The 144,179-nt window shown below is 44.9% G+C and overlaps 1 long non-coding RNA gene across 1 annotated transcript; it reads right to left on the bottom strand.

Moving 5' to 3' along the window:
- Positions 1 to 46,004: 46,004 nt before the first annotated feature.
- Positions 46,005 to 128,075, bottom strand: LOC138266641 (uncharacterized). Its single transcript, XR_011199595.1, has 3 exons — positions 127,881 to 128,075; positions 46,508 to 46,625; positions 46,005 to 46,186 (listed from the first exon to the last, which is right to left on the bottom strand). It is a non-coding gene; the product is annotated as an uncharacterized lncRNA (long non-coding RNA).
- Between the last annotated feature and the right edge of the window lie 16,104 nt (positions 128,076 to 144,179).

Genomic DNA, 144,179 nt, shown 5'->3' with positions numbered 1-144,179 from the left:
TTTTAAATGTCGTTTACCTTTGCATTTGCAGATTTAAAATTAAAATACTTATTTTTATACAAAATTTAGTATTTGACTGGACATTGTTTTATTGCATGCGCTTCTTGCACATTTATTTATGAGTCGTACTCACTGATCTGAGCTTCCCGTGAGGGAGCCTTGAGTGCTTGAGCTACACTATCCAGCTGTGAATCAGGTGCAGAATGGGGCACTTTACCCAGCTGAGTGCGATCCATAGTAGGATGGTCCATGGGACATCAATGGTAAAAGGCCTCAACTACCTCGGTTTTGCCCAGTATCTCTTGCGCGCCATGTGGCCCTCTGAATGGGGTTCCGGTAATTGGCGCCGAGTGGGGGGACACCTAACGTGTAGGTACCAAAAATACAGAGGTAGCATTGGCCATTTCCAATTTGCAGCAATGTTGCAATAAGTCCAGTTTTTTTCTCTCCTACGCACAATGGCGACACGCTTAAGCAATGGAGAACACAGGTCTAGGAATTAACCTCAACACCATATCTATAGATCAGATTAACGATTTAGGTAGAAACAGAGGGTGAGGATTCCCAGAAGTAAGGACTTAGAGGTCCTTGCTAATTTCATTAGTGAACAGTTGGAGATACTGGGTGAAAGGGTGGGGGATGTAACTGACTCTGGGAGGGATCCATGTCAGGAACCCAGGAAGATAGAGCTTTAGATCCAGGCTTGAAGAGCCCTTTAGCACAGATATATCCCAGACACACTCTTAGTGTGTCCCCTAATGCATTTTCTAGAGTTTCACCAAGAGACTTACCACCTTAGGTTTCAGTAATACCTCAGGTGTGTATGCCACCTCACATTTCAAGGGTACCACTGTCACCACTTCCAGGAATAGATCCCTTGTGTGGGTTGAGTTTAGCAGAGACCTTGAACTTGCAGTTGGCACTTTAGAAAGCTAAGGTGGATGAAGTTAAGAAAGCCAGAGAGTTTGAGAGGGAGAAGCTAAGACTAGCTCACCGGGAACAAGAGAGGTGAGAGAGATAGGAGGAAAGGGCTTAGGAAGAGACATTGCAAGAGAGGGAGGAGAAACAATGAGAAAGGGTGGAGAAGGTCAGGATATTTTGGAATGGTTTGTAAGTTTTGAGATCTCTTGTAAGGCACAGGCCTTAAATGAGGTGTTCAAGGTAGTTGCCTTAATTGGGCGCCTGCCATTAGAAGGGACAGTCATCATTGGGAAGCCTGTGGTAGACCAGATGGTCTATGAGCCAATGAAGAAAGCTCTCATTAGGTAGTTTGGTCTGAAGCTAGCTCAATACCTGCAGACATTCTGTGACTCCAAGGGAGCAGATGGTGTTCCATTTGAGAATTGGATTTATGATGTATTGTGTGATTGGCATGTGTGGGTAAGAGGGATGGAGGCCACAGATTTTCATTCCCTTAACCAGTTGATGGTGAGAGAGTGACTAAAAAAGAAGTGTTCTACCCCACTGAATCAATACCTGTCTGCGCTGACAGAGAGGGATCTCACAACATTTTCAGAATTAGCTTATAAGTGGTTAGGTGACAGGATTCACAAAGGGCCGGCACAGCATGGTCCTAAGCCAAAGGTGGTGTAGAACTCTAAACAGACTGGTTCCAAACTGGACGATAAGGGCTAGAGTAATTCCCATGGGAATGGAAGAGGGCCCAGGAACCATGGGAATGGCAATGGTATGTCCGAGAAGGAGCATCATGAGAAGGGAAGACAAGGAGGCCCTTTTAAGTCCAAAGTGGTGATGATTTAAGTACCACAAGGTGGAACATTACAAGCAAGACTGTCAAGAGAAGGAACTTGACTCAGTCACATCTTTGATAGCAAGTATGTTACACATGGGTGAAGGTACCAAAGAGGGACAGATTACTCAACCTACTAGCTATGGACATTTGGGTGAGGGACTCAGATTATCTGAAGCAAATCCATCCTGACACACACTGGGAATTGTGTAGGAAGTTAGAATCAATGGAGGAAGGTACCTGCCCTTTGGGATACGAGAGCCTTCCACACTATGGTTGAGAGGAAGTGCCTTAAGCCTGAGAAGATACTCCCTGGAACCAAGGATGCAGGATTGGTAGCCATTGGAGAGGGCATGGAGCTATCCACTTGCCAGGGCTCAGATTGAGATCATTGGCAAGGTGGCCATGGTTGTCGGGGTAAGGGAAGGAGCTGGATGTCTCTTGGGCAAAGATTTGATGGCTCCGAACATGTTACCCAGGAAACTTTAGACCCTCTGTTCTACTGGCCAGGGCTGTGCAGAGACATAGAGTGCTTCTGTAGAATCAGTCCAGCTTGCCAACTGAGTGGTAAGAGAGGGGGGAAGACAAAGGCACCGTTAGTGTCTCTACCAGTTCTAGGTGTTCTATTTGAGAGGATGGGAAAGGAAATAATTGGTCCATTCAAAGCCCATCCTAGGCAGGAAACAAGCATATCTTGGTTTTAGTGGATCATGCCACCATGAATCCTGAAGCTGTACCTCTGAGGAGCATGACACCAAAGGTGGTAGCAAAAGCACTCCTAGGGATTTGTTTCTAGGGTTAGATTTCCAAAGACAGTAATTTACCACTGGGGAACCAACTTCATCTTTTCAGATGTGAGAGCAAGCTGATATGACATTCCACTTCTCCATGGCATACCACCCACAAACCAATGGTTTGGTGGAGTGGTTTACCCAAACACAAATAAGCATGTTACCAGAGAACCTCAGAAGGAAGTGGGTTCTTCTCCTGCCATCCCTCTTATTTTCCTGCCTGGAGATTTCATAGAACGGAGTGGGGTTCAGTCCTTTTGAATGTCTATATGGACACTGAGATGGAGTCCCCTTGCCTTAGTTAGAAAATGATGGAAAGGAACCTCAGAAACCCCACAGAAGGATATGGTAGACTATATGATTGACCTCTGGAGGCTCATGGCATAATACATTAATCAGGCAAAAAGAAAACTTCAGGCTAGCTAAGCCCGGATGAAGGAATGATAGGACCAGAAAGCCACACTAACTAGGTATCAAGAAGTTTGGGAGGTGTTGGTGCAGAAGCCTATTTGTGCCAAAGCTTTGGAGGGCAAATGGTGTGGGCTGTACAAGCTAGTTCAGAAAATGTCTGCGATAAACAACTTGGTGGAAAACAGGTTACAAGGGAATTCAAAAGGTGTTCCATGTAACCAGGCTGACGTCTTACCTCTGGAGCGTCTACACAGTTAATGCCATGGCTATGGCAGAGAAAATGGAGGAAGACAGTGAGCCTCTTCCTGACTTGCTGAATAGCAACATGAACGATGGTACTGTGGAAGGAGTGCAGTTAGCCCCTGAGTTAATACCTTAACAGCAGAGAGACTGTACAGAGGTTTGCCAAGCTCTTCTCACTGACTCCAGGATTAACCCCTGTATCTGACCATGACATAGACACGGTGACAACATGCCAAAAAAGGGCAGGAATGCCTGAACAGGTGTAAAGATGTATTAAGATGGAAGTTGCCAAAATGTTGGACCTAAGGATCATTGACAGATCTCATAGTCCTTGGTCTAGTCCTGTGGTTCTAGTACCAAAACAAGGGTCTAAGGACTTGCAGCTATATGTGGACTACGGAGCCCCAAATGAAGTAACCAAAACTGATGCCCATCCAATTCCTGCAACGGATGAGCTTGTGGACTGGTAAGATTTAGCTAAATACTTCAGCACCTCTGATCTGACCAGTGATCCTTCTTGGTATGATTTGTTTTTTGTATCTCAATGCGCAGAGACATAGAGTGGTTCTGTAGAATCTGACCAGCTTGCCAGCTGAGTGGTAAGACAGGAGGGAAGTCAAAGGCACAGTTAGTGTCTCTACCAGTTTTAGGTGTTCTATCTGAGAAGGTGGGAATAGACATAGCTGGTCCATTCAAACCCCCCCAGGCAGGCAAAAAGTATATCTTGGTTGTAGTGGCTCATGCAACCAGGTATCCTGAAGCTGCACCCCTGAGATGCATGATCTGCAAAGTTGGTAGCAAGAGCTCTCCTGGAGATTTTTTCCAGGGTCAGATTTCCAAGGACGGTAATATACCATCAGGGGACCAACTTCATCTCTTCTTACATGAGAGATGTAGGAACAAGCTGGTGTGACACACCACTTCTCCGTGGCATACAAACCAATGGTTTGGTGGAGTGACTTAATAAAACACTAAAGAACATGCTACCAGAGAACCTCAAAAAGAAGTGGGATCTTCTCCTGCTATGACATAGACAGAGGTGACAGTCTGCCAAAAAAGGGCAGGATGTACAGAATGTCTGAGTAGGCTCAGGGATGTATTAAGATGGAAGTCACCAAAATGTTGGACCTAGGGATCATTGAAAGGCATATTTATAATACCATAGTGTCACCTTGTGCCACATAAACGTATTTACAGGGTGGCACAATGCATGCATAATGCCACTCTGTAATGCTTTGCACTACATTATGCCTGCGCCAGGCATAATGTATTGAAAGGGGGTATTCCACCGTTAGGGGAGCCAAAAAAATGGCATAAGGAATTATATGAGATTTCCTTGCGCCATTTTTTATGGCACTTTTAATGCCTGCTTAAGAGAAGGCATTAAAAGGGGCTTCCATTCTTTAAAATTGGGCCCTGTGTACTCTGCAGGAGTAGCGCCAATATTTTGGTGCTACTCCTGCAGAGTACATCAATAGCATCATGAAAAATGACGTCATTGCCCACTACCCTGCCCCATGGTGCGCAGTATTTTAAATACGGCTCTCACATGGTGGCGATAGGGGGGTGCTAAAAGGCTCAGGGAAAGTAGCGATGCACTCAGCTCTATGTGGACTACTGAGCCCCAGATGAAGTAACCAAAACTGATGCCCATCCAAATCCTACAGCTGATAAGCTTGTGGATTGTCTAGGAACTGCTAAATACTTCAGCACCTCTGATCTGACCAGTGATCCTTCTTGGTATCCTTTGTTTGCTGTAGCTCAAATTTGAATCTAAAGGGCAATGATTTCACTCTAGGTATTGGAAAATCATTGCCTAATTCATGTTAAATATTCATCCTATAGTAAAGCTGTGCTGTGAGTGACGTATTAATATGCATGAATTTCATGCAGAGATTGGTGGGGTTTCTGTTAATTCCTGGTAGCTATACTGCTAGTTTGCTTCAAAACAGGATTAAAGGGGAGTGTTAGCAAATTGTGGGTACTGTTTTGAAAAATCTAACTAATTGTGTGTTTAAGCCTGTGGTTGTATGAGAAAACATTTATGTCAGAACCCATTTGGTGAACCACAGGGCAGACAGGGTCAACTGGTCCACTGCAGTGTTGGTTGAGGTTGTTTACCACCTGGTGTTTTACTGTGGCTCTCATACTGACTGAGAGTTTGAGAAGTCAAAGGTTTCTCATGAAGGTATTGCAGGTGGACAAGTGCTCAGAACTTAACAATGAACCAATGAACACCATAATATATTGTCAAGTCCAGTTTTTAGCTTAGTAAAAACGAAGCACTTTAACATCACAGCAAATCAAAGTCCTTTACACTTCAATGGAAGTTCAGTTACAGGATTACAATCTCAACTACTATTCCTAGCCAAGTGTTAATTCTACTAGGGCGCCCTTTCCCCCTTCTAGGAAGTTTTTCTAATGTATGTGGTGAATTATAGAAAAGTATAGGCATAGATATGCATTGGACATGGTTGCAGCTCACTAGTGATCACTCCACTGTATAATCCATAGATCACTGCAAAACTGTTCTTGCCAAAAGAAATAACACCAGCAACCTTTAGTATTCTCACAACAGATTCACGCCTTTATGATCACTTCAGTTCCTCAGTCTTTCATGTGTCCATCACCTTTTACCTGTTCACATTGACATGGCTTCTGCTGCACTGTTGGGTGTGCTCATTAGACCTACATGCTTAGTGGCGCCTCCAGTGACACAGGATCACAATGGTGGTCTTGGTTTGGACCCAGACACCTGGTAGTTGATTCAAATTGTACAACTTGGGTTAAGGTTTCATTGTGAAGAGTTCTGATGTAATCAGAGATGACAAAACATGTTGGCTAGAATTAATAAACAATCTATTGAATAAAGAAGATCTGGAACATCAACAGTAACTGTCAACACCAAGGCAGTGCGCGCTCTACGGGCATCTAGAATGCAAAAACCCAACACTTGCAAGATAAAGTAATTTATGCATTGTGATGATATGTTATTGTTTAACCTTTTGCATTGCAGAATTCCATCCAAAAGATTCATTTTTAAGGTGCTTATAAATACTGTACATTTACAATGTATTGCTGCAGACATTCAGAGTGTGTTAGGGTGTGGTCCCTTTTCAGGGCCTTCTGGAGACCTTCCCTGCAACATGCCTGGGCGTGGTTCTAGGCTGGGCCAAGACTCTATAAAAGAGAGTCAGCCCAACTTCCAGTGCTCACTATTCAGAGGTCCCGGTGCAGAGTAGCAGCTTCTTCCTGAACTCCTGTCCCGGTGGCCTATTTGGATTTTCCAGTCTTCTGCACTCATCTCTCATTGGTGATCACTGTTTCCAGGCGGTAAGACGGTGTTTGGACATTTCCCAACACCGTAATTGAGAATCTTCATATTCTTGCTTTTAATTCTTAAATGAATAACAGATTATTTGTGTACTGCCATTTTTTGACATTTGTATAGTGTTTTGCAAATAGGGAGGACGCGCAATTTATTCCATAAAGATTTGACTTCGTTATTACATTATTGTTCATTGCGCGCTGATATTTCTTGACATTTACATGATGTTTTACGAGTTGGCAAGACGTGCAACTCGTTTCATGAGCATTTAACTTTGTTGTTCATTGCGCACTATCTTTTCTTGACATTTACATGGTGGCATTCGAATCGGTGAAACGTGCGATTCACTTCTCGTGTGTAATTCATGCTGTTCATTGTGCGCTACCATTTTCTGGCATTTACATGGTGGCATTCGAATCGGCAACACGCGCGATTCTTTCCTTGAGTGGTTTTTTATGTTATTCATTGTGCGCTACCATTTCTTGGCATTTGTATGGTGGCATTTGAATCGACAAGACGCGCGATTCTTTCCCTGAGTGCTTTTCATGTTGTTCATTGTGTGCTACTATTTCTTGGCATTTGTATGGTGGCATTTGAATCGGCAAGACGCGCAATTCTTTCCTCGTGTATAAATAATGTAAGTTACTGTGCGCTTCCATTCTAAGACATTTTCTTGGTAGCCTTTCAAGTTGACACGTCGCGTGATTTATTCCTTGAATCTACATTGTGTGATTTCATGGTGCACAAACCTTTATGGTGTTTAATACTCATATAAAAATCTGCAATGTGCGCAATTTACTTCCAAATGTTTTTTCTGAAATGAACACAACAATACCAAAGATCTAGATGTAATGCTGTGTGTTCCTGATATGTATTCATAAAAGGAGATTCATATGGTTGTTTAGAAATTGCTCAGAGTGTTTCCTGATTCTCATGCTAAAGAAAGTACTTGAATCTGAAAGTCCTATTTAACTTTTCCTGTTTCCTCCTCAGGTATTCGGTCATCTAAAGCCTAGTCAGTTTTAGGATTATTCCAGGGTTGTTCATGGTTTAGCATGGTACTGATTTCATGAGATGTAATCTTGATGTTGTGTTTTAACCTTTTGCTTCCTACAGGTCTCCTTCTCAGCTGTTCCCGTCCTAATCCCCTTTTCCCCACTTGGACTCTCTTAGACTCTGTGATAAATCTAATGAGAGTATTGGAGCTGTCTTGTGGTGGAAGTGTTGGGAACGTGCACGGACCCCGAGGATCTGGTGACTCTGACAGTAACTGGAACTTTGTATTTTGGATTACCTGTTGCCAGGAGTGTTCGAGTGTTACATGTATGTTTAACAGGATGTCAGGCATGTCTATCTTTTCAATGGCATAAGGTAAGTGCCAGGAAATGCAGATTTGCTGCAGTACCTCATGAATAGGGTAAAGTCTGCCAGGTCTTAAACTGCATCCTGGGCATGGAGACTGTTTCAAAAGGCCTGAAAGGTCACTACCTATGTAAGAGCCTCAACCTCGTCAGTGCTAGTAGGGAAGTGTTCCTAAGTGTTTCCATGCTTAACAACTAGTAGTACCTTTAGGGCAGCATTGTGGGTATAGGGTTTAGAGTTTGGAAAGTAGGCATTTTTTTCTGCCACTGACTTGTGCTCCCTGTTGCTTTGTTATGTAGACAGTAGGCTTCCCACAATATGTCACGTTTAAGCTAGTAAGTACCTCTGTCATATAGCTGAAGTAGAGGAATATGTATCAAGGGTGCTCGTACATGTACTGTTTATTTGTTCCACTGAAGGAAGTGTAGCTGTAGTGGGCTGTGTGATAGAGCTGGATCAGTGATTCAGTCTAGATGTGTTTATGGTGTCTACTTGCAGCATTAAATGTTACACATTCCCAAGCTCTACTAGTGTTGTCTTAAGCAGGAACTAAGATCCAAATTTTTACTTTTTTTAGCGTGGCATTTGCGTAATTTTCTTATGCAAAAGTGCCACAAACGTACCAAATACAATTATATTTTGTACGTTTGTGCCACCGGTGCAAATTTGGTGCTAAAAAAGTATACATTTGGGCCTAAGTTACTAGGGAATCAAATGATTTGCCTAGGACTACACAACATTATGAAGTGGATAAGATGAGATTATAACCCATAACTGGGACTGGATCTACAGTCACAAAGTAGCAATAGCTTCCCAGTTCTTCATCACAATGTAAACCTCTCAGAGGTTGCAGCTTGTAACCATAACAGAAGATGGTAACAGATGTTCTCCTTCCCACACGATGTACCTGAACATATACCAGAACCTCTCTGGAATTTGTGCACTTGTAGCACAAAGAGGAATGGGTCAGTGTGCACATGTGGGAGAGACTGGAAAGATCATTGAGCTTGACATCTATGTTCTGACTGTGAGGACCGTTGGACATAAGGGCAGACAGTGTGATTAGCATTGCATAAATGGAAGAGAGCTGGCCAAACCTGAGTAACTTGTATCAAGCCACAGTACGGTTTCCTCAAAAATGCAAAGTCTTTAGAAACAAACTGGGCATTGACATTTCAGAAGCTGAATTGTTTTAGTGTATGTTACAAGATGGTCATTGCATTTTCAGGTTAATAATAAAGTTAGTGTGACTCTATGGAGTGCAAGGGGCCTTGGTCTGTCTGGGGCAGTATATGAAGGAGGAAAGACACTGTGATCACTGCCAATGCTGGCACCATTGATTGTGAAAGGAACTAGGGCCCTCGTTACAAGTGTGGCAGTCTCAAGACCGCCACACTTGCGATGGCAGTCAGCCCGGCGCAGACAGGGTGGTCGGACCGCCCTAATATGACTGCCGGCACCGCCAGGTTGCCTGTATCGACAGCCTGGTGGTCTCTGTGGTCGCAATCTGCCAAGGCAGCGCTGCAAGCGAAATTTTTCTCAAATTGTGGGCTTTCACCTACGAAGAAAGAAGACACCCTGATGCCCAAAAACCTGCAGGAAATTACTTACAAATGTAGGTAAAAAAGTAATCAACTCCCATCTTTTAAAAATAATTGTATAAATTAGTTAAATAACTAATATGTTTCTTCTTTATTATTTTCAAACTGCACAGCTACTAAAACACTGAAAATAACAATAACTACAGAGAAAATCAAGAAGGCTTGAAAAAAAAAACAAAGCAACTAACCTGAAAAAAGAAAAACACTCCAAACTGTGAGTTATAAATAAATGGAAACTCTTATATACTTTATTTAACACATAGGACAATATAGATTTTTTGTATATTTTTGAGAAAAAAAAAGATTACAACATGTCACAAGAAGCACATTTTACTCTATCAAAAAAAGGAAAACCTCTGCCAAAATATCTATCAACAACTACGGCAAAGAACACAGCAACAAAGAATGTAGCCACTGGAAACGCACTGGAAATGCATTGCATATTATTCAAATACTTGCTATGGGAGGGTAATAACTATCAATGATGAAGTAGAAAACACTACTGAAAATAACCATCTTCAAATTATGGCAGAAACTGGTGTCAGAAATATAATTCAAAATCTCGGAGAAGCTCTTTAGGACAACAACTATCCCAAACTTTAAAAAACGATGGCCCTCATTATGTCTTTGGAGGTAAAATCCACCTACCGCCGCGGTGATGGCTGCCAAGACCCCATTGCCATAGCTACCTACTGTCCGCCATATTATGACCATAGCAAGAATTCCAACAGAAGGCTGGCGGAATTCCAGCTACGATTATGGCGGCGGATGAAGGTAAGGTGATGCTGCTGCCAGCAGCAGGGCTACGCCAGTAGACCGCCGCAGACCGTATCATGATACATGATACAGCCTGGCGGTGTTCTGCTGGTGGACGCTCCTGCTGACAGCAGCCATACGTCCCGTCTCCTGCCGGAGGACCCCCTGCAAGCAGGTAAGTTGGGTGCTCTGACAGAGGAGGGGGGTGTTGTGTGTGTGTGGGGGTGTGGGTGCATGTGTCTGTGTGCGTACATGCGGGTGTGTGGCATGTGGAATGCGTGTGTGCATGAATGGGTGTGAGTTTGCATGTATGTTGTGTTGTGTGAATGCGTGTGTGCTTGTATGTATGTCAGTGTGTGTGGATGTGTGTGTGAATGTATGTATGCATGTGTGGGTGAATGTGGGTATGAGTGTGTGTATGCGTGTGTGTGTTGGTGCGTGAATGTGCATGTATGTCGTGGGGGGAGCGAAGGGGAGGGTGGGGGATGGCTCTGGAGAGGGGGGCAGGGGTGACCCCTGTCAGTATCAGGAAAGGAATTCCCTGGCACTAATAGTGCCTACCGCCATGGTTTTCATGGCGGTAAGGAAGACATGAAAACCATGGCAGTAGGCGGGGTCTTAATCCTGCCGGTGTGACAGTGACTGCTGCCTGGCTGGAGACTGAAGCCTCCAGCCCTGCGGCTGTTACCGCCCTGGCAGACTGAGTGCTACAATGGCGGCTTGGCTTGAGCCAAACCACCAATGTCATATTTTGGGAAAAGTACTGCCAGCCTGATGGCAGTACCTTTCTCCAAAATACCGCTGTCCGCCAGGGTTGAAATGAGGGCCTATATCTAGAAAAAGATGGGAGACACATAAAAAATCAGGCCCAAAAGACCTCTGCAGAAATATAAACCATTTACTTATTACCTACATAAAAAGACTCCATTACAAACAAAATAATGAAAAATACACTTTAATTTTTGCTACACCACAAAAATGTATACAGTAACACAATGCCAAATATGACTAATAGATGATACATGCTAGGCATGCCTACCACCTGTCCACAAACTATATACAGTACATGGACTACTCCAAGAATATAACATACCACTCTTAATTGCAGTGTTAATTAATAAACAAGCAGACACATAAGAAATGAATAACAGAGAAATTTAAGAATTATGCACCAGATAAAATCTTCATAAATGTTGCATTTTCTATGATACACCAAGGGCCATATTTATACTTTTTGACGCAAAACTGTGCCGGCACAGTTTTGCATCAAAAATAATACCCCCGGCTAACGCCATTTTGGTGCACCGTGCGGGCGTCAAATTTATACTTTGACGCACGGCGGCGCAAACCACAGGTGTAAGTCATTTATTTTGATGCACACCGCAGCGTCAAGTCGTAAAGCAAAACAACGTTAATGCGGCGGAAATGACTGTGGGTCAATTTACGAACCGCAAACTGGAGATGCAGCGTTTTTTGACGCAATAGCGTCAAAAAACCCAGCGAACACTGCCATTTCAGCAGAGGAGAGCCAAAATGGATCCCAGATGCCGCTACAGACCCCAAGAAGATGACAACAGACCAGGAACCAGCCAGGAGGACCCACACAAGAACCAGGACAATTTTAAGAAGAAAATAAAGTGTCGCTTCAGTGCAGAGGAACAGGAAATTCTGGTTAAAGAGGTGACGGCACACCAGCACCAACTGTTTGTCACCTCAAAATTGCTAATCAGTAGGAGAGAGGCTATATGGCAACAAATTGTCGACAAGATCAACAGTGTGGCAGAAGTACGCAGAACAGTCATCGAGTGCAAGAAACGCTGGCATGACTGCAAGCGCAGGACCAAGGAAAAGTTGTCCAGGAACAGGAAGGCAGCACTGCAGACTGGAGGTGGGAGTCCAGCACACCAGGAGGCCCTGGACCACATGGAGGAGATGGTCGCAGCCGTCATCCCTGAGGAGATCGTCACAGGGATTCAAGGACAGGACAGCGCAGACTACCAGGAGACAACACACATGCAGGGTAAGTCGCATGGGGAATTAAAAATGCACTAATGTCAACTACAATGGGGGGGGGGTACTGACCACAAAATGCATGGAAGTCAACATATACATGGAGTGGCATGGGTAAAGGGGGATGGCATGGGGGCATGGCCTGCACAGACAGAAGTAGGGGCACACCATTACACTACACCAACAACAGTCCCATGGGGGCATGCTGCCATGCCAAAGATGAAGCAAAGGGAAAGCCATGCCAGGAGGGAAGGGCACAACGTCAAACTGACATCCCGGAACACGTCAGCCACCATACCCCCTACATTAACTAGGGCCCTATTAACAACCTCTAGCCATACTGACAAATGGAATGTAACTGCGACAACAGTTGCCACTACCACCTCCGCTCTGTGGGCAGCTCAAGTAGCCAATGGCAGTAACCTCCCCATGGATCATACACGCCTAAATTAGAGGGTTGAGGGTGACAACTTCAACAATCCCCCGAAAAAAGACAAAGGCCCCAGTACTGTCAAATGTCAATGCCCATAGTTGTTGCAAACATCAGCCTGTGTCAACAACAATAGGAGCTACACAGCACTAAGGACACACCCATGCTGCATATGTCAGGGTCCATCCTGTGCCTGGGTCACAATGTAACATCCCAAATGTCATACTGCTCAGACAACAGCATTGAGGGGGAGGACACATGTAACTGGTCACTGAAATACACCTGCACAGTCAGAGGAGGAAATAGGACACAGATACGATTATCAGGGCAATCCAATGTACCACACATTCCCAACATCAGCTGTACACATTACCAATGCCAACATCCATATTGTGCCATAACATTTCTATGCATATGATATGCTACATGTCAACTACATTTAAGTGGATGTGAAAGATCAGAGACTGGCGCAGGTCCAGATTGTTAAGTGTGCTGCCAGTGCCATCAGAACACCCACAGCCAGTGAAAGGCCTCGCCATTAGAATAGAAGTAGGGGGAGGGTTGAGTAGGACAAGAAGGTGGCAATTCACTATTTGGCCCAAACCAACACCTAGAGGAGATGATGCAGAGAAGTCCAATAACTTAATACTATACATGTGACATGCAGGTGGGCCATAGGCCTGGGAGAATGCCCATCTGAAAGACTGGATCAATAAACATGAAACAAGATCACAATGTGAATTCATCACAAGGCAGGCATGTCACATCACTAATGCCACAACACAGACACACTAATGGTACCCTGTTTCATTGCAGAGGAAGATGGATCTCCTGCGGATATGCCTGTCTCAGAATACCCTGATGACATGGATGACGAGCTGACAAACATTCCCCAGGAGACCATCCAAGAGGTCCTTGGAACCCTCCAGACCCCACATTCAGTCACAAGGGGGAGCACAGAACAAGCAGCCATCACAGAGGACCCACCCACAACCCCAATTGTAAGACCTGCCAGCTCCAATACAGCTGAGGACTCAGACGACACAAGCACCAGCTTTGAGCAAACTGTAGTCGGAGTACAGCGGGAGCTGGCCAAGGAGGTGCGGGTAGGGATGCAAACTATGGCAGCCAGCCTTGAGGGGGTGCGCTTGTGCATGATGTCATCTGCAGGTCAGGTAGCAACTATGCAAGCGCTAACATCTATATTGCAGTAACAGCAAAAAAGCCTGAAGGAAATCAGCACAGCTGTAATACAGTTGACCCAACACCTACAACAGCAATCCTGTCAACGCATGCACGAATGCAACATTGAACCCCTCAGGGCCGACCTGGCTGACTACCATTGTGATGTGGCTGCTACTCTTAAGAATCAGCAAATCCTCCTTGCTGCAGTACTGCCCTTAAGACCTTCACAGGTAGCAGCGACCGGGATGTCTGACTCCACGTCTTCTAACACTGAGGTGGGTGTTGCCCCTTCACAACCACCACCAACAAGGACAGAGGAGGCAACACACACATCAGAAGAAGAAGACATGGAACAGATCACATTCAAATTGAAAAGTACCCGGACGCACTAGTCCCTGCCACATGGGCAACTATTACCAAGGTCCTGCGCTTTGGAATATGCCAGTCTTACAACAACTCTACTTAATGACTGTTCTGCTTACCACTGTATATCTTGTCAGCCTGCCCAGTGATTGTCTCTCTCTTAATCATTGGCAAATCCTGTCCCTCTGCACTGTCTGAAATATCACCCCAGCATGTCAAAAGCATCTCCTTAACCCCTTGTGTAGGATCACAATGTAAGATGTCACTATAATGGACCCACAATCATGGACAATGTACATATAGCACTACAGCACTTTTCAATAAATAGCACTTGCACAACAAATCTGTCTCTGGGTAATGTGACATGTCAACTGTGCAGTAGATAACTGAAATGTGCCTACTGTCAAATTACGTAGCTTGTCAATACAACTGTCCTGATATAATGTAGTCAGATAAATGTGCACAGTGGCCATGATTGCATCATACTCTGCCCTTCCTGAGGGACATATCTGATGAAGAGAGAAACCAAACACCATCATGCTGTGTTGGACAGACTAATGCTTCCTCAAGCGATATTTAAGTCATCAAATAGTGACCGCGAAATGTTGTCACCATGCAATACTAACACATATAACAGTGCACAAAAATCTAAGAAAACACTACAAAAACTGCATGAATGAAGCTGTCTGAGTTTACATCCAAATAGGTAATCATGCTGAACTGTGTCACAAATGATCAATGTGAGTCATGAAGACAAGAATACAAGAGTGCTTATGAGAACTCATCTTATAAGGGTGTCCTTGAACATCACACTGCAGTCAGACCTAAAACTGTTCCCCCAATACCAAGTCTGGAAGCATTGTTTGTGACGTAGAAAACATACTTATCGACAGAAACACGTTGGGATCCATATAAACTGGGATTGGTGGTTCCAACGAATGGTGGAAACTTTGCAAGGTAGCTCTGGGGTAGCTGCCAATCTTACAGCTCAGTTGGGATTTGTTTGTAGCATAGGACACAAATGTAATAGAACAACATTCATGTACACTAATTCCAAGGCCATGATCAAGTAGCATTTAACACATACTGTAAAGGGTTAACTATATATTTATTAAATGGTAATCACAGAAGAGGAAACTGAGGGAAAAGTCTTACCTACCCTAATCTACCCTAATCTACCCTGACTACTCATTACCCACAACTGTCCCTAACTAACCTAAGCTAAACTTACTTATCACATGTAACGAAACGTTCTAAACATCAACCCTCCATTCCCCCTTATGAGACAGGAAACATGGAGGACAACACATACTAACCTAAACACATACTATCCTAAACAAATATATATATATATATTTTTATTTTTTTATTACACACACAAGAACCCCAACATAGCCACACACACTCAATAAGTAAAAATATAAAGAAACAGGACCCCCCCACCCACTAACACTAACTAAACTAACAGACTATACTAACCTAACACTAAGCTCCCTAAGCCCACTAAGTATGAGAACAAGGAAAGAGGAGGGAGGAGAGGGAATCATGTCCATTGTCACAACAGTCTAGAGGTTGGCCCTCCGGAGGGTCCTCTTTATGGACTTCACACGCCTGTTAATGTGGCGAACATCCCGGCTCAGATTGCTTAACTTCTGCAACAGACGGTTCATCTTCCGTTCCATTTCATGGAATGCTGCAGGGTCAACTGATGGAGCTGGGGCAGTCTGGGTACCGGCAGGGGAGGTCTGCGCGCGTGTGGAGCCACGGCCAGTGGGCTGTCCTGCACCTGTTGCAATGCTGGGGCCTGGAAGTATGGCAGATGTAGGGACAACAGTCCCAGCTGTGGGTGGGGCCACCTGGCTTGAAGTGGTGGTTGTGCTGGTGGTGGCTGTGGTGGGCAAAGTAGGGCCACCCTGTGGAAAGGCCCTCCATGCCCCGGAGACCCGTTCATGGCGGTATCGACGGGCCATCCTCCTGAACCCCGACTCTACCAGCAGGATGTGCTGGTATCTCATGGCCCGCCGCTGGAACTCACGGACCTGGTCTGGAACATGTTTGCAGCTGTGAAGACAAATGCAAATAATTTACATTAGGAACTGTATTGTGTGAAATGGCACAAGAAGTAAATCAGACAATACATCTACTGTACTTGTAACAGCTCATATCACAATACAGATCATTGAATGTCCCTGAGTAAGAACATGGCAGGCCAGCCTACAAAGGTCATATCACACATAGCACATCCAAAACCTACAAGATGGGTAACAACTGTCATTGACTTGACATCTGAGTTCTGCCAGTTATCAGCTAACAATCATGCTGCATATCCTCCGCCAATACCTGGGCTACAAATGTCAGTGTACGGAATGCAAAACTAAAGCCACATGGTCTGCAAGTTGTAACAGGACTTGCCAGTATAGTACCCATGTGCCATACCTGAGTGTGTATACTAGGTTCCGACCAAACAGTCACTTATTCACATGTATGTGTAACATACTGGTAGCATCAGTCCTAGGTACCCTATTCACAAACCCATGCCTGTGTTTGAGGGTGGGGGGGTGGAGAAACAACTAACAATTCCAAACAACGTGGACACCGAGGAGTGTATAGAAAACTCCACACGTGTTTGGCTCTACACACACACCACAGGTAAGGTCTATCAACAATTAGGAGTCTGCAAACCCTTGACCAATCATAACGCCACACATGTCAGGAAATGCAGAGCTTGGTACACAACATATACTTCCAGTAAGGCATGACTTACACCAGACACACAGTTGCAAGAACACCCATGATCATGATTAGCATGCACACCTAGGCCATTGCACTTAAGTTCCAAATACATGTAACACTACATGTGGAAGTACATGTTGCTAGGAAGTTCTACCTACAGTTTAATAAGTACCTTGGTAAATAGGAAAGAAGAAGTCTACTGGAAAGCAATTTGCTGTACCAATCTGGGAGAATGTGGGTCTGGCAGGCCGACTAAATCTGAGCTGACTTCCAGTGCGACTCTTGTTGATACAAGTGTCATCCACATGACTCACCCCAGTACTCACTGTGGGGGCTACAAGAATGACTTACAATCCCTTGATAATACAATAGGATACGCACTGGCCAGCTCAAAACATTTGAGAAACTGAAATCCCACTCATGGAACAAGACAAATGATTGGCCAACTCATCACACCTTGCTATGCGTTCAACACACAGGAGTCCATCACACATAACCAGCAAACACAACACATACCAGACATATCAACACTTACTGGAGTGGTCGGGGTCCTAAAATGTAGCCACCTCTCCCACAGTGTAGGGTGCCAGTCCACCTGTAAGGCATGGAAGGAGGAAATCTGCTCAAAATCTGCGCACTGACCAACAATTTCAAAGACATATACGTGTAGGCTGAATAAGGAAATGACAGCCATTCTGACATGATGATACTGTATCTGATATATCACGGCCAACATGTACATAGCATGGGTCTCCTGTGACAGTTACCCACATATCTCCACACATGCAGTGGCCCTAACTATCATGTGGTGGCAAACATGCCCCGTCATCAGTGACCAGAAAAAAATATGGAGTGCAATCGTCTCATCATGTGCATCCAAGAGAGACATCCAAAGCCTGGTTACTTGAGGACCGCATTACCAGTCAAAAAGCCTTTGTGGCCATGACACAGTTCATACACATAGGTACAATGTACAGAGGGGCAGGGAATTTTGTAAGCCCTCCTATTGTTACAGTTTCTTTATTTGATGTGGCCCTGCAATGGTCATTTGCACCAACTATGGAGATGTGAAGCCATGTGCATACCTTTGGACTGCCATCCCTAATTGGAATGTGGCACAACTCACTCCAAATACCAGTCTAAGATGTTATCTGAGGGCACCTTACATCTTTTCACGATGTTTTCAAATCCAGATCTGACATGTATCCAAAAAGATGAAGGACCACAATAATCCCTAACATTCATAGAACGTCCGTGAACGCTTTCCTTCCACATTCACCAGACTCACATGAGACATATGTCTGGGCCACTTTGCTATCATCAATTGACGTGAAGCTAGCACTCATTTTCTGCATCATGTAGTGATTCTAAAGTCAGTCTAGCTATTGCATCAACAAAGTTAGCCAATATTTTAGTACATCTTTACTTCTCTGGCAAATGTGGCCTATATAGACATGATTGGCTCCTATTTTGTTTGGTTGTCTGACACAAAGGCAGCACCAATTTACTTAACGGAAAAGTATCCTGTAAGTTTGCAGAGCACGTGCTACCTGACAGCTAGCAATTGTGATCCTTCCCATAGTGCATCATCTGTATGTTTCCCCAGCATTACACACAGTCAGCAAGTTAGCTGGCAGATATTGTACAAATCATCTGATGTCACTACAGAGCATTGAATCGTGCACATTTACATGATTAGTACTCACCAACAGTGCCACCAATCACGATTCCCAGGTGGTCCAAGAGACCTGCTCCCTGGTGATGAGGTCAGCCCACCGGTGCTTCAGCTGCTGGTCACTCCTCTGGCTGGCATACACACGCTGCAGGTGATGCAGCACCTTTCCCCACCGGATTCTGCGCGCCTCAGTGTGATACCCCTGTATCACCCTGCCTCGATCATCAGTGGCAAGAAATGGCACACAAGCCACATGAAGCACCCCCAACTCCTCTTCACCCATCCTGCCAAGACGTGGCCTACCAGACATTGTGCAAATGCGAAGGGGAATAGGGGTTAAAGAAATAGAAAGGGGAAAAGGGGGAAAGTAGGGGTACAAAAGCAGAAGAAAAGTAAACTTAACCACTAAAAGAGCCCAGCTATCCTCAAACTAGCACTACCCACAACAGACTCCCACAAACAACAAAAATACTAGAAAACTGGACAAATGTACACAAAACACAGAAGGACACTATACACCAACAATATTTATTTCACAAATTGACAATTGAGACAGCACACAGGACACAAAAGCACAAAATCAATGGACACCACTCTCAACACAGCCACACAGTCTAGAAGATTCAGAGACTGCAAAGTGAAAGTGAAAGTACACCCACTGTACATGATCTGTAAACAGGATATCCTATTACATCACTTCCTGAATAAAATGTCCCCGTCTTTCGCGTTATGCGTCATATTTTTTCGCGCATACAGTTTGTGCGTCATAATTTTCAACACACAGGAGTGAAAATTAGCCCGCATCCAAATAATAGTAAATAGTCTGTACAGTTATTTGGATGCGCCATAATTTTCACTCCTGTGCGTAAAAAAATATGACGCAAAATCTGTATTTGTGGACAAAAATGACGCATAACGCTAGCAACGTCAATATTTCAGTGCATGAACTGGTTTTGGTCATTTTTTCAGTTTTTATGTTATGTTACATTTGGGACACATCAGAGATAGGCTGATGACACCCACTATGGTGTTGATGGTGTATGTTCACATGTGAGACATCATACTGCAGCGGACCATGACCCGCTACTTCCTTCACAGTATTTTGACGGTTGGCTGACGCACTAGATGGCCATATGTGTGGCCTACATATATGTATTGCACAAATTGGGCATGTTTGGCATCAGGAGAGGATAGCAATGTGACGCGCATATGTACAATACCTCAATGCCTATGGCTCAATGTGTGTGCTGTGGCAACTAATGTATTTGTTGACCAAGTGTGTGTGCATCACATGATGCATTATTGCACATATGCTTGTATGAATGTGAAGTCAATGTGTCCAAACCTTAGATGCAAGTCATTGTGGAACTGAGAGAGGACATGTGTTAGTCATACATGTAGCAACATCCATTATGTGCACTTCCAAGATTTAGGGTAACGTAGATACCACATATGACACAGCATGCACCAGATAGATGGCAGACGCTTGTTCATGTCAATGGTCCACATTTTCAACATCCTATGTCCTAGATTTTTGGTAACAGCTTCCTAGGCACTTGTTGGTGAATCCTACAGTGAGTCAGACACATGCATTGAGGAAGTGGGTACCATGTAGTTGGCCCAGACAGCCAAAGGTGAACCACAAATGTATGATGACGCCACAGTTGAGGTCACATAACTGAGCCACAACTCTCCAATGGCTGTGGTGGACCAGCAGACAACAGCACTTGTCCACATATTTCCAGTGATCAATTGCTCATAGGTGACTTGTTCATGTGTGTGGTCCAATGTTGAGCCTCTATATGTTTTGGGGTGTAAATTGTCACAGTTAGGTCCAGGACTCATCATGAGTCAGTGGCAGCTATTCCTGTATCTACTGAGTATCCTTTGTTGATCAATGTAAGTAAAGTGGATGTGGACATAAGAACCTACATGGGGATGGCCCCACCCTGTCACTGAAGACGTGTAATGACACAGTCAACAGGGCAACCTTGGTGTGCTGAGTGAGATAATGTCTCAGGTGTCATGTTCCGGCAGGTGTCATTACAACATTTGTACGCAGGTTAGCCTCTGCAATTCCCACTGCATCTTGGAACATCATGGCCTCTGTGCTGATTATTCTCACAGCTATTCACCACACACGGCCCATCAATATGGTGTGAGCAATGTAATTCTGTGTGTGAACTGTCAGGGTCCTGACATGTGTGGATTTTTCATGGACATTATCAGAGGTTGCTGGTTCTGCTGAAGGCCCCGTACCCAATCCCTGCATACGGCCCTGGGACACTGTCACACTTTGTCATTCATGCATAAATGAGACCCAGACAAGGGATGGGCCATGATTTTTGGTTTTCACAGAAGATTTAACTCATATGGTACAGTTAAAAGGCAGATGATGCTATACATTGTATTTGGGTATGCATTGATGAAGCACATGCCCAAATACCCTCTGAGGAATGAGAGGTTTGCTAACGCAAGTGTGGTACATATGTAGCCACAGGGAAACTTTAGGGTGACGCACAGACAGATGCCAGTCAGGCTGACAGGATGCAGGGTCAATCTGGATCCAGCAATTTCACAAGTTACATAATCAGTGGTCTGACTAAGACTGTTTGGAGGATGAACTAGACAGTTGACATGTAAAACTGTGTATGTCCTGTGTTTTTGAAGGTGACATATGAACCCAAGGGCTGTGTTACATGGCTTAATTAGTAGCAATGCTTAACGGTGTATTTGACAAAATGGCAACTCCTATGCTGTTCCAGGCATCAGCAGGGGCAGTGTTTGTTGAAATGGGTGGTGTGCATGGAGGTGATCACAGGTGTGGGCTGCATCTGTTTCTCACAAGTCCTGTAGGTGAGATTTGCATTCTAATGGCCAACAGACATTTTCACACGGGAAGCAATCTACAGGTGCTAACAGGGCTTGGAAACTAGAAGCCAGTGTATTAATTGACCTGACGTCCATGCAGTCAGATGTTCTATGACAATGGTATACCATAGGAAAGGGTGTAGCACACTGGATTGCTATTGACAAGCTGTGTGTGTAGAGGAGGAAATATCAGGGTACACATCCTACTATTCCAGGGACCTCTTCAGACAGGTGGGTTGTGACCAGTTGCATGGGTGTGTCAGGAGTTAGGAAATGGGCTGACATGTACATGGAATGTCATGTGCGCAATGCTGCTCATATGTGTGGCACTTGTGCTGTCTATGTACTGCTTCTATGGAACTCTGGTCACAGATAGTCCTTGCAAATATTGGATGCAGTTGGACTTACTGCTGTCAAGGGTCTGGTCATACATTCCTGTTACTGATGCAAAAGCACATCCACTGCCTCATGTATGAGGCTTGTTTTCCCCTTATTGAGTGATGGTGTCTTAGTTGTGAGCCATATGCTGCGATGAACCATGTTTTCAACATGTATGTGTGAAATAGGTGTGGTCCTCTGCTATTGCCCTTCAACTGTGAAATGTACAGGATATATGTGATTTACTGTGTGTGTGTATGTGACCATTGTATGATACGCATCACATTTGCTCTGGGAGGATTTTCAGTGTCCTAATCAGTATATCAGCAATGCTCCATGAGGCAACACTCAATCTGATAGTTAGAGATGAAGGTGTGCATAAATGAATAGCCAAACCATGATATGGTGATTATTATAGGTGTTTATTTAAATTAGTTCATAAAGTGTTGATGGTGATTATATTTAAAAGAAATTGTTCACAATATGTTGCCGCCTACGTAAACCAGCGGCCGTGTTTTGTTGTTCCCCCTCATGTTGCAGGCCATCATCCTCCTCTTCCTCCTCTTCAGGCATGTGTGGCTCGGGTTCCAGGAAGGGAATGTTCCTTTTTATGCAAATGTTGTGCAGAATAGCACATGTTAGGATGATCTTACAGACCATTTCCGGGTAATATAGGATGCTACCACCAGTGATGTTGAGGCACCAGAACCTTGACTTGAGGATGCTGAAGGTCCTCTCGACTATGGTGCGTGTCCTCCTATGTGCGTTATTGTAGGCACGGTCTGTTGCATTAATCGGGTTGCCAATAGGTGTCATTATCCATGGCTGGATGCCATACCCCTGATCAGCTGCAAGAGAAAATGAATGGGATCATGTTGATGTAGCTAGCCCTATTGAAATCACCTTTCATGGCAGTAGTTGTCTTGTGTTGTCTGTGACTCTTTTGTGTTATTATGTCGCATCCTAGGCTAGTGGGACGTACCATCTACATTGTGTTGTTTCCTTGGCTGTACGAGTGTTTGGCTGCTAACCAGTTGTCTGCAGTATGTTTTGGGATTTGCAGTACAGTGTGCCCTCCCTAGCATTGTGACTTGTGATACAGGTGTCCCTGTGTCTTCACTGGGGGTGAGATGATAGTTCCATACACAGGTTCAATTTGACAGTGTTGTTAACACGTTCATATCAATGTACCCTGGACATCACATACCTTTAGACTTATGCAATGGATTAATGTAAACATAATTGAGACAATTACAATTTGCAAGGTGACATTTAGGCAACCCACTCCAAACGTTGTGATCACTGACGTCTTAACATTAGGCTGTACAGTAATTTCAGATGTGTGACAGGTTCAATGGTGACCTAAGAAACATGGCTAGCGATGTCACAACCTCAGTGTGTTCCTGTCGACATGTTGCTGTTGTGGTGTATGTGTTGTGTGTCCTAGAGGGTTGCTGTGCAGTGTGTATATAGGTAGGTTTTTGTACTTACCAACAAGTAGTCCACTGCCATACCGTCCATCCTGGAAGTGTTCATTGATGGTGCTGTGACGGAAGATGAATGAGTCATGGACACTCCCAGGATATTTAGCCACGATGTTGGTGATCAATCCTTGGTGATCGACAATGCCCTGCACATTGATGGAATGTGTGTGCTTCCTGTTGCGGTAGAGGTGTTCAGTTGCAGCAGGTGGCACAAGGCATACATGTGTGCAGTCGATTGCACCAAGGACGTGTGGGAAGCCACTAATGAGGTAGAACCCCTGTTTTGTTTCCTGCTGCTTCTGCAGTGTATTAGGGAAGCAGATGTGGCGGGGTGTGAGTCCGAGTATGGCATCCAGTACTTTGGGCAAAAAGGCAGAGAATGATGGCTGTGATATTCCGGCAACCAGGGCACCAGTTGTTTGAAAAGAGCCACTTGCCAGCATGTGAAGTACGGCAAGCAGCTTGGTTTCTGTTGGGATGGTGCGGGGTGTCAGCAAAGTGGGTGCCAACTGCGGCTCAATGTTGCGCAGCAGCTGCTGAATGGCCTGCCAGTTCAACCTGTACCTCTGGATGATGTCATGTTCCCTGAGGCCATGAAGGGTTGTTCTGGGGCGAAATATCCTCTCCTGCCTTCTGCGCTGCCTTTGGGGTCCCTGCTGGAGTTGTGGTAGCTGCTGGTGTTGCTGCTGGGCTCTGTGTCTGTGTGCACCCTGGATAAAAATCACCTCCATGTCTCCCTTTTGCTGCTCTGCTGTTGCTTCTGTGTGTTCTGATTAAATACAGGTTTGTTTGCCCCATTTTAACACCTGCCCTGACCCAGGTGTTAATTTTTGACGCAAATTGGGCTGTGTGTCATTTTCCAGCTCCGCCTCCCGGCCATGCTCCATTTTTGCCCGAAAGCATAAATACGACGCACAGCCGTTTAAGTCATTTTTTGGACGGGAACTCACACCTTGCATATCATTAACGCAAGGTGGGTTGCCGCATCCCAAAAATGATGCACACGGCGGAATTTTGTCGTTTACGGGCTCGGGCGTCAAAGTTTAAATACGGGGCAAGGTTTGCCCTGAATGTGCGTCACATTTTTTTACGCACATTCGGCGCAGACGGAGTATAAATATGCCCCCAAGCATCAACAGTGCATTCAAACACCCAGACACAAGGCTGATATTTGTATTACACAGGAGCCACAAGGCATGACCTAAACAATTCACTTTAGAGCACGTTCCAATTCCAGCTAAAAAAATATTTGGTTTGGCATTTGTGCCTCCCAGAAAAGTAGCAAAGTATTACAACTTACTAATGAGCTCTAAATTTTACATAGAAAATGAAGACACATTAATCCTATTCTACTTTGAGGACATCTGTATTGCTCGCCTGCACTGCTCTGGAAATAGACACCAAGCCAGGTTCCACATTGATTGGTCGAATTCATCTGAATTCAAGCGCCCTAAACAAAGACTCAAAAACTAACAATGGAGCAGAAGGTTGCCACTATTTGTTCCAGGCCACTATAGGCAGATACCATCCAACACTATACCAATTTATTGAAATACTACAAAAATACCAGTTACCAAACTCTAGCAATACAACAATCCCATACACATATTCAAATCGTTGTTTAAGAAAAATGTAAAACAATGCAAAAATTGTTTTAAAAAGGGTTAAAAATAGTACAAAATAAGCATTATTCTTTGTATGCAAAACATTTAATTTGTGTAAAATATATCAAACAAAACAGGTGTATATTATTTCTGAAATAATAAATGCAATATTAAAAAATTATAGCAAAATATTTTGAAAAACCTACACGTGTTTTAAAATGTTAAATTGTCCAAAAATGTATAGTATGATAATAATGACTAAATAACATATTTTGAACAAAATGACAAATGTATTCATGACATAAATGTTGTTAAAATGTTTATATTAAAAATGTGTTAACAATGCCTTGCAAATGTTTCTCTATGTATTAAATAAATCTTCAAAATGTAAAGAATGCATGTTCAAACAATAAAAATATGCATCAAAATAAAATTTTGTATAAAAAATCTAAATGTTTAAAAATGACTGAATCTTATATTTTTAACAATAAAATAAAATACAAATAACTTCTACATGAAATGTGCATTCAATTTTATTACAAATATTAAAACTTACAAAGCTTTAAAAATCAATAAATATTGTAAAAATGTTACTCAATAAAATAATTTTGAAACCTGTAAATAAAAATAATAATTACCACAGCTAGAAGCTTTAAACCAGATGTAAACACAGATATCAACATATCACAGCTTGGGTGGTGCAAATAAACTATTCACACTTCAGTGTAACCCACAGTGATTAAAGTGTTTGATTTTGAGGGCTAGAGATTTACTACTCCCACACTGATCTAAGCCACACTGGGGAAAGTGTTAAACTTTTAGGGTTAGAAATTTGCCATACACACTCTAATTTAAGTGACATTCGGGAAAAAGTTGAACTTTAAGGGGTACAGTTTAGCCATTGATACTCCACTGTACGCCATACTGGTGAAAGTGTTGGACTTTGAGAGGTATAGATTTGCTAATCACACTCCAATCTAAGACCTTTCCGGAGGAAAATGGGACAAGATGGCCACAGCACACAGAGAGTAATGTCCAACAGTGAAACGAGAATAGGTAATCCTGATGTCGTTCTGTAAGTTGGGAGAAGTATGAAGTTGAAACGAGTCTCAAATCCTGTTTGCAGATGGTGTCTTTATTTGTAGGTGTTAGAAATCATTGAGTCATCATGGAGATACAGCCAACACGTGTTTCGTCACACAGGTGACTTCATCAAGGCTGGGGCGGTTGGCCAATGTGGGTAATGGTGGTGCTAGGTAGAGAGGTTGCTCAATGTTCAATTGAGTGGGCTTAGTATAGTCGTAAATCTGTAATTAGTATGGCTGCGCCAAGCAGCTGTAGGTGCGTAAGTGGGGAGCTTGTATGTTACTGCAGATGGAGGAGGCCCTGATAAGCCTGTAACCATAACCGGGAAGAAGCCATTTTGTTCTAGGGTACTTCTAGCACCCGTTTTGGTGCCTACCGGGTAGTAAGGCACCGGGCCGCTTTGCACCGAACTTCGCTTGTACTTCTTTATTCTGTTAACACTATTTGTTTACTGCCTAGAGGTGCGGCGTCTCTCACCCTTACTACCCTCATTTCTCTTTCATGTTATGTTCTACCTTTCCGGAGGAGGTTGGATTTTGAGGAGTACAGATTTGCTATTCACACTCCATTCTAAGTCACAATGAGGAAAATGCTGGACTTTGAGGGGTAGAGATTTATTATTCCCCATTCAATCTCAGCCACATTTGTGAAACTGTTGAATTTTGAGGGCTAGAGGTTTACTGTCCCCATTCCAATGTAATCCACATAGATTACAACTTTAAACTTGAAGGGTCATACATCTACTATTCATATTCAAAACATATGGACAAATACTTTAACGGAGAGATAGTAAACTGGGGAAAGAAAATCAAAATTGGCGATAAGTCAACAAAACAGTAGGGGTAGGCAGAACTCATGGAGTTCTGCTATGCATATTTCCACCAAAACCTTTTTGAGAACTCTGTCTCATTCCGTGAAAATGTGAACTTGTGGAGCACATTCTGCATTGCAAAGCGAGAGCTAACGGCACCACGTGGTTGCATGCACATGCAGCCATTTTGTTTTACCTGTTCTGTGCATGGTGCTGGCCATAATTTTCATTCTACTCTTAGGGCCACATTACGAGTGTGGAGGCCTGAGGACCATGACACTCGCATTGACGGTCAGACCACCCTAACTTTGGCAGTCCAACCTCCCCATTACAGCCCTGGGAGATGGAACCGCCAGGGGACTGCATTCCCTGCTGGTAACATGATTCCTGAGGGCATGACGGCCATTGGGCTTGTAACCGACCAAGGCAAATCAGAACTCATTGCCATCTGTGTGTCTGATTACAACCCCACTTTCCACCAGCCTTTTTAATGGCAGGGACCCCGCCATGAAAAGGCTGGCAGAAAGCCATAGGCCTCCTGCACTGCCCATGCCTATGGCATGGACAGTATAGGCATGAGCAGTGAAGGGGACCCCCTGCCCAGCACCGTCAGAATGTGCACTGTCTGCTTTGCAGGCAGTGCGCATTCCGATGGTGCTTGAGTGTTAGGATATTGGCACTAGCTCCTTAAAGGAGGCAAAAACAATATTCCAACACTGTTTCCTATTTGGTTGTTTTCCCAGCGCCGTGGCAGACCATGGGCGAGGCAGCACCAGTGCAGGAGATGCTAACAGCACACCTTATGGTCACTGGCACCACCAAGGGGTGCAGCCTTGTCCGATTTTCTCTGAGGCAGAGGTGGCCACATTAGTTTTTTTTTGTGCAACGTCATCTTTCATCAATGCTAACAACAGGTGGCAGGCCAGCATGTAGGTATGGCCTGCAGGAGCATCCGCTGCTGTGGTGGAGGGTACTCCAGTGTATGTGCAGGTGTACAGGACTTCTGTGCACCCAACAGCAGTTGATGCACCGCTGGGCTGACATCCTCAGCTGGGAGCAGGACCTGTTGGATCTGTTGTGCGCCAAGGTTGCGGGGCATGGTGAGTAATTATGTATTTGTTGTGTCCTACAATGCTATTTTTTCAAATTGCATGCTGCTCACACTCAGTGGTAAATTAAGTTCACATAATGTTACAAATATTATGTGATTCAATTTGAGTGAACCAGGTACTCGGTACTACCTATTTGTACTTGTCACTGTAGGTGCTCCATTGGGCTGATTATTTAAGTAGTCATGCAGACTCCTCTGTCCTGTCACTAACATGGTGGTAGTAGTAATATTAGTAAGTGTTCTCTGTGTCTTTCTTTTTATGTAGCTTGTACAGCCCCCAGCAATCTCACAGTGATGTGTAGTATGTATTTATGCATTAAAAAGGCAAACTGACTGAAGTGGCCCATCAAATAGGGCCGTGAGCCAAAGATCATTTGTTGCAATGCATTAGTAGTTCAAAAAGCAGTTTAGGACACTTGGAATAGGGCTTAGGTAAGGGTTAGGAAATCAGCAATAGGTCAACTCAATAATAGTAATATAGGTGATCTGATTTAGAAAAGTACAATGTCAATATGTTGCTGCCTTTGCCTCTCAAACTATTTTCTAGGAGATTAACTGTACCACTAATCTATTTTAGTTATCTTCTTGATTTCTTACATTAGCATGCAAGGGCAAGAAGAGGGCATCAGAGGGTCAGGCTGAGGCTGCCACCGCTAGTGCCGCAGTGGGTGGAAGTACCACCAACACTACCAGAGCCATGGCTGATGGCTCCGCTGGCCCCAGTAGGTTGTTGTTGATATTATTTATTTCCCTAACATTTACCTCTTCCCATAATTTTCCTTGTTTCTCTTCCATGGTGGCTTTTTTTCAAATTATCTTCTCTCCATTTAATGTTTGTCAATTCTTGTTAGTCAACCTGTTGCTAATCTACTTACTGCTGACTGTACTAATGTACTTACCTTATATACCCTGTGGATTGGTACTGTAAAACTAAGAGAATAGATTAGGTACTCTACTGTGAAGATTACAGAGTTTGCAGACCCATGAAAGCTATGCTATGATTGTTTGTTGAGAAGGCTTTCTTTTGCTTGTTCTTACTCAAACAACTAGAGAGTGCCCATGGTTGTGGTGACCTTCGCAATTTTGTGTTGAATGTGTTATTCAATATTCCAGCAGTTTTGATGACAGTGCAGCATGGAAGGAAAGTAGTATGACGATGGTCCCACTGCATTTGCCAACCAAAACCATGTCCTTTTGTGACCAATTTATTCTACCCCTTCCTTGCATTTCAAATGACTCACAGTCATCATCATATCTCTGCCACTCCATTACGAAAAACATTTGGGTTGGCTTGGCTAGCTGCTTTTTCTAACATTGTCATCCAACAAAATGCTCAAAGTGATATTTTAGATAGCAGAGAAGGCACTGCATACTAAACTGTAGTGGTGTATTGCGGCTGTATTTTGTTAAATAAGAAAAAAGGGGAGGTGTATCTGGCATCTAAAATGTGCAATGTTTATTCTAGCCACATAGACCACCAGTGCCATGGCCAACACCAAGAGAGCCAAACAACGCAGTGGTTAAAGGGGGAGTCCCTGGGATGGGCGGTGGTAAGTCACATTGTTTGGTGATTGACAATTAGCAGTATACAACTGTAGTTGTTGAGTGAGGCACATCCCACCTCCCTGCTCATGACATTTCGTGACCCATGGGCCACGGCCTAACTGCAGCATGGTTCAGTTTGGCTCTGCAGTGTTGTCTTTGCTAAGTGTGCCTGCTTCAGTTGATAGAAATTTACAAAGCTTCCAATGGATTGCAAACCAAAATTAAAACAAGGTCTTTCCTTTCCCTCCCATTGCCCCCTCAGCTACCTCGTAATACTTAATTTCTTTATATGTTCCTAAGTTCAGTCCCAACCCACCAAAAACAATGAAAAAAACATTCTTGGCATGTGCCACATTTTACGAGCCAAGTGTTTCACATATTTAATTAATGGCTTCCATAATGGATTTATGCATATTGGACATTCAGAAACTTTCCGTTTCAACTACTGTGACTGACTAAGTGAAAGCTTAGGCAGATAATAACTAGTGACACCCCACTATTCTATAATGCAAAATGTCTACCTTCCCAGGCTTTTCACCGTAACTTACTCTGCAGTAGAGTAAGTCAACCTTTGTTTCTTTACTGCCAAGTGAATGTGTGTGTTTGAAATCATTTGTGTTTGAGGGAGAGGCCAGGAAGTAAAGTAGGAATACATGCTTGTGGTTTTGTGTTTTGTGTGGGATACTCTGACAAATGTGTCCAACAAAATCTATGTATCCCGTTCCTTTCCCTGTACTGAAGTGCAATGTTTTTCACACAGTCTACTTACAGCAGACAGGGTATATTTTCTGCATGTTGTACAAGACGTGTGCAACATATTCATGTGCCTCTTTGGAGTCAGCGTAGAATTGAAAGCCATTTGGAGAAGAGCAGGGCATTTGCATTCAAAGTAAGATAATTGTCCGCAGCAGCTGCCGCAGGTGGAGACTGCAGAGAACCGATGGGCTAGCTAGCACGCAACCATTCATTTAGCACAACAAAAATAGAATACTTGTACTCCATAGTGGATGATACCTCACTCATTTATGAGGGTTATATTTCTTTTTTTACAGAAAGTGTCTGTGTGGTTTACTTTTTTAAGAAATCCTTTACATGAAAAAAGCATTCTTTTTTAAATCTGAGGTTATGCTGCCTTCATTCCTTTTAGACAGTCAGGGGCATATTTATACTCCGTTTGCGCCGAATTAGCGTCATTTTTTTCGGCGCAAATTCGGCGCAAAACTAACGCCATATTTATACTTTGGCGTTAGACGCGTCTAGCGCCAAAGTATGGGCAAATAGCGTCATTTTTTAGCGTGAACGCCTTCCTTGCGTTAATGAGATGCAAGGAAGGCGTTCCCGTCTAAAAACAGACGCACATAGCGGTGCGTGGTATTTATGCTCCAGGGCACAAACACTCCCGCGCGGCAGGCGGCGCAAAAAAATGGCGCAAAGCACGAATAGCGTGAAATTTTAACGCCTGGGTCAGGGCAGGCGTTAAAATGGGGCAAACACACCTGTACTTAATCAGAACACACAGAACAAACAACAGAGCAGCAGAGCAGCAGAGCAGCAACAGGGAGACATGGAGGTGCTTTTTCTTCAACGTGCACGTAGAAGCAGAGCCCTGCAGCAACAACAGCAGCCACAACAACAACAGCAGGGACCCCAAAGACAGCGCAGAAGGCAGGAGAGGATATTCCGCCCACGAACAACCCTGCATGGCCTCAGGGAACGAGACATCATCCAGAGGTACCGGTTGAACTGGCAGGCCATTCAGCAGCTGCTGACAAATATTGAACAGCAATTGGCCCCCACTTTAGTGACTCCACGCACTATCCCAACCGAAACAAAGCTGCTTGCCGTACTTCACCTGCTGGCAAGTGGCTCGTTTCAGACAACTGGTGCCCTGGTTGGTGGAATCTCACAACCATCTTTCTCCGTATTCCTGCCTAAAGTACTGGATGCCATCATTGGACTGACACCCCGCCACATCTGCTTCCCTAACACAGTGCAGAAGCAGCAGGAAACAAAACAGGGGTTCTACGCCATCAGTGGCTTTCCGCACGTCCTTGGTGCAATCGACTGCACACACATACGCCTTGTGCCACCTGCTGCGAGTGAACACCTCTACCGCAACAGGAAGCACACACATTCCATCAACGTGCAGGCCATAGTCGATCACCAAGGACTGATCAGCAACATTGTGGCTAAATATCCTGGGAGTGTACATGACGCATTCATCTTCCGTCACTGCACCATCAACCAACACTTCCAGGATGGACAGTATGGCAATGGACTACTTGTTGGTAAGGACAAAAATCTACTTATATACTCACTGCACAGAAACCCTCTAGGATAAACAACCCATACACCACAATAGCAACACCTAGACAGGAACACACTGAGGTACTCACATCACTAGCCATGTGTCACAAGTCACCATTGAACCTCTCACACATTTGAATTTACTCCACAGCTTAGTGTGAAGACATTCATGACTGTGGTTGCCTAAATGTCACCTTGCAAATTGGAAGTCTCACAATAACCTGTACACTAATACAATGCATAACTTTTAAGGGATGGGATGGCCTGGCTATGTTCATATGAACGTTTCTAATACCCTTTCATGTTTCAACTCTGCATGGAACTATCATCACACCCCCAGTGAGGACACACGGACACCTGTGTCACAAGTCACAATGCAAGGGAGGGCACACTGTACTTGAGAAACCAATACATCCTGCTGACAAACAGTTAGACAACAAGCACTTGCTCAGCCAAGGAAAAAAAACAATGCCAAAGTTTCCACCAACAACCATAGGTTGTCACATTAGTACACAAAATAGTCACAGACAACACAACACAACTACTGCCATCAAAGATACGTACAACAGTGCCTCCTACATCTAATTGATACCATTCTGTGTTTCTCTTTCAGCTGATCAGGGGTATGGCATCCAGCCTTGGCTAATGACACCATATGGGAACCCAAATACTGCTGCTGAGCGGGCATACAATGACGCCCACAAGAGGACCCGCAGCATTGTGGAGAGGACCTTTGGGATCCTAAAGTCAAGGTTCCGCTGCCTTGACATCACTGGCGGAAGCCTACTATACTCCCCAGAGATGGTATGCAAAATCATACTCACTTGTGCCATATTACACAATATTTGTGTACAAAGGAACATTCCCCTCCTTGAACCGGACCCAGACATGCCTGAGGATGATGATGAGGAGGATGCTGGCCTGCAACAGGAGGGGGAACAACCTAACACCGCAGCAGGAGTGCGTAGGCGCCAACAGCTTGTGAACAATTTTTTTACTTAAGTTATTATAATCACTTGTATTCCACACTTGTAAATAAACACAGATCACAAACACCACATCATGCTTTGGCCTTTTCATTTCTGACCACCTTTAGTTTGAAATAGCTGAAGATGAATGTCGTCTCATTGATCAAGAATGCCATTAAAATTGCTCCGCTGCCGCCATGGGGATTCTGACACCCCCTACCGCCATCCTGTGATGGCGGTAGGGGGTGCCGCGGGGCCCCTGGGGGCCCCTGCAGTGCCCATGCCAATGGCATGGGCACTGCAGGGGCCCCCGTAAGAGGGCCCCACAAAGAATTTCAGTGTCTGCTTTGCAGACACTGAAATTCGCGACGGGTGCAACTGCACCCGTCGCACCTTCCCACTCCGCCGGCTCCATTCTGAGCCGGCGTCCTCGTGGGAAGGGTGTTTCCCGCTGGGCTGGCGGGCGGACTTTTGGCGGTCGCCCACCAGCCCAGTGGGAAAGCCAGAATGACCGCCGCGGTCTTTCGACGGGAACCGCTTGGCGGGCGGCGACCGCCGACCGCTGCGGTCAGAATGACCCCCTTAGTCATATGAAAATGGTATGCAACTTAGCTCCAAATCATCATTACTGCAAACGTCAAATGGGCTAATGAGATGAATGAATGGTCAACAGTCATTCATACCATATGGCCTTACATTCGCCCGCTGCTGCAGGTTTGCCAGGATATGATAAAAATACTCCATGGATACAGTAGCTATTCTGGATGGTCAAATCCTAGGGTGCTGGGGGCCTAACTCCACCTCTACCACCCCCAAAACATACAAGAATCATGTACTTGTGAACTAAACACATGCATAAGGCACATGTGTGGCCTCCATGTCACAAGTCCTACACAAATATGAAACACAAAATCATAATGGGACATGGTCAGCCCCATAAAAACTGAAAGTGACTCTCCCACTCCCTGTTAGGACTACAGATAAAAGCATCCCCATCATAAAGGTGGGGACATTTTGGAGACGGAATACATAATGGTATCAAAAACATCATTTCAAAATAGCCATCAGCAATTACACCAAATATGTTGTCAAATATGGTCAATACATTAGTTAACGTATCCCAAACATCACAGTGTGAAGGCCGTCTATACATAAAAGTACGGACATTTGTCATATACAAACACAAATGTGTCTCACATCGCACCGTTTTACCATGACAAATCACCTTTCCAAAGCTAAACACATGAAGACATTTGGATAAATTTGCTCCATATTCTACGCATACAGCATGGCCGTCATAATTTGTTCACGTACATGAGTGCACACAATGCAGAGTCAGATACAAATGTATCCAAATGTGTCTTGATATTTCACCTTCAAATAATTATTTACATCCACAATATTTTTGACTCTGCATCATGTGCACTACTGTACGTGTAAAAAAAACCACGCCCATGATGTATGCGTCGTGAAATTGACGCTACATGCACAATATATTGGTCATTTCATGTACAGTATTAATTATTAATATTCATATCATATTTTTTCACTCCGCATCATGTGCACCACTGTACGTGTAAAACAAATGACGCCCATGATGTATGTGTGGTAAAAATGACGCTACATGGACAATATGTTGGTCATTTCATGTACAGTATTAATTATTAATATTCATATCATATTTTTTCACTCCGCATCATGTGCACCACTGTACGTGTAAAAAAAACGACGCCCATGATGTATGCGTGGTGAAATTGACACTACATGCACAATATATTGGTCATCTCATGTACAATTTGAAATATTAATATTCATATCATTTTTTTTCACTCCGCATCATGTGCACTACTGTACGTGTAAAAAAAATGACGCCCATGATGTATGCGTGGTAAAAATGACGCTACATGCACAATATGTTGGTCATTTCATGTACAGTCTTAATTATTAATATTCATATCATATTTTTTCACTCCGCATCATGTGCACCACTGTACGTGTAAAAAAAACGACGCCCATGATGTATGCGTGGTGAAATTGACGCTACATGCACAATATATTGGTCATCTCATGTACAATTTGAAATATTAATATTCATATCATATTTTTTCACTCCGCATCATGTGCACTACTGTACGTGTAAAAAAAATGACGCCCATGATGTATGCGTGGTAAAAATGACGCTACATGGACAATATGTTGGTCATCTCATGTACAATTTGAAATATTAATATTCATATCATATTTTTACACTCCGCATCATATGCACTGTAATGCGTCAAAAAAATATGACGCACATCTGTGTATGCGTGAAAATATGACGCATTACGCGAAAATAAAAACGGCGGCCATTTTATGCAGGAAGTGATGTAATAGGATATCCTGTTTACCAAATCTGTACTGGGAGTTGACTTTCACTTTCACTTTGCAGTCTCAGAGTTATCTAGACTGTGTGGTTGTGTGAAAGGTGTTGTCCTGTGTTTTACTGCTTTAGTGTCCTGTGTGCCTTGTATTTTGTCTTTGTGTCAATCTTTTATTGTTGTCTAACATTGTCTCAGTCTGTTTAGTGTTATTTTGTCTATACCTGTGATAGTTTGTATTGTCTGTGGGAGTCTGTTGTGGGTAGCATAGTTTGGGGGGTTAGTTGGGCTATTTTTCTCCTTCTTCTTTTTCTTTCACACCTCTACCTTTCCCCATTTCCCACTTTTTCTTTCATTTTTCTTTTGTACTTTTTTACACCTCTCATCATGTCAGGTAGGCCTCGCCTGTCCAGGATGGGTGAGGACGAATTGGGGGGCTTCATATGGCTCGTAAGCCATTTCCTCCCACTGATGCTGGAGGCTGGGGGCTGTGTAATACAGGGGTATCACACGGAGGCGAGGAAAATCCGTTGGGAGAAGGTGCGCCATCACCTGGTCCGGGTCTACGGGAGTCTGAGGAATATACATCAACTCAAGCACCGCTGGGCAGATCTGATCAGCAGGGAACAGGACCTGCTGGACCACCTGGGACTCCGGATTGGTGGCTATGTTGGTGAGTACTAATCAATTACATGGGAATAATAGGAATGTGTGCGTGAACATGTGATGATTGGTAGCCAATCTGCAAAATAAGTAGCTGACTGCGTGTTATGCTAGGGAAACCTAGGCCCATGGGTATACACATAAATCCCCATTTTTGCTACACATGTACACCCAATAACAGCAGTAAAATGCAACATCTATTTGTATTTTGCTAAGTAGCCCCCTCTCTGCGTCACAAAATGATGCAAATGCTGCGCTACAAAGGTATACATATGTGTCCAAATGTGTATTTCTTGCAGGATGTGTATGAAGACCTATGCTACCAGGCCGATGCCTCATTTTTGCAACACATACCAGATGACTGTAGCTACATGGAATGTACTGTTGCATTTGTGTCTGAAAAGCAACACGTGAACTGCTCTATTTGTACTCTACTGGTCATAATGGCCAGTGAGTACGTCATGTAGAAACAACATACCTACATATGTAGACGCCATAGCTAGACCGAAAATTGCAAACACATGATGATGCTACACATGTGTGTTGCCTTCACGTCACATGAAGTTAGTCATGTTGTCCACACATATGTCACATGTGTGTCTGGTTGCTGTGTGTTGAACCTGTCCACATAGCCTGTTTGATTGTGAGTGGTCATGCAGTCCTCATGGAACCAGTTGTGGAATGTTTCTCTCTGGGATGCACATGCTGAGATGTATGGATCACATGATTGTTGGGGCCTACTAATGGAGGATTAACTTGGACGACACATGACTGTCCTGGCCACTGCATGAGTGTAGTAGGGTGTGTCACTGGAGCAGGAGACTCATCCAATGATAATCTAGAATACAAAGTCAGCCAGGCAGGATGAGCATGTGTGAAAGTGTATCATTACCATGTAATATTCACACACTGTCATTGTAACAGAAATTATTTGTCTGTTCACCCAGTCTGAGTATAATCTTCCTTTCATGCTTTACAGGTGGACCAGCCCCGTACACCGTTGGTGAGGTGACCCATTTTGACGACCCCGATACCTACAGTGAGTGTTGCCTAAGTGCTATTTACATTGTTTGGAAATGAAGCATGATGGATTACTGTGTGTTCAGGATAATTCATGATTTGATGTGCTGGCCGTTCATTGGCTTTGTTGTTTTGGTGTGATATCAAATTGGAATAATGTTTCTGTAAAGCAATACCTAGTCATCTCTCAGATTGAGGGGCAGTAGGTCATTCAATTAGTGCGACAATTGGGAATGGCATGACTCATTTTGAATACACTGGTCAATGTTAGACTTGGTCAGGAACTTGCCATTAACTGAGTCAGCATATCAGACTGACAGTCTCCCAGATAGCTTAGGCACATGGCTTCGATGACAAGTGCTTCTTCCTAGTTGAGGATGGACTGTATACACTGTAGGTCGGATCTTCCGGGGGCATGTACTTCCACAAGGTGACCTCGAAGTGTGTGTGACTTGAGTGCAATGGCCTAGGTGTTCTGTTGAATCATGTGAATGGGTGTTCTACCTCCTCTGTGTGTGTTGTAAAACATGCCTCACTAATAGTATGTTATGTTGGGCTAAGTCATATAATTTTGACATGTGTGGACCTGGGATGTGACAAGGTTGGGCTGACTCCAACGTGTTGCTAGCCCTTCATAGGTGTTGTGTGTGAAGGCACATGCTTGTTGAACTTTCTGTACACTCCTGGTTGTGCATTAATCATGGGATTGTTGTTTGTTCTTCCCACACCACCCACAAAGACTGGGATGTTACTGTGAAACAGGGTACCTAGGACTGTAGCAACCAGTATGTTACACGTACTTAACACCTTTTGTGACTTGAGTTTGTACCTAGGTCCAGATGTAGCAAAATGTCTACACATTGCAAATAGCATAATTTGATGTTAGTGAGTTGCAAACGTCTGTTTCCTAATCCGAAATGTTTTTGGTGGTCATGTACATATTTGCAAAATGCTTTTCTAAATGAAAAAAATAAAGGAGTTTACCAGCCCTACTTGCAAATCACAGTGGTAGGCAATCCCATTTTCTAACGAGTACGTGGTTGCAAAGTGAGTAGCTGTTATCATCCACTTGAAGTGGATGCTAACCAACTTGCTGACTGGAAGGGGTCCTCATTGTGAACCTTCACCTATGTGAGTGGACCAAAATACTCCTGCACAAAACAGCCAGTGGTCTAGGGGAGCAATAATTATTGTGTAAATTACGAAAAATCAATTGTTGTGAATTTAAACAAATCGCAGCTCATTTTCCTTTCAGATAAAGGGCCTACACTTGGTGAAAAATAACTTGCTTCATTTAAAAGCAGTCACGTCTATGGAGTTCTGCTGTTCCCAGCAGGCCTCCATCCCTGTGAGTGCCCATAGTTGCTAAGGTGGTGCAAGTTGGAACCCACATCATTGATGTTCATGAGGTGGGATTTAGGGACCCCATAGTGACTCGCAGACGGTGTCAGAGACACCGTTCAGCTTTGCAATTTGCTAGTTGATTTCCCATCAATTCCTACAACTGGCCCATAGTGTCGACATATGATTCATGGCCAGGGGTTCAATCTTAGCACACAACTATTTCGAAATGCCATTGAGTGAGGAGTGTGATTCTTATCACATAGAATGACATATGTAGTGAAGTCAGTATGCGGACGAGCTGGTGCCATAATGTATAATGCCTTAGGTATGAATTGTATGAGTAGTTTAGGGTGATGTCATCCATCATGTAGAGACATGGATATGCTATATGTGATATGCCCTTCAGTATGCATGATTCACATGTACTTCCTCTGAGCCTTCCCGTGAACTATGTTATAACAATTGCTGCAACCAATACATTGCTAGTAATGGACAAATTACCCATTGTGGTATTCAACCCACTGTAAATTCTATGCTCAATATTTGCCTTTTCTCTTCACAGCTGCAAACCTGAGTGCCACAGCTCGCAACCAGTTTGAGCGCCGGGCAATGAGGTACAGCCACATCCTGCAGGTGCAGTGTGGGTATCGGAGGATGGCCCGCAGATACAATTCGGAACGGGCCTCCGGGGCGTGGTATGCCACACCACAGGCTCCCCCAACGGTGCCCCCAACAACCCCCGCCACTACATCCACCAGGTCTGGCCAAGTGGACCCAGCAACGGACCAGGCATCCTCATCCAGACCTGGACCCAGCCGTGTGGTGGGAGCAGGGCAGTCCCGTGCCCACACCACTCCACCAACACAATCCACCTCCACCGGCACCCAGACCTGCACTGACCCTCCGATCAACCCAGCGGACTTCCACGCATTGTCAAGGAAATTGGACAGGTTGATTGCAAAAGTTGACACCCTGACGGAGGACATGGCTGAGGTGAAGAAGAAGGTGCGCTCCACCCGGCGAACACTACGGAGGCCAAATCAGTAGACATTTTGCCCTCCAGAACTTTTACCCCTCCCCTCTCACCTCTTTCCTATTTCATACTGTTAGTGTGGTTTGGGGGGTTAGTTATAGGATAAGTGTAGGAAATTAGCATAGTTAGTGTTAGGTAAGAGGGTGGGGGGTCCTTCTTCTTTATATCTTATCTTTTTGTGTGGGTGGGTGGGGGGCAATGTTGGGATTCCAGTTTAAAAAAAACAACAAAAAAAAACAAAAAAAAAATCTCTAAAAAATAAAAATAAAAAAAATATATGTTTGTTTAGGATAGTGTAGTATGTGTGTAGGTTAGTAAGTGTTGTCCTGCATGTGTCTTGTCTCATAATGGTGGGTGGGGGGTTGATGTTTAGATCGTTTCGTTACATGTGTAGAGTAAGTTTAGCTTAGGTTAGTTAGGGACAGTTGTGGGTTAGTAGTAGTCAGGTTAGATTAGTGTAGGTTTATCTTTCCCTTAGTTGCCTCTTTTATTACTTATTGGAAATAAAAAGTTTGTTAACCCTTTACCTGATGCGTTAGGTGCTACCTTTTCATGGCCTTGACATCAGTGTAGCAGAAAGTTTTAGTATGACATTTGTGTCCTATGCTCGCTATCCCCAGGCTATTGAGGTTTAACATGCCAGCTACCTGTGTGCTAACTTGGTAAGTATCCACCATTTGGGAGAGCCACCATTGGTAGTGTGCATAGATCATCAAGATTTGGGGTTGGTATGTATCCTACTTCACAAAGAGTGCTTCCAGAGTTGATTTTGTAGGTAAATAGATAGGTCGGACAGCATTGTGAAGTTCAGGGAGAGCTTTGTAGATGAGTATTTGTTCACACTCTTGTCTTGTTGCTGTCATTGCTGACCTACATCATGTGTGTACTGCTTGAGCATGACTTTCCTTCATGGTAGTATACGCTGTAAGGGTGATTGATGCAGTGTAATTTGGTTATCATTCCTTTCATTTTACAGCATAATTTCTTGTTTTAGTATTGCAAGGTGCCTACATTTCTCAGCCACCATTAGTTGTCTAGAATAGCTATGGATGGGGCCTCATTCTGTCCAACACAGCATGATTGTGTGTGCTTAGTCCCTACATCAGTTATTTTCCTCAGTCTAGTAAAGCTATGATGCAATCCTGGCCACTGCACAGATGTTTCAGTATACATGAAATCAGGACAGTAGTATAGAGAATCGACATGGTTGCCACACAGCCACTTTGGAGTTATGTACTGCACAGTTGAAGTGTGAAATGACACAGAGACACAATAGGTGTGCAAGTGATATTTATTTTTAGGTGGAGTAGTGCAAAAAGTCCATTAACAATGTTAGGTGAGTCCGTTCTGGTGCATTCTTAAATGGTGATCCTATTTACAGGGTGTGGATGATGCTCCTGACATGCTGGGGTGATGTCACAGACGGTGCAGAGGAACAGGAATTGCCAAATGGTAGGAGAGAAACATTTACAGCCAATGTGGACAAGTTAAACAGTGGATTGCCGAACAGTCATTGAGGGTAGTTGGAGTGAGGCTGGCATGTGTCAAAACGTAGGACCTTGGTCAGAGTAGGGCATGGTGCAGGGACTAGGGCTTCCGGGTACTCTTGCGAGTGAATGTTATCTGTTCCATGTCTTCTTCTTCTGATGTGTGTGTTGCCTGGTGTGTCCTTGTTGTTGTTGGTTGTGAAGGGGCAACACACACCTCAGTGTCAGAAGACATGGAGGCAGACATCCCGGGGGCTGATCCCTGTCCAGTTATGAAGGGCAGTACTGCAGCAAGGAGGGCGTGCTGGTTTTTCAGAATGGCAGCCACATCCCGATGGTAAGCAGCCAGGTCGGCCCTGAGGGGTTCGATGTTGCATTCGTGCACACGCTGACTGGCTTGCTGTTGGAGTTGTTTGGTCAACTGGATGACAGCTGTGCAGATTGCCTTCTGTGTTACTAAAAGTTCCTCCAACAGCGATGTTCTGGCTTGCATTGCAGCTGCCTGATCAGCAGTTGACAGCATGCACGAACGCACCCCCTCAAGGCTGGCTGCCATAGTTTGCATCCCCACCCGCACCTCCTTGGCCAGCTCCCGCTGGACCCCAACGACTGTTCTTTCGAAGCTGGTGCCAGTGTCGTCAGAGTCCTCAGCTGTGTTGGAGCTGGCAGGTCTTACAATTGGGGTGGCGGGTGGTTCTACTGTGGTGGCTGCTTCTTCTTGGCTCCTCCTTGTTACTGAAGGGGGGGTTTGGAGGCTTTCGAGGACCATGTCAATGGTCTCTTGTGTGAGGTTGATGGTCTCGTCATCCATGTCATCAGGGAACTCATGGACAGGCATATCGGCAGGAGATCCGTGTTCCTCTGCAAAGAAACAGGGTACAATTAGTGTGTCTGTGTTGAGATCATTTTGCACTAAGATACAAGCCTTTGGATGCCTTAACTTTGTACTCTGATTTTGTCTTGGTATCTGCTGTCCATCATAGGGCATTGTTGTAGGCCTATGGCCCACCTGTGTGTCACATGTATGATATGGAGCTATCAGACATGCCTGCCAGGTCATCTCTAGGTGTTGATTTGTAATTATTTCGGAATATGCATTTTTTTGTCCTACTCCTCCCTCTGTGTTTCACTATTGTTATGGAGGGACATTTGTTTGGGTGGGCTCTCATTATCCTACATGTGATTCTTGGCTTTCTAGGCAGCAGGATAGCTAATGGTGTGGGGGACTAAGTTTGACCCACTTGTAAATAACTCTGTTACCCAGATATTCTATTTAGCTCAGACAGACTAGGAGTGCCTCTGGTCTCCCACAACAGAGGAATGTTTAGAAGTCCAAGCCCATGACATCTTTGGGACTTCTCAGGGAAGTGGTGGTCACTCAGGTCCGACACATTTCTATCTTTTCCGGTATGTTCCCATACACAAATGACACAGACAGTATTTGTTTGATATGAAGTTTCATTGTACAACTGACTTGTAGGAATTTAGGTGTGAGCCCCAATAACCAAAACAATACACACAGTTAGAACTGAAATAGTCCGCAGGAGAGTAATACCTTGGTACACAGCTATCATGGTGCCTAACAGTTTCTACTCTCCCTCTGCTTGTTCTATATATAGCACAGCATGTTAAGTTTGGAGCTTGGCTGTCTGAATCACAGGGGAGACATCATCCCTCATATCAGAGGAATGGGCTGGGATCTGGTTGTGCATCAGCAGCAAGGCAGGCAGCATCTAGATGTGATTTTCTGTTTGTAAACTCCCCCATGCGTGTCTTGGGACGAGGAAGTGAATTTAAAAGACATATGTCATTGTGATGACAAAGTTTCCCTACGCAGGAATGGCAAACCTTAACCCCTACCACATCTATCATCAACGAACCAGACGGTATCCTTGACTGGGGCACAGAGTGAATATGTTCTGGCAAACTCCAGTGCAGAAGTAGGCAAAACAGGGTGATTTGACTAATTGCCAACACCTTAGGACTGACTATTTGCTACATTAACTGATAGGAAGGGCAATGAGATTCATTTAGTGCAAAGTGCTCTGAGGCACTTAGATGTGAGCAAATGAGTATAAGTACATTCAGGGTAAGATGCACAAAGGCCTCCAGCCTGAGGCTATTGCGCAAAGTATACGTTTCACTTGCCACGCTACACTTTGACTGACTGTGGGTGTTGTGACTGCCCTGCCAGCACACTTGCCTCACAGGCCCTGCACCATACACTTTTTATTCACATTGCATGATCTGTACATGTTAGGTGGCATGACCTATGTATGTCAATGTTAGGATGTGGTATGGATGTAAACATTGTTGATGTTTGTATCTGATGGGGTCTCATGTGTGTCTTACTGGATTGGCCTGTTTATCGTATGAATGTCCTATTTTTTGGTTAGACTGTGCAGATGTGTTTCATTGACCAGTTGCCTGTGTCCCCTCGTCAATGTTGTTGTCTGAGCAGTATGACATTTGTGATGTAGCATTGTTAGGCAGGCACGTGAGGGACCCTGACGTATGCAGCATGTGTGTGTCGTTAGTGCTGTGTGGCTCCTATTGCTGTTTACTTAGGCTTATGTATGTGTCAGTTCTGGACATTCGGCATTTAAGTGTACTGGTACCTTTGTCTTATTTCTAGGAGTAGTTGCAGATGTCATCCTCACCCCCTAATTTAGGTATGTATGTTCCAGGGTGGGGTTCCTGCCATTTGGTACTATAGCTGCCCAGAGATGAGAGGTGTTACTGTCAACTGTGGTGGCAGTTAAGTTGCAGTTGTTGTATTTGCTACTGCATTACAGGTAGGGACCTAGTTGATGGGGAATAGTTTGTGCAAAACAAGTGCCTGGATGTGGATTCAGGGTAGTGTCCTTCCCACCTGTCACTGGTTTCCCTTGGCTCTCTTGTTGTCATTACAGGATGTCCCCGTGGGACTGTAGTGGTGGCAGTATTTTGTCGTGCCCCGGCTATGGTCAGTACTGGCCATTCCCCCCTGCCGTGCCCCTTTCCCCATGCCACTTCATATATGTGCTAAGTTACATGCATTGTGTAGTAGGTATCCCCCCCCTGCTTACAGTCCCCATTATTGCATTGTAATTCCCCATGCGACTTACCCTGCATGTGCGTAGTGTCGTGGTAGTCTGCGCTGTCCAGTCCTTGTATCCCTGTGACGATCTCCTCCGGGATGACGGCTGCGACCATCTCCTCCATGTGGTCCAGGGCCTCCTGTTGTGCTGGACTCCCCCCTCCAGTCTGCATTGCTGCCTTCCTGTTCCTGGCCATTTTCTCTTTGGTCCTACGTTTACAGTCATGCCAGCGTTTCTTACACTCGGTGACTGTCCGGCGTTCTTCAGCCACACTGTTTATCTTGTCCACAATTTGTTTCCAGATGGCCTCTCTCCTACTGAGTGGCAATTTTGAGGATATGAAAAGTTGGTGCTGGTGTTCCGTCACCTCTTTCACCAGGATTTCCTGCTCCTCTGCACTGAAGCGACACTTTCTTTTTTTCTTTAACATGTCCTGGTTCCTGTATGCTTCCTCCTGGCTGGTTCCTGGTCTGCTCTCATCCTCCTGGGGTCTGTTGGGGCATCTAGGATCCATTTTGGGTCTCCTCTCCTGTAAGTGCAGTTTTCGCGCAAAAATGTCACGCAATAGCGTGACATTTCCATGTGCTGCATGAGCTGGCACACTTTGGCCACTGGATGGCACCCCTCTTGGCCCAGCTTGAAGACCTGCAGATGCTCCCGGAGAATGCCCTCTTCCAAGGCCTTTTTTATTTTTCTGTTTTGGTGGGAGGGAGTTTTGTTATGGGAGGAGAGGGTAGGAACTGGGCAGGGCATTTTATTATTTTGAACTTTGTTTTGGACTTTTATGGACACTTATATTTTGAACATAGGTTGGGGAGATATTGTTTTGGGAGAGGGGTTGGCTTGTTGTGGGTGGAGAGGGTGGGCTTGATTTGGGACATTTTTATTAAAGGGAAACATTTCTATTATACTTTATGCCTGAACAGGTTTTTTGTGTTTTACTTTAACTTAGCACTGATACCATATCGCTCAGCCTGTCTTTTTAATCTGTTTCTTAAAGTGTATGCCAGTTACTTATAGCAACCTAGATAAACAATTACTTATCTCATATGCAGTATAAGTTAGTTACATACTAACTAAACCATTTCAATTTACTCCATAGATCGATTACCTGAATAGAAGAAGCAATGTCTGTTGCATCTCCTAATCTTCCAACACCATAATGGATGGTTTCCCAAGGTGCTTTCTTAATGGTAGTGGTGATACACTAACAGGGAAGGCATCATATGCGAGGTACCACTCCCACATAGATGAGCTCCAAAGGTTTATTCAAAAGGATTATCCATCACATGCAACTAAATTGAAAGATAAACATAGAGTTTGTGGGTTACACATTTATGATATAGCTTTAGAAAGACCGAGACCAGGCTATCACAACCAAGACACAACAAGGAATACCTGATATTATAACAAAAACTAGCAATAGTAAATTATTCTGAGCAATAGGGAGCATGGAATTTAATGAAAACCGAAGTTACAAAACCCTCAAGTCAGGAAAAGCGCTCTTAAAGTCTGCAGTGGACAAGGTTGAGCGTTTACACATAACAAAGGCCAGAATGATGACATTGATGAATGATGTTCTTTTATGCACCGTTGGGTAAGTAGAGCTGGTGGGAGCTATTGCTCAGGTAATAGAAGATCCTATAGTCAATGGCTGCATTTAACCACATCCACCCCACCAAGTGTGTGATCCATTTGATGTAAATTAAGTCACACCTTAACAAATTTCACAGGCCGGGGGAAGAGGGTTAGGGGTTTCGTGAATGAATGGGAAAGGGGATTTGGGGAAAGGTGTGACAAAGACAAAAACTGCACAACACAACATACCTCCGTCAGGGTGATGAGCAGCATATCATTATCAATCAGTTGTGGAAGGAAATGAAGGGATGAGTATGACTGTTTTGCCAAATTGGGCAGTGCAGCTGCATTTTCTCGGAATGTCCGTCACTTATGTGTGCCTGGCTGAACCAGTCTAACAGTTAAGCAGGAGTGTTGACCTCTGCTTTTGGCTATTGTTTGTGCAGGAGAAGAGAAGGCCTCGGATTATAAAACAGAAACTGTATTGTAGGGTCACGGAGTAGGACAGAAGGAAGGAAAGCTTCATGAGGAGTGTACAAAGAAGACTAAGAGGAAGAGCAAAAAACAAGAGGAGTTTCACATTTCCCAGCAGTGCAGCACACACATTCAGTAGCATTTCCCAAATAAACTAACCTCTCTCCATTCTATAGAGCTGAGTACTAGGCTTCCGAGTCATCATTGTCATGGTTTCCCTTGGAGTCAATAACTGCCTTCTTCTGGCTGTTCAGGTTGTCCCATCCTGAGTCCTTTCATCCTCCTCCTGACCCCGAGTAACTTCGTCCCAGTCCCAATCTGAGCGAGATAGACCTTGTAACGCACTGCTGTTGAAGAACAAGTAGAGAAACTAAATGGAGTATTTTGTGTAGATTTGTGTTTGTTATCAAACGTGACTGGTCTGGTCTCTGAAGAACCAGAAAAAAGGAGTAGACCCGCAGGTATATTTTCACTTAGTTTGAAAGGGCTAATCACCTTCATGAAAAATATTCACTCACCAGGCCCCAAACATTTAAAATCATTGAAAACAAGATTACTAATTAGTTGTACACCTTCCCTCAGTGTCTTCCTCCACATAAATCATCAATCATTACTTACAGTCACTCAATAATATATTTTCTGTCATTGGTGCAATTATTAGTGGTTACCTCTTCCAATCCAAGCACGGTGGTAGGTACACAATTGTATCTCCTCTCTGATGCAAGCAACACATTGGAATTTGACACTGGCGGCCTTGTAACTCAGTGATCTTCTGGGGCAGCCTTGCTAGGTGATATAAAAAAAGGACAGGTGTGAGAAGGAGGCAGGCATTGTCTCCAATGTACTGAAAAGAATGGGGAGGCATCTTCACTGCAAACTGGTCTAACTCAAATCTGGCCATACATGTAACTGAAATTGGTGGGGCAGCATAAATAAGACACACACATAATGTTCCAATAGCTATATATATATATACTGATAATTATTTGGCTCTAGAGCTGTTGACATTCTATTTCTGTGCAGCCGTATCTTGAGTGAACTCTCAATTTTGTGTGAAGAACTTTGAATGCGTGGTCCTCGCACGCATAACAGCTAGCACGCCGAGAAAAGTGCACGTGGTAATCATTGAGGAAACTCAGGAATAGTAGACCATAGTAGATGGTTGCTGAATTTTACTGAATAGTGTATCCAAATATTATGAGCTTTTCACAGCAGTGCTAAAAGATCACAGTGAATGACACGAAAGTTTGATCCTATCGATTAGGAAATACAGGTCTTCAGTGGTCAAAATTGATTGTTGATTTAACAAATATGGTGGCACATCGAGCATTATGGGAAAGAACAGCAGCAGAGCTGTTTGATGGAACTAGCAGCTGTGTGGAGGCAAAGACACACCACGGTGCACGTAAACGCACCACTGCAAGCATCATCAAAGAACTAGAGAAGGCACGCATTTCAGAATTAAAGAAGTGGTGGGAGATGACCTCTTTAACCAAATACATTAAGAATGGCAGAGTTCCACGTGGCTTACGCATTCTAATCTTGCTCACATTGGGAGATATGGATATGGATTTATTAGAAGAGTGGAGAACACAGAAATCAGAATGCTCTACTAAACTTATGGGTACCCTTATTATTCAAGCAAAACTACGTATGGATGAACAAATCATTGAAGGCTTGATGAAAGAACTGGAAAAAGTATCCAATCAGGATGGAGTGCAGCTGCTGTTAAGCAAGATGGAAGAACAAATTACCAAACAGGAGGAGGAGATTAAAACACGTTAAGCAAATAAATTCAATAGAGATAGATTGGATTATGAGCATGGCTTCTCTATACTTTTTCACGTAAATATGACACTTTAAGGATTAAAGAGGAAATTAACAATGGAAAAGAATTGGCTATCAATCATAGCAATACTGATGTAAGCTCAGATCCGGGATCTTCAGCAGATGAGGCGCCATTGAATAAACTGGATTTTTGTGGGGAGATGCGACTCAAGCAAATGGCCATGCCACAATCAGGCAAAAGCAGAGGATGGGGTAGTGGAAGCACAAAATGAGGCAGGGCAGGGGTAAAAGACGCAAAACACAAAGACTAGACTTAGATCCCGGATGGGTGACAAAACCTACTGAATACAATAAAATTGTCAACATTTCAAAAATCATTTTGACTAATAATCAAGAACAGATTCTTAACTTAGGGCTCAGTTTTTGTCCAACTATTGATTGGGATTATGCTAAAACTAGGATTGAAATATACACATTTGTACGAAAATTCCGTCTCATTAAATATTTTGCAGCTTAACCCCCAGTCCATGTGCCAAATAAAGCATTTAGACATGAGACGTACTCTGGATTCATGATAAGTGACACCTCTGATCTTGTCATGATCAAGGATCTAGCTGATGACAATGCAGGAGATCCACAGAATAGACATGCTAGTGATTACACCGATATTACAAAAATGAAAATGATGGGATTTACAATGGATTTAAACAAATTAGTTCTCTAAAACCTTCCAGTAAGTTCAATCCTCAGTTATCTAGAGGAAACTTAATTGATATATTTTATTAACGAATAGTGGGGGACATCAATAAATTCCAGAAGGAATCTCAAATAAGGAACACCAAGTTCAGAAATGTCACTTCTAGGGACTGGAAGGATATGAATTGTCTTAAAGACATTCATTCTATCCTTATCAAGCCATCTGATAAGGGTGGTAACATTGTCATCATGGATGGAACTGAATATTCTCAGGAAGCCTATCAGCAACTAATAAATAGTGAACACTATGAAAAGTTACAGATAAATCCCACAGTTGAACATCAAAAAATCTATCATGGGATGCTATACAATTGGTGGACATATCAACTGTTGTAATATGAAGAATATCAGTATTTAAAAGTTGATTTTCCAAGACTGCCATGTATTTACTTTTTACCTAAAATCCACAAAAATAAACATCATCCTCCTGGAAGGCCAATTGTAAGTATGAATGACTCGCTTTGGGAAAATACTTCCAGATATTTAGATCTTTTTCTATGTCCATATGTAACTGAGCTACCGTCATACTTACGAGACACTACTGATTTTTTATCCAAGATTCATGACATTCCCTGGCAAGATAGCTATATGTTGGTCACTATGGATGTTTCGTCACTCTATACTTCGATTAAACATCAGTATGGCATGGAGGCATGCAGGTATTTTGTAAGAACAAGGCCTCTAGAATTTTTGAAAAATACTGAAATGCTCATGTTGATGTTGTCATTCTGTTTTACGCACAATGTTTTCCTTTTCAATAATGAATGCTTTCTGCAAAAACAAGGTACAGCAATGGGGGCTTCCTTCGCTCCCACCTATGCAAACCTGTATATGAGATGCTGGGAAAAAGAAATTGTGTGGGCTGATGCATACAATATCTATATGGAAAAGGTAGTACTGTGGGTGCGATACATCAATTACCTTTTCCTTATATGGGATGGCCAGGTAGAGGCCCTACAAGAATGCATTGATCTGCTTAATAACAATGAATTAAATATTCAGTTGGAGACCTCATCCAGCAGGAACATGATTGCATTTTTGGATGTCTTGCTGTCAGAGTCCGATTCCTCGGGATCTGTGTGTTTGTTCGTTTATGACCCACTGTTAAACAATACCAATTCAAATATCGTACTCAAGAGGGGAAATAGGAGATCAACGTGGAAGGCGATCTAAAAAGAAAAATGTTTAAAATGCAAAGAGAACAACTACAAGGACATTAAACAGTTATCCATTATTTATTATAAGGTAAGTATGTACTTATGTAGGATAAATCTACATTATATACCAAAGCTCCTTAATATGTATCAATAAACTTCCAACAAAGATATTCCATCATGTAAATAATATACAGATATACATTAATATATTCATAAAAATAATGTCCAAGAAAAATGTAAACCTTTGACATTGCCTAATGCACAATATTAAAATAAATAACTTCTTCTTTTGCTGATTCTCAGTTCCAACAAAAAACACTCGGGCCAGATGTATCAAATGATTTTGCACTAACAAACTGCGAAATCGGCCGTTTGCAAGTGCAAAATCATGGTCTGCAATGCATCAAAGGCATTCGCAGACCACAAAATGAAAATCGCAAAAATTGTGATTTTCTGCGTTGCGACCTGGATTTTGCAAATCGCAATTTGCGATTCGCAAAATCGAGGTCGCAAGGCAATTCTGCAAAAAATCGCAAATTGCGATTTTTCGCAGAATGGTATTTTGCACATGCAAAATACCATTGTCTGCAACCAGGTGGTAACCTGGTGCAAAATTTTAAAATGCAGTAAAACTGCATTTTTTTATTTAATTTGGAAAGCACACATGCCCTTTTGCCATGTGTGTACTTTAAATGGAAAAAATCAAAATTGGGGTGCAGGAGAGGGGCCTTAGGCCCCCAGCACCCTGGCCTTTTGCATTTCCCAAATTGCGATTTCTGTTTCAGAAATCGCAATTTAGGAAATGCTAAAAATTCGCAGCTATGGGCCAACAGGCCCATAGCTGCGAATGGGGCCAGTATCGCAATTTGCGATTCTGTAATTGCATTTGCGATTTTTACGAAATCGCAATTACCGAATCGCAAATGTGATACATGGCCCTTTGCGAGTCGGTAATTAAGATTTCTTAAAAATCGCAATTACCGAATCGCAATGGGCCAGATTCATACATCTGGCCCTAAGTATCCTTCATGTATAATCGTCCTTGAAACAGTGTGTAATCAAAATCAACAATCTCTTTTAAAGTTCAAAATGTTTATAAAAACATATATAACAATGATTCAATATAGTAAAAGGACAATGCCTAATTTCTCTTAATAAATGATCACATTACCAATTAATATCGATTTCTGATAGTGATAGCGGATTTAATAAAACTAAGAATAGAAATACAAATTTGTTTGGTTGAGAGGCTTTGAATGCCAATCAATCCTTCTTTGTAGGAAGAAGTGTGCAAAATGGGTAATAAAAAGGATTTCCTGGGAACCGAATAAAGTTTACAAAATAAAATAAAGTGGCAAGTACTTTGTTTAGAAATTTTATCACAAGGGCATGGAGGTAGTGTTTTTTCCCAAACACGTTTTATCGGAAACGCCACTCTAAAATGGATCAGATTAAATCTAAAAGATACGATTAAAGAATATAAAGAAGGGGTCAGGAACCAAACAAAATAAGGTTCTAACAAGTCTGATGATAAAATTTGTATATATGAATTAAAAGAGCTCAGTTTCTCTGCCATTTGGTATCTAAGATTCATGACATACTCTTTATGTCGAAGTTTAACAATTTCTTTCGCATTTGCTGGCATGAGCTCTGGTTTAAAATACATAAATTCCAAATCCAAGTTTCGGAGGCCATTGTGAACAAAATTTAGCCATGGAATTTTGTTACAGTTTGATAGTGAGAAACAATCTTTTACACAATCTTGTGTTAAAGAGGCCACCGGATTTGACCATACTTTTATCCATAGCAAAAGTGGGGCAATATCTATCAGATCTGTAATATAGCGGATTCCTAATTCCTCATGGCATAAGATGTTCGCTATGTTCTTAGGTACCATAAGTAGCCGATGAAGGAATTTATTCTCTGCAAGCTGCAAAGTGTTTGGACTAATATATCCCCACAGGCCACCCCCATAGATCGCCGCCGAAACACATTTAGAGTTGTAGAGCGTGAGAATCTGATGGACCGGTCTATGCCCTAATTTACGGGCAAAGCGATAGATTGCCTCAACATTTCTTACCAGTTGTTGAAGTTTAAAATTCAAATGGAATTTCCAAGACAGAGTGGAACTTAAATGCAGACCTAGATAGCAAAAGTCTTTTACCTTTGTCAGGGTATTCCCCCCCATTCTAAAACATCTGGTACGAGTATTTTTAGGGCCACAGGTCATAACGTGATTTTTTTAAATTGACTTTCAAATCCAGCTCTCGTGTATGTGTTAAAAAAAGATCCAAGAGAGTCTGTAGACCATTGGCCGTGCGAGCAATTAAAACAGCATCATCGGCATATAATAGAATTGGCAATTGTCTAAAACTCATCCTTGGGAAATCCTTACCATTTTGGACCAAACAATTGTGCAAGCCATTTATATACAATAAAAGCAGGAAAGGTGCCAATGTACATCCCTGTCTGACACCTCGAGTGGAAGCAAGGGGATGGGACCTTTCACCGTGTTGACCAAACTGGATTAAAATATGGAGGTCAGAGTATAAGCGTTTAATCAAGATTAGCAAATCTTGCTCAATCCCCATTTTATCCATTATAACCCACAATTTTGCTCTATTTACCATATCAAATGCACTAGACAAGTCTATGAATGCTAAATGGATAGATTCCCTTTTGGCAATTACGTATTTACTGAGGATAAGATGTAAGTTTAGGGCCTGGTCCACTGTGCCTAATCCAGGCCTAAACCCATATTGAGTTGGCGATAAAATGTTTGTCCTTACAACCCAATCCTCAAGCCGGGTCAGGATGACACTCCCCAGAATCTTTGCAGTAGAATCTATTAAAGAAATGGGTCTATAACAGAAGGGGTCAAGCCTGTTACCCTTTTTGAAAATTGGAACAATAATTGCCGTTAACCATGAAGAGGGACTAGCGCTTTAAATAGCACTGTTCAGAACGTTAGTGATTAGTGGAACCCACAGATCAGGTAGAGATTTAAATAGATCAACCGGTATCCCATCAGGGGTATGTGATTACACCAACTCCAAAGTCTGACACTTGCTTAAAGTAAAAAATCATAAACAACTACAGTGTATTGCAAACCAACTGCATATAATTCTATATTACAGGGGAATAGTGGGCATCCAAAGGCATTGAAATGGAGCATACCATATAGTCAATTTCTGCGGGCTCGCAGAATTTGCTCAGATGAAGCTAGCTTTGAAAAGGAAACCACGGACATGATACTAAGATTTTTGGAGAGCGGATACCCGCACAAAATCTTAATTGATGTGCAACGCAGAGTTCAATGCAAAACAAGAGAGGAATCATTCTTTAAAAATTGACTTTCAAATGAAGCACTTCAAAACAATTCTCTGCCTAGATCGTTTTTTGAATGCAATCATCAACATTCACAACTTAGAAATATTCTGCAATGCTATTGGCATATTTTATTACAAGATAAACATATAAAAAAGACAATTGGCCAACATCCTCCAATCACGTATCGGAAAACTCAGTCATTAGGTGATCGTTTGACTAAGAGCTTGTTTGTCAATATTCAGAATGAGAACAAGACATTGTGGCTAGCTAATAAAAGTTTGGGCTTTTGGAAAGGTGGCCATTGAAAGGCATGCACATTTGCTATGAATGTACAGAGCTTTCAAACATTTGAGGGCAGGAAGTGTATGATTAGAGATCACATTACATGTGAAACTGAATATGTGGTGTATGTTATAGAATGTGGTTGTCAGAATCAATATGTAGGGAGTACCATTCACAAATTAAAAATCAGGTTCTTGCAACATCTAAGAGCCATTAAAAGATTTTTGGGACATACATGGAGGAGATTGTAGTTCGTTGATCTTTTATGGTATTAGGTCAATCAAAATGGGTCCCAGAATGGGTGATATAACATCAGAATTGAGACAAATGGAATCTAAAATGATTTTATCTTTGGGCTCAGAGAATCCTTGGGGATATAGGCCCTCATTACAACCTTGGCGGTAAATCCTGCCTTCCGCAGTGCAGAAGACCGCCAACATACCGCTGCGGCTGCGGAATTCCGCTACATGTATTACGCCCCATAGCTCGGAATCCGCCACAATACAGACACCCACACAAGCCCGCCACCCCAAAGGTCAGTGATAAACTGGCGATACCAAAACTGATACCGTCACGCCAACAGGAATACGCCCCCACTATCACGACCCATGAATCAACGCCGCGGTCTTTCAACCGCAGTAATCCATTGGCGGAACACACCGCTGCGCTCAAAATACACACACACTTACAAAACACAACACATTGGACAATTCGAAAAACACACACCTGATACACATACACACACCACACCCACACACCCAATCCAATATAAAGCACACACCCACATCACCCACAGACCCTTACAACCAAAAATTTGAAAGAAGGCCAGAGAGAGAGACTACCTAAAACAACACCAGCATCCACAGACACACAACACCATCACTCACACAACATCCACACACCTGAAACAGCACACACCAACACATCCCCTCACACATCACAACAGACACCACCTCACACATCACCCACACCACATCGTGACACCTCAAAGACACCCCAGGTTCTCGGAGGAGGAGCTCAGGGTCGTGGTGGAGGAAATCGTCCGGGTAGAGCCACAGCTATTCGGATCACAGGTGCAGCACATCTCCATTGCAAGGAAGATGGAGCTACGGCGCAGAAGTGTCGACAGGGTTAATGCAGTGGGACAGCATCCAAGAACATGAGATGACATCAGAAAAAGGTGGAACGACCTATGGGGGAAGGTGCGTTCTGTGGTTTCAAGACAACAGATTGCTGTACAGAGGACTGGCAGTGGATCCCCACCTCCTCCCCCAGAACCAACAACATGGGAGGAGAAAGTCTTGGCAATACTGCATCCTGAGGGCCTCGCAGGAGTAGCAGGAGGACTAAACTCTGGTAAGAGATATCTTAACTATTTTATCCCCCCACCCCACCCCACCTGCATGCCATCACATACCACCACCCTTACCCTCACACCCATCACCCCAACAACCCACAGATACCCCACTAACACAACCCACACTTCTGTTCTTCCGGTCTTCTGTTCTTCCGGTCTTCTGTTCTTCTATTCTTCCGGTCTTCTGTTCTTCCGGTCTTCTGTTCTTCTGTCTTCTGTTCTTCTGTCTTCTGTTCTTCTGTCTTCTATCTTCTGTCTTCTATCTTCTGTCTTCGGCTCCTCTGCCCCCTCCGTCTTCTTCTACCCGCGCCTGCCCTCCTGCTCCTGCCTCATCCCCCTCCCTCACTCGCCTCCCCCTCTCTATCACCCCTATCTAACCCATTCGCTATCTACCTCCCTCTCTCCTCCTATCCACCTATCTCTCTATCTCTCTATCTCACTATCTAACTCCCTCACTCTCCGCCTCCTCCTATCTACCTATCTCTCTATCTATCTATTTCTCTATCTATCGATTTCTCTATCTATCCATTTTCTCTATCTATTTCTCTATCTCTCCCCCTTCCCGCCACCCCCTCTATTACCTATTCCTCCTATCCTCTCACTCTACCTCTCACCCTCACCCACCTCTACAACCCCCTCCCCTATCTTCACAACCCTACTCCTATCTCTCTTCCTAATCTCCCAAACCTCCTAACACTCTCCCCCATCCACCCTTAAACCCCCCTCTCCTAGCTCTTCTCACTCTACCTGTCCCCCCTCCCTCGTGATTTCCCGCCACGACCTCCTGCACGCCCCCGCCCCCCCAGCTCCCATTCGCCCCCAGCTGACCCCTCCCCCTCCTCCCCCCCTCCTACCTCATATGGCGGCCGCTGGCGCGCCAGAGGCGCGCCAGTGGCAAGCCCGTCTGCGCCCGTCCACGCCTGGCCCACGCCCAGCGCCACGACCCCTGGTCCCCAGCTCTCCCAAGCCCCGCTGATCCGCTACGACCCCACCGCCCTCCTCGTCCTCAACCCAGGACGCTCCAACACCTGCTTCCAAGCTCACCCCAAATGCACCCATGGACCCTTCGCCTGCAACTCCTGCAAACGCATCTTCCACCACGCAACTACCACGACCACAAGCCCACACGCCATCAACCACCTCAAGTGCATCCTGGTTAATGCTCGATCCGTCCACAAGCACGCCGTTGAACTCTGGGACCTCCTGGACTCCACAGCACCGGACGTCGCCTTCATCACGGAGACCTGGATGAACGCCTCCTCTGCTCCAGACATCGCCACCGCCATCCCCAAAGGCTACAAGATCTCCAGAAAAGACCGCACCAACCAAGTAGGAGGAGGTATCGCCATCGTCTTCAAAGACTCCATCCGCGTCACCACCTCCACCGAAGACACCCCTCTCGCCGCTGAACACCTGCATTTTCAGATTCGCACCGACCCGAGGACCACCCTCAGAGGATCCCTCGTCTACCGTCCTCCCGGACCGCGCGCCCCCTTCAGCGACGCCATCGCCGACTTCATTTCCCCGCACGCCCTCGCCTCACCGGACTACATCCTCCTAGGCGCCCTCAACTTCCATCTGGAACAAAACAACGACCTCAACACCACCACCCTGCTCGACAACCTCGACAACCTCGGCCTCAAACAACTGGTGAACACCGCCACCCATATCGCCGGACACACGCTTGACCCTATCTTCTCCGCCAGCAAACACGTCTTCTTCAGCCACACCTCCGCTCTACACTGGACCGACCACAGCTGTGTCCACTTCACATTCCGACGCGAGACCCGCCACCTCCACACTCAACCCATCCCTCGTCGACAGTGGAACAAGATCCCTGAAGAGCAACTCTTCTCAGCACTCGCCGCCAACCAACCCACCCTCACCACCGACCCCAACGACGCAGCCCTCAGCCTCACAAACTGGATCTCCAACTGCGCAGACAACCTTGCTCCCTTCAAACGCACGCATCGACAGACCAACACCAAAAAACCTCTCTGGTTCTCTGACATCCTCAAAGAATCAAAGAAAACTTGTCGCGCCCTCGAGAAGGCCTGGCACAAGGACCACACCGCTGACAACATGACCGCCCTCAAGAACGCTACCCGCGAACACCACCGCCTGATCCGTGCTGCTAAAAAGATCTTTTTCACCGACAGACTGGACAAAAACAGCCACAACAGCAGAGAACTCTTCAGCATCGTCAAGGAGGTCTCCAACCCCAACGCCAACGCCGTCACGCCCTCACAGGATTTGTGCGAATCCCTCGCCACTTTCTTCCATCGCAAGATCAGCGACCTCCACGACAGTTTCGGACACCAGACCCAACATAACACCACCGAACCCGCACCCCCGGCCATTACCCTCAACAACTGGACCCACATCAACACTGAAGAAACCAAATCCATCATGAACTCTATCCACTCCGGCGCCCCTTCGGACCCCTGCCCTCACTTCATCTTTAACAAAGCCGACGACATCATCGCCCCGCACCTCCAGACCGTCATCAACTCTTCTTTTTCTTCTGCTACCTTCCCCGAATGCTGGAAACATGCCGAAGTCAACGCCCTACTAAAGAAACCTACGGCTGACCCGAGCGACCTGAAAAACTTCAGCCCCATCTCTCTTCTGCCTTTCCCAGCCAAGGTAATAGAGAAGACCGTCAACAAACAGCTGACCACCTTCCTGGAAAACAACAACCTGCTCGACCCCTCACAAACCGGATTCCGAACCAACCACAGCACGGAAACCGCCCTCATCTCAGTCACTGACGACATCAGAACCCTGATGGACAACGGTGAACCAGTCGCCCTCATTCTCCTCGACCTCTCGGCTGCCTTCGACACCGTCTGTCACCGCACCCTAATCACCCGCCTCCGCTCCACTGGGATCCAAGGCCAGGCCTTGGACTGGATCGCCTCCTTCCTCTCAAACTGTTCCCAAAGAGTTTACCTCCCTCTGTTTCGCTCAGAACCCACCAAGATCATCTGCGGCGTACCTCAAGGCTCATCGCTCAGCCCGACACTCTTCAATGTCTACATGAGCCCCCTCGCCAACATCGTTCGCAAGCACGACATCATCATCACCTCCTACGTCGACGACACCCAACTTATACTCTCCCTCACCAAGGACCCCGCCAGCGCCAAGACCAACCTACAAGAGGGTATGAAGGACGTCGCAGATTGGATGAGGCTCAGCCGCCTAAAGCTGAACTCTGAAAAACGGAAGTCCTCATCCTCGGCAACACCCCGTCCGCCTGGGACGACTCCTGGTGGCCCACGGCCCTCGGCACCGCACCGACCCCCACAGACCACGCTCGCAACCTCGGCTTCATCTTGGACCCTCTTCTCACCATGACCAAGCAAGTCAACGCGTGTCCTCCGCCTGCTTCCTCACCCTCCGCATGCTCCGCTCTTCCGCTGGATCCCCGCCGACACTAGAAAAACTGTGACCCACGCCCTCGTCACGAGCCGCCTGGACTACGGCAACACCCTCTACGCCGGGACCACAGCCAAACTCCAAAATCGCCTGCAACGCATTCAAAACGCATCGGCACGCCTCATCCTCGACGTACCCCGCAACAGCCACATCTCCGCACACCTGAGACACCTGCATTGGCTCCCAGTCAGCAAAAGGATCACCTTTCGACTTCTCACCCATGCACACAAAGCCCTCCACAACAAGGGACCGGAATACCTCAACCGACGCCTCAGCTTCTACGTCCCCACCCGCCTCCTCCGTTCCTCTGGTCTCGCACTCGCTGCCGTCCCTCGCATCCGCCGCTCCACGGCGGGTGGGAGATCTTTTTCCTTCCTGGCAGCCAAGACCTGGAACTCCCTCCCCACCAGCCTCAGGACCACCCAGGACCACTCTGCTTTCCGGAGACTCCTAAAAACCTGGCTATTCGAGCAGCAGTAACCCCCCCTTTCCCCTAGCGCCTTGAGACCCGCACGGGTGAGTAGCGCGCTTTATGAATGTTAATGATTTGATTTGATTTGATCCCAGAACCAAGCCCTGCATGTAACACCAATGCATGGACACCCATCACCAAAGCATGTCCAGTACAGAGACTCACTCATGCCCCAAAATCACCAATCACACAAGGACCAAGCCAATAATGCAAGCACAGGAGTAGAGGGTCACTCAGCCATTGCACAAGATGGCACACACAGATACAATAACTATGCATTTACACCCCAACAGGACCCATACCCAACATCACCGGACAGGATGTGCCAGACAGATCCAGTCCCCCCACAGAAGAGACCCACAGTGATGACAGCAGCTCTGCGCGCCTGGATCAAGATGACCAGCCCGGCCCATTAGGGACCTTGGGACAGTCGGTTCCCCTGACACAGTCACAAACCACCACTGAACCTCCCCCCTCAGGAAACACCACCACAGCACCCACCCAGCGGGCCCATCCCTCTGTCCCCAGGACACGTCAATCAGCAGTTTGTCCACCATTACAGGGAACCCAGGCAACCCCACTAACACAGGACGATCACAGACCTGGGGTCAGTGGCAGTGGGCACACAGTTTAGGGGACAGAGGCACAGGATAACAGGGAAGCTGGGAGGACTGCTGTGCGACAGGGGGAGTACAGGCGCAGGGAACCCACTCTCCATGAGGCACTCTCCAACATCATGGGAGCTTATCACCATTCCCAGGAGACCATGGGCACGGTACTGGCCAAGTTTCAGGAGACCCAGCGGCTGCAGGAGGAACACTACCTGGGGATCAGGGAGGACTTGAAGTCCATCAACACCACCCTGGTCACCATTGCATGGGTGCTGGCAGACCTACTCAACACCAGGAGGGACACAGTGGCAAACCAACAGGCCCCTGACACTAGCCTAGACGATAACCAGCCCTCCACCTCCCCCGGCGCTAGTGGACAGGAGGCACCGCCACAGGACCAACATGCCACCAGCACCCCACCCCCTGCAGATGGAGAACCACCCCGCAAATGGTCCCTGAGATCCAGGAACAAGACACAGAACATTGCCAAGACCCCCGCCAGGAAATAAGACCACTCTGAATGTGACCCTTCTGTCCCACTATGTCACCCTGTCCATCCTTAAACTGCCATTGCTCCACTTCCTATGCCCCTTTGGACAATGCACCTGTGAAACAAATAGACTGGACTCTGCCATGGGCATACCTCCACCATCACCCCAATCCATTTTACAACCCCCTCCACTTATTTGCACAGGAATAAACACACTTCAATCACAAAACAATCTGGAGTCAGTCTGTGCTCTCACACATGTGTAATTGCAATACCTATGGAATATAGCAATGTCAATTTACTTGTTCACATACCAATGTAACACAGCTGTAGGCCAGGAGTAAACATAGCAGAGGGCACAAAGTGGAACCCAGATCTATGAAATGGAAAGTCAAAGTGACAGGTCAGTGTCCATACACTGAGTGAAAATGACAGACTTATGCTAGCTCCAACAATAGTATGAGATGTGGGAAGCAGTGACATCTTCTTACCTGTGTCTCACTGGAAGTATTGCAAGATGATGTTGTTTCGGTTGTCGATATCCTCTTCTTCTGCATCCTCTTCTTCACTGTCCACAGGCTCCACAGCTGCCACAAGACTACCATCTGGCCCATCCTCCTGCAGAAAATGCACCTGGCGTCGCAAAGCCAGGTTGTGCAACATACAGCAGGCCACGATTATCTGGCACACCTTCTTCAGTGAGTAGTATAGCGAACCACCTGTCAGATTGAGGCACCGGAATCTGGCCTTCAGGAGGCCGAAGGTGCGTTCTATTATCCTACTTGTTCGCCCATGTCCCTCATTGTAACGTTCCTCTGCCCTTGTCCTGGTATTCCTCACTGGGGTCAGTAGCCATGAGAGGTTGGTATAACCAGAGTCATCTGCAAATGTCGAGGGACAACTGTTAGACACACACTAAGGGACAACCCCAAGCCCAGACACCTATGTCAACTGTATTGGGACCTTGGCCTCACCTATTAGCCACACACAGTGCCTCTGGAGTTGCCCCATCACATAAGGGATGCTGCTATTCCTCAACATGTAAGCGTCATGCACAGAGCCAGGATACTTGGCATTCACTTGAGAGATATACTGGTCTGCCAAACACACCATATGCACATTCATCGAATGGTAGTTTTTCCAGTTTCTGTACACCTGTTCATTCCTGCGGGGGGAACAAATGCCACATGTGTACCATCAATGGCACCAATGATGTTGGGGATATGTCCCAGGGCATAAAAGTCACCTTTGACTGTGGGTAAATCCTCCACCTGAGGGAAAACGATGTAGCTGCGCATGTGTTTCAGCAGTGCAGATAACACTCTGGACAACAAGTTAGAGAACATTGGCTGGGACATCCCTGATGCCATGGCCACTGTTGTTTGAAAAGACCCACTGGCCAGGAAATGCAGTACAGACAGGACCTGCACTAGAGGGGGTATACTTGTGGGATGGTGGATAGCTGACATCCGGTCTGGCTCCAACTGGGCACACAGTTCCAGGATTGTTGCACGATCAAGTCTGTATGTGATTATGATGTGTCTCTCTTCCATTGTCGACAGGTCCACCAGGGGTCTGTACACCGGAGGATGGTGCCATCTCATCACCTGCCCCAGCAGACGTGCCCTATGGAGGAGAACAGCGAGCAGAGAGTCATCCAACACTGAGGTATCACAATGTGTTATTTCCATAAACGTCAGTAATCCTCAATGTGCTGGTATCTGTCTGTATTCCCGGCCTAGATAGGTGTGGTGCAGTTTTCATCCATCCCATGTGGCCCCCTGAAATGGCAGCTGCCTGACCTGTAAGGTGGGACAAGGGGATATGAGGTAACTGCGCGGGCGTTGTACATTGTCGCGGTCAAAGACCGCGGCTCAATTCTGTATTGGTTATCATTGGGCCCTATGGGTCCCAGGAGCAAATGACGATGTACGCCGGCGGTGACGGTATGCACTGCTGCGGACGTGACCGCCATTTTCTGTCTGTTCACTCACTTGATACCTGACCTTCTACAGGAGAGGACCTACACTGCAAGTGCTGCTGTGACCTGTGTCTGGAAGCGACAATGGCTACAGTGTCTGGGGAAAGGGCCCCTGCCTTCACTTCGGAGGAGTTGGAGAAACTAGTGGATGGGGTCCTCTCCAGTACGCACAACTGTACGGTCCTCGAGACAAACAGGTGAGTCCACTGTGAGCATGCTGCATGGGCAATGCCTGCTTTGAGTGGTGTGGATGGAAGATACATGGGGGGGCTGAGGCCTGCATGTGCGGATGGTGAGTGTATGTGTGTCAGGGCATGGGTGGGAACTGGTGAGTAATTCCCTTTCCCCCTGTACCATTCCTCTAGGTCAGCGCCCACCAAAAGAAGGGTATTTGGCGTGCCATCGCCAAGGACGTCCGGACCCTTGGGGCCTACCACAGACGGAGCACCCACTGCCGTAAAAGATGGGAGGACCTGCGACGCTGGAGCAAGAAGATGGCGGAGGCCCAGCTGGGGATGGCCTCCCAACGTGAAAGGGGTGCCCGTCGCACCATGACCCCCCCTGATGTCCCGGATCCTGGCGGTGGCCTCTCCGGAGTTGGATGGGTGCTTGAGGGCACAGCAGCCACAAGGGGGTGAGTAGACACTCATTTAGCTGACTCTGCGCGCATTACGAGGTGTCTGGGTGGGGGAGGTGGGCAGTGTGTTTCCCTAGGCCAGGGCGAACTTGGTATGCAAGGTCCCTTGTGAGGCAGGCTATGTGGCAGCCCAACCACACTAGTGGTAAGAGCCATCTATACCTAGTCAGGCTCCTGTGACTTCCAGGTGTTCAGCAATTGGGCTTAGGCCTCGTACCTCATGGTCAGGCGAATTTTCTAGGAACTGTTAGTGCATGGCGTAGTGCTGAGGGCTGCTCCCTGTGTGTTGTGTCCGCCAACGGTAGTGGTGTTGCATGCACTGAACATGTTTTTCTTATGTCTTTCCCCCCCTTTTTGTGGTCTCCCTGTTCTTGTGTGCAATAGCATCATCAGGCAGAGGAGCAGTAGCACCGGAGCAGGAGGGAGCTGCAACCCACTTGGCCCTGGAGGGTGAAGCAACGGAGTCTGAAGCCACCAGTGGGACGGAGGGTGAAGGGAGCTCCATGGCGGGGACAGGAGCATAAACCAGTGACAGCAACTCCTCCTCTGACGGGAACTCCCTGGCGGTGGCGGGCACCTCTGTGCCCACCACTGCATCAACAGGTACAGCCGCCACCCCCCCTACCAGCACCGCACTCCCAGCAGCCCCTCAGCCTGTGTCTCATGCCCGCTCACCCAGGAGGGTGGGCATCTCCTTCGCCCCAGTCACCTCAGGCCCTGCCCCAGTCAGCCCTGCTGCCCTCAGTTAGGAGGCTATTGACCTCCTGAGATCCCTCATTGTTGGGCAATCTACCATTTTTGAATGCCATCCAGGGTGTTGAGAGGCATTTGCAACAATCAAATGCATACCTGGAGGGCATTCATTCTGGGCAGGCGGCCCAACAGAAAGCATTTCATGCTCTGGCCTCAGTACTGATGGCAGCCATTGTCCTTGTGTCCAGCCTCCCCCCTCCAACTTACTCCACCCAGACCCAATCCCCTGTACCTCAGCCTATCCCAAGCACACCATCAGACCAGCATGCACACACATCAACACACAAAAGTGGCTCTGGAAACATAAGCACCACACATCCCACAGGCACTCACACAAGCACCATCCCCATGCAGACACAGCAACATCCACTGCCTCCACTGTGTCCCCCTCTTCCATGTCTTCCTCCTCCCTCCCTGTCTCGTCTCCACTCACACCTGCATGCACTACATCCTCAGCCACTACCTCCATCACCAGCATGCCCATCACCACACACCACTCACGTGCAATCACCACCCCCACTACCATGCACACATCCCCAGTGTCCTCTCCCAGTGTGTCTGTGAGCCGTCCTCCCAAAGTACACAAACACAGGCACACACCCACCCAACAGCCATCCACCTCACAATAACCTCCGGCCCATGCACCTCTACCCAAATTCAGCAGACATACACCTCCTACAACCACTACCTCTTCCTCCACTCCCAAACCCCCTCCATCTTCCCGTCCCAGTGTGTCTAAAAAACTCTTCCTGGCTAACAATGACCTCTTCCCTACACCTCCTCCCCCCGGCTTTCCAGGTCCCAGCCCAGCATCTCAGCCACCAAATCCCCAGGCACAGTGGTGCCAGCAACTGCGGGGTCATCGAGTGTACCACCAATCAGGGCTGCCAGTGTGCCACGTAGCGAGGGTAAAGACATTCTGCCCCCTGCCAAGGTGAAAAAGGTGCCCACATCCCGGAGGGAGAAGCCGCACCTACCAGCCACCAAGGGCTCAGCAAAAACAAAAGGGGATAGTGGCAATACACCAGCGGCACCATCAAAGGTAGGAAAGAGACAAAAGCACAAGAGCAGGTCAGGAGAGGGCACGGCGGCACCAACTGAGGGGCGAGTGTCACACCTTCTGTCCACAACCACGCCAACCTGTACGGCGGCGAACACCGCAAGCTGCCCCGCCACCACAACTGCCACCAGCCCTGCCACCTGCACAGCCACCTGCACAGCCACCGGCACGTCTACAGCCTCAGCGACAGTCCCCAGCCTCTTCCCCAGTGGGCAACCATCCGAGGCTGCAGGAGACATCCTGCTGTGTCCCTCAGCAGGTGCTGACCCATGCACCACTGCCAGCACCTCTGCCACAGACACCACCGCAAGCACCACCACCACCACCGCTGACATGGCTACCATCCCCAGTGGTCAGTTGTCCGAGGCTGGAGGAGACTTCCTGGACCCTGGCCAGCTTCCATGAGGCATGACTTCCATCACTGTTTGCACCTGCAGGTGGAATGCGAAGCCGCAGCAGTGTGGGGTATGTCGCTGCCTCCATGGCGTATCATGTTACCTGTACCTCGGCAATCTCGTGGCACACACACCTATGTGAGGGAATTGTACCAGCCACACTGCACGTGGAGCACTCTGGGCACTATGCCCCCTCCAGAACCAGTGGAGAGATACATCCACTACCTCAGTCCTTGGCAGGATGAAGGACTCTGGGCAAAAAGCCCCCTCCAGAACCAGTGGAGAATCACATCCACTACCTCAGTCCTTGGCAGGATGAAGCCCTCTGGGCACCAGGCCCCCTCCAGAACCCGTGTAGACTATAATCCACTTGAGAGACTGTGGCTTTAAAGCAGTGGGCAAACCACCCACTGGAGAGACTTGAGAGACTGTGGCTTTGCACTCCCCAGGATAAAGCAGTGGGCTACACACCCACTGGAGAGACTTGAGAGACTGTGGCTTTGCACTCCCCAGGATGAAGCAGTGGGCAAACCACCCACTGGAGAGACTTGAGAGACTGTCGCTTTGCACTCCCAAGGATACAGCAATGGGCATGGAGCCCCCTCGTGCAGTAGTGGCGTCGTGCGTTCATCTGGCTGAGGTGCCTCCCTCCCCCTGAGGTGCATGTATTTTTCGATCTGATGCCCCAGCAGTGTTCTCTCCGTTTCCAGTCAGGTATCTTGTGTGGGCTTCGCCCATGCATTTTGGGCCCAGTGATTGCTACACTATCCGGACTTGTGTAGTTGGTGTACATATTTGTATATACTGAATTTTGATTTTTCATGATAACAATCGTTACAATCATTTCCTTTTGTCCTTGGGTTCTTCCATGGGGTGATGGGGTGTATATGTAATGTTGCTGCATGTATTTGTGTGTATGTTGTTGTGGGTGAGGGTGGGGGTATTACATGTTGCGTGTGGGTGTCACTCTCTTTTTCCTCCCCACCTCCCCTGTGTTGTAGGTGCAGTACTCACCGTTGTCGTCGACGGCATCTGTCCTGCTCCTGATAGAGCAGGAGGAAGAGCAGCATTGGTAACACCTGTAGTTCGGGCTCTATGGCGTCCTGGTTCCTCGTTGGGTGTCGAGAGGTGAGTGTTTTCCCTTCTGTGTACTGTTTCCGCCGTTCTTTTGATAGCGTTGGTTCCGCCCCAGAAAAGGTGGCGGATAGGCGTGTTGAAATACAGTGGGCAGTACTTTGTCCTCCACCTGTCTGTTGGCGGTTACCGCTGCGGTGTTTGTTTCTACCGCCGTGGCGGTCGGAGTGTTAAAGTGGCTGTCTGTGCTGGCGGTTTCCTCCATGGTCGTGATTCAGTTTTTTTTCCCGCCGGCCTGTTGGCGGTATTACCGACCGCCAGGGTTGTAATGAGGGCCTATATCTTCTTTATTGAGAAATTCCTGCACAACCAGGTTGCTGCAATGCTCTAATCACAGGACCCAGAAATAGCCACCATCTAACATCGCCTCAACCGTATTACTTCATTGTCTGTGGCAACATCTCCATTTCTGAGACCTCTGGTTCACAGCCATTCAAGCACCTTGTTGTTAAATTTGTCCAAAATGTTTACAGCTGTATGGGATTTTTCCATGGTGAACATGGTTACTGTTGCATCCCGCCGAATGCCCTTAATAGTATCAGTGCTGAGACTTCTAGATAGCAGTTGCCTAAACCCCACAAAAGAGATCCAGTGTGTAGTGATACACATGTAATCAGTTGCTTAACAACTGGCCCACATGTCTGTTGTCAGGTAGACAGGGTGAACAGCACTTTGATGCAAAGCTTATCCAACCAATTGCAGCACATTGTGATGGAGCGCTGGAACAGCAACTCTGGCAAAATAGGTTTGACTTGTAACCTTCCATTTTGGGCAGATGGCCTCCACAAATTCTAAAATTCCATTCCTTGCACTAAAGAAAGATGGAGGAGGTCCAGCACTAACATTTTATTAGGCTTCCCATTGTTCAAATGGGCCATTGGGTGGTTGTGGTCATAGAGCCCCTCCTACCCAAACAATCCTGTAATAGTGGCCTGGATTCTCTTCTTTTTTGGGTGACCGATGAAGGAGACTTCTGAGAAGTAGGAGGTGTTAGACACAATGTGCATCTGTATGACATGGTGTCTCCATCTGGTTCTGAGTGCCATTTTGAGGTCGCTCACTGGGGTGATGCTGATGCACTGCTGGGGATAGGGCTGCATTGCATAAAGGCACCCCCCTCTTCTTCCTCATGACCTCCCACCGGAATTAATAGTGATGTTTCCCATCCCTCCTCACCCTCACTGCCACCATGTTCAGCAATTTTTTAAGGTGCTCCTCCCACATGAAGTTTTTTCATATGGGTTGTTTGGCCTCCAGCACCATAGTGTGAATCACTCTTACCTCTGTGCACCTTTGCTTGGGAAATGGAGCATATTGCAATTTCTCCTCCTGCTTGCTAAGCGTAATAAAGTCCCAAGCTGGGGAGGAGTACGTTCTCAGTGTGCCAGTGCTAATGCCTGAAGAATAGCTGGAGGTAGGTAGGTGTGTCACTGATTGTCTCCCTGCAGAGCATACTTCTACTGAGTTAGTGGTTGGTATAGGTCTCAGTTGGGGTTTTGCAAATATGGGAGCTGGCGTTGGTACTTGTGACAATTCCTCAGAGCAGGTTGAATAGGAGGGGTAACGCTGGACTCCTCTGTGCCAGCTTCTATAACAATGACTGTCTTGTCGTCATCTTCCTCCTCAGCCCCTTCTATAATTCTAAGGCTTTCAGGATCTTTTCTTTTCCCTTGCCTCTCCTAGAATCTCTTGGACTCTGTAGGGGTCCAATCCATGTCCAGATCATCATCATGAGAAGGATTGCTTGACGAAGATGGTGGAGTACCCTTCCTTTTTCTTGCTGGAGATCTGGGAGCCAATGATTCTAAAAGAGGAGGTTCTTGTTCGGCAGGAAGCTCATACTCCTGTTCTGCTTCCACTTCAGGAAGATCTACTATTGCTGGCTGTGGCTGTTGTCCACTGTGCTCCGATTCCTGAAATGATTAGGTACCACTTGGCAAAAGGGACAAATCCAATTCAATGTCACTGCTTGTCGTTGTTGCCATGATTGCAGTGGCTGCCTTGCTGACAGACAAGGTCTTGTGTTTAGGTTGTGGTGGTGCCATTGATGTGGTAGTGCTGGTCCCAGGTTCCTCCGTAGAGACCAGTGCGGCAGGCACATATCTCCTGTAAAAGGTTGTGGTTGGCACGCCAGTGGTGGAAAGCTGTTTCTTCTCACAGGCCACTTTCTTGGCAACACCTTTCTTTGGAGCCATCTTAAAGCTGTCAGTTGACAGTGGTACTGAGCTGCACAAACGGAAGAGATTAGAGGACTGACGTTGTGTTGTGGGGTCACATATTTTTGATGGACCTTCTGCTTTGCAGTACTGTGGGTATTATCTCTTCTCTTGTGCACCTAAATGCAAACAAGCAAGAAAACCATTTATTGAAACATGGCATTGTTGCAATTTTAAAAAGTACAGACAAAGACAGTATAATTTAGTGTGGTATGTTACTTAGGTAATAATTAACAACAATTTATCCAACCAGTTTAAAGTCAAACCATACCACCATGATTTAAAATTTGGCTTCCAATCAGGATAACACAACATACAGACATAGCTCTTTGTTTTATGTGCATCCATTCTAAAGCGAACACCTGTGGCCGTCAGGGAGGTGCAAGGGTAAATGGTATAAGCCTTCAAAAAATGAACGCTAGTGTGCACCTATGGTAGGCAAGGTGGTCCAGGGGGAAATTGAATTATCACTTTTTTCAGAAAAGAATACACGAAATTCAAACAATAGCCAACATTTGTAATTTAATCCAATGTCATGCCTTCCCTAAATGATGTTTTAAAACACATATACCACAGAAACAGTTCTTTCATGTACTGATGACTAGTACTGGGCCTACTGGCAGGTGGTCTGTTGGCAGACTAGATCACTTAGTAAAATAAATGAGCATTGGAAATGTAATAAACATGAAGAACAGGTACTAAACTGTGCAGCTAGGTCCCTACTGAAACTCCAGGCAACTCATCACAATGAAACTGCAAAATCAAATAAAAGTGCAAATAAATACTTGTGCATCCCCTATGAAACAAACAATACTATTATACAATAGCTTTTGAACTTACTTGTGTGATATCCCAAAAACAAAGTCCTTAAATCCAAAGGTATGTATTCAGCAGACAAAGAGAGTAATCTTTCCACCTTGAAATCCAAGTGAAAAGTAACCGCGAGATGAACAATGCGCTGGAGGACCCTTCTAGACAGGAACAGAAAGTTGGAGTCTCTGGGGCACTTCCTTCCTGAAAAAAAAGTTTAAAAAAAAATCTCACATTAAAAAACAACATGAATGGTCCGTTGGAATAGAAAACCACTCAAAAATCTCTTTTTTGAGTAGATTTAGCTGCTTCTCCATTAGAAAATCTACTTGAGGTGCATCTGCAGTTGCTTGCGACCAGCACTATAATGGCACTGTCATGGCCGGAAGCTGCACCAGCAGGCGCAAAATCTCACTCACACTTGCAAGTGGCCTGAGACTATCGTGATGCTCATGAGGGAAGAAAGAATACACACGTGCTAATGGAAAAAAAATGTCCACCACACAACAGATGATGGAATTTGGGAACTCTGGACGACTTTGCGAAGTGTCCGAATTATGCAAACTCTGCTAGCAGAGTGAATTGTACCGCCCCGCCCTACAAAAACAGAGGCTAACGGTTTATGATGATGACCTATGCCATGATTACAAAATCAAACAAGAACCTAAAGGGATAGTAATGAATCCAGGCTTCTCCAAAAGATCAACATGTTTCTTGCTCCCTATGGAGTCAATGGCAATTCATCAGGACCAGGGAATAAATCCTCATCTACTTAATCAACTCTATTTGAATAGATTGACACCAGTGGTGACCGGTGGTTTGTAGCAAAATAAACAAAATAAAAATTGTCAATAGAAAGAGTGAACTTCACTCTGGGGATGGGCTCTTGGTGACCTGAAACCACAAAAAGACACAAACATAGAAGTAAAGTATAAAACACATATTGTGTAAATGCACCGCAGTGTGGCAAATGTTGGTGAAAACAAACCAGATTATACTTTTAGAAAAATGGCAAAAGATGTGCACAGCATACAGCACACTAAAACATGGTTACTCTGTAGTGGTAATAACACCTCCATCTTACCCACTAATTAGAATACATGGGCTTCATGGAAAGACATTGAGAAATGCTCCCAAAGAGTCCAGTAAAAATGCAGGAAAATGAGCAAGAAAGTGATGGCTGTAATTTTGTTCGCAGTAACTTCTGTAAATAATAGCCACTTAATTGGGGTCATCAGGATGCACAGTGGAAACCTCCCCACTCGCCGGCATTATGATTGACTATTCAAAACTGGCTGAAAGGGATCTTTTAATGCAGGCGTACTCCACTGCAGTGGAGTGCTCAGTCTACAATGCCATGTGGGCATGAACCGGTGTGTCTAGAGGGAAGACAATGCTTGCTGGGCATTGCAGCATGGCCTGATGATGAAACATGCCATTTTGTTGGGTGACGGTTGTGTATACCAAAAATGGGTGCTTTTGCCTGTAGACATAGTTAGACAGAACGATAAATTAGGATTGAATTTATTCCTCGGAGCAGCACCTCTTTTTCTGTATATTTAGATTGCTAGGGGGGCTGTGCTGAACCACATAATTCCCTCAAACCCCTCTCTTCGTTTGATAAATATATGTATCCTTGATGACGTCCTCTTGAAAGGATGAAACGTGTTGGCCGGTCTGGATTTTTCTATGTGAAGCATAAAGATCTGTTGAAGATTCAACATTTTCCCTCTTGTGTCTCCATGGATTAAAAGATGGGCTTTCCATTTTGACGGACTACTGAATGTGAATTTGATTGAATCACTCAAGTATTTTAATGATACATATGTTAGGACTCCCTGTATTGTTGAGGTTTGCTTTAATAGTACATAGATCTCCTCGTAAAATTCTGTTTAGTTTGCAAAAAGTCAGTACACAATTTGCAACCACTTTTTGCCCTTTGATTGTAGTAGCTGTAGCTAATCTGTCAAAATGTGAAATTACCAGCAGTGTGGAATAGGGAAATAAACTAGACACAGGCACTAAAACAAAAGTGGCCCTATCTTAAAAAACTAGCCACGTGTCACCCTACAATAAAAGGGAGCCGAGACCGATACCGTAGCACTGTTCCCGCTGGGCTGACCAACAGGAACACCGTAATACAATGTTCCTGCCGGTCAGCCCAGTGGCAACATTGTAATACGATTGGGGGTGAGGCAGCCAGGTTGACAGCCGCCTCATCTCCACGAGTTTGGCGGTCGGCTCATCCAACCGCCAAACTCATAATGAGCCCCTAACTCCCATTGTTGCTGGAAATTAATATTAAGTTGAAAGGCATTCAGTTGTTAAGAGGCAGAGAGTCAGTCACTTTCTGAACATTCATTAAAATATGGCACACTGTGAGAGTGGGCTGCAATGTACCATAAAGGGTACCCAAGTCAACTGACTTGCCTTTAATTCACTAATGGCATTGTTGTTGAGACTGGAGAGCTGAAGTGTTTTTAACTTCATATTTCAGACCTATCACTTTAAATAAGTACCTCTTAATGCAGGGATATATAATCTGGGTTTGCAAAGGTGAAATGTTTCAGCATGTTATACACTTTTTTGATTTTGATGATACTTTAATATGTTTGTACATGATGTTTTCAAAGTATGACTTGTATCATATATTCTGTCAAATATTCTCATGGCTCGGTTCAAGTACTGGCTCTTAGGCCTAAAGCATTCACCTGACAATTGACTTTACTCCCAGAGGCTGCAGGGAGAACAACACTAGGAGATCAAGCAAGAATTGCAGGCCCTGAGCACCATCATAGTCTCCATTGCAGGGGTGCTAGGTGATATGGTCAACATCATGAGGGACTACACAGCACACCAGCGAGCCCCTTCCACTAGCCAGTGTACTGACCAGCCCTCCACATGTTCTGCAGCTGGTGGACAGGAGGCCCTGCCACAGGACCCACAGGCCACCAGCTCCTCTCCCCTGCTGAAGGTAAACCACCCCGCAAACGGTCGCTGCGACCCAGACAGACACCAGAGACAGTTGCCAGGACTAAGACTACTGCTAGGAAATTAGACCTTCCTGAATGACCCCCTTGTGTTCCACTGTGTCACCTTGTCCACTTTGAACTGCCATTGCTCCCCTTCCTTTGGCCCCTTGGACACTGGACCTGTGACACAAACAGACTGGCCCACTACACTGGACAATTCCCAACCATCACCCCACTCTATTGCACTTTGCATTGTATACCAAATTTAAAAAAAACACCCTTGGACACAACTTGAGTAATAGTGCTTTATCTGAAGGTAATGTACAATGTATAGAACTGTTATGAACTGCATGACCCTGTGTAAATGTCCAGTAATATGTTGATCCATCCTACAAATGTGTCTCAGCAGTCTGTACACACCACAGCTTTAAACTGTTGTAACCACAGCAACATCTGCAATAAGGGACGGCATAGGTGACAGTCAGGTGGGATGCAAAGGTAATGACTAGCAGTTTGCTGCAGCCACACAGCACAACACATTAATGGAGAAATGTTTAGTTCAACAGTCTTATCTGAGTGTCATTGGAAGTACTGCAGGATCATATGTGTCCTGTTGTCCACATCATCTTCCTCCTCATCACTGTTTTCAGTGTCCACTGTTGCCAAAACTGCATTGTCACCCTCCTCCTCCTGCAGATAGGGCACATGCCGTATGAGGGCCAAATTGTGCAACATGCAGCACACAGCAACAATCCTGCAGACCTTCTCAGGGGAGTAGCATAGGGATCCACCTGTCAGATGGAGGCACCTGAACCTAGCCTTCAGGAGCCCAAAGGTCCTTTCAACAATCCTCCTGGTACCCCCATGAGCATAATAGTACCTATGGTCAGCCCCTGATCTCGGATTCCTAACAGGGGTCAGGAGCCAGGACAGGGTTGGGTAGCCGGAATCACCTGCAAGAAGTGAGGGACACACATTAGTCCTGCACAATGGCATGGGGTATGACTCCTGAAGGCATAGACTGACATACATTGGGTGGGGACTCAGGCTCACCTATAAGCTACACTCTGTGCCCCTGTTGTTGTCCCATCAGCTGTGGGACATTGCTATTTCTCAGGACAAAGGCATCATGCCCCGACCCACGATATTTGGCAGTGATGTGGAAGATGTACTGGTCAGCAAGGCACACCATCTGGACATTGAGTGAGTGGAAACTCTTCCTATTCCTGTACACCTGTTCATTGGCCCTGGGGGGACTAAGGCAATATGGGTCCCGTCAATGGCCCCACTTACATGTGGTATATGTCCCATCGCATAGAATCCAGCCTTCCTACTGGGTAAATCATCTTCCTGGGGGAATACTATGTAGCTTCACATGTTTTTGAGCATAGCAGACAAAACCCTTGCAAGCACAATAGAAAACATTGGCTATGACATTCCTGCAGCCAAGCCCACTGTCACCTGGAAAGAGCCAGTTGCCAGGAAATGGAGCACTGAGTGTACCTGCACAGGAGGGGGTAATACTGTGGTGCAATGGACAGCAGGTAGCAGATCAGGCTCCGATTGTGCACACAGGTCTGTGATTGTGGCCCTGTCCAGACGATGGGTGAGTATGATGTGCTGTCCTCCAGTGCAGCCAAGTCCACAAGGGATCTGTACACTGGTACTTGCCTCTTCCTTCTCCGCAGAGGTTGGCACATAAGGGACCCAAAAGTATGAAGGGAGTGACAACAGGAACCATGAACCCTCTACAGAAGTGTACATAGAGCATGCTTGTATGTTGGACACTGGAATTGTATAGGTGAGTACATTTGAATATAATGACTCACTTTTAAATCTGCACATGTGTACTAGCATTAGAAAAGGGCAACCGCCTATACTGTATGCAGGGACAGGTGGAAGAGACCTCATTCTGCCGGCACTTGCGTCATGGCGGGAGGCAGTCTGCACCATTGTGCAATTCCTGATTGGCTAACATGGCCCTCTATGGAGTATGGGAACCAATGATGATCAACGCCGGTGGGGACAGTGTTTACCGCCGCAGGCGTGACCGCAATTTTATTTCTACCACTTCACTTGATTCCTGACTTTCGACAGGACGACATCTCCACTGCATGTGCTGCTGTGACCTGTGTCTGGAACTGACATGGCAAGTGCAACAGGGGAAAGGGCCCCAGCCTTCAAATCAGAAGAGTTGGAGAGGCTCATGGATGGGGTCCTAACCCTGTATGGGCAGTTGTATGGGCCTCCAGACCAACAGGTGAGTACTTCATGGGTACGTTTCATGCAACATGGCTACATGTAGATGTATGAGTGTGCCAACAGTGTGTCATTGGGGGTATGGCTGGTGGCAGTGTTTATGCAGGTGTACGGGTCACGTGTGTGCCTGATGAGGGGCTAATGCAGTTTGTAGGCCATATATGTGACAGGCTGGATTCTCTTGTTCATGGTGTCCTATTGCTTGTTTCTTCTGCAGGTCAGCGTCCATCAGAAGAAGAGGCTGAGGTGTTCCATCGCCATTAAAGTGCAGACCTTGGGAGTCTATAGCAGGTGGAGCACCCACTGCAGGAAACGGTGGGAGGACCTGAGATGCTGGGCACGGAAGACCGCAAAGGCCCAGCTGGGGACAGCCTCCCAATGGGGTAGGGGTGCCCATTGGAACCTGACTCCCCTGATGGCCGCATACTGGCAGTGGCCAATCCTGAGTTGGATGGGCGCTTGAGGGCATCACAGCAGCCACAAGGGGGTGAGTACAGTGTGTTTGACAACCATCTCTGTTGCCTGGCAGGGGATTTGGGTGCAGGGTACTAGTCAGTGGATGCCCCAATAGGCCAGTTTAGACATTGCGCGTGGTCCAGCTTTGGTTCATAGGGTGTAAGGCATGTTTTTAATAGCTAGGTAGCTGGCTTTCCATGGCAGGCAGGGCTTAGTTGGTCCCAATGGGTGTGTAGCGGGCAGTGTTTGACTCCTACCTGCTGTGGTACTTAGCCAGTCAAATGCCAGTATGGTCCACACTGCCCATTCTCAGTCTCAGTGTGTGACAGTGATGTGTATGCCATCTGTGCTGTTGGTGCTGTGATTGACCCTGTGCTCCCTTTCTTTCTCCCCTTCTCTTTCTCCTTTTGTCATCCTGTCCATGTGTGCATGAGCATCATCTGGCAAAGGAGCAGGGGCACCGGCAAATGAGGGTGCTGCAGCCCACGGGACTCAGGAGGCAGAATCCACCTACGCTGAGGGGACCAGTGGGACAGAGGGTGAGAGGATCACCACAGCGGGGACAGGAGGTGATACCACTGACTCTGATTCCTCCTCCGATGGGAGCTCCCTGGTGGTGGCAGACCCCTCTGGGGCCACCCCAGCTACAGGTTCTACCACCACCCGTACCAGCACCGCCTCCCAGTAGCCCCCCACCGAGTTGCCCGTGCCCACTCACCCAGGAGCATGAACATCTCCTTCGCCCGAGGCACCTCAGACCCTGCTCCAGTCAGCCCTGCTGCCCTCAGTGAGGAGGCTATTGACCTCCTGAGATCCATCTCTGTAGGGCAATCAACCATAGTGAATGCCATCCAGGGGCTGCCATTCCAGATGCAGCAATGCAATGCCTTCATGGAGGACATTCACAGTGGCTTTGCTGCCCTACAGAGATAATTTCAGGCTCTGGCCTCTTCACTGATGGCAGCCAGTGTTCCCTTCTCTTCCGTCCCCCCTCCAACTACCACTTTCCAGTCCCAGTCTCCTCACCCCAACCCATCCCACACACACATTCAGACAAGCATGCACACAAAACATCACACAAGACTCGCACAGACAAACACAGGCAACACACTCCAGTCCACAAGCACTCACACAGCCAACAGACAGATGTACACACAACATCATCCACTGCCTCCGCTGTCCCCCAGCTCCTCCTTCCTCACAGTGACTTCCACACTCACACCTGCATGCACTGCATCAACAGTCACTGAACCTGCCATCTACACAGCCTTGCCCACAGTCACCAGAACAGCAGACCCGCAGACATGCACCCGACACACCACATGCGCAGTCACCACCAAGACCATCACCACATCATGCAGCACACCCACCTAAGTCCAGCACACGTCTTCCTCCTACAACCGCACCCTCTACCTCCACTCACATCCCTCCTCCCACATCCCCCCATTGGCCCTAAGAAGCTTTTCCTTGCTCACCTTGAATTCTTCCCTGCCCCTCTTCCTGCCTAAGAGGAAGGTCCCACCCCCTCAGCCCAGTACCTCAAGCACACAGTCTGACACTGTACCACCCTCAAAGTCTCCAGCAGCCACTAAGGGGTGCATGGGTGCGATGCTGGCACCCCACCCCAAGGACACTCCTCTGCCCCAAATTGCCACCCCCTCCCGAACAGGCAACCAAGACCATGGAGCCACTTCAAAAACCTAGGGCCAAGGTGACCCCTCCCAAAACCAAGGCCAAGGAGGCCCCTACAAGAAAAAAGCCCAAGGAGGCCCCTACAAAGACAAAGCCCAAGGATGCCCCTACAAAACGTAAACCAAAGGAGGCCCCTACAAGGACAAAGCCCAAGGAGGCCCCTGCAAAATCTAAGCCAAGGAGGCCCCTGCAAAATCTAAGCCCAAGGAGGACCCTGCAAATTCTAAGCCTAAGGAGGACTCTACAAAATCTAAGCCCAAGAGGGCCCCTACAGACATTAAGCCCAAGGAGCCCCCTCCATCAGCAGAGAGCAGGGACCCCCCTCCAGAACCAGTGGCCAAGGACACCCCTCCAGAACCAGTGGGCAAGGAGCCCCCTCCATCATCAGAGGTCAGGGACCCCCCTCCAGAACCAGTGGCCAAGGACACCCCTCCAGAACTAGTGGGCAAGGAGCCCCCTCAGTATCCAGTGGGTAAGGAGCCCCCTCCAGAACTAGTGGCCAAAGATTCCCTTCAGAACTAGTGGGCAAGGAGCCCCTCCAGAACCAGTGGGCAAGGAGTCCACTCAGTAACCAGTGGGCAAGGAGCACCCTCCAGAAGTAGTGGGCAAGGGTCCCCTCCAGAACCAGTGGGCAAGGAGCCCCCTCCAGAACCAGTGGGATAGGGTCCCCTCCAGAATCAGTGGGCAAGGGTCGCCTCCAGAACCAGTGGGCAAGGAGCCCCCTCAGTAACCAGTGGTCAATGAGCCCCCTCCAGAACCAGTGGGCAAGAAGTCCACTCAGTGTCCAGTGGACAAGGTTCTCCTTCAGAACCAGTAGGCAAGGAGCCCCCTGAAGAACCAGTGGGCTAGGAGCCCCCTACATCATCAGAGGGCAGGGAACCCCCTCCAGAACCAGTGGGCAAGGAGCCCCCTCAGTATCCAGTGGGTAAGGAGCCCCCTCCAGAACCAGTGGGAAAAGGTTCCCTCCAGAACCAGTGGGCAAGGAGCCCCTCCAGAACCAGTGGGTAAGGAGTCCACTCAGTAATCAGTGGGCAAGGAGCCCCCTCCAGAAGCAGTGGGCAAGGGTCCCCTCCTGAACCAGTGGGCAAGGAGCCCCCTCCAGAACTAGTGGGCAAGGGTCCCCTCCAGAACCAGTGGGCAAGGAGCCCCCTCAGTGTCCAGTGGGCAAGGGTCCCCTTCAGAACCAGTAGGCAAGGAGCCCCCTCCAGAACCAGTGGGCTAGGAGCCCCCTCCCTATGAGTGGCACCACCCACCCACCCCAACCCCCCTTCCCCCTGAGGTGCCTTCCCACTTCGGACAATATGCCCCTGAACAGTGGAGTCCCGATGTTGTCAGGAGTCAGGTTGGGGCTTGGACTTTGCCCTGTGGGCATTAGTGACTTTGAACTGGCCTTTGGGCCTGCATGTACATATGCAGTTGTATGTATTTTTATTTTGATTTGTCATCCAACCTGAATACGGTGGTTGGAACAGAGGTATGTGTCCTAGATTTCTTTGCTCCTGGGTTCTGTTACTGTTGATTTACTCTGCAGCCGGTTCTGGGTGTGTGGTGTGTGTATGGTGTGTGTTGTGCGCGTGTGTGTTTGTCACTCTCCCCACCCTCTCTCCCTCCCTTGTGTGCTAAGTGGCTGTACTCACCAGTGTCGTCTTCGTCGGCGTTGGTGCTCTAGGACGGCCATGGCCTGGTACAGCATCGGGAAGACTGCAGTTCGGGTTCCATGGCAGCCACGGACTCCTCTGTGTCCCTGGAGGTGAGTGTCTCCTTTTATATGATGTGTTTCCGCCAGGCTTTTGGTGTCGTTGCTACCGCCCCGGTAGGAGAATAATTGCCAGACATTGGACCACCAGGAGTCATGAGGAACAAGACAAGAATAAGCATCTCCAGGGAGACATAATCCATGAGGACCAGGGTTACTAATGCCAGAGGGTACAGGGGCCAATAGATGAGGAGAAACAGGACAAGTAAAGACAAGACTAGGGGTACATGATCAAGGGAGATAAGGATCAGGAGGGGCAGCAGAATGTAGAACAGGGGGATCTGGATCCAGTGGACAAGGGGTTAGAAGAAAAAGAAGGAACAGGGGTAGGAAGAACAGAAGGCCCTGGACCATAAAAACAAGAAGGCTTAGCAGGGCCTGAGTGCACTGACCAAAACCAGAGAGATGAGAACGACCAGGGCCAGGAGTAGCAGACCCAGGGCCAGGAGTAGCAAAGAGGACCAGTACCAGGAGAAAAATGGAAGGGAGGATCAGTCACACATAGGCCAAAACCACAAAGATCAGACCAAGGAAGCTGAAGAGACCAGAAGTGAATTGACTAGGATCTTGGAGATGACAACTGGAAAGAACTAGGGTTAGCAGTACCAAGGGACCCTAGATCAGAATGACCAGGATGGATATAATGGACTAGGAAGTCCAGGCCCAGTAGACCTAGGGTCAAAGGTCTAGGACAGTCAGGCTCAGAGGGATCCTGGACCAGACCTAGGTGAACCATTACTTGGAGGACCATAGATAGATGGACAAGAACAAGGTAGGGCAGGCAAAGCAGGAGGACTAGTAGAAATAAGTTGGGGTTTTAGGACCAGCGGGGAGCTAGGAAGGCTAGGAAAACTAAGAGCCACGGCCAGTGGGACGAGCAGCAGAACACCCAATACATGAGGACCAGACAAAGAATTTCCAGAACCAAGATCAGGACTACATGGAACAAGAGATCAGGATTAGAGGGTTTAGGGACCGGCAAAGCAGGGGACTAGATAAACCAGGGTAGCAGGACCAGGAGAAATGATGGGGGAGAATTAGGGCGAGGAGGATGAAAAGGTCTAGGACCGGGAACCTATTAAACACACAACACAGGATCAAAGAACTTGACGTAAGACTACATGGGAATGATGACCAGACATTCCAGGACATACAAGGCCAGAAAGCTCTTTGACTAGCGTGAACCAGAGGTCATGGAACATTAAAACTAGGAAAGGCTAGGATGATCTGTGACAGGACAAGTTATTAGAGAACCATGTGGGCAAGGAGCAGGAGAACGAAGGCCAGGAGGACCAGGACCAGATTGACTGCAAAGATCAGGACCTGGAGTTCATGGCCAGTATGTCCAGGGTACTGGGAAAAGCAGGACAGGGACTCCAGAGGCTAAGAGCACAGTACCAAGAGCACCCAGAAGACCAGGGCAAGAGGACTAGGTAAACTAAATTGATTATGACCAGGAGGACTGAAAACAGGATTAAGAGGGTCATGAAGATCGGGACCTATAGGACCAGGGCTCAGATTACCAAGTGGAGCAGAGCAATCATTACAAGTGGCAGGACTGAGGTGAGGAGGATCAGATGTAAGATGGCTAACCAGAATCTCGAAGACCACGTGGACTGGATAATGGTGGCCAGGAGGACCAGGACCGAAATGACCATGCTCAAGAGTACCCAAACATGCAGAACAAGTTTCAAGAGGACCTGATTTAATGGCTGCAGTACCAGTAGGACTAAGTGGACAAGGAACAGATCCAGGAGGCCCAAACCAGGAGGACAAAGATTTAGAGTAGTAGGACACAAGAAGCAAGAACAGCAACCACACAATCTCCTCAATCTCGAGAAGACAAGGCAGCTAGGACTGGGGACACAGACAATCAGAGTCAGAAGGAAAATTCATAGTGAATCAGGGCAGAAGGGACTACGGGACCAGGAAGACGAGGGAAAAGAGTATCAGGACTTTGATTATTAGGACCAGAAGGATCAGGGTAAATAGGATTAGAACCAGGGATATCACGACAAGATGATCACAGCCTGGAGGTCCAGGTCACATGTGTAGGAACAGGATGACTGGGAAGATAAGCAACAGGATGGCCAGGCCCAGGAGAACCACATAAAGGAGGACCATCATAAGTTTGTCTAGAAGCACCAGGACAAGGAGGAGGAAGACCAGGGACAGAAGGATCAGAAGGACTATGCCAGAAGGGCTATGAGGACAAGTCTTAGGGCCAGGAGGACAAGGCTGATCCAAACCAGGAAAACAAGGGATAAGCGGGCAAGGCCTGAGAGGTCCAGGACACAAAAATGCGAGTTAGACAGAGCAGACCAGCAGCACCAGTCACTGATACACTAGGAATCAAATGAGCAGGTTGAGAAAGATCAGAAAGACCAGATCAAAAAGGAGTAGGAAAGGAAAGGAAAAGCTAGGAGTAGGGGGCCTGAAAGATCCAGAGTGACCAGAAGGACCAGAACCAAGAGGATTAGGCATATAAAGATCCAAATAAGGAGGACCAGAAACAAAAAGATCAAGGGGGTCATTCTGACTCCCGCTGGCCGCGGTAACCGCGGTGCCGGCGGGAGCCGCCAGAATACCGCTGCGCGGTCAGAAGACCGCCGCGGTTATTCTGTGTTTCCCGCTGGGCTGGCGGGCGACCGCCAGAAGGCCGCCCGCCAGCCCAGCGGGAAACCCCTTCCCACGAGGAAGCCGGCTCCGAATGGCATGGCAGACACTGAAAATCTTTTAGGGGCCCTCTTATGGGGGCCCCACGACACCCCTCACCGCCATCCTGTTCCTGGCGGTCAAAACCGCCAGGAACAGGATGGCGGGGAGGGGGTCGGAATCCCTTGCTGCGCCGCCATGGAGGATTCCTCAGGGCAGCAGAAAACCGGCGGGAGACCGCCGGTTTTCCGTTTCTGACCGCGGCCATACCGCCGCGGTCAGAATGCCCTTGGGAGCACCGCCAGCCTGTTGGCGGTGCTCCCGCGGTCGTTGACCCTGGCGGTCAATGACCGCCAGGGTCAGAATGACCCCCCAAGTCTTGTATTCACAAATCCAGGACAAAAACGATGACTGTGAGGACCACGAAGAAGAAGACCATATATAAGCAAACCAGACTAAGAGTGAGGAAAACGAGGAGAGCAGGAACTGAAGAATCAGGAGGAGCTGGCCAGGCAGCTAGAGCCAGCAGGGCAAGTGCTAAGAGAGTCAGGGAAGAAAGACCAGTGGGACCACAACCAAGGGAAAAATGAAGGTCAAGTCACAGAGGCCCAGCAGCATCAAGACCTGGCATACCAGGACAAGCAGGGGCCAGACGAGGAGCAAAAGGAGGACCAGGTCAAGAAAACCAGGATGGCAGGAGCTATGATGATCAAGCTGGATAGATAATAATAGGATGACCTGAACAAGGAGGATCACAACAAAGTGAACAAGTTAGTTTAGGATGACAGAGAGCAGGGTGACCAGGGCGAAGAGTATCATGACATGTTGGAGGAGGACCCTGAGAACTAGACATGTAAGGAGTAGGTAGACTAGGGCCAGTAAGGCCAGTGACCAGATGGGGAGGATTAGGTGGACTAGAAGGATCTGAAAAGCAGGGCCAGGAACAGTGCTAAGAGTGCCAGAGAGGTCAGAAACAAGGGGACCAGGACCTGAAGTTCCACGTGGAACAGGCTGGCTCCCCCGACCTCGCCCTTGCCACAGTCCCCCGCATCCAACGCACCACCTCCAGCGGCAGATCCTTCTCCCACCTCGCTGCCAAGACCTGGAACTCCCTCCCCAACAAACTACGCAAGACCCAAGACCTACTAACATTCAGAAAGCACCTAAAAACATGGCTTTTTGAGCAGTAACCGGCCACTACCCCGCCCCCCCCAGCGCCTTGAGACCCTACTAGGTGAGTAGTGCACTTAAGAAATTTCTTGATTGATTGATTGAGGATCAGGGGAGCCAGGACAACCAGAGCCAGAAGGGCCAATGGAACTAGATCAGGGCCACAATGACCAGGCCCTGCCCAAGAGGACCTAATAAGAAGGACCAGGACCAGTGGACACAATACCAGGTAGAGGTCCCACCCAGTAATACTAGGAATGCCAACTCTAGAAGAACCAGGACAACAGGGCTAACTGGATAAGGACCCAGCAGACCAGCAGAATCATGGCGAGAAAGAGTAGTACCAGGATCCTGAGGCCCAGGAAGGGCTAATACAAAGATGAGCCAGGAACAGGGCCAGGAAGACCAGAGCCAGGAAAGACTACAACCAGGAGCATTGCATTTAGGAAACCAGTACCAGTGTGACCAGATTCTTTTATACCAGGCAGAGGAGGAGGATGAAAAGGACCAAATCAGGCCAGGAAAGGACGACTTGGAACATGATTAGGAGGAGCACCAACGCCTAAAGGCACAGAAGAACCTGGAAGAAAAGGAATAAGCCCCTGAGCAGGAGGATACCTATTTGAGTCCTGGCCACATACATTAGGATATCCCTTTTGTAAATGTTTTTACTCATGCTTCTTATGCTGCCAACCCTGAGAAACCCCCACTTCTTCAGCCTCCTATAGAACTGGTAAGTATTTGTTGAAACATCAGAGCAGGCAAAGTGAATAAAAAGCTGAGACTGTTACACTGTGACCACTGGGTGATAGAAGACACTTTCTAATTCTGGCACAGTAGTTTGAGGGTGGAGTTGAGGGCATAGGAACTGAAACTTGAAGAAGAGATTAAAGGTGGATGGGTGAAAATGAATGTGGTCTGTGAAAGATAGCTGAAAGGACTGGCAAAATTCAGATGGCTGAAGTCAGGAAAAATGGTAATGGCTAACAAAGATATAAAAAGGCTGTGACAATCAGCAAAAGGGAGCTCAGGATCATAATAAGGTTCTGATGAACAGAACAGGAGAAGATGGCGGCTCCAGATAGATTGTATCAGATGGCCCGAAGAGGGATTCTGTGCAACCCCTAGATCTTTGAGCTGACATTCCATGTGCATATATGTGTGGCTGGTATGTAGAAGTAAGACTTCTTGTGTAATGAAAGTCCAAATGCCTGGACAGTGGGGTGCATTTTGCATGACGTGATGGAAAGTAGATACAACTTCCTTACAGAGTGGGCGTGTATTGAATGCATCCCTGTGGATGGAGGGTGGAGCCCTTGAACTGAAGTGAGGGAGAATGGACAAAAGCCTACCCAAAGAAATTCCGTGAGATCCTTTTTAGAAAAGGGCTGCTGATCATTTCTTCCTGAATGTCGACATTGGGTAGATGGTAGGAGTAAGAGGTAGGTCATAAGCTTCTCTTGTTAATAGGGTCAAAGTTGCTAAGCAGGGCTGCCCTTTTGTATATGCTTGATGACTGCTCAGGAAGGCTGATGACAGCCAGGTGCTGAGCTCTCATGCTTCATTATGTCCTTGTTTTGGATACTTCTGCTTGGAGCCAGCACTAGCACAAAGGCCAGGTCTGAGCGATAGCCAGTAAATGATAATTGGAAGAGAATACCCCCAAATCAGTTCTGAAACCTCAATAGTGGATCCACCACCCCTGTCTGGAAAATCAGTATACAAGCGGAAGTGTGAAATGATCGATTTGTAGATAAAAATAATGGAGGTAAGAAAATTACTATTTATTCAGAGTCTTATTTCCTATAATAGTTACAATAAAGTAAGGCCCATATTTATACTTTTTGATGCAAAACTGCGCGACTCAGTTTTGAGTAAAAAATTTTAACGCCAGTAACGCCATTTCATTACGCCACCCGGGCGTCAAATTTATACTTTGACGCACGGCGGCGCAAATCACTGGTGAGAGTCATTTTCTTTAACTCAAACCAATGCGCCACGTCGTAAAGAAAAACAACGTTAACGCGGCGAAAATGACTTTGATCCGGTTTACGACGTCACAAACCGGATACGATCCATTTTTTTATGCAATAGTGTCGAAAAGCAGCGCAAACACTGCAAAATGTGCAAAGGAGACCCAAAATGGACTCCAGAAGCTATGAGAGACCACAGGAAGATGACAACTGACCAGGAACCAGCCAGGAGTACCCACACAAGACCCAGGAGAGGAAAAAGAAGAAAAAGAAGTGTTGTTTCAGTGCAGAAGAGCATGAAATACTGGTGAAAGAGGTGACAGAACACCAGCACCAACTTTTTGTGACCTCTAAATTGCCAATTGGGAGGAGGGAGGCAACTTGGTAACACACTGTCGATAAGATCAAGAGTGTGGCAGAAGTACAGAGAACAGTCACCGAGTGCAAGAAACGCTGGCATGACTGCAAGCGCAGGACCAAGGAAAAGATGGCAAGGAACAAGAAGGCAGCACTGAAGACAGGAGGTGGGAGTCCAGCACGGCAGGAGGCCCTGGACCACATTTAGGAGATGGTGGCAGTCGTCATCCCTGAGGAGATCGTCACAGGGATTCAAGGACAGGACAGCGCAGACTACCAGGAAACAACACAGATGCAGGGTAAGTCGCATGGGAAACGAAAATGCCCAATTGTTAACTGCAAGCGGGGGGCATACCTACTACACAATGCATGTAAGCCATGACAATCAGGTAGTGGAAAGGGCAAAGGGGCATGGCACGGAGGCATGGGCTGTGCTGGGCAAACCTGGGCATGGGGGTATGCTGCCATGCCAAGGATGTTGGAAAAGAAAAGCCAGTCCAGGAGACTAGGGTACAACGTAAAACTGGCATGCTGTCACACGACAGCTGGTATTGTCACTAAATGAACTAGGGCTCAATTAACAGTCTCAGGCCATATCCGCAAGTGGAATTTAACATTGACAACAGTTGCCACTAACACCTCTGCTGTGTGTGCAGGTCAAGTAGCTAATGGCAGTTACGTGCCCATGGATCAAACACACCCAAATTAGAGGGTTCAGGATGGCGATGTTATCAATCCCCTGTAATCAATAAAATTGTGCTAATCCTGTACAGTGCTCATGTCCATAGTCGCTACAAACATCAGCCATTGTCATAAACATTATGAGGTACACAGCAGTAATGTCATACACATTCTGCACATATCAGGGTCTACCCTCTGCCTGGGTCACAATAACTGCTATGCCACCATGCAACATCCTAACTGTCATAGTGCTAAGACAATAGCATTGAGGGGGAGGACATATGTTTCTGGCTAGTGAAACACACCCGCACAGTCAGAAGAGGAAATGGAACATTGCTAGGACCATCAGTACAATCCAATGTAGCACACATTCCCTAACATCAACATTACATACTACCAATGCTGACACCTCTATTGTGCCATGCCAATGCTATACATAGTATATGCTAGGTCTCAGCAACATATAGCTGGATGTGAAATATCTTAGACTGGGTCAGTTCCATATTGTTAATTGTGGTGCAAGTGCCATCAGAAAGCCCACAGTCAGTGCAAGGCCACACCATGATAATGGAAGTAGACGGAGGGTTGAGTTGTACAAGGTGTCAACATACAATCTGGGCAGAACCTACACCTAGAGGATGTGATGCAGACAATTCCCCAAACTGCCCACACTACATGTGACATGCAGGTGGGTCATAGGCCTGGGAGAATGCTAATTTTAATGAGTGGAACAATGAACAGGAACCAAGATCAAAATGTGCAACTAATAGGAAGTCAGGAACGTCACATTACAAATGCCACAACACAGATACACTAATTGTGCAATATCTCATTGCAGAGGACGATGGCTCTCCTGGGGATATGCCTGACCTGGACTTCTCTGATGACATGGATGACGAGCTGACAAACATCAGCCAGCAGACCCTCCAAGATGTCCTCAGAACCCTCCAGACCCCACCTTGAGCCGCAAGGAGGAGCACAGAAGTAGCAGCCATTACAGAGGACCCACCCACCACCCAAATTGTATGACCTGCCAGCTCCAACCCAGCTGAGGACTCTGACGACACTGGCACCAGCTTTGAGAGGACTGTAATTGGAGTACAGCGGGAGCTGGCCAAGGATGTGTGGGTGGGGATGCAAAATATGGCAGGCAGCCTAGAGGGGGTGCGTTTGTGCATAATGTCATCTGCTGAACAGGCAGCAGCCATGCAAGGGCAAACATCTATCTTGCAAGAACTCCAACAAAGTGTGAAGGAAATCAGCACAGCAATAAGGGAGTTGACACAACACCTTGCACACCAAACCTTTCAACGCATGCACAAATGCAATATTGACCCCCTCAGGGCCGACCTGGCTGCCTACCACAGTGATGCAGCTGCTATACTTAAGAACCAGCAGCTCCTCCTTGCTGCAGTACTGCCCCTAATAGCCCCACAGTTGGCTGCTACCAGGATTTCTGACTCCACATCTTCAAACACTGAAGTGTGTGTTGCCCCTTCAAACCCACCACCACCAAAAGCAGCAGAGACAACACACACATCAGAAGATGAAGATGTGGAACAGATCACCTTTACCCGTAAGAGTACCCGGTAGCACTAGTCAATGCCAAATGGGCACTTATAACCAAGGTCCTGTGCTTCGTAACATGCCAGTCTTGCAACAGCTGCTCACAAGCACTGTTCTCCAGCCCACTGTTTACCTTGGCACTTTGCTCTATGATTGTCTCTCACTGCCTCATTGGCAATTCATGTTCCTCTGCACTGTATGACACTTCACCCAAGCATGTCCAATGACATGTCCTTTTGCACTTGTATAGTATCACAATAGAAGGCGTCACACTAATGGACTCACAATCCTGGACTATGTAAATATTGCAAGACAGCACTTTAAAATAAATAGCACTTACACAACCACTTTATCTCTGTGCAATGTGAAACATCAAGGGAGGGAGATTAGTGATGTTTGCCTCATGTTAACGCCCATAGAATGTCAATACAACTGCCTTGAAAGATTGTGGGCTGATAAATATGCACTGAGGTCTGGATTGTACCATAATCTGCCCTTCCTGAGGGTTAATTCTGAAGTAAATCGACAAATTACAGTATAATGCCATGTTGGACAGAAAAAGTCTGCTTCAAGGGATGTCTAAGCAGAAAATCAATGTCTTCACATTTTTCTTCTAGACAATCTTTAGGTATGTGACATATGACTCTAAAAGTTCTTCAAACACACCATACAACAGGAATGGATGTGTACAAGTGTACGTACAAATAAGTAACCTGGCAGTACAATGTACGAAATGATAGGTTTGAGTCATGTATACTATACTACATAAGATTACCCCATCACTCACCTTATCAGGGTTCACATGAACATCAGGCTGCAGGCAGACGTACCACAGTGTCCTCAATACAAAATCTGGTCTCAAAGTATGACAGATTTAAAACATACATCCAAATTTAACAACACATTGGGAACCATAGGAACCTTGAGTGGTGGCTGCAATAGATGGCAGATGCATAGAGAAGTAGCTTTGGTGTAGCTGCCAATGTTACAGCTCAATTGGGATTTGGATGAAGAATGGCACACAAATGCAAATACTAAATTGACACTGTTCACCCATGCCAAGGCCCTGATCCCTAAGCATATGACACATACTGTAAAGGAGTACCTAAGTATTTATTTAACTGTAAAAATAGGATGCTAAAACTAGGGGAAACACCTTAACTAACCAAACCTATTGTAACTACACATTACCCCCAACTGGCCCTAACTACCCTAAGCTAAACTTACTTATCACATTTAACTAAACAGTCTAAACATCAACCCCCACCCACCTTATATGACGGGACACATGGAGGACATTTTGTTATTATTTTTGTTTATACACAAAAACCCCAACATCATCCCCCACCCACCCACCCACAAAAAATACACATGTAAAAATAGTATACCCCCCACCCCCAACCCACTTATACTAACTAAACAAACAGCCTATTCTAACCTAACACTAAGCTCCCTAAACCCACGAAATATAAGAACTAGGAAAGAGGAGGGAGGGGAGGGAATCATGGCTGAGGGTCACAATGTCACACGATTGCCCTCCACAGGATCTTCCTTATCCCACGCACTCTCCTGTTGATCTGGGACACCTCCTGCTGCAGCCTGTCCAGTCTGCGTGACATCCGTTGCATGTTACGAAATTCCACATTGTCAATGGCTGCAGCAGGGGTGGTCTGTGTGCCAGTTGTGGAGGGTTGTGCAGTTCCCGGTGCCATGCTTGGAGGGGGAGGTGCAGGGGCTGCTGTCAGTGGTCCAGGAGCAGATGATGTTGACGGACCTGCAGTGGTGGCTGTCATCCTTGGTGCCACTTGGGTCGGAGTGGTGGTGCTGATGGTGGTGGCTGTTGTGAACAGGGATGGGCCCCCTTGGGCAAATGCCCTCCACACCCCTGTGGCTCTCTCATGGCGATAACTCCGTGCCATGTGGCGGAACCCAGACTCAACATCCAGAACGTGGCGGTAACGCATCGCCCTCCTCTGGAACTCGCGGATCTGAATGGCATCCATATTGGCTGCTGTTCAAAAAGAGAAAGCCAAACATTAGTTACATCATTGTGTGATACAGCTACTGATGATATTCAAAAAATACATCAAATGTATCTTAAGCAGGCCAAATCACAGTACAGATCACAGATTCTCCCTGAGAAAGTACATGCCAACGCACCCTACACATGTCCGATCTAACAGCACAGCAATGCTCAAAAAGCTGCGCACCTACCTAAATGATCTAAGCATCATTGTTCTGCCATTAGTCACATAACAAATGCTGCAAGTCCTCCACATGTGACAGGACAACTAATGACTATCTTCTGGATCACAATCAAGGGCCACAGGATCTGTGATTTGTAAATGGAATTGCCAGGATGGTATGCAGTTGCTAATCATGAGTGGGTATCCTAGGTTGGAACAAATTAATTTCAGAATTACATGTCTGTGTACTACACCTGAATCCTCACACCTAGATACACATAATTCATAACCCTAAGCCTGTGCCTCGGTGGGGAGATGGACAAGCAACACATACTTTCAAACATCAAGGACAGACAGGAAGCTTTGGACAGCTGTCCATCGGTTTAGTCAGTCCACCACAGGTAAGGAGGTTGTCCAACTACGATAGACACAAACATTGTACAATCCTATCCACATTTCTGTTCCTAATTGCGGACAATTGTCAACATCATTTGATACCACCAATACCTGTCCTACAACAAGCACATAGATGCAAGCACCCATCTGGGCATGAGCTGCATGCACACCTATGACATTGTACTCAAGTGCCACATAAAAGTAGCACAACATGTGGAGCTAGATGCTGCTAGAAAGTCAAACATACAGTCTAACATGTTCATTAGTGAACAGGGAAGCTCAAGTCTGTGGGTAATACTTCGGCATCCCTACTCTGTGTGAATCAGGTTATGACTTGCTGACTAATTCATGAAAATGGCTCTCTCCAAATTTTTCTTTACAACAAATGTAACAACAAATGTCACCCTATTCACATGGCCATGCCTACAGGGCTGCATTACAATCCCAAAATATGACTCTATGCCACTGATTGTTCAACTCAGATATGGAAAAACAAGTCAAACTCCAGTCAAGTCACATGTCAGGTCATGTGCCAGCACATCATACCTTGCTATGTGTCTAACACACAGGACTCAATCACATAACAGCTGCAAACACAACACTGAACTGAAATATCAACACTTACTGGATATGTCTGGGTCCGCAAATCAAGCCACTTCTCCAATTGTGTAGGGGGCAGGTCCACCTGTAAAGCATTGAAGGGTGAAATGTGCTCAATGTCTGTGCACTGTACAACACTTTGAAGAAAAAATTACTGTGTGTGATATTATATCTGAAAGTCCTGCCCCTCAGGCATGATGACACTCCAGCAGACATACCACTGCAAACATGTATATACCCTGTCACTCCAGTGAGTGATACACACACATATGCACACATGCAGTGGCCCTAATTATCATGTGGTGACAAACATGATTCATCAATTGGTTGCAGATTCATTTATAGAGTGTACTCCATTTCTTCATTTGTTGTTATGAGAGACATGCAAAGCCACATTCCTGGTGCACAATACCAGGTCACTCAGGTATAGTGGTTGGTGGCTCAAGCGACAATCAGTTACTGTGTGATGCTCAAGTGGGTTGAGTTTAGCTCATGCATTTTTATGCTTTCTATGGTCCCTCACATGTGGGCCTGTGTTGTGTGTAGGTTACATATGCTACATTGACAGTGTACCCTGAGCCAGATATGCCCCCTATGATACCATAATGGCAGGGATCCTGTGCTTTACTTGATGACAATCTGACTCTAAACATGGATAGGCCATTTATCTAAATTAATACAACAAAGAAATATATGCTAACAGTGTATATTTTGGTCATCCATGACAGAATGCATGGACACAGGTGTAGTCATTGCACCTGAAATGTGTCACTCATTGCCCTGTGTACCCATATTGGGTATTGGAATTCACAGTTAGCCAAATTCATCATATTACATCAGCCAAGTTGGGAGATCTGCGGGTATACAGAAAACTGATACTGTCCCATTATTGAAACATGATTTAGCAAATGTCCTACTGTGGCAATCATGATAATGCAGGTTTCAAATTGTATGCACCTTGGGAATGGCAGCAGTCACAGGAATGCCGGTCTTGTGATCTTAGCATACACCCATGTCTATGATAGCCTTCATCCTGGGAAGTTAGCTATTGTACATATGCTGCACTAGATCAGCAGGGTTGTACCAACCGTAAAGTAGCAACACATTCGTGGACTTTATATGTATGATGGAATCGGTCAGGGGTCCCTTGCACAACATCATACACACACAGTGGAATTTTGGCATTCGCAGGGTCGGGCATCAAAGTATAAATATGGTGTTAGGTTTGCACCGAATTTGCGTCAAAAAGTTTGATGCAAATTCAGCGCAAACAGAGTATAAATATGCCCCTTAATGTTTTAAAAACTTTGTGAGTTTCTATTCTTCTGTGTCTTTAATGTCTATGGCCCTCATTACAACCCTGGCGGTAATACCGCCAACAGGCCGGTGGTAATATCTATGAAATTATAACCACAGCGGAAACCGCTCAGACAGACAGCCACTTTAACACACCGACTGCCAGGGGGAAATCAACAGGCACCACGGCGGTAACCGCCTAAAGCTAGGGGGAAGACAATGTTCCACCCACGGTATTATGATAGTCCAATCCACCACCTTTTCCGGGGCGGTACCAACAGCATCAAAAGCCTGGTGGAAACACTGCACAAAATTGAAACGACTCACCCTTGGAGACTCAGGAAAGAACCACGTCGCCTTGGAGCCCGAGTTGCATGTGTTCCCCATGCTCCTCTATGTTCTGCTCCACTACGAACACCAGTGAAGGCGAAGACGACCACAGTGAGTACTGTCGCCTAGCACACAGGGAAGGGGGGAGGAAAAAGAGAGGGACACACACACACAACACCCCCACCCCCAACACCATACACATAACCAGATGCAGCACCATTACATATTCACCCCGTACCCCTCAGGAATAATGCAAGGACAAAATTAATTGATTAAAGTGAGTGTAATAAGATAAAATAGTACAAATATGTGCATCCAAATCAACAAGTATATACATATTTACAAGTATATACATTGAGGACACTGCCCAGTCCTCAATGTCCATGGGCCACAGGGCCACATCACAAAGTCCAAGGCCTCACCTCACACTTGCAAAAACATGGAGAGAACACTGCTGGGGCATCAGGTCGAAAATAGCCAGGCACCTCAGGGGGACGGGGAACGGGGGGCACCTCAGCCAGAACATGTTACAACACCATTGGTCCTGGAGGGGGCAACATGCCCTGTGCTCTGTCCTGGGGAGTGCAAGGCCACAGTCTCTCAAGTGGATGGCGTCTCCACTGGTTCTGGAGGGGGCATTGTGCCCAGTGATCTTCATCTTGTGGAGGATGGGGTGAGTCGATGGCTTCTTCCACTGGTTCTGAAGGGGACATTGTGCCCAGTGATCCTCTTCCTGTGGAGGATGGGGTGAGTGGATGGCTTCTTCCACTGGTTCTGAAGGGGGCATTGTGCCCAGTGATCCTCATCCTGTGGAGGATGGGGTGAGTAAATGGATTCTTCCCCTGGTTCTGGAGTGGGGATTGTGCCCAGTGATCTTCATCCTGTAGAGGATGGGGTGAGTGGATGGCTTCTTCCACCGGTTCTGGAGGGGGCATTGTGCCCAGTGATGCAGATCTTGGGGAGTGCAAGGTCACAGTCTCTCACCTGTGTGTCAGACCCACAGGATTTGCAGGGGCCAGGCCGCACAACAGCCCATGGATGCAGGACTACACACTGTCCACCGGCGGTGACGGCTGCTCAGTGGTGCTGCTAATGGTGGAGCTGGCAGTGGTGGGGGGAGGCTCCAGCCCATCCCCTGCAGCTTCGGACGGCTGCCCACTGGGGCTGGTGGTGGTGGTGCTGGCAGTGGTGGGGGGAGGTTCCACCCCATCCCCTGCAGCCTCGGATGGCTACCCACTGTGGCTGCTGCTGCTGGTGGTGGTGCTGGTGACGGTGCTGGCAGTGGTGGGGGGAGGCTCCAGCCCATCCCCTGCATCCTCGGACAGCTGCACCACAATGGTTGGTGGTGGGGCTCAGACTGAGTCCCTGCACCAGGCCCCTTGTCTCTACTGCCTGCTGTTGCAGGCCCCTTGCCCCTCCTTCCTGCAGCTGGTGCTGCCTCCTTGCCATTCCGTCCTGCGGCTGGGGCTGTCTCCTTGCCCTTCCTTCCTGCAGCTGGGGCTGCCTACTTGCCCTTCCTTCTTGCTGCTGGCGCTGTCTCCTTGCCCTTCCTTGACGCACTTGGGGCTGACTCCTTGCCCTTCCTTGACACACTTGGGGCTGGCATCCAGTCCGCCTGGCTGGCTGGTGGTTGGGATCCTTTCCCACCTGGAGTAGTTGGGGACACTCCTGTGCCCGTGGACTGGGTGGCTGAGGTGCTTGGCTGGGTTTTGACCACCCTGGCCTGACGTGAGGGACCGGGGAGGGGTAGAGAAGAGGTCAATGTTGGCGAGAAAAAGCTTCTTAGAGACATTGGGGTGGGAAGAGGAAGATGGAGTGGTGGTAGGAGTCTGTCTGCTGTGTTTGGGTGCAGGTGCTTGGGCTGGATGCTATTGTGAGGTATATGGCTGTTGGGTGTCTGAGTGCTTGCATTTGTGTACTTTGTGAGGAGGGGGCACAGACAGAGTAGGAGAGGACACAGGGGATGTGTGCATGGATGTGGGGGTGGTGACTGCCAGTGAGGGGTGTGTACTGATAGGTGTGCTGGTGATGGTGGTAATGGATGAGGATGTAATGCATGCAAGTGTGAGGGAGACGCAACTGGGAGGGAGGTGGACGAGGAGGAGGAGGGGGCCACAGTGGATGCAGTGGATGTTGGTATGTCTGATTCTGTATGGTGTTTGTGTGAGTGCCTGTGGGATGAAGTGTGGTGCTTGTGTTTAAATGTCCACTCTTGTGTGTTGCCATGGATGCCTGCTCGTCTGACTGTGTGCTTGGGATAGGTTGGGGTTGAGGGGATTGGCTAGAGGAAGTTGGAGGGGGAGGGGGGAAACAGGGTCAATGGCTGCCATCAGAGAGGAGGCTAGAGCCTGGATTGATCTCTGTTGGGCCACCATGCCAGTGTGAATGACCTCCAGGAATGCATTTCTCTGTTGCATTTGGTCTGCCTGCCCCTGGATGGCATTCACAATGGTTGACTGCCCAACAGAGATGGATGTCAGGAGGTCAATAGCCTCCTCACTCAGGGCAGCAGGGCTGACTGGGGCAGGGTCTGAGATGCCTGGGGCGAAGGAGATGTCCACCCTCCTGGGTGAGCGGGCACGGGAAACTCGCTGAGGGGCTGCTGGGAGGGCAGTGCTGGTACAGGGGTGGCGGCTGTAGCTGGGGTGGTCACAGAGGTGCCTATCAGAGGAGGTATCCGTGTCCAAACTGTCCCCTCCTGTCTCCCCCGTGGTGCTCCCCTCACCTTCCTTCCCACTGGTGCCCTCACCGCTGGTGGATTCGGCCTCCTGGGTCCTGTGGGATGCAGCTCCCTCTGTTGCTGGTGCCTCTGCTCCTCTGCCAGATGATGCTAATGCACATACGGACAGGGTGACAAAACAAAAAGGGGGAGGGAAGAGACAAAGGATACACTTGGTCAATGGCACCAACAACACCACCGTTGGTGTACACACCACTCTCACACACAGGGAACAGCCCTACATACTAGGCAATGCATTGCCAGCCTCAATGCTAGTCACCAGCCCATGGATAGGGACACCTAATGCCAGTTGCAGCATGCCTGAGACCCACAGACCCCTGCCCAGTAGTGGATGCCTACTAGCTTGGATGGAGTACTTTCACATCAGAACCCTGCCCAACATGGGACCTGCCCTGCAATGCCAGGCCTGGGCTAGGGGCACCCACAGGGCCCACACCCCCCAACCGGATACCACCCCAACAGGAGTACATTGTATATTAGGGCACTGTACTCACCCCCATGTGGCTGCTGTGATGCCCTCAAGTGTCCATCCAGCTCTGGATAGGCCACCGCCAGTATGTGGGCCATCAGGGGGGTCAGGGTTTGATGGGCACCCCTTCCTCGTTGGGAGGCCATCCCCAGCTGGGCCTCCGCCGTCTTCCATGCCCAGCGTCTCAGGTCCTCCCACCGTTTGTGACAGTGGGTGCTCCGCCTGTCGTACACCCCCGGGGTCCGCACGTCCTTGGCAATGGCACACCATATACCCTTCTTGTGATGGGTACTGACCGACCGTCCTGCCCGTTACACTCATGGCCCACCATGCACCTTCCCATCCCCATTAGCACAGACATGGTCCACCATACATGCTGCACACTGCCCAGGGCCCATCCACCACCTCCTCTACATGAGGCCTTCACACACAACACTCCATGCATTCATGCCCGTGCATCGTACTCATGGTGTACTCACCTGTTGGTCTGGAGGCCCATACAGCAGTTCTTACTGGGGTAGGACCTCATCCACCAGTTGCTCCAACTCCGCCAAGGTGAAGGCAGGGATCCTTTCCCCAGTAACACAAGCCATGGTTAGTTCCAGACACAGGTCACAGCAGCACATGAAGTGTAGGTCCTCTCTTGTGGAAGGTCAGGTAGCAAGTGAGTGCACAGATAGAAAATGGCGGTCAAATCCGCAGCGCTGTGTACCGCCGGCATACATCACCATTGAGCACTGTACCTCATAGGTCCCAATGTTAACCAATGAGGAGCTGCACTGCAGTTCTCGACCGCCTCCCGCAACGGCGCACAACGTCAGCGGAATTACCTCATTTCCACCTGTCCCTCCATACAGGACAGGCGGATGCCATTTCCCAGCATTTTCTCTGTGTCCTAATACAGCCCAGTCTTCAAGTATAAAGGCTACATACATCTTGCAGAGTGTGTTTAGGAGACTGCTTAATCTGTTTCTGTGATTTAAATTGTGTTTAAAAACTGTCTGCTTCCCCTGTTTTTTGCGTAAAAAAAGCCACATTTCAGAGTGCGCGACAAGCAGTATTTCAGTGTTTGTTTTAAACAATCTCTCCCTTACCTGGAAAGTAGACTAGCTTGGAAGTGTGGATTCAGCCTGTCTGTATCCATCTGCCTCCTCCCTGCCCACAGGGACTGGACTTAGCTGATTGGCTCTCTGAGTCCCTGGCAATCTGGGCCCTCCTCCCACACCTGCTCTGGACCCTTAAATTTGTGGAGGAAAGCCCAAGACACCCACCTCCATTTTGTGAGACAAGCATTTTCCCTGTGTCCTAATACAGCCCAGTGTTCAAGGATTGCTAAAAGACCTAGGTAAGGAGCCCCAGACTTTTCTGGAAAATAGTATTATTTGTTTAAAAGTCGTTTTTTCAGCTACCCGTGCCTGTTTTACTGTAGACTCTCTGTGTTTCAGGCAGCTTGACCTTTTAAAGTGGTGTTTTCTTTAGCCGTGACTATGTAAATTTCCTTTCTAGTTTGTGGCAGAAGACTATATAACCCCCCCACCCCTCTTTTCTAAGTAAAAAGGCTACATACATCTTGCAGAGTGTGTTTAGGTGACTGCTTAATCTGTTTCTATGATTTAAATTGTGTTTAGAAACTGTCTGCTTCCCCTGTTTTTTGCCTTAAAAAAACCACATTTCAGAGTGCGTGACAAGCAGTATTTCAGTGTTTGTTTTAAACAATCTCTCCCTTACCTGGAAAGTAGACTCTGCTAGCTTGGAAGTGTGGATTCAGCCTGTCTGTATCCAAGGAGATTCTGTATAGAGCAGCAGCTGCCTCCTCCCTGCCCACAGGGACTGGACTTCAGTTAACTTGCCCCTTAAATAAGTTCCTATTGGTTGTTGCATATGTTTTTTGTGTTGGGTTGTTAGGGGCTGGTCTTTCCACTGGTTTAGGGACTAGGGCTGGGGTTGTGATTGGTGGTTAGGGCTGAGATTCTGATTGATTGCTGGATCTAGGGCTGGGGCTGTGATTGGTGGTTAGGGCTGGGAATCTGATCGGTTACTCTAGGGTTGGGACTGTGATTGGTGGTTAGGGCTGAGAATCTGAGTGGTTGCTGGTTCTAGGGCTGGGGCTGTGATTGGCGGTTAGGGCTGATCATCTGATTGGTTGCTGGTTCTAGAGCTGGGGCTGTGATTGGTGGTTAGGGCTGATCTGATTGGTTGCTGGTTTTAGGGCTGGGGCTGTGATTGGTGGTTAGTGCTGAGAATCTGATTGGTTTCTGGCTCTAGGACTGGGGCTATGATTGGTGGTTAAGGCTGGGAATCTGATTGGTTGCTGGTTCTAGGGCTGGGGTTGTGATTGGTTGTCAGGATTAGGGGTATGAATGGTGATTAGGGCTGGGTCTCCAATTAGTTGTTAGAATCAGGGTTACAAATCTGGTAGGTTAGGGTTAGGACTAGATTTCTATTGGCTAGTAAGTCTATTTAAGCCTAGGACTCAGGGCGTCTCAGCCTGGGCGGAGAGGACAAGGGCGGAGAGGACAAGGGCAGTTTCCTGTTTGGGCCTGTTCGGGACAGGTAGGGCCTAGGGCCTAGTGCCAGAAATGCTGCCCAATTCTCAATTGACCAGAAATGATTTCACTCCCTACACATCCATCCAAATGCAAACACATTATCTGCAAAGACATCCAACTCATGCATCACAAACTGACCGCAGACAGATTGCAATGTACCATCATCCAACACAATACCCATTATACAAGACATATACACATATCCTCCACAACTACAACAGTCAAACACCTGCATTCTCACAACAAACACTACTCTGTCCACTCCCATTAACACAACCTGCCATCATCCACACAACAAAAAAAAAACACTATACATTTATTTCAGCCTTCCAGATACACACTCCCTGTTCATACAAACCAACAACACTATCCTCTGTTTGCTCCACACAGACCACCTTTCATCCTAACAATGCCCAAACCCAGCCTTCCAACACACCATCTACAAACACCCTTCCCCTCTTTTCACCAATTACACACAACCATACAATCCCCACACTCCACTCCACCACATATATTACCTCTTCTAGTCATCACAACTAACACAAACTCCCCTGACACACATCCATCCCCTCTTACATACTCCATACATTCATCTCCAAAACACATCAACACCCCCTGTAAAACTCTAATTCCACTCAGCAGCACTAACTCACATACAAATCCCTCACCGAAAACAACTACATCAATATCCCCTCTCACTATTCCACAAAAACAATACAGACCACACACATCAGCACATCAAATCAAAACAAACTTTCATTATACTTATCGTCACACCCACTCCCACCCTCAGGACTACACAAGGAATACAAGTCCCGTCCTATCTTTACCCCTACATTCTCACTCTTCACAAACACCTACCACAAGCACCCCAACCCAGCAACTTTCATTCACTCGCCTCTCCTCCATTGCACAATTTAGAGCCTTATATCATGATCCACATGCTCCTCCACCACCCCTAACCCATACTCCATCCACACTAAACAGACGCAAACAAAATAAACATGTCCCTCTTAACAACCTCGCATCCCCTTGTCTATTACATAATAAGACTACCCTACAAAAAACAGTACACTCTTCATGTCTCTCTTAGCCACCAAGTCCACCACCCACACACACAGACCCAACAAAATGCATCCTTAACCTGCTAGAAGAGGAACACTATATTGAAAAACAAGACTATTGTGAGCCTCACACAGTTATCACAACTAAGAACACACCTGCTTCAAGCTCAAATTAAACTGCTTACCCTTCGCCTAAACAAAACAAACACTGCCACTAACACACCTTTTCTAAACTGCTAGCTCATAAAAACAAACACCATATTTACGACCTGCTCACAGACACACAACCTGACTTACTATTCATAACAGAATCATGGTTGGGAGATGACATAGCCCCAGTGTTGCAAGAAGCCCTTCCTCCGGGCTATCAAACCATCACACAAAACCGTATAGGCAAGAGAAGAGGTGGACTAGCTATTATATTCAAACAGGCAATAAATCTCAGTAAAACAGACAATATTTCCATACAAGGTTATGAAGCCCTCCTGACCAGATGCCACCCTACTCCAACTTCCGCCTGTAACTTTCTCCTCCTTTACAGACCTCCACCTAACAACTCAGCATTCCCAGATGCTGTTCTAGATACAGTCTCAAACCTTATTACACTATACTCCAACCTATTTATTCTTGGGGACCTAAACATTTGGTTTGACAAACTCAATATGCCCCATCCAAAAGCTATCACCACTGGCCCAGTCGCATTGTACCTACATCAGATTGTACACAATCCCACACACATCGCTGGACACATCCTAGATGTCATTTTTGCTAAGCCTGAACTAGTTACCGTTCATAGCATCACGCCAATCACATGGTCAGACCACCCTTTGATAACTTTCTGACTTAAAATTCCACAAATCAACACACCCCACAACTATTTACATACATGCACCTATTGACCACGGAGCAAACTCAATTTTGATGACTTAGAAACACAACTAACAGCCAACACAGATCTAGATACAATTAATTCTGTTTCAAAACTTTATGAGTGACTGCAGGAAGCTTTTGATATACTGATACCACTCAGAAAAACTAAACACAACAAAAGAAAACCAACACCTTGGAGAAACACAGAACTTAAAAAGATAAAGTAACAAAGCAGAAAGTTTCAGAGTACCTGGCTCAAAACGTAACAAACAACAGTCAAGACAAACTGCAGCTGCACAAACTTAACAGAATATGCAAATCATCAATCAAAAAAGCTAAAAAAAGGTACTACTCACACAGAATTCAAAATGTTAAATCTACAACCAAGGAATTTTATAAAATTCTCAATGAATTTCGAAAACCTACATGCATGGAAGGAAGTCACCCCACTACTCAAGATTTCACAAACAAACTGGCAACTCATTACACAACCAAGGCAGACACATTGGACTCCTATTTAAAAGAGAAGAAAACCATCAGCACCAACCCCTTTCCTAAAATACCCTCTAAGAATAAACCAACCCAGCCTCTACAGTCCTTCCAGCAAATATCCCAAGGTGAATTTATGGATTTGGTCATAGCAAGCAGGCCTTCCGGTTGCCCTTCTAACCCTTGTCCACCACAAATCTTCAAAAACATTCTTTTATCTACTTCTGCTGCCACACCTGTAAGAAGAATCATCAACAACCCTTTAACTACAGGAACTTTTCCTGTAGACCTGAAAAAGGCATACATACGACCGTTATTAAAGAAAACAAACCTAGACCCGCAGGACCCCAACAACTACAGACCAATCTGGGCAAACTGATAGAAAGAGCAGCATTCGCCCAGATGTCACAATTCATTGAAGACTACTCTATACTCTCAGACTTCCAAACTGGATTCCGCCAAGGAAGAGGCACTGAATCGGCACTCATAGCAATCTGGGATGATCTTAAAAGCACAGTCGACCACAATGGAGTTGCTGTACTACTTCTCTTGGACCTCTCATCTTTTTGATACGGTTGACCATGACACCCTAATTCAAAGACTCCACGAAGCCGGCATAGAAGGGACTGCTCTCGACTGGATTACATCCCATCTTAAAAAAAGATCTAATATCATCTATTTGCCCCCCTTCTCGTCCAAACCCTACCTCACAAAAGCAGGGGTCCCCCAAGGATCAATCATCTCACCTTTGCTTTTCAACATCTACATGATATCATTACCAGAACCAATCAATGATTTTCATCTCACACGCTACAACTATGCAGATGACACACAAATACTACTTAAATTAGAATGCCCCAAAAACATTGAAAACTCAGAACTCTTCAGTTGCCTCAGAGCCGTTGCTCAGTGGATAACCTGGAGCCACCTCAAACTAAATACTTCCAAAACAGAAATACTCATATGTGGTGACTGGAAAAGTTATGACCCACTGTGCGCCTGGCCTGACGATCTCGTACCACCTCCTCAATTATCCAAGGAATTTAAAAACCTTGGAATTACCATGGACTCCAAAATAACTATGAATGCCCAAGTGGACAAATTAGCACGAACAAGCTTCATCACCTTGAAGACTCTACGACGCATCTTCCCCTACCTCGGATTTCCACACAAGGTGCAAGATACTATCTCACTTGTACTATCCAAACTGGATTATGCCAATGGCCTCTACCATGGATCATCTCTATCTATTATGAAAAAACTACAATGTATTCAGAACTCCGCAGCCAGGCTACTATTAAATGTAAAGCCACAAGCCCACATCTTGCCTGCCTTGAGAGTACTACACTGGTTACCTGTTGCCAGAAGATGCACTTTCAAGCTGCTTTGTATCACCCACAAAGCTATACATGGAACAGGACCATCTTTTATCAGAAACAAAATAACCAAATACATTCAACAAAGAAACTTCTGCTCAAGATTGGCACCCCGCCTTACAACACCACCAAACAAGAAAAAGACTATAGGTGGTACATCCTTCTCCGTTCAAGCGGGAAAACTATGGAATTCATTACCCCCAACTATAAGAGCCACAGATAACTTTCTTGTCTTCAGAAAACTACTCAAGAGTTGTCTCTTTCCTTTATAACCACCATATACAAACAACTATGGACTGCATATGCCTATGTTGATAAATATTTTTTTCTGATTATGTGTATATTCTAGTTGTGTATAGTTCTTTAGAAAATAGGTATCACTACTATGTCATAACAATAAACTACACATGCACTCTTTAAACCTGTTTAACTAAGTATATTTACTTATGGTTTTAAATATGTATATGTATGTACATATATGTGTGCATATGTGTGTGTATTCATGTCTGTATGTATGTGTGTCTGTGTATATATATATGTATGTATGTGTGTATGTTGTTCTGTGCTTGGCATGTTCATGGGTCATTGCATGGCTCCTGGGTGGGTTGTTATACTAGATATCTATGAATCCCTGCTCTCATCTTATATCACACTTATCTACCCATCACCATATGTCATGTCTCTATCAATCTATCCTCCATTCCCACTCTGACTCATCCCAAATAAATTCTACTACTTTCATCTCCTAAGTAACTCTGCCTAAGCTCTTTCCTCCGCTTCCACATCTAACTCACCAACCCTCACTTTACAACATGACCTCCCAAACAACCCTACTAAACTCACCCTCATTTATCTCACCCTGCTGCTATGATCTCCCTAACCCCTTCCACAGACTCTTCCCTCCTCCATCCTCCTTTACTCATCCCAAGCCTAAATCCTATTACCATATACTCCCAATTAACACTTCTGGATTCTTTCCTCCTCCACCCCTCCATTACTCCAGTCAATCTAACTAACAAACTCTCATATCCTCGGCTCAAATTAACTCATAATAATACTAAAACTGTACTCATATTTCCCTATACTAATTCTTGTTGGGTTCCAGAGTAGAGTGCTACTTGCCAAAAAGCGCTTTAACGCCTCGTCAGGTGTAGTAAGCGCTATATAAATACTATTACAATACAATACAATACAATACAATTTCGGGGGGTGCAGGCCATCGCTCCTAACTGTATCACAGTACACAAATACACCATTTGGACATCTCCAACAAAATACTGTTACAATCACAACATGGATTGAACTGTAGTGGTTAGTTGGAATGTAGAGATAATGACTAGCTGCTTACTCTTTTGGCCCATAGATTGCAACCGCTGCGGATGACTAGGTGATGGAGACATTCCCCCGTGTGCAGACCCCTGGTGGACTTCTCAACAGTGTAGGACAGGCACATTATCCTCACCTATAGAATTGACAGGGCCACAATCACTGAGCTGTGTGCCCAATTGGAGCCTGACCTAATATCTGCTATCCGTCACCCCACCGGGATCCCCCTCTTGTGAAAGTCTTATCAGTGCTCCATTTCCTGGCAACTGGCTCCTTCCAAGTGATAGTGGGCTTGGCAGCAGGAATGTCACAGCCAATGTTCTCAATAGTGCTGACCAGAGTTTTGTCTGCCCTGACTAAACACATGTGCAGCTACATCGTTTTCCCCCAGGTGGATGATTTGGCCACAGTGAAAGCTGATTTCTATGCAATGGGACATATCCCCAACATTATTGGGGCTATTGATGGAACACCTGTTGCATTCCCCCCCCCCCCAGTGAAATGAACAGGTCTTCAGAAATCGAAAGAGCTTTCACTCCCTGAATGTGCAGATCGTGTGCCTGGCGGACCAGTACATCTCCCACGTCAATGCAAAGTATTCTGGGTCTGTGCATGATGCCTTTATCCTGAGGAATAACAGCATCCCAAATGTGATGGCCCAACTCCAGAGGCACAGAGTGTGGCTAATAGGTGAGCCCTGGTTCCCACCCAATATATGTTGGTATATGGGTATGGTTTGGGACCTAAGGGTTAGTGTGTGGCTAACAGTTGTCCCTCGATATTTGCAGGTGACTCTGGTTACCCCAACCTCTCATGGCTACTGACCCCTGTGAGGAATGCCAGGACAAGGGCAGAGGAACGTTACAATGAGGCACATGGATGAACAAGAAGGATTATAGAGAGGACCTTTGGCCTCCTGAAGGCCAGGTTTAGTTGCCTTCATCTACTCACCCAAGAAGGTCTGCCAGATCATCGTGGCATGCTGTTTGTTGCACAACCTTGCCTTGCGTCGCCAGGTGCCTTTTCTGCAGGAGGAGGAGGCTGGAAATGGCCCTGTGGCAGCAGTGGACCCTGTGGACAGTGAAGATGAGGAGGCAGAGGATGAGGACAACAGAAGTGCAATTATTTGTCAATACTTCCAATGAGACACAGGTAAGACAGTATTAATACACATATAATTGAAAGTTTGATGTGTGACATTGTCACTGGCAGGCTGTGTATTCCTACTTCTATGCCCACTCACTGTACCCTTTGGCATCCCCTTTTGCAGATGTTGGTGCCCCACTATTGTTCCTGATGTGTTCAGTACAGCCAACTACAGGTCTTTCCAATGTAAACTTTACTGTACAGTTGAATTGCAATGTTTGAACCTTTGTTAAACGAATAAATTTTGAAATCATTTGACATACGCCATATTTGTGTTTTTATCAAAGTGTGTTTACTGCAGTGCTCTGAAGAAGAGGGGGTAGTGCAATGGGCTGGGGTGATGATGAAGGAAAGTCCAGGATAGAGTCCAGTCTATTTGTATCACAGGTTCATTGTCCAAGGGGGCATAGGAAGTGGATCAATGGCAGTTCAAGGTAGACAGGGTGACAGAGTGGGACACAAGGGTGACAATCAGGAGAGTCTTATTTCCTGGTGGGGGTCTTTGCAATAGTCTCTGGCTTCTGCCTGGATTGCAGGGAACATTAGCGGGGTGGTTCTCCTTCTGCAGGGGGCGGGGTGCTGGTGGCCTGTTGTTCCTGTGGCGGGGCCTCCTGTCCACTAGCAGCAGCGGAGGTGGAGTGCTGTTCGGTGGTTTGGCTAGTGTCAGGGGCCCGGTGGTGTGCCACTGCCTCCCTCATACTGTTGGGCATGTCTGCCAGCACCCCTGCAATGAAGACCAGGGTGGTGTTGATATCCTTCAAGTCCTCCCTGATTCCCTGGTACTGTCCCTCCTGCAGCCGCATGTTCTCCTGCAACTTGTCCAGTATCTGGCCCAGCGTATCCTGGGAATGTTGGTATGCTCCCAGGATCACGGTGAATGCCTCCTGAAGAGTCGGTTCCCTGGGCCTCTCCTCCCCCTGTCGTACAGCAGTCCTCCCAGCTTTCCTGTTGTCCTGTGCCTCTGTCCCCTGAACTGTGTGCCCACTGCCACTGACCCCAAGTCCCTGATTGTCTTGGGTTTGTGGTGTGGCCTGGGGTCCCTGTTGTGGTGGACACACTGATGATTGATGTGTCCTGGGGACAGAGGTATGGGCCCGCTGGGTAGGTGCTGTGGTGGTGTTTCCTGAGGGGGGAGGCTCTGTGGTGGTGTGAGACTGTGCCTGGGTAACTGACTGGAGATCCCTGATGGGCCAGGTTGGTCATCCAGATCCAGGCGACCAGAGCTGCTGTCATCACTGTGGGCCTCTTCTGTGGGGGGACTGGATGTTGCTGGCACCTCTTCACTGGTGACATTGGGTGGGTTACCTGTGGGGATGTAAATGCTGTGTTATTGTTTCTGCATGTGACATATTGCACATGGGTGTTTTGCCCTCTATGGTTGTTCTTGCACTGGCAGCTTTGACTTGTGTGAGTTGTTATTTGGTGGGCTAGGTGATTCTCTCTAGTGTGCATGCTGTGGTGATAGGTGTCCATGAAGGTCTGTGAGGGGTGTCCATGCATTGGTGTTGCATGCAGGGCTTGGTATTGGGATGAGTGGGTTGTGATGGTGAGGTATGTGGGAGGTGGTGGAGTGATGGGAGTGAGGGTAAGGGTGGGGGTATGTGATGGCATGCAGGTCAGGGGGTCATAGTAATAGAGATTTTACTTACCAGAGTCCAGTCCTCCTCCTACTCCTGCGAGGCCCTCAGGATGCATGATTGCAAAGACTTGCTCCTCCCATGTTATAAGTTGTGGGGGAGGAGGTGGGGGTCCACCGCCAGTCCTCTTTACTGCGAGATGGTGTCTTGCTGCAATGAAACATACCTTCCCCCGTAGGTCATTCCACCTCTTCCTGATGTCATCCATTGTTCTGGGTGCTGTCCCACGGTGTTGACCCTGTCCACGATCCTCCGCCATAGCTCCATCTTCCTAGCAATGGATATCTGCTGCACCTGTGATCCAAATAGCTGTGGCTCTACCCGGATGATTTCATTCACCATGACCCTTAGCTCCTCCTCAGAGAACCTGGGGCATTGTTGTGGTGCCATGAGCGTGGTGTGGGTGATAAGGGGGAGGGTGTGTGAGGTGATGTACTGGGGTGTATGATGTAAGTTGCGTGGATGGTGCATAGGTGATGGTGGTATGTGGCTCTGGTTGTGTGGGTGCTCTTGCTGTCTCTCTCTCTTCTGGCAATGGTTTGTAGTCATAAAGAGTTGAGGGTAGTCTGGGTGTGTGTTTCATAGTGGGGTGGGTGTGTGGGTGTGGTGTGTGTGTGTGTGTAGTTTGAATTGTCCAATGTGGTGTTGTTTTGTTTGCTTGTGGGTATTTTGAGCGCAGGGTATGTACCACCAATGGTTTACCACCATTGAATGTCCGCCGCGGTGATTCGTGGGTCATAATGTGGTGGGTGTAGTTCTGTTGGCGTAACAGTGTGGGTTTTGCTACCGCCGGTTTATCACTGACCTTTGGGCTGACGGACTTGTGTGTGTGGCTGTATAGTGACAGATTGAGATTGGTATGTGTGTGTCAAAATATTGTTGGCGGTTATCCGCTGCGGCAGCATTATGTTGGCAGCAGTCGGCATGGTGGTAAGTGGGATTTACCGCCAATGTCATAATGAGGGCCTATATGTTTTTCTCCAATTTGCTGGGAAAATTCATTCTGTCACGGTTTCGGGTGGGTCTGATCAGGACTCTGGTTGGGACACCCCTTGAGGTCACAGAATATCCCAAAGAGGTAATGTACTGGGGCAGAAGAGCAGCTAAAGGCATACACAGGAAAGGACAGCTATGGACAGGCACAGGAAAGTAAAAGCAGAGCAACCCTTGTGTGAACAAACAGGAAACAGATTACTAATGGACAAACACGCTGGGGTTGTACACAGAGTAGGGCGCAGAACCTCCCACAGTGACAGGGAATGTCAAAGCCTCTGTGCAATTTGCTCTTACAGATAGTCACCTTGCCAGCCCCATAGAAAGGAGGCAGCAGAAGTGATTCTGTCTCTGGACCCTATAGCACAAACAAGGATAGTACTTGCATACACAAGACAAGCTCTTGTGGGTCCAGCCGGAAACACAGTGGTGATTCCTGGAAAAACAGCAATAGCACACTGTCACTGTTAGGCACGAAAGAGAACGTATAACACTAGACAAGGATAGGGGCTGGGATTGCCTCCTGGAGACCAGGAGCCAATCCCAGTACAAAGGAGGACACTTATACACTGGTGAAGACTGATAGAACACTTACCAGACACAAATACCCTGAGGAAACAGAAACAGAAGGAACAAACTGAGAGGCAGAGGCAGGAACTGGGAACAGGCTCAGGCTGAAGCAAAGGCAGGACTAGGACTGGAAAATAGGGCGCAAACGTCTGGCTGGAACAAACAGAGACAGGACTGGGAGACAGAGAGCAGGCTCTTCCTGGAACAGGCAAGGACAGGGCTGGAATACAGGGAGTAGGAATACGCAGTAAACAGGACTGGGAAACAGAGAGCAGGTCTGGGCTGAAACAAGCCGGGAGCAGGACAGAGAAACGGGGAGCAGTCGGTGGAAGAAACAAACTGGTACAAGGCTAAGAGATAGGGAGCAGACTCTGGCTGGAACAATCAGGGGCAGGGAAGAGAAACAGGAAACAGGTTCAAGCTGGAACAGAACAAGAACAGGAACAAGACTGAAACACCATCCGAATAGGGGTCTGTAACACAAAGGAATCGAACTCCAATGCACGACGGTGATCTTGAGGAAATGGCTGCTTATAAGCAGTTCCAAGCTGGGCTGCACAGGAGAGGTCTCAGGTGTGTGTAGTTTCAGACACTTGCAAGACCTGGAGGAGAGGATCCGGTGAAAAGGAGCAACTGGACTTCTCCCATAGAAAACAATGGGAAACAGAATCCAGGCTTTCCTGACTACCAGGCTGTGCATTAAGGGATTTGCAGTCCCAGGAAGCAAATGTAATACTACAAAAGTATACCATGGCAAAAAGAGAAACAAACAGGAGTCAGCAAGGGACTCTAGATAAGTGTTCAAGGTGATTCCCAGGCTACCGACAGTCCCCTTACAGTGCCCCCTAGAGATGGGACGATCGAGTCATAACACATTCACAATTTAATAACATTCAGTTCAATTAATTATAGCCGAATTTCTTTGCTTGTGGCTCCTCAATAGAATTCTTACTGTGATGGCCTGAACGAGTAGGGCTCTTCAAAGGAAGGATTTTATACTGTCTACCGTATTTAGAATTAAACCTGGATGTAAAGGACAGAAAAAAATATTTACCCTAACATCCTGGGAGAAACCTACCAGTGTGTGGGACCATTAGCTTTTGTTGTTTTTCAAAAACAAACTGCTTTGGGAGTTTGCTTTTGTCTTTAAAAAACCCAACATTTTTTAAAATTATGCTGGGCAGTCATCATGTCTGATGGTACTGTCCTTCAAAGATATCATGCATAGATAAAAAACTGTCATGGCAGCATTACCTGTCAATATAGACAGTTGTCCACAGGTCAGCATACAACTCTAAATTTAGTGAGCAGAAGTTTCTGGAGTCCCAGAGAATGGAGTTAACTCTGTCCTTGAAACCCTATTAAGGCTCATAGTTTTTCTTCCTTTTGTTATGAGATTGGAATCAAACCTCTCAATCATACTGTGTTGGTCACTTCAAAAGAGGCCTTAGGCAATTGCTTCTATTTTGATAAAATCACCCTTAATATTAGATAGCTTTATGTTACTGGTATACAACATTTCCCGTTCTGGCTTTTACAAATAATTTTTTGGTGTTTTAGTCTAATCTGTTTAGTTGAACTTACTTGAAATTAATAATTCCGTAATGCTCTGATTTGCTGCAGAAAAAGAGGTGGTCTGATAACATGGAGCCTTTTGGTAATCCTGTATATGGCCCTGGGAAATTTCCATGACTTTGTGAGTTAGAGCAAGTTCATAACTTTAGAACAGTAAACAGCTTTAACTAGTCTTGCAAAGGTTTTAATAATCTTCATCATTAGTCACCTCTGCAGGTAAGTAGGAACATTTGTGGAGCATGAGACAACTGCAAAAAGGGCCCCCCAAGTCGGTATGTCTTGGCTAATGGTGTAATGGAGCGCATTATGTGCTGTATCTCTCAAAATAACTAGGAAACCTTCAAACATTTAGAACCTTTAGACTAATAAGTTAGTGCCTGCATCTAAGCCAGTTTTAGCACTAAGGGCCACATGTCAACAAATCACAGACTTTGGAATCACAAAAGTGCTTATCATTATGTACAAAGCATATTTTTGACTAGTAAAAGGACTTTTGTATTGTTTCTGAATTGCAAACAGGAGAATTCATAAAGGGGTTTCCACCCCACCTTTCCAATTCAGAAAGGAATTTATTGATAGTTTGTGACTGCAATTTCTCTTCCAAACCATTGATGTCCTTACAACCCGTGTGTTGGGGTGGTAACTAACTTGCAAAGGGGAAGGGTTCCGCTTAGGATGCCTTTGTGTTTGGGAATTGTGTTGGCAGCCTCAGGGGAAGACATTTTTCAAATCCAAAACCTAAGGAACATGGACTGCCTTAAAAAATATTTTTCATTGTGGAATGGAGTCGAAGATTATGGTGCACTGTCCCTTGCAGGCCACCATTTCTGTGTTTAGGACCAGTCGCAAATTAGCACCTGCCTAATGTATATTTAGGATGCAGGTAATTCTGCAACTCCCTGAAATTAAGTATTTTGGGAACCGATTGAACAGTACACAGACTGGTTTGGAAAATACTATTCCATTCTCAAAAGGTATGTGCATCATTTGCGTTCATTTTTGTGAATGAAATAATAATACAACATGATCCTAATGGTCATAAGGAGCTGCATGCCAATCATGTTCACTCCTTGTGTGCAGTTCTATCTGATGTAAGTGTAGTGAGGCCCAGTTTTACCCACATTGGTTCACTCTTTTAGCTTTGTTTTTTATTTTACATTTTACATTTTACACAACTGAGCTTCATCACCCTTTAACAGTGACATTTTACACACTTTGCTTGGATTATACTATTCTAGGAATATATTGTATGAGTTTCTTGTTTTAATAGCCTTTCTCTGCATTATAATCGGTATATTCAGTTGAAGGCTAGAAACGCAACACATGATATCCTAGTCACTCTGATTATAAAAACGATACACTGACCTGGAAGGGACAGAGGGAAACTCCGGCTTCAACCGTCCTGGGATGAATGCTGTGTTTGACATGCTGCTCTGCTAGCACTAATCTTCCAGCTTCCCAAAACGATTGCCATTCCTACTACAGGCTTACTCTTGACACAGTTCTCCAGGTATGAGGACTAGGGCTAATCCCTGAGATTGGGCAAAGGCAGAGGGTACACCTACTACGCTGTTATGCCTATAGACTTAGGGGGTTATTCTAACTTTGGAGGAGTGTTAATCCGTCCCAAAAGTGACGGTAAAGTGACGGATATACCACCAGCCGTATTACGAGTTCCATAGGATATAATGGACTCGTAATACGGCTGGTGGTAAATCCGTCACTTTTCCGTCACTTTTGGGACGGATTAACACCTCCTCCAAAGTTAGAATAACCCCCTTAGTGTTTTGTATGTAGGAACCTCTAGAAATCATTTACCATGGTTGGATTTTTGATTCTCTTCAACATCTTCACAATGATGGTAACATTGCTTTGTGTCATCTGCCTAATTATCACAGCTCATTCTCTCTGTGCAAGAATATGATTGTTTCAATAAATGTATTGAATATGTATTTTGTATCTCTCATCATGTCATGTGTAGGTTGCCACAATCACCTTTCACCCTGGTAAGAGTAGGGGTTTAGGTGAGGCACAGTTAGTTAGCCAGGAGTTGGGCTGACAGTTTCTGATGTTGTGGAAGGAGTCAGTCCCCTACATTTTGAAGTTCTGCCATACTAATTCACAGTCCTATTATCTTAGTAGGAAACAAATAGCATAAATACCTGTTGAAATCTGCATAAGGCTTAACAAAACAAAGTTTACACTGTTTAGACAGAAGCCAGGTAAATAGTGAAGTAACTTGCTATTGCATGGTTACTAATTCAGTTATGCACATTGTCTCCTAGTTATCCGGTCACCAGTTAAATGATAAAGATTATTTTCAAGTTATTTGCAGGACCACCAGCAGTACAGTATGTAATTTCTGTTATTTCTGCTATTTAGCTAGCTGTTGGGTGAATTTGAACTGCTTCTTGCCCGGCCACTGGTCAAACAGTATATCTTTTTTGTTATTTAACCAGCAGCCACACAAATAATTATGTTTATTTACTATTTGCATGATTGCTCACCTAATTGTACTTGTTTGCTGTTTGGCCTAGAAGCTGAGTAATCAGTGAAGTTGTTTTGACTGCTGTCCAAATAGGACAAAGCCTCTTATATTTGGCCAGTGGCCAAATAAATAGTGATGCTTCCTTGTTATCTGCATGGCTTCCAGCCAAACAGTGCAGTATCGCTACCATTTAGCCTGAGGCTCGGTAAATAGAGAAGGTTTTCTGCTATTTGTATGGTCACTAGCCGAACAGTGCATAATCCCTACTAATTGGCCAGTAGCCAGGTCAATAGTGAAGTGTTTCTGCTATTTGCACGACCACCGGACAAACGGTGCAGAATCACTACTATCTAGCCTGTATAAATGGTGAAGGTTTTCTGATATTTGCACGTCTGTCAGTAAAACAGTGCAGAACCTATATTGCTTGGTATGTGCCCAGATAGTAGTGAGGCTTTTCTGCTATTTGCAGTGCCACTGGCCAAATTGTAAATACAAATCTACTATTTAGCTGGCAGCCAGATAAATAGTCGCTAACTTTTTATAAATATAATAATAATAAAATTACCCAAGTCTGCAATCAGCCCCCAAGTTTCCTTCATGGAGATCACAAATCCACAGGCAGAGCACACTGACAATAGCAGTGTTGGTGGGGCAGCACATGGGCCAAATGGAAAAATTAGCCACTCCAGTTCATCAGGGCAATAGAGGAGATCATTGGATGTGTCACCCACACCAACCAAATTAATCAAGTGGGTCATGATTTTTTTTATTTATTTGATGATTTTTATCTAGAGCAAACATGATCTGTCAGGGTATCAGGGTGATGCATATATGGTAGTCAAGTCATACATGCAGGGAAAAATGCAATAAGGAATAAGCAGGCAGCAGTAGAGATACAATATACCAAACAGCCTGGCTGACGCAAGATCTGGAGGTGTCCACAAAAAAATTGTCAAGCTGAGTGACAACAGGACTAATATTGAATGAACATAATCATTAGCAGCATTTTACTTCTTTTTTTGAAGAAGGTAATCGAGGGGTTTGTTTTGTTTCAGGAGGCAGTGCATTCCATATTCTTTGGGCTAGATTGGAGAGGAGCGGTTATAAGTCTTCGTTTTGTTGAACATCTATGGTTTCAACAATAGGAAATTAGGGCCAGATGTAGAAAGGTTTTAACGCGTTGCAAACAGTGAAAATCGCTGTTTGCGAGGCGCTAAACCCACATCGCGAAGCGCATTCCCATTTTGCGAGTCGGTAACCTGGTTACCGACTCGCAAAATGGGACTGCGAGTCGCAAATAGGAAGGGGTGTTCCCCTTCCTATTTGCGAGTCGCAGCACGATGTAGGATTGCTTTGTGACTACGAACGCGGTTGCAAAGCAATCGTAGTTACCACCAGTGTCACACTGGTGGTAACCCATTTGCAAAAGGGAAGGGGTCCTCAAGGGACCCCTTCCCCTTTGTGAATGGCCTTGAAAAAAAAAATTCAGAACTACTGAAAAAATGAAAAAATGAAACTGAAAAAATGAAACTGACACGTTTCATTTTTTCGTTTTGTAATGCATCTCCTTTTCCTTTAAGGAAAACGGGCTGCATTACAAAAAAAAACTGCTTTATTTAAAAGCAGTCACAAACATGGTGGTCTGCTGTCTCCAGCAGGCCACCATCTCTGTGAGTGCTGCGACTCGCAAGGGGGTCGCAATTTGCAACCCACCTCATTAATATTAATGAGGTGGGCCTTTGCGACCCCCCTTGTGACTCGCAGAATGGTGTCAGGGACACCATTCTGCATCCGCCATTTCGACTTGCAAATTGCGAGTCACTCAGACTCGCAATTTGCGAGTCGCAATGCTGGTTTTTCCAACATCTGGCCCCTAGTGCTTCTTGAGGAATGACTACCACCAGACAGTTGGAGTTCTTTGGCCAAGTAGACAGGAGTGTTATGGTGAAGGGCCTTGTGTGTCATGCAAGCTATCTTCAACAAGATTCTTGCTTCAAAGGAAGCCACTTTAGATGTTTTAGGTCTGATGTAATGTGATTGAATCTTCTGGACCCTGTGATGATTCTAGCATCTGTGCTCAGTGTGGCCCTTAATGGAACCAGTTTTACTTTTGGTATGCCTGCAAGTGTAGCACTGAGGTAATCTAATCAGGAGATGACTAGGGATTGGACTGCTAGCTGAAAGTCATCAGGGTGCAGGAAGAGTTTGAATTTCCTTTGTATGTTCAATTGGTAATTGTCTCCCCTGGTGGTTGCACTGATATGAGCTTGCATATTCAGGTATTTGTCAAGCGTTATACCTAATGATCTAGTATAGTCATGAACATGGGGGCGCAGTTTAGAGCTGTGAGTTGTTTAGGCCATTCTTCTATGGAAGCAAAGTCATTGTGAGGGGCAATCAAGAGGAATTCCACATTCAGTGTGTTGAGCATGAGGTGACTGTGGGTTAACCATTGTTGGGTTTTCAGTGGGGGCCAGTTGAGATCTTTAATATCTTCAGGTGAGGAAATTTTCAAATACAATTGTGACTCATCAGCGTACATATGGTAGTGAGTGTTTGAGAGCTTCAGAATTTTGGTAGGAGGACCATAAGCAAGTTGAATAGTGCGGATGAGAACATGGATCCTTGAGGAACTCCAATCATGACTGGAATAATGTCACAAAGGGTTTGATTTTGATTCTTTGAGCTCTAGTATGAAGAAACAAAGAAAAACAGTTTAACATAGGATTGGATAGCCCCATCCTTTTCTCAGGAAAGTCAATCATGCTGCCATGTTTGACAGTATTAAATGCAGAGGAGAGATCAAGAAGTATAAGAAGGCAAGGTTGGTGCTGATATAGCACTTTCAGAGCATCATTAACAATGTGTGTTAGAGCCGTTTCAGTTCTATGTCCTGTTATGAAGCCAGATTGGCAGTGGTCTAGGAAACTGCTCAATGTGGGTGCTGAGTCGCAGGTGTACGCATTTCTCTGGCAGCTTTGTTAGTGTTGGATGTTGGTAATTGGATGGAAATTATCGAGCTCAGACAGGTCTGCATTTGTTTTTATAGAACTGAGATGACTTGTCCTACCTTTAAACAATCAGGAATCATGTCCTGAGAGAGATATACATTGACAATCTTAGTCCGTAGAGGGAGCATGTAATATCTAATCTCTTTGTTGAGCTTGGCAGGCAGAGGATCAGTAAAGTGGTTGGAGGGTTTTATTGATATTATTGTTGTGAGTATATCAGCTTCATCTGGGAGTTCGAAGGCATTCCAAGTAGCATTATTTTTGGTAGTAAAACCAGCATTTGGGGATCTCACCAGGTGTTGCACTGGGAGGAGACTGGGCTTGACCTGGCTTAATAGATGCTGAGAGGTGAGTAGCAGTTTTGATTCAATTGTCCTTGTCCTTTCAGTGAAATAGACAGAGAAATCATTGCTGCTTGGCAATGACACACTATCTACCAAAATATGGTTAGATTGGAAAAGTGATTGTTGTTTGATGATTTCGAATAGTTATTTTTCAGTCTGATTTTGGCATTATGTGGTTTGAGCCCTAAGGAATTCTGCTTTTGAACTTTGGATGCGTTTGTGATGGAGGAAGAAATTCTTCATGATCTCTCAGCAAGCCTTAAAATGCACCTCTCCTTATGTAGGTTGCTGTTGAACCAGGGTTTGGAGTGTCTACTTGGTATTCTTTTTAGCTGTTCCAGAGCCATCACATCAAGTAAATCTGACATGGATTGGATCTAATACTCAGTAAGGTCATTCACATTTATGCTGTTTATTGGAGAAGGTACACATTTGTTGCTGATAGAAGCTAGATTGGTTAGATTAATATTTCTCAAGTCTCTGACCCATTGTCTGTATTTACGAGGCAGGTCCTTTCTAGTCAACACTTTTTCCAAAATGAGGAAGGAGATTGGGTAGTGTTCTGACCAGTCACAGGGTGTAATGGATTCAAGTTGTTTGGCATTATCCTTAGCGATGATTAGAACGAGGGTGGCGCCTCTTTTGCGAGTTGGGCCATTACATGACTGGGTAAGGTTGAGGTCTCTAAGGAAGGCCTTGAAGGTGTTCAGTATGCAGTCATTTGAGTCATTCCAGTGATTGTTGAAATCCCCAAGGAAGATCTGCTTGGTGTGTTGGTCCGAGTTAGAGGAGATGGTCCCCATTATTTGTTGGATGAAAGGTAGTTAGTTTACCGGGGTAATAAATCATGTGTAGTTTGCACACAATCTTGTCATTGTTTTAAATTTCAGTATTTAGGTATCTACAAGAGGGCAATAGAGCAGTGTTTGCATGTTTGAAGGTGAGCATGGAGGGATAAATGCCTGCTATGTCATCCCCAGCTCAAGCATGATCACTTTGCAAATATAGCAACACAGGGAAGGAAAGCATCTAATATGAGCATTCCGAATCCACAGATGCTTACTGCAGCAAGAAGTTTGCAGCCCTGACATCAGGCTCACAGACATGTAACAGGTGCAATCATGTACGCTCCCAAATCTCCTGGCAGCAATATTGCATTTTCTGTTATAAAACTTTGGTTGTCTCCAAACATTATTCACAGTCTACTTATGTGTACATGAAAATGCTCAGAATGGGAGGTTCTTCTTTGATGTCCGAGCAGACAGAATGCAAGCACAGCCTCGGTGTTATTGACAGTGCTGTGGGAGCAAGCAAGGGCTCTAACTGTAAGCCGAGCACTGTCTATATTATAGACTGAGCAAGGGCAGGATCATCCAAGCAGCATTACTGAAGTGCCAGAGCCACTTTAAAAAAAACCCACAGCTGTCAGTGGTCCAGAGGAGGAAGGTCCCCCAGAAGTGCACTGATGCAGAGAATAAAGCCAGGGAGATCACCCACCACTTTGGCTCCTCCATTAGAGGTCTGACCCTAGTTTTACGATATTGCTTGCCAAAACCACCAGCACACTGAGCTCCACCATCAGCTTTCTTCAAAGGTCTCTCTTAGAAGCTCCCGTATCCCCAATCACCATTGTCAATGAAAAACTAGTCAACATTGAACTTCAAGATCAAATACATGCCAGCCATCTCTTGCACGACTATAGTTCTGGCTTTAAATCACGCTGCAGCTAACACAATCTACCTTACACATTACAGGTGATGCACCTCTGGACACAGATGAAGATGACTTCAGCACCCTCATGTGGCTGGACCTCTCACCTGCCTTTCATACTATCAACCATTCTACCCTCATCCACAAAGTGAGGTCTTAAATGGAATTCACTAGCAATGTCCTTCACTGGTTCTCCTCATACCTATGCAACTGAAATCAGTTCATTCATATCGGCAGCTTCAGGTCTCATAAGATACCTAGCACCTGTAGTTCCCTCATAGTTCAATCTTGTCCCCTGTCATCTTCAACCTCTGCATGGAGCTCTTTCTTGCTCTACTCACTGATAACACCATACAAAATTACTAATATACCAACAATATTCAACTCTACTTGGAATGTCCTCCTCATAAGACATCCAATGGCTCAGTCACTGCACCTCACCCAGAACTGGATGTCCAGCATCCAACTTAAGCTCAACCCCATGCAATAATATAAATATTATTTGTTTAGAATAACAACAAATAGCTAGTCCAAACCTGACTTAATGACAAACACTTCCATATCTTAAAACCTCAACTTTCAGCCAGTGAAAAGTCACTTCTATTCACCCGGGACTCAACACTCACTGTCAAGGAACATACAGACCAGAAAGAAAAGAAGCATGTGGCATGTTACCAGCTCTCTCTAGTAAAGAACGTGAAAGAGTTCCTCTTAGAAAGTGACTTCAGAACTGTTGCTCAAGTCCTCATACTCATCATTTGTATGGGGTCTACACCCTACTTTGTGGCCACCCAGAGTTCATAGTGGTCACACCAATCTACCCTTAAGAGTATTTTACATTAACACATCACCTGCATCCTGATGGAATATTATTGTGTCCTCTCCCCAACCCACTCTATGTTTCAACACAGCAGCACCATTTATAAAGCTGCCACAACCAGCACCCTTGACTATGTGGCTGAAAAGCTCATCTTGTGGGGTTTTCTGCACACCCCTAGCAAGGTCATCATCAAACTGGAAGCTAACATCTACACCCCTGGTATCTAGAACAAAATCCCTCGATCCATAGAGAATGCTGCAAGGCTGCACAATTTATGAAGGAGATGAATACACGGTTCTTTCAAGAACATTAAATCACAATGCAGTAGCAATCCAATAACCAGCTACCTCTTCTATTGTTTGTTTACTGAATGCTTGCCTTTGACCCTGTACAGCACTTTACTGCCTTTCTGGCTAAGCTTACACTATCCACATACCTCATACATATGTACATACATATATTGTACCATGTGATATGGTGTGTCAAGTGTATTTTGTCAAGTGGTGAGCTGTGGTTGGTTTGGGTGTGGTGTAACCTTCAGCGGTATGGTAGTCTGTAATGCTTAAGGGCTGTTTGGGTGTGGTATGATCTTCAATCCCATTATCAATCCTTTAAAGTGGGTCCAAAGAGGGTTTAGTGGCATTCTGTTCCCAGTTAACACTGTTCTGCGTGTTTCAGTGAATTGTTTTAGGGGTTCCATTAAGCACTTTGTTTACATGTTAAAAAATATATCTTTGAGGATAAAAGAAAACGCAACAGCTCCAGATCTATGTTGTAGGCCATGTTTGCTTCCACATTATTGATAAGCAGTGCAGGCTTGAGTCAGAAATCTATATATAAAAGTAGAAGTAGTTTAGTGTGGAGCATGGTGCTTCTGCTCTCCCTGTGATGTCAGACCTGCTAGTTGGAGCATTGGTCAAATTTATGGCTGTTGATTGCATTGCCTTATTTTCAAGAGAACACACAGTTTACTTCGTGGTTTAACACATGATTTTGTAGGTACCTTTTGTAGGTAGTTTAGTGGGCTGGATACTACATCAAGTTATGAAAGATATCCCTTCTGCTGCATTACAAGTGCCACAGGTTTTAATGCACTTATTACAGGAATGTGGACTGAGAGACAGGAATTCAATCTTGTTGGGTTGATTTTCAGGTTGGTGCTGGACATCCAGGTCCGGATGAGATGTAGGCAGTATCTGAGGAGCAGGATGTCTGCAAAACTTTAAGTAGAGTTGTGTTTCATTGACATTTTGGTAAAACTTGGCCTGTCAGTAGAACACCAAGGGGTTCCATCTAGAGGCTCAAATGACAGAAGGCAAAATTGAACCATAAATTGAATCCACAGGTGATAGGGGTATTTTGGGACCTGGTGGTGTACATATGAACAAAATGGTGTTGATTAGAAAAGTAGGAAAGGAAGCAGTGAAGGACATTGCCAATAACCCACATTCCCAGACTCCAGAGTATGGATGACATTTAATGATTGACTATGTTCAAGGCAGCTGAGAGGACTGGCAATATCAGGAGGTAAGGGTCATCTTTGTCTGTGGCCAGGAGATCATTATCTATGAAGAATCATATGGCAGTTTCCATGCTACAGCATGATCTGAAGCCAGATTGGTAGTCATTGATGTGATCCTGGAGTTGAGCTTTGTCTGATTTTCAATGATCTTGCAGAAGAAGGGTATGTGAGGGATGGATCTGTAGTTGTTGAAGTCATCAGGGTGTATTGTAGTTGTTTTAGGAGTGGGAGGATCTAGTCTATCCTGAGAGATTCTCGAAAATGCTTTTAGTGAGGAGTCATGGACAAAGGTGAGTAGGAGGGAGAGAGCTTCCCTGGAGGGAACTTTGTTGAAGGACTAGGGTAAGACATCATAATAGGAAGTGGTTTTGACGAAGCTGAGCATGTTGGTGAAATTTCTGATAGATAGGGCTTAGAACAGTGGTGATTAACCTGTTGAAATCTGTGGACCCCTGCTTAATCATTACTGTAAGTTGGGGACCCCAGTAAATCATTATTGGAATCTGGGGACCCCCCACAGAGTCATTACTAAAACCCAGTAACCCCGTCCTAAGCATTTTCAATGATTTGATCCTCAAAACAATAAAGACAAAAATCTAAAACTAGTATTCTTCAAACTAGTACACAAATGATGAAATATTTAGTTCATAAAGACATTTTTAAAAATGTGCATTTTAATTTGAAGGGGAAGGTTGGAGCTTTTCTAAATTCAATTGAGGACAATCATCATTCATACTATATTCTGTTTGATATACTTGAACTGCTCCCACAAATCTTTCTGAACATAACTTAATTTTTAGCCTCCAGTTTCAAATTCCTTCATGTTTACAGAATGTCTAAGCTGTCATAAGTTTGAAGCTGGTCACATCATAGAAGTAGATGACTTGCTGCACTCCTGAAGTGCACCTATATAGTTAGCTGCATTGACCCTTCTATCACAGCCCGGGCACTTGCTCAAAAGTGTGCCCTAACAGTCTATGCTGCTGAAGAATCAAGTTTTGCTAAATCTTGACTCTTGCAAAATGCGCCTCAATTGACTTTGCTGTTGCAGCCTTGACACTTGACCAAGTGTGCCTGAACAGTTTAAGCAGCTGAAGAAGATAACTGTGTAAGCCCATAGCACTTACCCCAAGTGTCCCTGAACAAACTTGTATAATGGCTAGCTAGTGGTACCTGCCCAATTTGTGCATTGTGGAGTGAGATACCGGAACTGACAAACATTAAGAGAATTGGTTCCTGCTAGTGCCTACCAAGCCAAAAGGGGGAAGCGCTGCTCACATACTGAAACCTACAATTTGGTACCTTAGACTAAGAGCCTCATGATGAGTTTGGCAGTCTTCAGACCTCCATACTTGTGGTGGTGGTCAGACTGTTGCACTCCTGGCGATCCGACTGCCAGATTACGATCCTGGCTGTTGAACCACCAGGACACCACTGTCACCTCTGGGATCACAGATCCCGACGGGGTGGCAGTGGTCAAAGTCATGGTCAGCCACGGTGGTACCCTTGGCAGCACATCTGTGCTGACCACAACTTTATTTTGTGCCAGCCTTTCCATGGGAGTGGAATGCCAGTGCTGGGGGTCACAGGGGGCCCCTGCACTGCCCATGAACATGTTATGGGCAGTGCAGGGGCACCCCTTCCCACACCCTCATAATGCACATTGTCTCCGGTGCAGACAGTGCGCATTCCAAGGGTGCTGGTTTGGAAGGCATTGAACTCGGCTCCTTATAAGGAAGTCAAGACCAATGCAGTCGCACTGTTTCCACCCAACTGACCGGCGGAGTCGTCGTAATACAACGTTTCCAATGGTCATCCAGATGGAAACATAATACGACATGGGGTGAGGCTGCTGCCTTGACGGCGGCTACATCCCTGCAGCCTTAGTGGTCCAACAGTCAGACCGCCAAAGTTGTAATGAGGCCCTAAGAGATGAGGAAGGGGCTGAGGGGCCATCCTCACCAGGCAGCAGTTGTCTGATGTACCTTATTATTATTATAGCCTCTGAGTACCTTATTATTATTACATAGTGTATAGAATTGAGGTTTAATTAATAATAAAGCACTCCTCTTTTTACAAATATAAGCCCTATGCTGGACAATCACTTGGTGAGTGCTAAGCCTGTTGTACTTCTACTCTAACCTCCCTGAGAAGCCTGTGGTTGTTTGCCATCACTATCACTGAGATCCAAGCAGGGGTTGTAATTGGCCTGATCTGCAGAGCCATAGTAGGACGGACCACGAAACATCAGAGACAAACAACCCAAGCCACCATAGTTGTGGCCTAGTAACTCCTGCTTTCTCCTTCTCCTTCTCCTCCCAAACAGGATTTAACAGTCCACTGCCCATCACAACACAGCACAAAAGAACACCAATGTGCTTCATATCACATGACATTGAACTGTAGAATGGCCTTGAAGCAATACAACCTACAACTTCATAACATACACAGCACTCATAAACATACAATACGGCTTCTGGAACCCATTACATAACAATGCTCCATCCATCAGTGTAGTAACTACTCCACAAACTAAGTACATCACCAAACATACCAAATGTCTCCCTGTAATGCACCACCCTATAAAGCAATTTTCTTGTTACCTGGGAAGCCTCAAAATGTTCATAAGGCATACCTTAATGTGTTAGCCCACACAATGATGCCTTCCACATGTATTCTAATAATGACATCCAGCTAATGTCCTCTGACCAAAGTAACTGAGTGGAGATGGGGAATATGTGGAAGAGAAACACACTGCAGGCCGACATACAATTTGTCAACAAATAGGCAATTAGAAGTTTTGTGATACCACGTCACAAGGAGAGATATCTGCAACCAACTTCAACTCAACATCACCCATCATGAATGAGAGTACAATCAAGGAACCTGGTGACACCAATACACACAACCCATAGTGTACAAGCTTAATATCATTGCAAAAATGTTATTGAACACAAATTTCAACTAAAAATATTGTGATCACAAGAAAATCATTGGCCATAATAATGCAGGTAAAACTAAGATTTACAAATGTTTTATTTAATATTGGTGTGAGTGATATTGACTTTTTATTATTTTGTGATGTTTTATTAGTTTCTGTGTTATATCTTATTAACATTTTCTTGTTTAATATTTGTAATTTTAGTAGGGTTTATTTTTTGCTTCGGAAATATATTTAGTGATTTTTAAAATTTTTTATGTTTTTTCCATTTAGCATCGGGTTCATGGGTTTGTGTGGTAAATGTGTATATTATATATATTATTGTTTTTTAAAAATAGATATAATATTTCCTTTCTACATTTTACTTGATTAGTTGAACAATTAATTATGCAAATGAATTAATTTACACATTATTTTTTATTTTTTATTTGTAATTATTTTTTATTTTACTTGAGTAATTGTATTGATAATTATGTAAGCTAGATATTTTGTAATTGAGTCATTTAATTATTTTTACTGCATTATGTTTTACTTTGTTGAAATATTTGGCTTTTTTGTTCTATTTTTGTATTAATTGTGATTCTCTTATTTAAAAGTGGTTGAGTTTGTAGGAGAGGAGGGTGAGAAGTGTTTTAACATGAGTTTTTAATAGGTAAATAGTTAAAATTGGTATTTTGTTTTATTCAATGAGAACAATTTCTTTACAATTATTTACATAACTTTTATGAATATTTGAGTGCTTACTACAATGGTAAATATGTATCTAAATATTTTCTTTATTTAAAATTTTTCATTATAAAGGGCCTGATTATGAGGCTGGTGGTCTTGAGAAAGCCAGCCCTGTGGTGGCTTTTCAGGACCGCTGTTGCTGTGATGGTCCAACCAACACATTATGGCCCTGGCAGTCAGACCGCCTGGGTACCAAAGGGAAACCCTGGTTTCCACCCATAGCCCAGCGGAAAAGTTGTAATGGGCCCGGCAGGGAGGTAGCCAACATTGTGGCAACTTCCCCGTCGGAAGTTCGACAGACAGCTTATCCTGTCCGCCAAACTCGTATTGAGGCCCACAGTCTTTATGATGTTTTTTACATTATGTGAATTATTTTAATTTTGTGTTTGGTTGTTGGATGTGGAAGAAAGTATGGATGCATTTTTTAAAGTATTTTCTATCAATTTGTTTTTTGTTATTTGTTAATTGGTTAAATTTCCTGTTATTTCTCTATATTATTATTTTTAATTTACCTTATATACTTTTCTTCATTTGTTTGCAAGTTTCAAGTGTGTGTGATAATTTGCACTATTTTTAAATTCCATGTTTTGTTTAATGTGTTACATTACTTATATAGTTAATTTTAGGTTATTTTATAATTAAGATATTTTATGACAGATGTTTTTCTACCATTATGTTATGCAATAATATTGCATATTAATTCATGTATACATTAATTTATATTTTAATATATTGACCTACATTATTTGCACATACATTTTTTTCTGAACCCTGCTTAGTTTGAAGTGAGAATAATAAATGTGACCCATCTAAAGTCCAAAATGTTCCCTTTTGCTGCTTAGGATGGAGTTAGACCATTAAATCGACCCCTCCAAAGTCCAAACATTTCCTTAATATTGCTTAGGCTGGAATTAGAATAAATTTGACCCTCCAAAGTCAACACCTTCCCTACTGTTGGTTAGGTTGGGGTGGGAATAGCAAATTCTATTCCTCCAAATTTTAGCACTTTTAGTACACTTTTTTACCTTGAAGTTAAAATATTCATTTTAGTTTTTTTCGTTTATTGAATTTGGTTGTTTTTGTTATTTATTTAATTTTTCTGTGTATATTAGTTTCAAGATGGAACTGTAAATAATTTATCTTTTTAAAAATGGAATCTATTTTTTATATATATAGAGAGAGAAAGATAGAGAGAGAACGGGAGGGGAGGGAGAGAGAGAGATTATATGTAATATTCTTTTTAAGTTAATTATTTCTTAAGTTATTATATAGGGGCATGCTCTTAAATATATATATTTACCTATGTAATGTCGATATTATTTTAGATTACACTGCAAATAGATGGTTTAGATAACAATGCAAATTGATTTTTTTATCACCATATTATCTACCTCAATATTATGTCACAACAGCCACTTCACATCCCAAAGCCAAAGCGTTACTACAAGATACCTCCCACAACACTGAAGTCGGTGTAAGTCACAAGACCAATCTCCCATAAAAATTTCCATGGTGATAGGCCACACCCAGAAGATAGCAGTAAACCAGAAATTAGAATTCAAGGGTACAAGAACCATGTAAAAAGCAAGAACATATAACTACTAATAAAACTTCAAGAAAACATTAAAAAAAACCACACACAAGACAAATAGTGGTCTGTTTCCTAAATTCAAGACAATTAGGATATCAAAATAATCCCCCAAAGGATATGCATTTTTTTAGGCCAACGCATCACCATTTTACCAACATCCAAAAAACGCAAATATGCTGCTTGACGTATGATGTAGCTCTGTATAAAAAATCAGTAACATAACATATTGAGGACTATAATGTCGGAACACTTTGGACATGGTGCACTTCTTGTTGAATTGTATGTCGTGAATCAGTCTGGACCAGGGCAACCCTTTCTGGGCCCTGAAGATTTAAATCGAATTCGTTCATTTTATGCACAGTCTAGCTGCTTGACTTTGAATTCTTTCAAGCTTCAAGATTTCTTTTTATAGGGCCGTTATAAAGGTTATTTTTGCAGAAAGTGAAATCACTATGTTTGGGCTCACTTGTTAAAATTTTTGGAACAACTAGTGAGTTAATCTACATGATTTGATATGAGAGCCACGTTAATTTTCAAAGACTTGCCTTTCTTTACTCTGTTTGAGATTAGTGCTGGAATTAATTTCTTATATGTAGGAACGCAGAAACTCGAAAATGTTATTACAGTCTCCGTTCAAAGCAGATGTGTCCTCGTTTGTTTCCAATCCAATTGACTGATGAGAGCCATGGGTATGAATCATCCACAGTTACAATATGTAAGGTACAGTGTCGGGTATTCTGCTAAGAATTTGACTTAGGCGTATGTGTTTTTTCTACGAATGATGTTCAAAAACAGCAAATACCTCGACCCGCTGCCCTGAAACATCAAAGAGGCCCAATTGCACGTATAAACTTAGTAAAGAAAACTTTAGAAATGAGATTTTAAGGCGGAAGGATGATAAATATTTGAAAAGCCTTCCCACCACAAGAAAGAGCTAGCAGGTTTTAGTCAATTTGGGTTACCGCTGGGATTTTGTGTGTCAGAACATCATTATGAAAAATATTTGACAGAAATATTGTGCGCAAATAGGCCCATATTTATACTTTTTTAGCGCCACATTTGCGTCATTTTTTTACGCAAAAGCGGCGCAAACTTGCAAAATACAATTGTATTTTGTAAGTTTGCGCCATTTTTGCATCAAAAAGAGGCACAAATGCGGTGCTAAAAAAGTATAAATACGGGCCATAGTGTCTACAAGAATATCTCTTTGTAGATTTTCTATTGCTTACTCCAATGATGCGATATTCTCGTAAACAATGTTTGAAACAAAATATTTCTGTCAGATGACATTATCGTTATGTTATTCTTGTACCAAACTTGGACCGAACATTTACAGATTGTCAATCAGTCCATCAAAGCACGAAGAGCAAATACGCTAACAAGTGTTTCCAATGCAAAGGGTCTCACAATTGCTTGAGTTAGAGCTGATGGCAATGTAAATTCATAACTGGACTTTTTGCCATATAAATTGGTCAATTCTGCCTCATAGTTTTGTCTTTTCCTGCCACATAATTCCAGTGGCCCTGCATAAAAACGAAACCACTTCCATGTACCTTCTTCGTCTATGTGCAGCCAAAAATGCAATTGTTGCCATTTAGCATCCTAATTTAAATTTACCACGCTAATTCCACTAGAATACTATTTTCGCTGCCCCACCATCAGAGTTACTGGCTGGCTAACACAATTCCCACAAAAAACACACACAACAGCGACAGAGCAGTAAGAAGAGAGATAAACTAGAAAGATCACCCAAAAATATCCAGAATGTTCAAATAAAGTGTAATAATGATGTTAAGTTGGCCTGAATCATGGTCATAATTGTAATAAAGAAAGATTAATAAAATATATATACTTGTCATGTAAACCCAATAAAAATCTTTATCAGAAATAAAATATATGGCATTAGACTGTAAAGCTCAGTCCCTAGAGGACACCACAATGAAAATAGCATTTGTAAGAAACATGGTCAAGTAACTGACTTAGTGAACTGCTTAGTCTGTAAATGTGTATGCAGCCAAAAAGTATATGGTAATAATGTAATATTGGTCATGTCTTTTAGGGCAGTCAAGTGGGAATGAGCTGGCTGTGACAGGCCACAACGAGGAACTACATGCTTGTGGCAAAACATCTGAAGTGGTGACAGAGTGTTGAAAATCAGCCTCTGAAATAAAGTATAATAAAGTGATGAGGAACAAATGTATCAGCTGGAGAGGAGCATCAGTCCCCACACCACTGGGTTGACTATTTGATGGATAAGCGTCAGACAAGACCGAAAAGTGAATTAAGTCCTAGCGAAAAACTCCAGAAAAAGTACTGTCAGCAGAAGAATACTTGCACAAAAATAATTCACGTAAAGAGAACTATCACATTCTCACTTTGAGAATCCCAAAGACTTGGTTTATCACAAAGTTGTGAACTTCGTTGGCCGAATTTAAACTTCACACAGCAGTAATCAACACGCAAATCACAGCATCAGATACTCAACCCACTGAGCTGATTCCTGTTAACTGTTGGAGCGAAATAGGACAGAGGTGAAGAACACGATGCACCTTATCTATTAATTTATTTCGATTCTCAGTGTGCAATTGTTTGCTGGTCACTTGGGTGTGTTCTGGAAGCCCTCAACCTTTTTTACCAAACATACTACGCTGACCATGCGAGGATCTGGAGGTTGCAAGTTCGAATTGCAGCAATGCAGACTCAGGCTCCTGCCATCCTGAGGTCAGTAAACTAAGTATAAATAAAAGTGGGTAGTAAAATATCAGTTATTTACAGCACTTAATGGTTGAATTGCTATATAAAGCGCCATACAGAAAAAAAATATATTATTAATAGCACGGTTGTGAAGCTGCGCTGCTCTCAGAGCTCCTTTCTGCAGGACATTTCAAGGAGCTGCCCTACTGATGTACGCTAAAAAGCCAAAGATCCCTTCAACAACAATCTCCTTACTTTCATGCAGCATCTCCGAGCCATTTCCACTTCTGGAGTGGAGCACAGAAAAAGGTCTGGAAACAGACATAAAATGTGCTTAACCACCACCACGGGAGGAAATAACAGGATGTGCATAACACGCATAAATGAGCATGAAACAATACAGGGATTTACAATGCAATGGGTCTCACATTTGCTCGAGTTAGAGCTGTTAGCATTGTAAATTCCTAACTGGACTTTTCTTGCCACATAAATTGAAAATGAAAAGTAAAACTATTGACACATGCAAGTCAATTCAATGTCCCACGGCCGCCATGAGTGTGAATGCGAAGGAAAGATACAAAAAGGAAAAGAAGTTCGCTCCCAGTCAAACATATAGGCAAACGTGCAATTATTCATGTAACAGGGTTGGTCCCCAAGGCGATAACAAAAACCGCTCTAAGGAGGAACAAACGCAAAGCATTTACCAATGTCATCAAAGGATTTCTGAAAGACAAGCCCACAAACAAGTGAAAGTGATGGGAGAGAGGTGGGCATGTTCAAAAGCCCACATAGATACCAACACGTCAGAAAAGCAGCGCTTGCATGCTGCTATGCTGGACCTAAAAAAGAGAGTGTTGTGGGAGTATGACATACTGAATATATTGTGCCCATGGATGTACCATGCACTCCTTCAGCCATTGCGGTGTTTCGACATGAGCGTTGGGACCCTGCAGTAGAAAAGGGTTTACACAGGAGACCACTTCCTGTAAACAGCTGGAACACAAAAGGGGCTGAGATACATCCTTGATATGGCAGCATGTTTGGAGAGAAGCTTCGTTGTCCCTAGGGAAACCAGAACTGAGAGGAACCTATGAATGAGCCATCAGTTGTAGTCACCTACATTTGTCTTATTGTTTGCCCAGTGACTACGGCATTCCATTAACAACACAGAGCAACTCAGCAAGCTGCAGGGTAGCTCACACCCAATGGGGGTCCTCTTGGTCATCTCTCCGCAGTAGGACATCAGATACTGACAACAAACAAGAACTGCACTGTTCTTCAACCTGGGAGTCCTGGGGGGCAGGCACTTTATTGCTGAACAGTTGCACTGGGTGGTGGAACTGGTGGACTCCTCAGGTGCCCTTCGATATTTCACAGTGTAGCCACGTAATTTTCCATACATCACTGATTTCTGGCATTTCTTATTTCTGCTGAGTTACTTTAATACTTAAGGTGAATATTTGACGTGAATGACCAGAATGATTTTCATTTTCTTGTAGGCGAATGTCGACAATACACACTATTAGTTCCTGCTTTGCTGTTTAATCTGTGTTTAGAGTTAGTTGGTTAACCCTTTGGCCTGATTAGGAATAGTAGTGGTATTTATTGCACGTGCTAACAATATCACAGGGTGCATCATTTATAGAGTGTATTAAAAACCACCTTGTAATAGGGTGACAGTAATGGAGGCTCACACTTGATAATATAAGGATTGTGAGTTATTTTATTAAAAGGGTAGTACAGTTGTGTAAGTTCTATTCCTTGTTCTCTATTTCATTCTTCTCTTTGTCCCTTTCTTCACACGTAGTCTTCACTCTATCCGTTTTCTTCTTCTTTCCCCAGATGGTGACTCAGGAGGAGCATGGAAAGACCAACAACACAAGAGCGCTGGTGGGTAGGTAAGTAGTACAGTGACAATTTTAATTTCTTTCTCTTCCTTCTTTCTTATTCTGTCTGGCTCTCCTCTCCTCTCTTTCTTTCCTTTTCTTTTCTTCTCTCTTTTCTTGATCTTTCTTTTGTTTTCTTGTGTTATGTCCTCTTTCCCGGATTTTCTTTTTCCGTATCTGCTTAACTTTCTGATGTCTGTGGCTGGAATTTCCTCTCTCTCTCGCTCTCTCTCTTTTTTTCTCTCTCTTTTAGTATCTCTTTCTCCTGTACAGGTATTCTACTGGCTCTTATCAAATAAACAAACCATATCTGGTTGTAAACTGAATTATTGGTAAAAAATAAATAAAAAATAACATTATACAGCCCCGAAAATAGACAAGCAAACAAATATCGATGAATAGCAAAGTTCCTTTTTAACAAAACAAAAAAAATCTCCTCTCTTTTCTCACCCCACTTCCACCCCCCTTCTCTGGGTCATCAGATCGTACCTGGTTAGGCCACACTCTTCCTAGAGCGTAGCCGGTCTGTAGACTTTGCCTCCTCCTGTTCGTCCCACCAGGTGTCGGGAAGTCTTCTTGTGGTTGTCTCTTCCAGCATCCAGGATCCTGCGTGGCCATCTCTCTGCTGCTCCATTGTGGTTGCGGCTGGCTCCCTGTCAGCGGTCTCCGAGGAATCCACCTCTCCCCTCGATGAAGACGTGATGGATTTACAAACCTCTCCCTCTTCTAAACGCGCATCCTCATTGGCCGGCAGGAAATTCCCTTCTGGATCACTCACTTTCAATCCTGAAATGCTCCTGGGGCAGTGGGCCGTATCCGTAATGATCGGCCCGGCACACTCCTATTACAAGTTGTTGGGGAATAACATACAGATTTTCGAGTTTAACAGAAACTGGAGGCTAGACATGGGTTGGAATTAAATCTGAACATTGGCAATTCAATCGCAGTGGAAGAGTTGGAGGAGTCTCCACCAGCATCAAGTTTGCCATCCAGGAAAGTCCAAATATGGTGGCTTGACTAATGGTTGTGTGGATAAAAAATCCACTATTTTTGGCAGATTCTCTTTTTCCATTCTTCCTTAATTCAGGCTGAAAGCTAGAAATATGCACAGTATCTTATAGTACTAGATGTAGTAAGCATGAACTGGGCTAAAGCCTGTGGCACTAATGGAGAATGAGTATGTGTCTAACGTGTGCTAGCTCTAGTGATTGGTCAAATGAAATCAGGTTCAATATTAGTGGTACTAACAACATTGATGAAGTGAACTGCTAATCTGCACTAGAGAGTGGTAAACTAGGAAGAATCTTATAAGGTCCTTTAGAGTTCTCCAGAATGAAACCACTGGAAAACACACATACACTCTTGTGGAGTGCTTAAGCTAACAGAAAAGCATAGTTCTCTAAAAGGGAGCAACAGAAGCACACAAGTAAAGAGGCTATGCTTCAGGGGAGGACACAAAATGAGAAGGCATTGAATAAGAAGCAAGCAAATCTGAGTGATAATAATGCCAACTAACGGTAAACAATGGGAGAGCTTTGAGCCCACCATAATATCTGGTGAGCTAAAAAAAGCTTTTTTAACCAAACATCTACACTGTCTGATATTGTCGACCTAAAAATCTGCAGACTGTGAGCAAATAACATTTTACGAAGAGTCAGGGTATACACTGAACAGTCAGAGAGTGTGGTGGCTGAGGGAGAAACATTCTAGAGGGAGATTGAATTGAAAAGAATAGATGATAAATTAATTTCCCCCACCACAAACGGATCCTTTCTGCATACACAAATTGTACGGGCCCAACTATGCCCCCTTTCCGAGTATACTCTTGAAATGGTTCGATTTGGTGCAACATGTAGCATTTTGTGCCTTGCTGCATCTCCCACTATTGACCAATCAAGCACAAATTTGTCTGGAATTTGGCTTGTCCAAAGAATCACTGACAGTGACGACAGAATTGTTTGAATCAGGCTTCAGGTCTGAATCTCCTGGAAATATTAAAGCAAGGATTTGTGATGTGGTTGAGAGATATAGTGGTCTGAATATAAGGCCTTGGTCCTGTCTGTTGACTAAGGCAGGTAGTTCAAAATTTGCATAAAAGTGGCACATTGTAACTTTACACAAGTTTTTCGGAACTTTGTCTAGATTAGAGGCACCGAACTTCTCGGGGGTTGGTTTTAAAAGGATTTCAAGCTGAGATATTTGCTAAAATGTTAAATCAAGCCACCAGTGTTGGAAGTTGATGAGACATCCGATAGGAAAGCTAAACGTCTTAGATACAAGTTATTACGACTTCGATTTTGATTGTTCTGATTGTAGAGCTGAGAAGCGCATAAATTAATTATGACTCTTGAGAAGGGTCCTATGGACTTTGTGCTAGACCTAGGGAGTGTTAAAGCATATACTTTGTGTTAACCCGTCCCTTTATGATATTTTATTACACATCAGGACTCGTTTTAGGCCAATGAATCTTTTAACCCAGTTGAGAGACACCGTAGGACGAGATAGCTAATCAATATATCAATCAATACATCAATAATGTCATCAATATTTATCACGACAATGCATTTCACTTTAGTCAAAGTCATTAATCAATTCAAAGACGCTACCATGACCTTTAAGCCATGAATAACCACACCAGTTTAGTAGAATTTTATGAGTTTTATTCCCTATTAATTACAGTCTAATAGCAAATGCGTTAATCTCAACACCAATAAACATAATAGCATAGTCACGATATGGCAACTTTGATAAGATTTCATTAAAGCAAGAATCACAAACATCAAAACATAACACGGCGTTAACATAGATCAAGTTTAGCAGAGTGTCAATAACGCGTCAATTCAACAAAGCATAATCTCAGTCGTTTGTCTATTTGCGTCAGTTTGATGAACACCTGTCCTAACCACTGATTAGCATTCGCATGCTGGGCTTCATGCAAAACAATTTAGAACACCAATTTGGAAAACATCTAGCTAATGGTCTCTGTCAAAAGCAAGCAGTTGGTACCTAGAAAGGAAAAGCAAACAGACAAATTACAATTGCATTGTCATAATTACCCTCCAAAGATTAAGTCAGCACACAGGATCAGTCTTCGTCTTCAGGACATCAGTCAAATCGCCACCAGTCAAAACTCAGCTCCGGGACAAAGGGTACTCCCCTCATCAGGAGGATGAGTGTAAATAGACAAACTAAGGGCGAGGATGGTTTTAATAAAATCTCAAGTCACCAAACAGAGTGACAGAGTTTCTGGATAAAATCAATAGCATTCCCTACCTAATTTTCCTGACCCCCGTGACATGAGTTTTTAGCCCTTTTTCGTAGAACATTCCCCCAAAATTCTATTGGACATTTGCTATACCCCACTATCTTTAACCTATCATAGAGTGCATTAGGTAATCTAACTCTTCACCCCATATTATTTTACAAGTTTTGATTGGTCTTCGTAAATGACGTCTTCAGAGGTGGCACGTCCGGTGTGATTTCATCCCTTTGTAATTCTTTGCACATCTTTTGGTCAGCAGTTCCATTGTCTTCACCGGTTTGAATGACCTTGTACATTACATTAATCAAAGTATGCCTGAGAACGGATCTAACATGGTTACATTCATGTTCCAAGTTTGAAGAAAACAACAAGCAGGGTCATGGCCCCTTGTGAGTCAGCACACTGAAAAATTGAAAAATGCATTTAATATGAGAGCCAGGCAGCTAAGCTCCAGCTCAACTTAAGCTTAAGGCCTATGAGGTTTTCAGTACAGATTTAATATCGCAAATGTTAGTATAAACTTATTTAAAGGTAATAATAATAAAAAAAACATTTTGGTCATCATTATTAGTTTACGTATACATTGGTGGCCACTCTTTGTGGTCATAATTCAAGCGCACATCTAAGGAAAATTACTATTATTATAGTTTCTATGCGGCAGCACCACACATTAATTCATAAACATTTCATGTTAACATAGATTATATAAACTACGCTCTGTCATTTGCTTCTGCTTTCATCTTGGTGCAGAGATTGGGAACTTATTCAAACTACTGTGCCTAATTTATAGACAGCTAAGAGAAGCTGCAATGAAGCTCATATTTTTGCCTTTGGTCGACAGGGCACTTAGGGCCAGATGTAGCAAAAGACAATTTTGCGACTTGCAAATTGCGAGTCTGACCGACTCGCAATTTGCAACTCACAAAATTGTATGCAGGAAGGTGTCTCAGACACCTTCTGCGACTCGCTATGGGGTCGCAAAGACCCACCTCATGAATATTAATGAGGTGGGTCGCAGTTAGCAACCCCTGCACTCACAGGGATGGTGGCCTGCTGGAGACAGCAGACCTCCATGTCTGTGACTGCTTTTTTAATAAAGCATTTTCTTTTTTATTGCAGCCCGTTTTCCTTAAAGGAAAACGAGTTGCAATACAAAAAAAATAATGAAACCATTTGGTTTCATTTTTTCAGAGGAGGCAGTGGTCCATTGGACCACTGCCTGCTCTGAAAAAATATTTCTAGCTCCATTCACAAAGGGGAAGGGGTCCTTTCCCGTTTGCAAATGAGTTACCACCCACTTCAAGTGGGTGTTAACTGCACATTGCTTTGCGACCGCTTTCGCGGTCACAAAGCAATTCTACATCGCGGTGGGAGTCGCAAATAGGAAAGGAACACCCCTTCCTATTTGCGAGTCGGATTCACATTTTGCGAGTCAGTACCAACTCGCAAAATGTGAATCAGCATCGCAATGGCCGTTTTACATGGCGCAAACTGCGATTTTCACAGTTTGCAACATGCAAAACGGTTCCTACATCTGGCCCTTAATATCGTCCCATTTTGCAAAATGTTTACAGACCTAAGTCAGGATATCAATAAACATATCTATGTGCCAAAACATTGTGATCTTATTATTGACTACCGATATATTGTAAAGGTAAGTGTAGGTAGCTAAATACAGGTTTACTATTCTTAACTTCATCCACCTACCCTGACAATATATAATTTCAAGTGTTTTTTCGCAGACTAGAAGTCAGTGAAAAAGAAGGGCCAAATGGGCAACCTTCCCTTGAGATGCCAGAGGAATGGTGGGTTTGTGACATATGACTTGCGTCATAAACGAGTAATTCTGATGTGTTTTCGTATTAAGCCTAGTTGCCGAATTATGAAACAACAAGCTTACAGTGTCTATCAATCAAAGTTTACACTGGCAACTAAGCATCAAGTTACTTTGTTTTCTTATTGAAAAAACTATGGGCCAGATGTAGAAAGCCTTTTGCACATCGCAAACTGCGAAAAACGCAGTTTGCGACGTGCAAAAGGCCTAACGCAATGTACAACCTCAAATTGCGAGTCGGTACCAACTCGCAATTTGAGGCTGCGACTCGCAAATAGGAAGGGGTGTTCCCTTCCTATTTGCGACCGCATCGCATTGCTGAGTTGCTTTGTGACCGCGAATGCGGTCGCAAACCAACTCGCAGTTACCACCCACTTGAAGTGGGTGGTAACTCATTCGCAAAAGGGAAGGGGTCCCCATGGGACCCCTTCCCCTTTGTGAATGACGAAAAAAATGTTTTTTCAGAGCAGGTAGTGGTCCTATGGACCACTGCCTACTCTGAAAAAACCGAAACCAAATGGTTTCGGAAGTTTTTCTTTTTGCAACTCGTTTTCCTTTAAGGAAAACGGGTTGCAAAAAGAAAAAAAAAACGACTTTATTAAAAAAGCAGCCACGGACATGGAGGTCTGCTGTCTCCAGCAGGCCACCATCCCTGTGAGTGCATGGACTCACTATGGGGTCGCAAAATGCGACCCACCTCATTTATATTCATGAGGTGGGTCTTTGCGACCCCATAGCGAGTCGCAGAAGGTGTCTGAGACACCTTTCTGCATGCACTTTTGCGAGTTGCAATTTGCGAGTCGGTATGACTCACAAATTGCAAGTCACAAAATGTTACCTACCTACATTTGGCCCTATATTTTAACTTTGTTCACACGCCTACTTGATTAAGGTATTAGATTACCAGGGCCTGAATTAGAGTGAGGTGGATGGCCCGGACCCCATTTAGATGGGGAAGGTAAGTACCTCTGCTACTATGGTAGGACTACTACCCATCATATTTTGAGATTTCCACCCGAGTTGTGAAGATCTTTGTGCCACAGAAGAAGCTCTTCTGAAGGCACTGAAAGTTTGCCATGCTACCTCCATGTTTCAGGGGGCGGCAAAGCAAACTACTTTTATTTTTCAAAAACAAACTTCCTAAAAGGGAATTTGTGGTTGAAAAACAAAAGCTAATGATTTGGATTCCCTATGAGATTTCTCTGGTGGTGTAGGTGTGATTTTTCCTTTTTTTCTGTTCAGGACCACGAGGGTTTCCTGGCATCCCAAAACTTTTAAAAAGTACTTCTGTCCCTCTGGTCTAAATAGAGCGGGCATACCAATATACCTACACCAACTGTCCCGACTCCTTCTTTGTAGTGTTCCCAACAGCAGAGACAGAGGGCGCAACATCTCGAAGGACAGCCATCCACCTGACTCAGGATAGAGAGGGTGGACAGTCACTTCGATGGACAGGGTGCTCTGCCACATTTATGGTGGAATACAGTCAGCCAAACTGTAAAACAGGCTCTTTGATCTTTATTACATCTCAATATTTTTGTAACTGCATTGCATTTGCAGTAATTTTGAAATTTTATCCAGGATTACTACATATTATCTTTTGCAAATAGAGCAGATTTACTCACATAGCTGGGCGCAAGGCTTTGTTTCAGGCTAGAAAACAAACTTCATGGCTATTGCTCCAGATGGCCATCCTGGGACACAAACCCCGTTGAGTGGGCAATCACGGTGCTCTCACATTACTCCTGAGGTGTGCATGCCTGTTCTAAATAAAGCCCCTGATGCTAGAGACCTCTAGCATTATGTTTCCTATCACAGCCAGAAGTCTGCAAAGAGCACTTCCATATTTACAACCCACTGCTGCATTTGACAAGGCAGACATCGCATCAGATTTCTCCAGATGCAGCAGAGTCAATAGGGAACTCCTGAATTGGAAGGCGTTCATTGCTTTGAGAAGCTAGGAGAGGAACTCGTAAATTATACTTCTAGGTCTAGTGGGAAGCCAACAAGGAGACTTTGATAGTATTTTCTAAAACCGAAACACAGTGATGAAACACAAAATGATGGCCCTCTTCAGAATTTGGTGGGAGGCCCTAAGACTCCCCAAAATTACAGAAATTGATAGGACTTAGACGGAATTGGGGCCCCGTGAAGAATGCCTCGCATGGTTCAGGGGCTGCAGTTACTCCCCTGCCGAAACATAAATGTACTTCTGAGGTTGAGTTCTTCTGTGGTCTGGTAGCCCCAAATATTGATTTCTTCCTTTGAAAAGGAATTGTCATTGATTATTATATTGCTGTTTAAAACATGAGGTTGAAACACGTCTCTTTAACTCTTGTGATGCACCCATAGGTGTAGCCAGAAAAATAAAGTATTCCCCACTTTTGACATGACCTCTATGTGATGCAAAGCAAGTAAGACGGCCCTCCTTGAACTAATTCACATCATCCTTACATCCACTCATCTATCGATCCATCCATCCTTCTATGAATCTACCCACCTATCATCCTTTTATCTTTTCATCCTTCCTCCATCCTTTCATTATTTTAACCATACTTTGAGATTCCATCCATCCATCTGTTCTCACATTAATCTATCCTTTCACCTTTCCATTTTTTCCTCCATGCATCCGTCCATTCAATGACTATCTCCTTCAGACATAAATCTATCCATACTTCCACTCTTGAACTCATTCATCTATTCAACTATTGATCCTTGCATTCATGATTCCTTTTTTTTTCATCCACCCTTAATTTCACGCCACCTTCAACATTTCTGTCATTGTTTTTATATTGCCTTCATTCCAGCTTTCCTTATTTTTACCCTTTCTACTTCTCCTCTTTCCCATTTATATATTCCATCACATTTCTTTCTTTTCTGGCAATATTTTTCTTATTTGCCTTTTTCTCTTCCAGTATTTGCTGCTCTCTCTGCATGTCACCTCACTTAGACTGCTAAAGCTCGGTGCAGGGGGAGTGTTATGTTGACGGCACCACTGGATGTGCCCCGTGATTTATAGCAACGTTTGGCTTGTTATAAAATGGCTGTAAATTACAGAAAGAGATATAAATTAGGAACAAACCTAGTTGCTAGGTATACAAATCTAATATAAACAGTTGAAAGGTTTGACTCTCCCATGGGCAGTTCTGTCTGACTCCCATTACTGTCTCCACAGTACTACGTGTCCTCTCCCAATTATTCATAGCAGCCTAAGAAACTTGGGGCCAGATTTACAAGAAAGTGGCGCATCAGCTGTGATGCATCACTTTTCTTACCCCCTCTGCACCCCTCTTATGACAACATGTGTGCACCGTATGTACAATACGGCGCACCATGAAACAGTAAGGACAAGAGTGTCAGAATTTATACCGCTATTGTGGCACTTTGCAGGATTAGCACCATAAATTTTGGTGCTAATCCTGCAAAGTAAAGGAAGGCCCATTGAAAGTAATGAATGCGTCATTTTAACGCCTGCTCTGAGCAGGCGTCAAAAATGATGCTAAAAATGGCACAGTGAAATGGTGCAAATTTCACTTCGCCATTTTTACAGGTCTCACTGCAGGAGGAACACCCCCTTCCATATATAATGCCTGGTGCAGGCATAATGTGGCACAAGGGATTACAAAGTGGCACAATGCAAGCAATGTGCCACTTTGGAAACATGGTGGAGAATGGCCTTCTCAACACCACATTAGAGTTTTAAAAAAACTGACACTAGTGTGGTGCTCAGAGCCGGTAGGGCCTTGCAAATCTGGCCCTAGGTTTTATTTGTAAGGGACACCAAACAGCCCTTCGTCATAAAAAATAAATAATCATAAAAAATAAATGAATTATGGTGCCGCTGGACTGTATCATAAAAAAGAAGCATCGGTAAAAGGGTGGTTGGTACATGCTGTGTTGTCTTTTCATTGCAACATCAGAGATTATAAAAAGATTGTTTCCACCAACCTAGTGTTGTGTCATTGAGGTATTCTATAATGATAGGGTTACGCACCATTATTTAATTTCTTACAATGCATAGAAGTCAGCCCTTACCTGTGAGTACCAGCTTGTTGTCTATTTACTATCTTTTCACCTCTTCTTTCCCTTTGCTGCATTCTTCTTGTCTTTAGGGTTATACTTTTCAATTCCCTTTCTGTTTCTCTTTTCTAGCTTTGTTGCCGTTTCTTTTTTGTTTCCTTCTATCACTTATTCCACATCACTTCTTATTTTGTATACCTTCACTTTTCTCTGATCTTTATAATAACCCCTTTCTTCTAGGTGCATGCACGCACAATCATACACACACAGATAAGTACATTAAACCAAAGCAAATAAAACTGCGCTTTTGTGTGTGTGTGTTTTTTAATGAGTTCACTCTAACGTACCTAAACACACTGCATGACCATTCCCCATAGCGCACTGGTCTTCGAGGAGTTTTTCAATGTGTGTTAGGGTTTACTAACAGCCTAGTCTTCACAATGTGTGTTAAGCATGCACCCCCCACACACACAAAGACCCATACAGACACACACACACACTTGTGTGCCCACCTCCCACATACATGCCTGGCACATGCACATAGACTGCAGTTGTGTGGCTAAGCACTATATCACTTTCTAAATATTTTTTTTTGTATAAAAAAGAAAAAAATATCTATGTATGATTGTCCCAAACATGAACTCATGTGCATCTATGAGCCCTGATGTAAACAAGTTACTCCACCATAAACAATAAAATTATATAAGTAACTAATTTTTACATAGTGCTTCTTGCTGCACCTATTCCGTTTCTAAGCACTTTTGCGGTAGCTAAGTGTCCCCTGTGTAAGTGAATAAAGATGTATATGAAGCGGGTATCCTGACAGTGTAATAGTTAACTATACTAGTTATATCCTCCAAGTATAGAACTGCTCCCTTCAAAAGGGATACTCTGGCCCATATTTAGGGGCATATTTATACTCCGTCTGCGCGTAAAAATATTTGACGCTCATTCAGCGCAAACCTTGCCCCGTATTTAAACTTTGACACCCGAGCCCGCGGACGACAAAATTCCGCCGTGTGCGTCACTTTTTGGATGCGGCAACCCTCCTTGCGTTAATGATATGCAAGGTAGGCGTTCCAGTCCCAAAAATGACTTAAACGCTGTGCATCGTATTTATGCTTTTGGGCAAAAATTACGTACGGCCGGGAGGCGGAGCTGGAAAATGACGCGCAGCGCGATTTGCGTCAAAATTTAACGCCTGGGTCAGGGCAGGCGTTAAAATGGGGAAAACACACCTGTATTTAATCAGAACACAGTCATTTCCGCCGCGTTAACGTTGTTTGCTTTACGACTTGACGCTGCGGTGTGTGTAAAAAAAAATGACTCCCACCTGTGGTTTGCGCCGCCGTGCGTCAAAGTATAAATTTGACGCCTGCACGGCGCGCCAAAATGGCATTAGCCAGAGGTATTATTTTTGACGCAAAACTGCGCTGGTGCAGTTTTGCGTCAAAAAGTATAAATATGGCCCTTATACTTTTATAGCGCCACATTTGCGCCGCTTTTTGACGCAAAAATGGCACAAACGCACAAAATACTATTGTATTTTGCAAGTTTGCGCCGCTTTTGCATAAAAAAATGACGCAAATGCGGCACTAAAAAAGTATAAAATGGGCCTCAATATCGTTATAGTAAATCCATTATTTTGATGTTAAGTGTATTGTTGGTTAGCTTTGAAAGTCTAACTCCCTCTAACTAGATTTAAAGTTTGTGCCATTGAAAACTTGAATATTATTATACAATGTGATATATTGTTGCGTATCAACGTTAATGCCAGGATTAATGAGATATGTATGCATTTATTATGGGATTTATGTGGTACTAACATGCCATCACAAGGACGCTTCAGGGCACTTGTATAAGAATGGCACAAATTAGGTCGGGAGGGCAGTAAAACAAGTCGACCTTGGGGGTGAGGGTAGTGAAGATGAAAACTTGATGATAGACTAAAAAGCGTATTTCTATGCTGATGTGTGGGGGTTTAACAGACAGCAAGTCTATCTCTGATTTGGTGCATTCTTATTCAATATTTGGCAGATGACTATTGCTTTCTGGTTTTGAAACATATTTACTCTGGCAGGAGTTTTCTCATTCATCACAGCTCACTTCAGAGATTCATATCTTCTCTTGTAAGAGACTTTAGAAGTTTACAATCTTTTTTTGGCATGGGTCAATCCCTTTAAAGTGTCGTTTTTTGCATCCTCTGCAACAGTAAATAAGTGCAGTGGTCTCTTGGGATTTTGTTCTAACCCTCACCTGTTTTAACAGACGGTTACCACATCCACTTTGATCATTGCAGCAGCTTTTTTAACGTAGGGTTTAATTATTTTAAATAATTTTCTAAAACAAATATTGGCAAAGCCAATAGGTCTAGTGTTGGCTACCAGGCTTATGATTTTGTTATTGCTGTTAACGCACCCCTTTATGACTAATTATTACACATTGGGACTCGTTTTAGGCCAATGAATCTTTTGACCCTGAATGAAGACACTTTAGGACGAGATAGCTAATCAACATATCAATCAATACGTCAATAATGTCATCAATATTTATCACACCAATGCATTTCACCTTAGTCAATGACATTTAATTAAACTCAAAACACCACCATGACCTTTCAGTCATGGCTAACCACACCAGTTTAGTATGAGTTATGTGATATTTGTTCCATATTGATTACAATTCTACTAATAAGTTTATTAGTCTCAAAACCAAGAAACACATTAACATAGTCACAATATGGCAACTCTGAGAAGATTTCATCAAAGCAAGAATCATGAACATCAGAACCTATCAAGGCGTGAACATAGGCTTATCCTTAGCAGAGTATCATTAGTACATTATTCAACAAAGCATTGATTCAGTCATTTGTCTATTTGCGTCAGCTTAGTGAACCCTTAACTATCCTCGAATTAGCATTGGCATGTTGGGCTTCATGCAAAACAATTTAGTAACACCAGTTTGGAAAAACATCTAGCTATGGTCTCTGTCAAAAGAAAAGCGGTTGGTATCTAGAAAGGAAAAGCAAACAGATAATCACAATTTCATTGTCATATAGTTACCCTCCAAGTTTGGGCAGCACTCATGTTCGGTCTTCGTCTTCAGGACATCAGTTGATTCACCATCAGTCAGGAACTCAGCTCAGGTAAAAGGGGCACTTCCCTCATAAGGAGGTAAAGTGTAAATGGGCAATCTAAGGACAAGGATGGTTCTAATCTAAAATTATCAAGTCACTAAGCAAAGTGACAAAGTGTCTGGATCATAGCAAATCGCATCAGCATCTCTCCCTCTCCTAGTCTCCTACTCCCTAGTTCTGATTTACTTCCTGGTGTCAAGGGTTTTTATCCCCTTTTCGTTGTACATTCCCCTAAAATTTGATTGGACAAAGGGTTGCATCCCACTATCTTTAACCAATTAACTTTACATTAGGTCATTGAATTTGTCTCCCCATAACAGTTCTCATGCATTTTATTGGTCCTTATGAGTGACGTCTTTCGGGGTAGAATATCTGGTATGATTTCATCCTTTTGTAATTCTTTGCGCATCTTCGGTCAGTGGCTCCATTTTCTGTACCGGTTTAGGCGACCTTGTACCTAACATTAATCTACACTGTTGCATTTAGCTAACATATTTCTACAAGCAAGATGAGCTACATGAGAACGGATCTACTATAGTTACATTCAGCTTCTAGTTTGGAAAAAACAAGAGTTCATGTCCTTTAGCAAGTCAGCACACAGCACGTTTAGATACAAACACATTTAATACGAGAGACAGGCAGCTAGGCCTCGACTCATGCTAACTAAGGCCTAAAAGATTTATTAGTAAAACTTTAATAACATAACCAATTAATAATTAGTGTAAAACCATCTTTAAATGTAGTAATTCATCAACATTAGTCATTTTTATTAGTCCCCGTATACATTGGTGGCCACTCCCCGTGGGCACATTTCAAGTGCACGTTTTTAGCAAAACATATTAATACAGTTTCTATGCAGCATTATTGTACATTAGTTTATAAACATTTCATGTTAATACAGATTATATAAACTACGCTCTCTCACTGATTTTGGAAACTTATATTATTGGGGCCTGTACCAGACCATTATCAAGCTAAAAAAGCAACCACTGTCTAAAAGGAAAACAAATATTGTTTTAGTTACAAAAGCACACATTGCAACAATAGTCCCTGGCACTGAATGGAACCTTTTTGTGTGTGGATGTGCCCCACCTTATAAAAGGGTAAAATGCCATCACTCACTGTGATGGTAACCAATGGCTGAAGTGGGCTGACTCACTGACCCAGGCTTTATGATGTTGCGGGCGGAAGAAACAAACGGATGACACAATAACAGACCAAGAGCTGAAGAAAGGTGACTGAAAGCCCCTATAAGTAAATATAGCATACATACAACTTTACTAAATTCGAAAGATATGGGATCACTTCAGACCTAAAAAGATGTAAAGATTGATCTTCTCAATAGACTTCAAAACATCATGCCCTCTATTGCTGGAGGGAGAGAGAGACGAAGGTAGGGACGACTTCTCTAGTGGTGACATTAGTCTGCAAACTAAGCCTTGGGTTTCATGGTAATAAAAGTTTTTATGTATGAACATTTTATATAAAATTGTGACTAAAAATCATAATTTGGAATATGTTGCTATTTTTAATGTGTCATCACATGAGTTATGTTCTATTGAAGTGGAAATGAATAATGGCTGGCCTCTCATTCATACCTATGCATAGGTATGTTCCTTTCATCACAAACATTGAGCTTTTTAAATTTTTCAGAACTTCGAGATTTAAATATCTTTTCTTACTACACATGAAACTGGTTGTTGTGATGTTATGTGAAGGGCTGGGTGAAGAAATCCACTCTGCTGGCGGAGTTTGTGGAATTCGGCTACTTCGGGTTCTGTGGAGAACATGGAGTCATCCATAGACTCCACATTCCACACTCCGCTAAGGAGCGGAATTCTTCCCCTGTTGGCTCACGCTTGATGTCATTTCGCTTGCTTGGGAAGTGAGATGAGAAACTTCCAGTCGCACGCAAGCACAAGCGAGGTTTTGTACCCGCCCGTGAGATTTAGCATTGAACCAGCGACTTCCGGCACATCTTTTGTGAGGTAGGCGAGCATGAGTGAGCGCAATCAACCGCAGATGCCATCTGGTGAAGCTCAAGCAGCTAAAATCTCCTCAAAAAGACAACTTCGAGGTAATTTAAGGATTTTGTTGTATTTGAGATTTCACAAGTATTTTCACAAACACTTGTATAAGGGTGTTGTACAACTTGTTTGCTTGATAGAGGGCCTGCACCAGGATTTATCTGTACTAATTAGATTTTTTTTTACATTTATTGTGGTGAGTGGCCTGCATTAGGGATAGTTTTACTTGTAATTTTTCTGCTAAAAAGGAAAAATGTTTTACAATTCACTATATTTTCTCCAAGTTTTGTTTTGTTAATTTGCCATATCCATTTAATTCACTATGTTAATGTTAAGTGCTCTAGTCTGCTAATGGAATCGGCCTTCCAGCTGTAGGCCAAGGACTAGTCATGGGTGCATGATGAGACAACTCTGTGTGGTGTTTGTTGAAGTACAACACCATGGGTGGCATTGGATTAAACATAACAAATTGTTGTTTGTGAGCATTTCACATTTGATTTCTGCAAACATTGTATGGTGAGGTAATATTTCATACTTGATGCATTTGTATGATGTGTGTTGTTGTAAAATGTTAGGCCCCTTTAATTTTCGTTTTTTTGAATTACTGACTTAATGCTGTTTTTTCTCCTGTACCAATGTCTTCTTTGTCTGGCCAGTGCATGAGAGAGTTCGTCATAAGCTACCATTTTTGTATAGTCAATTATAGTCCTATACCTATATGTGCTTTTTTTTCTATTCATCCTGCTTCTTGTTTAACCCTGTGGCTGGTGGTCACTTTGGGTAGGTAGCCAGTAGGCCTGCATGTGTTTTTCTTTGCTATAGTGGCGATGCCTCCTTGCGGGTTGTTGTTTGACCATGCAGCTGGTGGCCATTTTGTGTAGGCAGCCAGTGTACTTTTAGGCCTGCATGTGTTCTTATTTGTTGTGGTGGCCATGCCTCCTTCCTGGTTGTTGCTGGTTGACCATGTGGCTGGCGGCCGTTTTGTGTAGGCAGCCAGTGTGCTTTTAGGCCTGAATGTGTTCTTCTTTGTTGTGGTGGCCATGCCTCCTTGCTGGTTGTTGCTTTTTGACCATGTGGCTGGTGCCCATTTTGTGTAGGCAGCCAGTGTGTTTTTAGGCTTGCATGTGTTCTTCTTTGTTGTGGTAGCAATACCTCCTTCATGGTTGTTGCTGTTTGACCATGTGGCTGGTGGCCATTTTGTTTAGGCAGCCAGTGTGCTTTTAGGCCTGCATTTGTTCTTCTTTGTTGTGGTGGCCATGCCTCCTTGCTGGTTGTTGTTTGACCATGTGGCTCATAGAAGGTCAATGCTTATTACTAAATGTACAGTATGAACAGTGTTTTATATTTTCTTACATACTTTCTTTGCATTTTTCACCTACACCACTTCTTGCCTCCCAAATCCCTGTGGTTTTTCACGGGTACTCCCTTTCCCATAGTACATCAGCAATTGTATTTTTTTACTTTTATTCTTTTTTTGAATAATTTGTTTCACAAACCTTATTTAATTTAATTTGATTATAACAATAGGAATAATAATAATAATAATAATAAATAATTATATCTATAGATATATTTTTTTTAATTTATTTTAGAATTTTTAAAGAAAAATAAAGTAAAATTTTTGCTTTTTTTTCCCCAGTACCCCCATGTCTGCCATAGGTGTACTGCTGCACAACATTACATTATTCGAAGATTATTCCATTTGTCATCAGCACCTCCCTGAGTGCAGCATGCCAGCTTGATGCACATGACGGTAACAGTTACATTTTGTATGTTGTAACTGTTGCTCTTTCTTATCCTTCCTGAGTGTACATGATAATGAAAGTTAATGTTGGTGTGGTTTTACGAATGGATGCATTGTAATATTTAATAATAATTAATAATTTAAGTAACTGCAAAATTATCTTGTTTCTACTACTAATGCAACTGCAACAATGCCACGTTTCACTGATATCCTTTTTTCATGTTTGTTTTTAGGTGCACAAAGAGAAATAGATATCACCCACAGTACTGCCAGACAGAAGGCCTGTGCACGATGTGATGCGTGACCACACTCATGACCACAAGGACATCTCTTCAGCTTGTGAAGCTAAGTGCTATTGCCAACTGACAGCTTCAAAATGACCCCAAAGAAATGTGCTACCAAGAAAGCGGCCAGTGATAAGAAAGAGCTTTCCACCACTGGTATGTCGCCCCAGATCTTTTTCTTGCAAAAACCTGTGCCTGCTGCACCAGCCTCTGGGACAAACTGGGAGCAGCACTCCTGCATTAGCGGCCCCACTCCAAACTAGGCCCAAGCCCATGTCTGGCATAGAGGCAATCTCTCTAATCATGGCAATGCCAACGAGCAGTGATGTTGAATTGGACTTATCTCTTTCTTAAAGTAGTGCTCAATCCTTGCCAGAAACTCAGCCCAGTGCACAACAACAGCTACAGCCAGCAATAGCAGTTCCTCCCGAAGTAGGAGCACAACAGGATATTGAGCTTCATGTGGCAGAAGACGAAGAAG

Source organism: Pleurodeles waltl, chromosome 11, assembly GCF_031143425.1.
Source record: "Pleurodeles waltl isolate 20211129_DDA chromosome 11, aPleWal1.hap1.20221129, whole genome shotgun sequence".
Lineage (NCBI taxonomy): Eukaryota > Metazoa > Chordata > Amphibia > Caudata > Salamandridae > Pleurodeles > Pleurodeles waltl.
This window is presented reverse-complemented; position numbering and strand designations above follow the sequence as displayed.